This window comes from Sturnira hondurensis, unplaced genomic scaffold (assembly GCF_014824575.4).
Source record: "Sturnira hondurensis isolate 20B ecotype Veracruz unplaced genomic scaffold, ASM1482457v3 Scaffold0008723, whole genome shotgun sequence".
In the NCBI taxonomy this organism is placed as follows: Eukaryota; Metazoa; Chordata; class Mammalia; order Chiroptera; family Phyllostomidae; genus Sturnira; species Sturnira hondurensis.
In genome coordinates this window covers 499,671-621,566 of record NW_028081354.1, presented here as the reverse complement: position 1 = coordinate 621,566, position 121,896 = coordinate 499,671, and the positions used below count along the sequence as shown (strand labels likewise).

Below are 121,896 nucleotides of genomic sequence, written 5' to 3'. Positions count from 1 at the left end.
GATCCACTCATTTACTGATGGGCCGTTAGGCTGTTTCCAAATCTTGGCTATTATAATAGAGCTGTTATGAACATAGGGGTGAAAAAATTCTTTTGAATTGGTGTTTTGTGATTCTTAGGATATATTCCCAGCAGTGGAATCGCTGCATCAAAAGGCAGATTCATTTTTAATTTTGAGGAAATTTCATACTGTTTTCCACAGTCGGCATTCCCACCAACAGTGCACTAGTTTTCTCTTTGCATCCTCGACAGTACTTGCTCTTTGTCGTCTTATTAATGATGGCCATTTTGCCAGGTGCGAGGTGACATCTCATTGTGGTTTTAATTTGCATCTCTCTCATGGCTAGCTAGTGATGTTGAACATCCTTTCGTATGTCTCTGGGCCCTCTGTATGTTCTCCTTGGAGGAGTGTCTATCCAGGTCCATTGCCCATTTTTTAATTGGATTCTTTGTCTTCCTGGTGTTGAGTCATGTGAGTTCTTTATAGAGTTTGTAGATTAAATCCTTATCCAATTATCATTGGCAAGTATGTTCTCCCATACGGTTGGTTCCCTTTTCATTTTGATGATGGTTTCTTTAGCCATGCAGAAGGCTTTTAATTTGATGTAGTCCCATTTGTTTATTTTTTTCCTTTATTTCCCTTGCCTTAGGAGATATATTGGCAAAAATGTTGCTATGTGAGATATCTGAAAGTTTACTGCCTATGTTTGTCCACTAGGATTTTTATGTTATTCCCAACTTATGTTTAAGTCTTTTATCTATTTTGAGTTTATTCTGGTGTATGGTATAAGTTGGTGGTCCAGTTTCATTTTTTTTTTTGCATATACCTGCCCACTTCTCCCCATACCATTTATTGAAGAGGCTAATTTTACTCCATTTTATGCTTCTGCCCCCTTTGTCAAATATTACTTGACCATGGAGACATGGGTTTATTTCTGGGCTCTTTATTCTGTTCCATTGACCTATGTGTCTGTTCTTATGCCAGTACCAGACCGTTTTGATTACAGTGGCCTTGAAGTTATGGTGTCACTCTTAAAAGAGTATACAACGTGCTCAGACTCCTCTTTAGCACTGAACTTTTTTTTGTTTTGTCAGTTTCCCACACAGTTGTTTCTTTGTCCAAATAATGTAAAATATAACCAGTTTGATCATTTTTGAGCCTCATTTTATGAACTGAGCATCATACTGTGAATCTCCCGTGTGCATATTAAATGGGGTTTTCTCCTGTTAACCTAGTTTATGCCAATTTTGTTATTACTAGAGCAGCCATAAGAACTAAAGAAGGGTAGAGGGGTGGGAATGCCCCTCTCCGACAGGAGAAGAGAGGGAAGTGGGTTTTTCCCTACAACAGAGGAGGAAAGACAAGGGTGGGTTTATTTCTTAATTCACTCCATTTCTCCTTTTGGACAATGGTCATGTACTCTCAGAAAAACCAATAAAGATATTTTATTAGAAAAGGAAAAAATAGTGCTGGCTGGCATGGCTCAGCAGTTGAGCGCTGGAGTACTAGGAATGGAAGGGTAACTGGTTCGAAGCCTGGTCAAGGCACATGCCTGGGTGCAGGCCAGGTCCCCCATTAAGGGGCCTCTGAGAGTCAGCCAAGCACATCGATGTTTCTCTCCCTTTTTACCGACTTTCTCCTCTGCCTGAAAAATAAATAAAATCTCAAAAAAAAAAGAAAAGAAAAAGTATGTATGAAGTTCAGGGAAGGTTTATTATTATTTCTTCTTCATCAATCTATCTCCGTGCCCCAATTTCCTGATTAACATTGTTTCTTGACTCTGGCAGTACATAATTAGATTTACCTGGAAGCTTTTTAGGCATTTTATTTATTTAGCCCTGGCTGGTGTGGCTCAGTGGATCAAATACCAGACTGTGAAGCAAAGGGTTGCTGGTTCAGTTCCCAGTCAGGGCACATGCCTGGGTTATGGGCCAGGTCCGCAGTAGGGGGTGCGCAAGAGGCAACTGCACATTGATGTTTCTTTCCCTCTCCCTCTCCTTCCCCTCTCTCTAAAAATAAATAAAATCTTTTTTAAAAAAGATTTTATTTATTTATTTTTAGAGAGGGGTAGGAAGGGAGAAAGAGAGGGAGAAACATCAATGTGTGGTTGCCTCTTTCACCCCCATCACTGGGGACCCAGCCCAAAACCCAGACATGTGCCCTGATTGGGAATCAAACCAGTGACCCTTTGGTTTGCAGACAGGCCACTGAGGCCCACCAGCCAGGGCTACCTGGAAGCTTTTTAAAATGCATGTGCCTGAGCCCCACCCAGAACAATTAAGTGTGGCTCTCTGGAGGTTAGGGTGGGCATATATAGTTTTTAAAAATTTCCCTAGATGGCCCTGGCTGGTGTGGCTCACTTGGTTGGAGTGACATCCTGTGCACCAGTGGCTTGGGGGTTGGATTCCTGATTGGGGCACATACCTTGGTTGGGGGTTTGATTCCTGGTTGAGGTGTATATAGAAGGCAGCCGATCAATGTTTTTCTCTCATGTAGATATTTCTCTCTCTCCCTTCTCTAAAATCAATAAACATATTTAAACACTTTTAATAAAAATCTCCAGATAATTCTGATGTGCAGGTGGGATTGCCAATCACTGACTGTCATTTCAATGAAATTTAATGTGAACAGGTCAAAATGACATAACTATGCAACTAATTGTATTCAGTCTCAATAACTGTTTCTAACTGGTAGAGAGGGTGTTGGCCTTGGAAATAGCAAATTAGGGGAAGAAATGAACTGTGTGGGATCATGAGAAAATTTTTGTGGTGGGACAATATACTAGAGCCAAAAGAGGACTTCCTTTGGAATCATATTTGGGTTGAATCCTATGTCACTTGGCCAATTTTGCTCAACCGAATTACAATTGACTTGAGACTCAGTTTCCTCATCTGTAGAATGGGAGGTAATTAATAGAATATTTGTTGAAAGAATTATATGTGGCAGAGCGCCAGAAGCCCTAGAAATGGAATTGAAAGTCCTCCTAGGACTGCTACGGAATTTCCGGATGGCCTTAGCCGTGTCTCCTCTCCATTCTGGGTCTCAATTTCCTTTGCTAGCTCTGACCATTTTGGTTTCACAGCTGCTCTGGTCCAGCGGGCCACACGAAATAGCGCCCCACGTCGCAGCCGCCGCTGGATGGCACTGGTGCCAAGCGCTGGCCCCGCCCACTTCCCGGGGAGGCCGAGGCGGGCCCGGTGGGAAGGGCCAGGGCCGGGATAGAGAAGTGGACTCTCGCAGCCTCGTGTGGTTCAGTCTCCCGGGAGCTTCTCCGCCGGCCCTTGCAGTCCCGCCATGTCCTGCTACATCTACCAGCTGCCTTCCTGGGTGCTGGATGACTTGTGCCGCAACATAGACACACTCAGCGACTGGGACTGGATGCATTTTGGTGAGTGGGTACCCTAGCGCCCCCGCCGGGGCCGGCCTCCAAACCCCCTCCTAGCCTCTCTGTAAGTGGGTCCTGATCCGGGCGGGGGTCCTCTGCCTGCAGTCATCTGGACTCGGGCCTCTCTGTGTGCCCGCAGGCAGGCCACTGCTCCCTCTATGGATCCTAGTACGATTGTCTGGGAAGCGTTTTGTGATTTTGGAAGATTTCCTCTGACACTCTGTCGCTAAGTAATGACCGACTTGATGGTGCTGTTAACAGTAAAGCTGATAATAATAGCTATGAGCACTTAACGTAAGCTATCAGTGTGCGGGGCCCTGAATGTAAGCACTTGGCAGGCATTATCTCACTTAGTCACCACCTATAAAGTGCCTGTTTCGTATTTCCCTTACCCGGTTTTATCCAGGGAGAAACGGATTTGGAAAGGTAGAGTCACTTGCCTGGGGGCATAGCTTGGCATAGAATGGTATTTGAATAAAGTCTGGCTCCACTAGGACTTTGTAACTCCTTGGTGTGTTTTGTTTGTGCCTGGTGATTGCTGAGAGCTCTAGGCATCTGGGGGGAGGCTGTGCCTGTGGTCCTCATGTTCCCAAGTAAAGGTCTACATTCCAGGCCACCACCTCCTAGCTGGTGATTGTGGGTGAGTTCCTTGACCTTTCTGAGCCTCAGCTTTTTATTCTGTAAAATAAAGGTTGTTGTGAGAACTGAAAATTGTATAAAAAGCACCTGACACTTAAGTGTCAGAAAATCTTGTAAGTAATAAGGAAGTATATCAATAACCATTCTTGGTTCTGGCTGGCTAGCTCAGTTGGTTAGAGCATTATTTTGATATGCCAAGGTTGTGGGTTCGATTTCCTGTCAGGGCACATACAAGAAAAAAAACAGTGAGTGCATAAATAAGTGGAACAACAATGCAGCCTTTCTTTCCATTCCTCTCTCTTGCTCTCAAATCAATGAAAAATATTAATAATAATCATTCTTAGTTTTTTTAAAAGACTTTATTTATTTACTTTTAAAGAGAGGGGAAGGGAGGGAGAAAAGGAGAGAGAAACATCAATTGTGTGATTGGTTGCCTCTTGCATACTCACTACTGAGGACCTGGCCCTAAACCCATGCATGTGACCTGACTGGGAATTGAACCAGCAACTAGCTACCTTTCAGTTTACTGAGCTCAATCCACTGAGCTACACTAGTCAGGGCTGTTTTATGTTTTAAGTCAGTGTCACTCATGTCACTTTATTTTTTAAATAATTATCCTTTCTTTAAAATTTAGATAACATACACCACATTTTATACACACACACACAGTTGAGAGAAATGAACATATGTGTGTTATTAATCAGTTTGAGCAAATAACATCTATTTTAACCTAGTGGTTCCCAACCAGGGGTGATTTTGCTGCCTAGGGAATATTTGCCAATGTCTGGAGACATTTTTGGTTGTCCCAACTTGGGAGAAGCAGTGGGCAGAGGCCAGAGATGTTGCTGTGCATCCCGTAGTGCCCAGGACAGCCCCCTCCATGAAGAATTATCCAGCCCAAGCTGTCAATAGTGCTAAGGTTCATAAACTCTGTTTTAAACCACTAACAAAAATAATAAATGCTTATTGCAAAATGCTGTGGGAAACAACCAAACAAAGCTCAAATTCTACCTCTCAGGGATAACCATTTTTAATATTGGATACCAATAATTATTTTATTTTAATATTTTTAAACATTTTTAATTGCTGTTCAAGTACAGTTTTCTGCCTTTTCCCTCCATCAATAGTAATTTTAAAAACAACAGTCCTGGCTGGGTGGCTCAGATGTTTGGAACATTGTCCAGTACACCAAAAGGTTGTGGGTTCGATTCCTGGTCAGGGCACATACCAAGGTTGCAGGTTTGATCCCTGGTCAGGGTATGTTTGGCAGGCAACTGATCAATGTTTCTCTCCCACATTGATGTCTCTCTCTCTCTCCCTTTTCGTCTCTTTCAAAAATCAATGCACATATTTTTGGGTGAGGATTTAAAAACAAAACAAAACAAACCAACAGCAGTAGCTAACATTTATTGACTTCTTACCATGTGCCACCAGAGTTCTACGTATTTGAGCCTTTTAGCCTTTTTAAAAAACATATTTATTTATGTGTGTACATTTTTAAAAAGTCATACAATTTTGAAGATTCTAATAGCCTACTTTTTCACTTAAAATATATCACAATTATTTCTTCTTGCCAAGCAATATTCTTTAGCAACATGGATTTATTGTCAGTGTGTTTTTATTAATTCTTTTTGATGGATAAAAGTAACAAATGCACTAGGTTAAGTGATGTAAATAATGAACCTGTGATAGAGGAAGGTGTCTTGCCCTTCCCTGGTCCCTGTTCCTCTCCTTAGAGACAGTCAGTGGTAACTCGTCAGGGCCCCTCTGAGAATGTGTATTGTGACTGGATTTCCTAGATGATACTGCATCCCTTTGCTGGGTTGATCTGTGATTGAACTACTTTGAATGTTTCCTGGGCAGTGGGCGAACTTTGTGTCATAGACTCCCTCTAGTTTTTTTTCCTGTTGGCCTTAACTGTGAATGCCAGAACAGCTACTGGGAAATTGATTGAGAAGGCACACTTCGATTTTTTTTAAACAACTTTATTGAGATACAATTCACATACCATACAATTTACCCATTTAAAGTGTACAATCTGGGGCCCTGGCTGGCGTAGCTCAGTGGATTGAGCACAAGCCTGCCAACCAGAGGATCACGGTTCGATTCCCAGTCAGGGCACATGTCTGGGTTGCAGGCTGGTTCCCTGCAGGCCAACTCCCAGCAGGGGACGCATGAAAGGCAACCATACATTGATGTTTCTCTCCCTCTCTCCTTCCCCTCTAAAGATAGATACATAAATAAATAATCTAAAAATTTTTTAAAAAGTATACAATCTGGTGGCATTTAGTATATACAGGGTTGTACATCCCTATTCACAATCAATGTTAGAACATTTTAATTACCCTCAATCGAAATCCTGTACCCCTTAACTGTTACCTCCACATCCCACACACATCTCTCAGTTCCCCCTGATTTAGGTATTACCTACTCTGGACATTTTATATAAATATAATCATACATTTTATATAAATATAATCATACAATATGTGTTTCTTTAAAAAATATTTTATTTATTTATTTATTTATTGTTAGAGAGAAGGGAAAGGAGGGAAAAACAGAGGGAGAGAAACCTCAAAGTGTGATTGCCTCTTGCACACTCCCTACTAGGGGCCTGGCCAGCAACCCAGGCATCTGCCCTGACTAGGAATCGAACTGGTGACCCTTTGGTTCATAGGCTGCACTGAATCCACCAATCCATACCAGCCAGGGCAATGTGTAGTTCTTTACAACTGACTTTGGTTTAGCATGTTTTCAAGGTTCATCCTATTGTAGCATAATCAGTGCTTAATTTCTTTTTATTATTGAATAATATTCTATGGTATGGACATACTGCATTTTATCAGTTGATGGACATTTGGGTTCTTTTCCCTTTTTGGCTGTCGTGGACAATGTTCCCATGCACATTTGTGTGCAAGTTTTTGTGTAAACACATGTTCTCATTTCCCTTGGGTGTATGTCTTGGGAGTGGAATTACTGAATCATAGGGTTACTCTCTATTTAACATTTTGAGGAACTACCAGACTGTTTTCTAAAGTGTTTGAGAGCTAGTTTCGCAGTGTATGAGGGTTCATTTCTGCATATTCACCAACACTTGTTATTGTCTATCCTTTTGGTTTTAGCTGTTGGAGCAGGTGTGACAGGGTGTCATGTGGTTTTCATTTGTATATCTCTAATGACTAATGATGTGGAGCATCTTTCATGTGCAGACTGGCCTTTTGTACATCCTCTTTGGGGAATACCTCGAACTTTTTAAGCCCTGGAGACACTAGAATTGCTCAAAGATCTAAGAGGCTTTCCGCTGTGGTTTAGGATATAATCCAAACTTCTCACCAGGCCTGCCCAAACTGATGCAATCTGACCTCCTGTTCTCTCGCGCCCTCTTGCTCACCCTGCTTCAGCCACACTGGCCTCCTTGGTTCAGAGTCAGGGACTTTGCACTTGCTCTTTTCTCTGCCTGGGACAGTCTTCCACCTGTGCTCCCCAAGAATGGCATTCTAGTCTGTACTGGTTTCCTCTTGCTGCTGTAACAAATTACCATAAATTTAGTGGCGTAAGAACAGCACAGATATATTCTGTTATAATTCTGGAGGTCAGAAGTCTTAAAATCGAGGGGTCAGCAGAGCTGCATTCTTTCTGGAGGCCCTGGGGGAGGAGATTCATTTCTTTGCCTTTACTAGCTTCTGGAGGCTGCCTTTTGTACATCCTCTTTGGGGAATACCTCTTTGGGGAATATCCTGTGGCTCATGGCCCCTTTCTTCAAAGCCAACCACATAACGTTGTCAGATTTCTCTCTCTGACCTCTGCTCTTGTCCTCATATCTTCTCTGACTCCTGCTTTCCTCTTAGAAGGACCATTGTGATGACACTGGGCCCACCCAGATAGTGCAGGCTAATTTCATTTTAAAACCCTAACCCAGGGTTGTCAAACTCATTTTCACTGCGGGGGTGGACCACATCAGCCTTGTGGTTGCCTTCAAAGGGCTGAAATAATTTTAGGACTGTGTAAATGTAACTACTCCTTAACTCCCTAAATTACATTCAGCCCTTTGAAGGCAACCATGAGGCTGATGTGGACCCCAGTGAAAATGAGTTTGACACCTCTGCTCTAACCTACAAATTCCCTTTCGTCATGTAAGATGACATATACACAGATTTTGGGGTCTAGGACACAGGCACCTTTGGTGGGGGCACAGTCCTTTAGGTCTCAGTTCCTGGTCACCTTGTTCAAGAGGCCTGCCCCATTATTCTCAACTCCATCACCATGTTTTATTTCCTTCATTCCACTTAACAGCTTTGACATTACCTTGTTCCATGTTTGGTTGGCCTCTTCCCAGAGAATGTCAGCGTCATGAAGGCAGGGACCTCACCGGTCCATTTCTCTCCTGTATTTCCAGAGCCTGGGACAGCCCCTGGCTGAGGGCAGATATAAGTGACCACTTGAATGTATGGTGAGCTGAAGGTTGTATGACTGGTGAGGGCATGGGGTGTGTCCACTTCTTGCCCTGCAGGGATGGCTTTGAGCCCATGGTCAGCCAGCTCTCTGTGTTGATCGGGGGTCACTGGGCTGGGAGCCAGTTGTGCCCCCAGTTTAGCTGGTCCTTGCCAAGTCACCACACTCTCTGATTTCCTCTTCAGCAGAACCAGTGACTACGATTGTCCTTCCAGTCCTAGTGGATCTTGGCTTCTGCAATTATTTTAGTGGCTTAGGGCAGATTGAGGTCCTGGGGAATGGGGTTGAGAACATCCTTAATGTGACTCAGAATCACACAGCCACAGATATACACAATCTTTGAATCTGAGAGTTTTTGACAGATAACATAGCTGCCTCCTGGTCATTTCCCTGTCATTGCAGCTGCATCCATTTTTGCCCTTGGGGCAAAGCAGGCTTCTTACAGCTTCACCCTGAGTGTATTTTGAGGGACCCAGGGACAGGGGTTCCATTGTCGGACTGCTCCTCATCTCGCTCACTCGTGCACGTACCAGTCTGTGCAGAGCCCTGCTTTGTCCTTACCCAGCTGTGTGGCTTCAGGCAAGGAACTCTCCTCACCTGTAAAATGCAGATGAAAGGCTGAGAGGCTTAGGGGACATGGTGGTGGGGACTGTCCTTAGTGCTTCCCCCTTCTCTCAGTCACACAAGGGGCATTTGACCGTAGGGCGGGTCAGTTCAGGAGGCTGTGTCAGGTCTGCTCCAGAGCGCTTTGAAGAAGGGCAAGCTTTCTACTGCATTGGGTGAACTCCTGAAGGATTCAGGAACTCACATCTGGAGGGATGATTTCCACGTGGTGTTAACCAGAGGGGATAAAAACAGGGTTTTGAAGAGTGTAGATGGTTTAATAACTACAGCTGACATTCATATCTCATTTACCAGGTGCCAGCCACTATTCCAAGTGCTTCTTTACATAACAGTCATCTAATCCTCTCAATGCCCTCTGAGGCAGGTGCTGTTATTATCCTCATTTGCAGATAAGGAAACAGGGAGGGGTGAAGGGCCTTCCCAAGCACACAGCAAGTAAGTAGCAGAGATAGTGTTAGAACCCAGGCCTCTGAGTCCAAAGTCTGGGCCTAGACCATCATTGAAACTGTCCCGCTGACATAAGCATGTATTTTTATATTTATAGAAAAATCTGGAAGATTAAATTTTTTAAAAGATTTTATTTATTTTTAGAGAGGGGAATGGAGGGAGGAAGAGAGGGAGAGAAACATCAGTGTGTGGTTGCCTCTTGCACACCTCCCACTGGGGACCTGGCCCCAACCCAGGCATGTGCCCTGACTGGGAATCCAACCGGCAACCCTTTGGTTTGCAGGCTGGCACTTAATCCACTGAGTCACACCAGCCAGGGCAAAATCTGGAAGATTAGAAGCAAAAGTGTAAGCAGTGCTTTTCCTGGTATCTTCCAAGTGGGGACTTTGATTTTCTCCTATTTTCCAAATGTCCTATTACCTGTGTGTGTGGGGAAAAGAGGTGTATGTAACAGGGCCCTCAGCAGTGCCTGACCGCCCCCACCCTGAGATCCCCATCTTGTTTGGACCCTGTTTCACAGGTGTAGTTAGATGTTACTAGGTCAATACCTTAACATGCAGCATTTTCATGGAGCTAGGATGTCCAGACTACAGGTGCCTTAGCGTTTAGTTCTTATTTCTCCTGCATTGCCTGGGAGGAAATGCAACGCACAGAGGCTAAGGGCTGTGGCTGAGTTCCCACAGCCATGGTGTTCAGGGGCAGCCCTGTGCTTCTGGTTTTCTCATGACACATTAAGCTGCCTCCAAGAGTGGGAGGTGTGAGCATAGCTTCTCTCTGCTGTTTTCTTTCTGCTGTCAGAAGCAGCCCCTGACCCCGCTGACATCACTTCCCATTGTCCTAGAAACTGTCCTGGGGTTTCCAGTGACTAAAAGTTGCAACTCAAGGAACTTTCCATCCTAACAGGGCACACTCTCCTGGAGGCTTTCTCTCTGCAGGAAACTGCCACACCCTTCCCCACTCCTTCAAAGGAAGGGGGTTGTGCAACATGATTCTGTCCCTCCTGGTCCTGAGGTCTAGCATTGTGCTCATGGCTCTTAGGGCCAAGTCCAAACCCCTAGCCCAGCATCAAAGCCCTCAGTTATGTTCTCTTGGGCTTCGTCTCTTGGCCCCCTTCCTCACTCAGTTCACTTATGTTTGTATTTTTCAAGTAGAAAAGCTCCATGGGCTTCTGGCTTAGTCACCACAGGATCTCTAGAGCTTGTCACAGGCCCAGGGCACAGTAGTGCCCAATCATATTGTGTCAAACGAACAAATGAAAGAATGAAAGAATGAAAGAATGGATGACTTGATGTTTACATAGATTCTTGCTTTGTGATTTCTGAAACCCTAGAACTGAAGCATTTTATTTATTCCTAGTTAAATAAAATGCCTCTCTCACTTCCGTAAACTCAGCAGAATACTTTGTAACCATTCGAAAAAGCCACTTATAAAGAGTTTATAACAACTGGGAAAATGCTTATGGTATAAAGTTAATAAATAGGGTCAGGCTGCAAAATCTTACAGCCTGGCGACAGCTGCATCCAGAACCACACCTGTGTGTGTATGGGGATGGGGGTGAGAAGGGAAAGTGTCCTAATAGGATACTGTGAGACTCGTTTTATTATGTTTCCCCTGTATTCCCCAAGTTTCTGTTAGTGAGCAACCATTAACTTTATAACAAAAAATGAAAAAAAGATATGCATTATTTTTAAGGATTTTTAATTTTATTTTTAGAGAGAGGGAAGGAAAAGGAGAGAGGGAGAGAAACATTACTGTGCGGTTGCCTCTCGAGCACCCCCTTCTTGGGACCCAGCCTGCAACCGAGGCATGTGCCCTGGCTGAGAATTGAACCAGCGACCCTCTGGTTCACAGGCTGGCACTTAATCCACTGAGCCACACCAGCCAGGGCAGAAATGCATTATTTTTGGTATTGCCAGTCATAGACCCCTGCAAATTTTGTGCAGTGCTTCAGAGTTGGAAAAGTGCTTTTAGATCCACAGGCTCTCTTGATCTTCGTAACGGTTCTACGAGGATAGTGGGCCATGGTGGGTTGGCTTGCTCACCCATTCATTCACTCATTTGTTCATTCATGTTTCGCCTGGCAGGGTTGAGACTTCGGGATGAGGAGAATGAGATGCTCAGGGTAAATTTTAAAGCGGCATAAAGAGGCACCTACTCTTCAGATTCCGCAAATGTTACTGATGACATTGGCAATGAAATGGCACCAGATCTTACTGGCAAAGTTGGACCTTGGTTCTTGAATTTGGCAAAGAAATAATTCAGAGCCAGGAACTCAAATGACAGGAGAAAGTTTACTTAGAAAGTTACAGAGGTAGTAAAGTGAGCCAGCTGAGTTGTGTAGGCACAGGAAACAAGTTACAGAGGCAGGAGAAGGGCCCTTGGAACTTGCGAGAAAGGCAGAGGAAAAGCACCTGGAAGGAAGAAGAGGGGGAAAGGAAAGGCATGCTGCCTGGTTGGCGAGCATGCGCTGGGTCCTTAGGCTAGAGGGTTTTAAAGGCTGGGAGTCAATATAATTATATAGGTTTCAGGTGTACAATTCTATAATGCTTCAATTCAATAAAAACAAACAAACAGCCTTGGCTGGAATGACTCAGTGGATTGGGCGTTGGCCTGTGAACTGAAAGGTCACCGGTTCGATTTCCGTTAAGGTACATGCCTGGGGTGCAGGCCAGGTCTCTAGTTAGGGGTGCGCAAGAGGCAACGTATCTGTATTTCTCTCACACATCGACGTTTCTCTCCCTCTCTTTCTCCCTCCCTTACCTTCTCTCTAAAAATAAATAAATAAAATCTTTAAACAAACACAAATAAATAATGACTGTGTGTTTCGGGGAAGTATTAGGGAAGGATCTTAATAGAATATTCATCACCTTTATGCTGATGCCCCCCAATAAGAGTTATTCTGTCTTTGGGTGTGGTTGGCACAAGTGGCATCACCTGGCTTTCTGTTACCTCCCTCCCTCCTGAGTAGGGTGGTTTAAGCTACTTACCCTGTGGTTGGGGAGGAAAAGTGTAAACTATTTACTCTTTTTTTGAAAAATAATTATTTACCGATTTTTTAGAGAGAGAAACATGGACTTGTTGTTCCATTTATTTATGATGCATTCATTGGTTGATTCTTATATGTGCCCTGACCAGGGATTGAACCCACAAGCTTGGGGTATTGGGATGATGCTCTAACCAACTGAGCGACCTGTCCAGGGCTGAACCACTTATTCTTCAGTGTCCTCAGTAGGGAAGATAGGATTTACGACTTACTGTATAGCTGTGGACTGCTTGGCTATTTATTTAACTACCTGTCTATGTCCCTGTTCCCCTTGTCTTGGCTTACTGGCCGGTCTGACAGTGCACAGTCAGCCCTGAGAGAGCCCCTCCTTACATTTTGCCCCCTGGGCACCTCCCCTGCCTCACCTACTCTGTGCCAGGCACTGTTCTCTGCTCTGGGGATCTGTTAGTGAACAAAACACATAAAACTCCTACATGGGCCTCTATTCTGGGGTTGCGGGGGGGAATGGCAGGCAAAGTTGTTACTCAGCTGTTACAGTCGAGGAAACCGATTCCATGGCGGAAGGACTCACCCAGAGCAAATAAGCAGCTAAAGCTCTAGGCCCCTGACCCCTAGCATCCAGTGGTCTTTCTCCGAAGTCTTGTGTGGCAGCAAAGTTGATATTTAGGTTCGAGCGTTAACGTGCTTGCCCTTATGAATATTACATGGAATCAACATTATAACTTGGGCTGCCTGTGGACCCCAGCTGATGGTGGAATTTCGGGTTTGGCAGGGGGCAGAGGGGAAAAGTGCTGTGAACAAGGCCTGGCTAGCATGCTGACCCTCTCGTGGAGGGGCTGCTTTTCTAACTCTGAAGCAGGTCCTCTCAACTTGTCTTCCAGCCTCCTACGTGATCACAGACCTGACCCAGCTGCGGAAGATCAAGTCGATGGAGCGGGTGCAGGGTGTGAGCATCACCCGGGAGCTGTTGTGGTGGTGGGGGATGCGACAGGCCACCGTCCAGCAGCTGCTGGACCTGCTGTGCCACCTGGAGCTCTACCGTGCCGCCCAGATCCTCCTGAACTGTGAGTAACCAAGACGGTCCCGCGTGGCCGGCCCTCGAGCGTGTTTCAGTAGGAGCTACACTCTGGCTCTAAGGCCTTTTTTAATCTTAAAAAAAAATTTTGAATGAAAGAGTTTGCCATCCAACTAAGAAATTAGTCACAGGGGCTGCCTCTCTGGTTACTGGTGGACGTGGTGGACACTGGTGGACAGTACAGGCTGTCTGGGTGCAGAGTCCTCCTTAGCTTTTCCCATCACAGAACACAGCGTTTGGGCCTTTAGGAAACAGTGTCATTTTGTCTGTCAGCCTCTCTCCTGCACAGAACTTGACTCAAATCCTGGCTTTCCTGTCCCAGCTGCCTCTGTCCTCTCAGGGCTGTGACGTCTGCCTTTGTTTTCCAAACCTCTTTCTCTTCCCCTTAGCCTTGCTGATTAAAACTGCTAGAGGAAGGGAGAGTAAAGCCTGCCTCCACATCACCAAATCCCCCGGCTGTCCTTTTGTTTGAGGAGCCTGGCTGTTTTCACAGGACGCTCTGTTCATGGGCAAGACGCTCCCCCTTTCTCTCCTTTCCGTATCTCCCCCGACCCCACACAAAGTGCTATAAATTTCGGTTACCTTTTGGAGGCGAATATGGAGGGTGTGTGGCAAGCATTTTAAGTTTCTGTATTCCAACTAGTCCAAGCTGGTTTCCCTTCCCTAAAGGTAGCATTAATTAAACCTTATTTTGCAGGTACTTGCTGAAGATTGTTTATGACCTTGCTCAGTTGCCTCTGGCAATTTGAGAACCTGATTTCTGCCCACCACTTAAAGGGCTTTAAATAGATTTTCAGGAAACAGTGCTTGACGATCACAATCGCCTAAAGCCCTGGGTGGAAAGTGGCTTCCTCAGAGACCTGTGTCTGCGGGTCATATCGTTTGTATCAACAGAGGCTTTCCTGAGGTTGGGCCTGAACTGAGGGGTGACGTGTGGGAGCCTTTGGGGGCCACGCTGGCACCAAGTCTTTTGAAACCCTGTACTGCGGGTGGCCGCTGGTCTGATGGTGTGAAGAGGGGAGTATGTGGGTCTCTGTTTCTTGGTATTTTCTTGGCCTTAATCGTGAAGATCATGTTATCCAATTTGTCAGACGTCAGAGGCTGTAAGAATTAGAATATAGTGGTAGAGGAGGCTTATCCCCCAGCCTCCGCTCCGTCCTTCAGCAAATGTGCTCGCCAGTGTCACCCCTTTTTACCCCTCTAGCCATTTCTTGGTAGTCTCCTGTGTTAGCATTTCAGGTTCACTGCTGTGTCTAAGGTCAGACTACAGTGATTTAGATAAGACAGTTCATTCCTCTCCCCTGTTTCAGTCCGAGCTGCACAGGGCTGGTGGGGCGGCTCCATGGTGTGGAGGATCCAGTTCTTGCTTTTTCATTGCTCTGCCATCTTGGACACCTAGCTGCTGATTCCTACCTGAGAGGGCTGCTCTGTGCCCTGCATGCACATTCCAGCCGGTAAGGAGGGAAGCTGCACACCTAACTTGCTTTCACAGGCCATTGGCCAGGATCTAGTCACATGATCATACCTCATTGCAAGGGAGGCTGGGAAATGTCATCTTTAGCTGGGAGGTTCTATGCACAACCAAAGGTTCTGTGACTGTAGAAGAGGAGGGAAGAAACATTGGAAGGATAGCAGTCTCCCTACATACAATCTTCCGCTTTGGGCCGTCTGAGTATCCATGTACACCTGTCTTCCCGCACGGAAAACATTCTCACCCGTTCCCCAAGGGAGACAGGCCTGGAATTGGTTCCTTCCTTCAGCTCAAGGCTCAGGATCTATGGGTGATTCACACTCGTCTTATCTATCAGTGGTGGAATCTGAATAGGAGTTCAATCAAAACTCTCATTTGAAATGAGAAACACACTGCAGTGCTTGTTAAAGTAGGTGACAAATCTGGCTGATGGGAATTGTAAAAGGTCCCTTCTGTTAGGGGAATAAGTCCCTTGCTTGGTCCATTTGGCAGCTCCTTGTTCTCAGTAAACTGGTGATTCTCAAAGTGTGTTTCCCAGATTTTATTTGTCAGCAGCACCTGGCAGGGAACTTATTAGAAGGGAACTTATTGGAAATGCAAATTCCTGGGCCTCACCTCATTTGCTGATTCATAAACTCCAGGGGTAGTGTCTGATCCCATGCAGATGGAGGTTTAAGAACCTTGGCTCTGGCCCTGGCTGGTGTAGCTCAGTGGATTGAGTGTGGGCCTGCGAACCTCGGCTCTAACACATGGTTCTCTAACTTCTGGCTGCCTTGGTGGGCAGTGGGGCGGGGGTGGGGGTTGGGGGGAGTGCCCTGTTCATTGTTTTCTGTGGTCTTATCTGAAGTGGGGAGAGAAGAGAGTCTGCCCTTATGGGGGGCTACACGGCTTCTGCAGCCCACTTCCTGCTGGTGTGGGTTTGGGAGCCCGAGTGGGGCTGGAGGGGTGAAACAATTACAAGCTTTTGTCTCACCAGGCCTGTGGTTTCTTTGGCAGCACAATTCTCATAAAAAACTAGCAGCTTCTTGTCTTTTGGCTTCTAATCAGTTCTGACTCTGTAGGCCTAACCCTGGAATGTTTGATCTTTCGTTTAGTGGCCTGTGCCCTGGACCTACCTGCCTCTCCTCCTAATTTAATGTGCTGACTGGAGCCTCCCTTGAGGCCATCTGAAATGATAATTTGCGTGGGCAGGAAGCTCTCTTAATTTGACTTTGGGCTCTCTGTGTCCTTCAGATAATCCCTTTGTGGGTTCATTGGTGGGGCTGAGAAAGGTGAATCATGATTAGAAAGGTTAGGGCCATGGTCTTATCTCCTGCTGAGGCTGTCTCTTCAGAGCCCCTGACATGAGGGTTCTTGGTCAGATGGATTGTCAGCTACAGGCTGAGTCTTCCTTTTCAACTCAGCTCATACAAGGTCTCGGTCCACTAGAGTTCATCGCTCTTTTACTGGAAGTTCCTGAAAAAGAAGCCACATGCACCAACAATCAACATTTGCAACGTGTCCCCTCAGTTACAGGTGCCCTTGGCACATGGACTGCCTTCTGAGTGTTGCAGGTGATGGTAGTTTTACCAACTTTTTTTGCTTTGCTTCAAGAAGCAAAAGCAAAAGCTGGTGATGCTTCAAGAAGCGTCACCAGCTTTCCAGCTTCAATGTCTGGATCCTTACTGCTTAGAGCTTTCCTCCTAGGCACCAGATTCTGTATTAGTTATTATGTTGATTTGGCTGTGATCAGAAAGGCCATGGACAACAGCTTGAACTACAGGAGGACTTCTTTCAATTAGCAGTAGTATGTGTGTTGGCAATCCAAGGCTGATACGGTGGGTTCGCAGTGTCAGGGATTCGGGCTTTTTCTGTTACCCTGCTGACCTCAATACGTGGCTTCCACCTTGTAGTCTGAGGTCCTCGCCGCTGCTTCTGCTGCCATTTCCACACTCCGGCCAGCAGGAAGGGGCGGGGAGGCACTTTCCTGTCCTTATCCCATCATTAGATTCTGTTGGCCGGAACTTAGTCACAAGACCATAATTAGCCACAGGAAGTGTAGTTTTTAGCCAGGCAGCCAGATGTCAAGCTGAAATTCCTAAATGTAGAAAGATGGGGGAATGGATATTCTTTATCACGTTGGTGCTGTCTCTAAATACTGTGCTTATATTATTCTTTTTCATATTTGTCAACTTAAATATTAATAACCTCCTAGAAGAGGATTTGGCTTATGTACGTTTCCCCCCCTTCCTCCCAATACATTTCTATCACAACTTGTAGTTCCTCTGTACATTGCTTTTGCAACTTTTGTTTTGACGCATGTCCTCACATTTCTAGTTTTTTTCCATCTGCTCTAGGCAATGGCTGTTGCCGCTCCGCCCTGTCAGATGATGTTCCTCCCCTTGTTGCCCTTTCTCACCCCCTCGTCCCCACGTTACCTCCCAACTTCTGGCAAAGCCAGTTGTGAAGGAGTCCGCCTTGAAGTCGTCACATCGCCAGGCTCCGCTGAGCCCACAGGGAAGAGCTGGGTCTTGGGTGAAGCTCCAGTCGCTGGGTCAGGACAGCAAGGGGAATGCCGCCTCTGTGTCCTGGTGGAAGGATGTGTTGATGTGATGGGGACGATACTGTGTGTACAGGGCAACTGCAGGGCAAGTCAGGGTCTAGAGGAGCCTTTTCCAAACCGCGTGCCTTCCGGGAGAGCTCTGGCAACACCCCCTGCAAACAAAGGCTCGTGAATGACTAAACTCGGAAATCTCATACGTTTTGTCAGTGCCTCCGAGCTTCGGAGATTCACAGTGTACACCGGCATGTTAAAGCTCTGATAAGTCCTGTAGCAAAGAAACGTCTTTGGGCTGATGTTTTCCATTTATAGTTGACCACGGAACCCCTTTTTCTTTTGATGCTTATTAACATCCCAGTGGAACTAATACACTGCTCCCGTGTAATGGTGACCATGGTGAAACTGCCAGGCAGTTTTGCAGAGCTGAGTTTGGGGGGCCAGGGGCAGCATTTATATGGTCAGGCCAGCCCTGGCTGGATAGCTCAGTTGGTTATAGCATCATCGCAATACACCAAGGTTGTGGGTTTGATCCCTAGTGAGGACACACACAGGAATCAACCAATGAATGCATAAATAAGAAGAACAGCAAATCGATGTTGCTCTCTCTGTTTCTCTTTCTTAAAACAAAACAAAACAACATATGGTCAGGCCAGCATTCAGCATTAGAAGAGTCTGACCCTAGGGGCTAGGGCCAACCATCACTCTGGGCCTTAAAACACAAGAGTCCTAATACCAAGAGGAACCTGTCCAGACTACCAGGCTTAGGAGAGGCCTGCGAGCCAGCAGCCTTCAGGGCCTGTGTGCCATCATCTGGGGGCTTAGGGGCAGGAATCAAGGGAGAGGCCAGCCCGTCAACACTGGCCTCCAGCTGAGGGTGGTGTGTCTGCCACCACTGCGGAGCTGAGGAGCTAGTTCAGTGCCACTGAGAGCAGACCTGGGAGCTGAGCCCATTGATGGCTGGGCTCAGATCGCTTTGACTATGAGGAGGGGGGCTAGAAACCAGCTGTGCCTCACCTGTGAGGTGGAACTCTCCCTCGTTCCTCCCCATGGGGAGTTAGATACACCGAGTTGAACAGGAGACTCAGTAATGAACTAAGATATTTATTGAGTGTCTGCTATGTATTGGGCCCTGGGGATATGGTGATGAAAATACAGGGTCCCAGACCTCAAGGAGTGTGAGTCTAGTGTGGGTGATGACAAGGGGACATGTAACCAACCACAGAGTGAGTGCTTGAAGGAGAAGTGTAAGTAGGGGGGACAGAGAGGTAGGATGGGGGAGAGAGGAAGAGTTGATCTTGTCAGGGGAAACTTCCCTGAGGAAGTGAGACTGAAGCCTCCTCTGGAAGGATGAGAGGGCAACTGAAGTGAGGGAGCGCACAGACCTTTCTAGGCCAAGGTGACAGCATGTGCAAAGGCCTGGTGGGAGGGGGCGATGCTTGAGGACCCAAAGGGACCCATGGAGGCCTCCCCGAGCCAGAGGACAATGGGAGTGTGGTGGGCTGAGACTGTGGAAGGGCAGGGTCAGGCCAGCCAGGGTTCCCCAGGCTATGGTCAAGTTTGCTTTCACAGAGAGTCAAGGGAGGATTTTGGAGGGCTTGTGCCTGGGGAGTACCCACTGTTCCTGCCACTGTGTGGAGTGGGGGCCTGGGTGGTTCCTGGTGTCAGCTGAGTGGGAGCTTCTTAGATCTGGAGGGATCTGGAAGGTGACCAAGGTTTACCTTCTCTTCTGCTGCTACTCTCCTCCTGGGAGCCTGAAGTTTCTCAATTTTTGTGCTCGCTCTTCTTGGTTGTGCAATCTTGACAGTTTCCAACTTTTGGTTTGGCATCTCATCCAAAGTCATTTCCTTCCTGGAGCTGAGCTGTCATCGAGTGGGGAATTTTTGGCTGCTTCCTAAAGTGAAATAAAACAGAATGAACTCTTTCTGTCCCGAAGAGTCTGAGCTGTTACAGGGCTCATGCATTTGCTCTTGGGAGTTTCCCCAACATTCACCCCTTTCCAACCACAGGGGGACAATAAAACATGCATAGGAATCAGCCCCCAGGGCTGCTGAGGACTGGCTATCAGAGGCAGCACTGTGCTGGGCCCAGACCCTCAGGCTAGGAGTCAGCATATCTGGGTTCTAGTCATAACTTGGATTTAACACCGAGTGTGTGCTAGGCAAGCATCTCATCTCACACATCTCATTGTCCCCATTTTATAGATGAGGAAACTGAGGCTCAGAGATTGAGTAATATGCCCAAAGCCACATAGCTAGTAAGTAATGAGCTGAGATTTGAGGTCAGGTTCACATGACTGTAACTGCTGCTGGGGTCGGTCCCTAGATGGCATCGTCTCACTCCCCACCTCTGAACAACAGGTCTAGACTTAGCCCTGTCTGTTTTCTTTTCTTTCTTACTTACTTTCTTTCTTTTTTTTTTGTAAACTGGGAAACTTCAAAACATAGGGATGGTGAGTTTTTTTGTGAGTTATTGCCATATGGCCCAGGACAGACAGGTCCCCTGACTTTCCTTCCACACAGTAGTTATTCCACTGGGAAAAAGGCATTAGTCACTGGGAGTTTCTTGAGGGTAGTGGAAGAATGAGCAGAGGGGTGTGAGCGGTGCATCTACACCTGTTCCCCAGCGTTTTAGAGAGGAAGGCTAAGAGCTGGAAGGAAGGGAACTGTTGCTTCCTGAACTCCTGCTCTGTGCTGAGCTGTGATAACTAGACTCCTCTGGGCTGCAAGCTTTTAGGCACCTATTGAGACTAATCGGGGTAGGCTAGGTTATGTTGCAGCCACAGACACACAAGCTCTGAAATCTCAGCTGTTGAAAGTCCAATGCTGCCTCGTGCATTCCTGTGACTATGTCGTCCGGAACACAAGACTTCCAGGGTCACTGTGTCAGGGGAAGAGAGGGATGCAAGAGGTTCACTAGCCCATAATTGCTTTGTCTAGAAGTGACTGTAGCATTTCCACTTAAAATCCATTGGGCCCTGGCTGGTGTAGCTCAGTGGATTGAGCACGGGCCTGCGAACCACACAATCGCGGTTCGATTCCCAGTCAGGGCGCATGCCTGGGTTGCAGGCCAGTTCCCGGTTCCCGGCAGGGGACACATGAGAGGCAACCATACATTGATGTTTCTCTCTCTCTCTCCTTCCCTTCCCCTCTAAGATAAATAAATAAAATCTTTAAAAAAAAAATCCATTGGCCAGAACCAATCACATGGCCCCAGTCTAATTGCAAGGGAGGCTGGGGTACAAGAGGGAGCAAGTGGCTATTTGCTAAACACTGTCTCAGCCACAGGTTACCTCAGTTCAAGGGGGTTTATGATAAAGTTCTACCTAACCATGACTTACAAAGTCTCACATGGTCTAACCCTTTCCAGCTCTTTCACCTTTTATTGCCACTTTCCCTCTCATTCATTCAACTTAGCCGCTAGGTCATCCTTCATTTGAGGAGGTACACCAAACTGTTTTCTGACTCAAGGCCTTCGCATGTTCTATTCCCTCTCCTTAAAATGCTGGTTCCTCCCCAACACCCTTGCATTCTTCCTATAACTAATCCTTTTCATCTTCTGGGTCTATGCCTGAATGGTGTCTGTCCACAGATGTTTTCCCTGGCCACCCTGGATAAGTGAGCCTGTCTGCTACCCCTTTCTCCTTGTTTGTCTCCCCCATAGAACTCATCCCAGTTTATGATTCGATATCTTTTGTTTCGCTAGCCTGATGTCAGGGTCATACCAGTTTTGGTAATGAATGGCATCCTCAGTCCCTTCGCAACAAATGAATGAATGTGGAAGGATAAGTCATTTCAGCAGCTGTTGCATTAAAGGTCCAATGGAGAACCAGAGAGACAGAGCAAGTGAGCAAGTGCAATTAGGAAAACAGGTCATGCCCTCAGATTTATCTAATTTTGTATCTAGTTCGAACTGGGAATTTTGAGTGGAGTGTGAGTGTGTGTGTGTGGGGGGATTACTTTGGATACCCAGGGAGTTGAGCCCAGGGATTAGGAAAGGAAAAGAAAGGGCCTAGAAAGCTGTATATGCCCAGCCAGCACCAGGGTTCTTTAGTTATGGCCAAATCACTTTCATTTATCGTAGAAGGCATCCGTTTCAGCCACCTGAGTTAGCTGAAGAATAAAAACAAGTGTGTAAATATTGCATCACTGTTTAACTTAACTTGAGGGCTGAGAAGGACGGGGGAGTTTCCAGAGTGTGGTCACAGAGGAAAGACCTTATCGGCCACTGGAGCCCCTTCTGCTCATGTGGGTGCTGCCTGGATTTGCCGCTGTGTCAGATGTTCCTGGGCAGCGGGGTCCGAGACCCCAGACCTCTCTGCCAAGGGCCCACCCTGTGTAAGCTTCTCAACTGAAGGAAGTGGGGCCTAAATAAACAAGATAGCTCTTCTGGGTTTCACTTTATTGAGGTATAAAGCAGAGAGAGGAATTGGACCTTTCCCTCAGAGCTTTTACTAATAGCTTAGAATGGTTGAGCACTTCCTTATTTCATCCTGATGGCAACTCTCTGGGAGCATGGTTCCTGGTCTCATTTGTCAGGAAGATCCAGAAAGGTGACTCTGCCAGTGAGCCCACCTGTGGCCTTTGGAGGGGGCAGATGCATGCTGGAGTGCTGCGAGCGCTTTGGGCTGCACAGCGGCAGCAGGGACCCTCTCTCCTTGGAGAGTGTGGGCATCCGGAAAAGACAAAGCAGAGAGAAGTCAGGCCCGTCCCTTCCTGGGAACCCTTTAGGGCACAGAGAACTGTTCCTGCTCCCCTACCTCTGTCCCCTGGGACCTAAAACCACCCTTGTCATCCAGGGAACTTTCAAAGACACCCAGACTCTGATTCACTTGGCCTGAGAAGTGATATGTCAACCCCTTGGCACCCACAGCGACCAAAGCTGCTACTTCATTCACTGGCATCCTCTCCCTGGCCCCAGGGGTTCTGGCAGGGAGAAGGACCTCTGGCTGCCTGTCCTCCTGTGTGTGACAAGGCTGGCCACCAATGGCACAGGCAGGCAGAGGCAGACCCCGCCTCCCCATGATACAACTGGTGTCTGTATTATGCTGGCCCATGGCCTCTGTGCTTTTCAAGACTGTGCCTACGAGAGTCACGGCTTTCCATTAGAGGGTTTAAAATGTTGGAAATGTTGAAAAGAGTCTTCCATCCCAAATGCTTCCTTCAAAGACCCTAACTTGGGCACCAGAGTCCCTTTTGTGTGCCATGTGGGCAGGGAGAGAGGACAGAGAATGGCCATTTGTATGGTTTGTGCCCTGACCTCGGGCTAGTAGCTGCTTTACAGATCTAGTTCCACTGAGTCCTAGGGCAGTCATATATTTTTATAGTCCTTTATTTTATAATTTTAAGCGGAGCTCAGAGGATTAAGAAATTTGCTCTTGGACACAGGGATTTTAGAGGCTGGATCTAGAAACAGGAGCTTTTTAGATTTACACTTGGTTCTTTTTTTTTTTTTAGATTTTTTTTTTTTTTATTTTTAGAGAGGGAGGAAGGTAGGGAGAAAGAGGGAGAGAAACATTGAGAAACATCAGTTGGTTGCCTCTCACATACCTCCAACCAGGGACCTGGCCCTCAACCTAGGTATGTGCCCTGAGTGGGAATCAAACCAGTGACCCCCTCCCCACCACCTGCAACACCTCTGGTTTGTGGGATGACACCCAACCCACTGAGCCACACTAGCTAGGGCTCGGTTCTATTTTTTGAATACAATTTGTATGTTTGGATTTTATGATCCTGCAGAATCAACTTTGTGTGGGAATTTTTTGAGACTCTCATCCCAGGGGAGAAAAAGGACGTTGCCCTGGAAGCCGGAGGCTGCTCTACGCATTAGTCTTCACGATGATCTAAGCGTCTTGGCCTTCACAGACCGGAAACTCAAAGTGAGATTTGGAGCCCATCACCGCCCTCTCTCACTAATGCTTCAGCCTTCTTTGCCCTGCCCTGGATGTTCTATTTTTATTTCCATGACACTCTGGTGTACCCACCCATCTGCTAGAGTGGGCGTCATATCTGCTTAGCTGTCAGAGACCAGGTTTCCCAGCACAGAGCACAGAGAAACCACCCCTTCTCTGTCTTCTGTGGATGGCGGGAAAAGGCCTGCTCTGTGCCTCCCAATTCACATCAGCTGTCAGCCACTCAGGAATGGAAATGAAGATGTATACGCAGATATACTTACTGTCTGCATCTAAAAGACCTCTGAAAACCCGCAGCATGTTGAGCCGGGGGTTTCACAGGAAATGGAAGCATCTTATCTCAGGTCACTGAGGCCTGACACGGGGCTCAGTCAGCTGAGCTGTGTGGGTGTGGCCCTGGACATGTGACTAGCTGGGAAGGTGCTGACAGGCTCGGCCCTGGGCTGTAGTCCCTGCCAGTGTCCCAGGGCAGTTTCCCTCCCAGGTGCGTCCCCTACTCCCACGTGCTTGCCTGGGACCCATTGTGCCAGCTGTAGGCCACTGCATGTCACTGGGAAAGAACAAGAAAAACAAAGAGAAACACTGGTCCCTTCTTAGGATGAAAACAGAAGAAAGCCTTTTCTGTTCCCCACGGGTGGAGGCCCTAGAGGTCAGCCATAAATGGGCCGGCAGCCTCAGTGTTCCTGCCAAATGCATTTTTTACATGCTGGAACATGGATCAATCATTTTTTAAAAATTATATTTTATTGATTATGCTATTACAATTGTCCCAATTTTTCCCCTTGGACCCCCAACTCCCTCAGGCCATCCCTACACCATTGTCCATGTCCATGGGCCATGTGTATAAGTTCTTTGGCTTCTCTTTTTCCTGTACTGTACTTTACATCCCCATGGCTATTCTGTAACTATCAGTTTGTGCTTCTTAATTGTCTCACCTCTTCACCCCCAAAGATGTCATGACAGAGAAGCAAAAGTCTGTGCAGAAAGGGAAATGAAGTCAACAGGAGTAGGCACTGAGGTGAGGTCAGGCCAGGACGGTCACGCTTACCCCCATTTAGCGTGGAAACAGGCTCAGCTGGGCCTCTGATGGAGTGGGGGGGGCAGGTACTTCTTCTGATGGGCCCTCAGGCAGTTGGGGTACAGGTGGGACCTGCAGGGAGCCAGTGCAGCTGGGAGCAGCCCCTGCTGTGCGATCTGGCTCTGCAGGAAATGGCCGTCTGGGGTCCCCTTCGCCAGCAGGCCTGGCCAGCCCAGCACAAAGGGAGCTGGGGCCCGGCTGTGACTGATTTCGCACAGAGGAGCCACCTCTGCTTTTTTTGCCTCATACGCAGATGTCATGAGGATGCCACTGATACGGCCCTTTGAGGAACCTGAGATCCTACCTTAGGCAGTTTGTGGAGGCAGAATGCTGGGAAAGAAGCCATCTTCCAAGCCAGAGAAGGGCAGGGAAAATAAGGATGCTGAATGGCATGGGGTGGCCCTTTCCTCCTTGGGCAGGGGCACAGTGTCCACATCTGGATGCACTCCGGGAACAGGCAGCTCATGAATCAGCATTCACCACTGGTGATGGTCCACTTGATGCATTTTGTGCCAGGGACTGTGCTCTCCCGTGCCTGTGGAAGGCAGTGGTACCCTAGGACAGAGACTTGTGAGTCCACGAGTCTTGCCTGCAGGGCCCCCATTGGTGGAGAACCAGTTTCTAGGCTCCCAGTTTTGCAGTGAACAGGGCCTCCCTCGGATGGAAGTTGGAGAGAGGGCAGTGGGTCCACAGACGCCCTTTGAGGTGCTTGAGGCCCCAGGTGGGCAGAAATGAAGTGTGTGGTGTCCAGGGCCACGCCAGGGGGCGTGCATCCGCCCACAGCCCTGTCTCATCACCTTGGTTCTGGCAGGGCCCCTACCTTCCTGCCCCAGTGCCCCTTTCTTTCATTCTCTCCCTTTGGGGTCTCTTCACCTCCCTGTGTCTCAGTTTCCTTCCTTGCTAAATACCAAGGACACGTTAGACGCTTGCTGGCAAAAGCCAGAAGTGGGTTGGATCTGAATTTGGTGATCACTTGGCTACTAACCTGTGCCGGATGGAGTTTTCAGGGCAAATGGTTTTTAGTCAGTCCAGTTCAGAAGACTCAGTTCTAGTCATTAGTTTAGTTAGCCTGCCTACTGATTTTCTTCCTTAGGAAACATATTTTTCTGTGCAACAAATCCATGATCATTGTTGGAAAAAATCTGTAACATGAATAAACTGAAAAACAACCCCCCCGAACCCACAATACAAATGTATTGAAGATTACACTACCTGGAAATGGTCACTGTCAACACTTTATGATTGTTCTCCAGGCTCTTTTTTTCTCCATACGTAGATGTCTTTTATACTTTTACACACACTTTACAAAAGGACTGGTAACGCATATTTCCTTTTTTGGTCACTCAGCCACATACGCACACCTTTCCATGTGGATGGATATACACATAATATCTTTAACTGTGGGTAACACACGAGTTAAAAAACATGAGTGAGTAGCCCAGCTGCCAGGCAAAGCGCCTAGTCTTCCATCGCGGCGATCGCAAGTGGTTAGCGCCACAGTGGAGCTGCTGCGTCTGGAGTGGCAAGGAAATGCCCGGGAAAGGACGGGGGTGGTCCCAAGGCCCACTGCCTCCCTGACTGCACACAGGGGCCCAGCAGGTTGGCAGTGACTGAAGACTGAGGGTTCAGCCACCCTCCGACCTCCAGCCGTGGTCAGCACCACCAGCCCCCATTTCCTGAGCAACTGCCATGCTGCTGGGCACTGTTCAGGGCATTGAGGGGGATTCTAAAGAGAGAAAAGGCACAGTGCTACCCCTCAAGCGGCTTGTAATTTAACTTGGGAGCTGACACCCACTCGAACGATGCAGCGTGAGAACGGTAACAAGCATTGTTTCTCCAGAATGGGTACCAGGAAGAAGGCTCGAGTGTTTGTGCCACACTCGCTGATGACTTTGCTCATGAAATGATCAGGTGCGGAAATGACAGGGAAACCACTGATACTCACTTAAAAGGAGACACTCGGAGTGGAGTTGTCAATAACCGACAGATGGCGGGTCCTTCAAGCTGCACGGAATTCTCCACAATGCCTCCCAGGGCTGGGTTTAGGGGACAGTGTGAAGGATGAGGTTTCTCAGGCCCTCCATGGCTATAATGTTAGTTTAATTTATTGTTTTACTTAAAAACCTGTGGAACCCCTTGTGGAGGAAGAGGTGCAAGTATTGTGAATAAAATAAAATATAACCTCATTTACTAAAAAAACATCTTTTTAAAAGGAGCTGTCAAAGTCATAGAGACAGAAAGTAGGAGGGCAGGCGCACTCTCCCTCCCGGGAGCACGCTCATGCCTTCGTTCTCTGTCAGGCAGGCATCTCCTAACTCTGAGGGTCCTAATGAGACTTGGAACCAGGGGAGCAATGGGCAGTGGCAGCTGAGTCTGGCTAACCCCCTGAACCTGTCTGCCTGGGTCCAGCCTCAGCAGGGTTCAGGGTCCCCAAAGGATGGACAGTGCAGGTGACGAATGATGAGTCAGACACCTGATTAGATGCCAGAGAACAGCCAGCCTCTGTGGGTCTGACCGAACTCTCAGAGTTTGATTTAGGCTTTATTTTTATAGAGATTGTTATATAACATGAAAGGAACAGGTGCATGGCGTGATCAGTTAAAAACCAATACAGAGGTAACCAGGAAAAGTGCAAGAATTTTCATAGGTTCAGTTATGTTAAACAAAAGTTGTTTTGACCAGGAGACCCATTAATCAGACAATTTGAAATAGCTCTATATACAGAGTTTGAATGTCTTATTGTTAATTAAGGTTCTTACGATTTGACATGGGGCAAAAGGTACGTTAGACCGAACAGAGGTTATAGGAAATTCATTATAAGGCCTTTGTGATGTCTAACTTAGCTATCTATCTTTCTGTCTAAAATGTTTCTTTATGTAATATGGACTCTGACTCCTTGGTAATTGTTTCTACGTGCTTAGTTTGAATAGCTAACCAGCTTCTCCTGTTTCTTTGCCTGTCTACTTCTAATTAATACATATTCCGGTCCAAGGTAGAGGAGGGGCTGTTACTCTATCAAATTTTAGATATTCAGGGACTACTTCATTAGGGGGGCTTTGTTCTCTGGCCAAGAAATCACTGTGTACAACTTCATTGGAATTATATGCGGATCATTGGACCTGAAATACAGGTGTCTAAAAATCCCACCACCTATTATTTGCAAAGACAAATATGCAAGGGAGAGATAGACAGGAAATCCAGCCACAGTTGCCTCTGCCGTGCAGAGGCATCTAATCCATCCTGACTGTGTCAAGGGACGGCTGTTGGTTGGCTCCCGACACCTGCCTCCAAGGCCCCTTTTCTCTGACTCCCCGGTGAGCTAACTGCTGCCCCGCTGCCCTGCCGTGGCTCGCTTCTTTCCCAAAATGTTTCTCGAGAGCCAAAGCAGCCCCACCTTGTCTTTCTCCTGTTGCTTCTACTCTTGTTGCTCTATTCTTGTTTCATTGTTTGCAGCTTGATAAACATACCCTAAAAACAAACAAACAAAAAAACACAAGCAAGCCCCGGCTCATGTGGGTCAATGGATTGAGCGCTGGCCTGCAAATCTAAAGGTCGCCGGTTCAACTCATGGTGAGGGCACACACCTGGGTTGTGGACCGAGTGCCCAGCTGGGGATATGTGAGAAGCAGCTGGTCAATGTTTCTCTGGTGCATTGCTGTTTCTCTCCCTCTCTTTCTCCCTCCCTTCCCCTCTTTCTAAAAATAAATACAAATAAAATCTTGGGGGGAAAAAGTAGGATGGTGGTTGCCAGGGGCTGGGGGAGGCAAAAAAAAAAAAAAGTGCAGGTAATTGTTAACCACCAGAGATTGTCCTGAAAGGCCAGTGAGTCTGCTGGGTTACATTCAGGTGCATGCCATGCGTTTAGGCGTCATTACTATTCTTCCAGTCCCGAAGCTTGTGTTTGAAAAGCTGGGCTCCGTGGTAGAGGTCGGTCTTCTTTATTGAGGCCGTTTACCTGTTGGAATGAATGCGACTGGGGACTCCAAGGCTGGAGGCGGTTTGTCCCAGCCCCACCTGATGAAACCTGTGTGAGAGTTAGCAAGGTGGAAGGCTTCCCTGGGACTTTAGTGCTCCCATTTTTGTGGCTCTCAACTATGGGTCTACCCCAAACCATCAGAGAGGGCCTTGAATGCCTTGAAGGGCTGCAGAATTTGGACTCGGTGTGGGAGGCAATGGGGAGATACAGAGAGTCAGGTGAAGAGTGTGTTCTTTATGCACATAATGGGGTCATGGAGGCTTTAAGCAGGGAAATGAGGAGGCCAATCTGTGTTGGAGGGAGATGCAGACTGGGGGGGATCTGAAGGCTTCCTCGCTGGAGGCCAAGGCCAGCGGGGAGAGATTGCCCGGCGGGGGAGGAGGCTGCTGTCACACAGAGAAGCTGGGTGGAAGCTACACCCTTGTGGTACCTTGGGACCTCCCACATCAATGCAAAAGGGAAGTGATTGCTCTCCAGAAGGCAGGTGACCTCCACCCAGGCTCCTTTGGCCAGCTCTGTCTGTCCAGACCGAGTGAGCTTGGGGAAGCCACTTAACCTTCTCAGGCCTCAGTCTCCTCATCCCTACCAGAGATGAAATGCAAAACCCCTGTGTGGACTTGGTGTATGCAAAGCTGGGCCTGGGTGGGGCGCATCAGTACTCAGCTGACGTAGTTGCTATTTTCAGGGTCCCCATCTATGCAACAGGGAAGGATGCACATGCTTCCCCTGCTTGTGGAAGGGGAAGCTGCAGGACCAGCCAGAACTTTTATAATGAGGGGCTTGACTGGGGATTTAGCAGGATGGATATTTTTTTTTTTATTGAAAGATTTTATTTGTTTATTTATCTTTAGAGGGGAAGGAGAGAGGGAGAGAGACATCAATGTATGGTTGCCTTTTGTGTGTCCCCTACTGGTAGCCTGCAAGGAACTGGCCTGCAACCCAGGCATGTGCCCTGACTGGGAATCGAACCGCGATCGTCTGTTCGCAGGCCCGCGCTCAATCCACTGAGCTATGCCAGCCAGGGCCCAGGATGGATATTTTTTAACATTATTTTTATTGTACTTTTTTCATTACTATTTACCCCCCATACCCTCTTCTACCTCCACCCCCCACCCCACAGTCGCCACACCGTTGTCCGTGTCCACGGAGGATGGGTGTCTTTATCCGCCCTGTGCTCAGGGACATGTACAGTTTACACAGCCCTTTCATGGCTGTGTTCTCCTCCCTCCCTCCCAAGAGTCTGTGAGACAGGCAAACGGATGTTTTCATTATGTCCATTTTCCAGGTAAGAAAACAGGCTCTGAGAAAGAAAGCAACTTGTCTAAGGTCACACAGCTAGTAGGGTTAGCAGGCAGGTATTCTGACTCCGATGTCACGCTGGGCATATCACAGGAGATGGTCATGTCCAACCTCTACATTCTACAGACGGAGAGGCCAAGGCTCAGAGAGAGAAAGAACTCGCTGGGCACACTGTGAATGTGAGGCAGAGCTGGGACCAGACCAGCCTCTGACGGCTATTCTGCTTCACTGAATAACCGCAACTTTGTTCCATTGCACCTTGTTCCAGGGAAACCAGTTCCTGAAACGAAATCTTCTGTCCCCGACTTCCCGGGTGCTGTGAAGCCAGGAGGGCTGTGGGCAGCTTCTGTGAGAAACACCGAGGACGAGCAGCAGAAGGGGCAGACTGTGCGGCCGGCTGCCTTTCCAGGCCCAGGTATTTTAAATTAAATTAATTTTTTTTATTTAAAGAAAATTTATTTAAGGAAATAATTGATCTATAAAGATATTCAGCTCAGTATATAATAGCAAGAAATGAGAAACAACAGTGAGGATGGTAAAATTAATGGCAGAAGTTCATTACAGTGATACTGTTAGCATAGCATAATACTGTGAATGTATTTTTAACACAACAATACTGTTAACAATGACTTGGGTGTGTGTACATCCAAGGAAACATACAATATATTAACTGAAAAAAGCCAGATAATAAAAGAATATGTACCATTTTCAACCATTTTTATGGAAAGAAAGAAATAACTCAGTAAATAAGGGCTTTCTCTGGGCCAGACAGTGTTCTAAGCACCTCAGAGATGTTGACTTATTTAATCTTCATGAGCTGTGAGTTAGGTATTATGACTGTCCCCATTTCACAGATGAGAAAACTGAAGACCCCAGCTCAGGCTGGCCCTGCATGCTGCGGGGGGGGGGGGGGGGGGGGGGGGGGGGGGCGNCCCCCCCCCCCCCCCCCGGCAGTGAGGAGCCTAGTGACTTCCCTGTTTGCCCAGGGGCCTGGCTCCTGGCCTTGCCACCTTCCTCCGCTTTCCCGTCACAGATCTTTTGCATTGTTCTATGACACCTGAAGCACCAAGAAGGGAAATGATTTGCTCAAGGTCACATGAGTGGGAAGTAGCATCTGTCATTTGAACACTTAGGTCCCTAACCTCTGCACACACCACTACCCCAAAGCCTATCAGACCACTTCGGGTTTTTCTCCATTCCCTTGTACCCAGGAATGGGCTTGGGGCCTTTTTGACAAATCATGGAAGGATTCAGCTAGCGGTGACTTCCCCAAGGGAAATTGCTATCTGTGCACACATCTCCATTCTCACTACCTTTCCCCTGGAGCCCAGCCTCCCTTCCTCTCTCCTGCAGTCTCCTGAGTGGTGAGCCAAAGATCCCACAGCCATGAACCCTCAGTTCATCAGTGTGGATCCCAAAGCCAAGATCAGCGTGGGCTGAGAGGAACATGCATAGGCTTTTACATTAGACAGACCTGCATTTGAACTCCAGTTTTACCACTTTCTAGCAAAATTATTTAGCTGTTCTGTGCTCAAGTATTGTCATCTATAAAATGGGAACAGTAATAAAACCTACCGTGTCATGTTGAGGTAAGGGATCGTGCACTTCAGCATTGCCACCATATAAATGCTTGCTAAATGTTAGCTGAGCCCTGGCTGGTGTGGCTCAGTTGGATGGAGTATCATCCCACACACCAAAAGGTTGGGGGCTTGATCCCTGGTTGAGGTGCATATGGGAGGCAACCAATCAATGTTTTTCACATTGATGTTTCTCTCTCTCTCAAATTAATAAATATATTTAAAGAAGGAATGTTACCTGATGTTAGGAATATTCCAAACACCCCAAATATGTCAAGTTCAGAAAATTAATTCTTTTTTTTAAAGATTTTATTTATTTATCTTTAGAGGGGAAGGGAAGGAGAGAGGGAGAGAAACAACAATGTGTGGTTGCCTTTCGTGCGTCCCCTGCTGGGAACTGGCCTGCAGGGAACTGGCCTGCAACCCAGGCGTGTGCCCTGACTGAGAATCGAACCGCAATCGTCTGAGTCGCAGGCCCGTGCTCAATCCACTGAGCTACACCAGCCAGGGCAGAAAATTAATTCTAGGACAAGGAGTCTGAATTATTTCCTGTAGATAAAGAAAGAAAAGTGCAGAACTTTGATCAGCAATTAAAGATAAGGGGAAACCCTGACTGGTGTAGCTCAGTGGGTTGGGTGTTGTCACGAAAACCGAAAAGTCATCAGTTTGATTCCTGGTCAGGGCACGTGCCTGGCTTGCGGGTTTGATTCCCATTTAGGGTATGTACAAGAGGGGACTGATCCGAGATTCTCTCTTGTGTTGATATATCTCCCCCTTCTTCTCCCTCCCTTCCCCTTTCTCTAAAAATAAATAAATAAAATATAAAGAAAAAAGATAAGGGGAAGTAGCGATAAAGCCAGTGTGATACTGGTTGATGGCCAATAGGAAACAGTAATAAAATAGGGAGATTCTGGGGGAATGCTTCGCAGGATGGAGGAGGTTATAAGTGTAGCAACTTCTTCCATTGTTCCTTATCTAGGTGACTGCAAAAAAAATGAGCCTCGTATGTTTCTGCCAGCCTTTGCACCATTCAATTTCTTTTTTTTTTTAAATACTTAACTTTTTTTTTTTTAAAGATTTTATTTATTTATTTATTTTTAGAGGGGAAGGAGAGAGGGAGAGAAACATCAATGTATGGTTGCCTTTTGTGCATCCCCTGCTGGTAGTTAGCCTGCAAGGAACCGGTTTGCAACCCAGGCATGTGCCCTGACTGGGAATAGAACCGCAATCGTCTGGTTCGCAGGCCCGCGCTCAATCCACTGAGCTACGCCAGCCAGGGCTCCATTCAATTTCTTGAGTGGCCTTTGGAAGCACTAATGCCCTGGCAGGTCAAGATGCTATAAATACAATCTGCAGATGGAGACAGGAAGTTGATTGTTTATCTTTGCCCAAACTGAAAACAATGAGTAATCATTCATTTCCTCAAAATGGAAAGAAGACACAAAGCTTGTCTTTTCTTGGGAAAACCCCAAGCTTTCTTTGGGCCCCAAAGTTCAAGCTGATTATCTTGTGGGAATGGACATTGCAGGGGCAGCAGCAGCAGCAGCAGGGGTCAGGGGTCGGGGAGGGCACGACAGGTGGGAAGCATGTCAGCCTGCAGGAGACAGTGAGCTTCTGGCCAGCACCTCCCGAACCATGCTGACAGCCAGGGGTGGCCCCTGTTGCCTCCTCAGTATCTGGGGAAGGATGCATAACCTTTCAGGGCTTCCTGGCTGAATGAGTGGTAGGGCCAGGATTCAGCTCAGATGGTTTGCTCAAGCCCACATCTTTTTATTTTAAAAAATATATGTTTTAAAATTTATTGATTTTAGAGAGAGAATGAAAGTGGGAAAAACATCAATTTTTTTGTTGTTCCACTTATTGATACATTAACTGGTTGAATCTTGCATGTGTCCTGACCCGGGGAATCGAACCATAACCTTAGCATATTGGGATGCTGCTCTAACCGAGGGAGCTACCCAGCCAGGGCTAGAGCCCATGTCTTCACCCCTGAAGGGGGTGACCCCCTGGCAGTAGGTGGAGAGGAAGTGGGAGAGGAAAATACTTGAGCAGGTGAGCCATGGACACGTTCTCAGTATTTCATTAAACAAATTCTCAAAGCTAGAATTCAGATAAAAGGGCTCTGAGTAGCTGAAATAACTCACAAAGCCTTACCTATAGGAGAGGCAATTGGGCTGTCGAGAAGAATCTATTTTCTCTTATTCTGCACAGAGTTTACCAGCCTTGGTACTTCATACACACATAGCAGAGTCTGTTCTTCGTGCTTTATAACTGTTATCTCTTTTAATCTGGACAAGAACTCCACAAGGAATGGACTATTTGTGCTATTTTTACATTTAGGAAAGTTAAAGAAATGATGCATGACTCACCCAAGGCCAAATCTTTAGTAATGTCAGAGCCAGGACTGGAGCCCAGTTCTTTCTGACAAACCAAAAGGAGACAGGGAGGCTGCAGACACGGACCCTGTGGCGGACTTTGGCTAGCAGAGTCCGCTTGTTGTGACTGAAGATGAGAATAAATGCACAGGCGACAGCAATCCTGTGGAGAAAAAGGGGACGGTGTGGCCACTCTCTCAAGAGGACAGCACCCCAACCCTTGCCTAGACAGGCTTTTATTGTTTTCTCTGGTCTTAATTAAAGAAGGATTTATTATCTATTACACAGACTATTATTGTCTACATTTTAGGTGCAATCAAGGAAATGAAATTAACATGCAGAGGGGAAAAGTGGTGAGCTGATTAGCTCTGTCCTTGAGAAAATTCACACAGGCTTTGGAAATTGCCTTGCCTTGAAGATAGACAATATGCACATTTGTTGTTTCAGACCAGGGCGATGAAGTTTTAGCAAGAGTAAGCCATAACAGTCCGTATGCATTTTCTAGGCCTGATTCCCACGGGAAAACTAGGTTTGAAGGTCTGGCTCCTGCTCACCACTTCACTTCTGTAGGTTTTCCGTAGAGCTGAGTCACATTTGCCAGACTAAAACAAACCGATCCCCTACAAGACCCATTGCCGGCCACAGAGCGGGCAGGGCACAGAGAACACCGAGTGAGGGGCAGGACTCCCGCATGTTCTATACCGAGGCCCCCGACGGTGCAACGCAGCAGGGTGGGCTTGGCTGCATTCTGCTCGGGAAAGCAGACGTTCTAGAAAGATTTTCATAGGAAAGTTTTTTAAATTGTAACAGTTTGGGTACACAAAAGGTTAATTCTTAGTGTTTTGGAAATGACATATATGTAGCCCATTGTTGTCCCTGACCCAGTCCCTGACCCAGTCCCTCCACGAGCAGCAGCAAGGCTGGCTCCTAGCTGATGTGTCAGCCTGGTGGACTGGCCCAAATCCCACCCCTTCTCAGGTTTTACAAAACCACGAGGATAAACAGACTCAGCCTCTCCTCCAACTATTAGCCCTCATATGCCACAAGAGCAGACCTCAGTGGTCCTCCCAACCCGAGAGACCTGAGACAGCCCCCAGAGTGAGCACTAGCCATCAAGTCAGACCAGAAAATGCTGGCTGTGCGAGACCAGCGCTGACCTTGGAGTCACAGGGCAAAGGAGGGGGACAAGGGACCATGTGTGCAGCTCTGCTCTGAGGCCAGCACTGGGTCAGGGAGAGGGGATGGGGCAGGAGGGAGTGGGGTTCTCATGTACCCCAGTGGTACAATGCTGGCAGGGGGCGCCTGTGCTCCAAGGATTCTCACGGGACAAATGCCTGAGAGAAAATGGGGAAGGAGCTGGGCAAGGCTGGTGCGTAGGAAGGTTGGGCACAAGTGTCCGTCTGCAGTCTAAGGCATGCTCAGGGGTGTCCTTGCAGAGACCAGGGTCACCATCAGAGTCCCTGGTCTCCCTGGTCCTTGTCTCCCCACTGCATTCTTTCACTGGGGCGGGGGTGGGGGTGGGGGTGGGGGGCTGTGGGAAGCTTGGCCTGGGTGTGGGTGGGAATGGATTTAAGTGAGGAGCAGTGTAAGTTCTCTCCTTAAGCTGCCAGCAACTGGTCTGTAGCACATTGCTGGTTTTACTTTACTTTTCAATCTGCACTAATTAACGTGTTTGTGTGTTTGCCAAAGACACTTCCAGTGTCTGAGCTGTGAGCTGTAGCTCTGACCCTGAAGCCCAGTTTATGTGCATAGTGTACTGACAGACCTAGGGTGTGCCAGTGTGTGTGTTTGGTGTCCCACTCTGGGGTTCTCTGGTGGCTGTGGGTGTGCAGACACGGCACCTTCTCAAGCAATGTTCTTCAAATATCATATAACCAGTGCTGGAAAATGTGAAAACCAAACCAAAACCAAAATCCCCCTAAAGACTCCAGAAACAGCTGCCTGGCCAGGAGAGCAGCGCAGGCTGGCCTCCTGCTGGGCTCTGTGGGGGGGGGGGGGGGGGGGGGGGGGGGGGGGGTGAAAGAGCCTCAGGCTCTGGGTCAGGGAGGTTTTGTTTCGTCAGCTGCCCGGGATTAACAGTTTAGCAAGGCTGCTTCTGGTTTCACCCTGCTACTATTTTCAGTCTTCTGAATTATTTTTTACGGCCAAAGTTCTAGATTAACCACTCTTTTCTTGATGTCGTAAACTAGAACACAAGAAGCGGGTGAATTTGGCCAGCAACCCTGGGGTCAAGGGCCAGGTTTCCCTGGAAGGGCCAGCCCCCAGTTCCTCAGAGGCCTGGTTTTCAGCTGTAAAGAGTAGGCAATAATGGTACCTATCTCCTCAGACTGTTGCGAGGGCCGAATGAGTTAACACAGTGCGGCATTTAGAACGGTCTCTGGCATGATGTCGGTGTGTGCTAATTAGGTGTGCCTGGAATATTTGCCACACACCTGGGCTTCCTCTCCCCTGGTTTCCTGCCTCGGTGCCCTCCTACCTCATAGCCACTTGTCAGAAACGTCTCTCCTTTCAAGCCAGGTCAGATGCTCTTTCCTCTGCGAAGCCTTCCTTTGTCTTCCACCCTGTTATGGCCAACCTCTCCGGCCTCTGACCTCAGGGGCTGGTTATGACCATTCCTGTTCCGGTCAGGTATCAGGAACCTACGGTGGAGGTTTCTGGAAGGCAGCCTTTGTAGCTAATTGCCTCTGTGTTCTCTGATCCTTTTGAGGGACATGTGACAGTGTAGGGGTTAGAGGTCACACAGATGACATTCCCTTTGAAGGCTGGCTCTGCCATTTAATGCGTGGCCCTAGGTAAGCAGCCAGGCCACCTCCAGTGCCTCTGTTTCTCTACCTGCCAAATGGGGATCATTTATAAGATCAACCAATGCATAGTGTTGCCATGGGAATTCATGTAGGTAACGCATGAGGATTGCTAGGCTGTGCCTGGGACTGTCAGGAAATAGCAGCCATTGTTATCAACAGTGAGTGTTGGTCGGGTGAATCAGAGAAGGGTTTGGCCTGGGGATTGCTGGGACACCACCACCCCCCCCCCCCGCCCCGCCTCCCTCAGCAGCAGGCCACTTTCCAGACCGAAGTCCCTACTTTCCAGGTCCTGCTCCAGCCAGAGCCAGCCTCCTGCCTCCTCCTGAAGATGCTCCTCCTTCCTTAAAGGCTGACCTTCCTGCTTCATCTGATTCAAAGGTAAATCCTCCACCCAAAAGCCATGTCCCCAGTTTAGGGCACTCTCTCTCAAAACTGCAATGCATTTATTCCCTGAGACCAGTTTGGGGGGGTAGGGATGGGGTGAGGGGGAGAAAGGAGACCCACTGAATTACTTGAGCTTCTAAGACAGTAAGTACTGACCAGTAAGACTGACGGTCAGTACAGCTGGGATGGGGTTGGGTTGAGGTGGGTGGTTGGTGCACTAGTGAATACACTATTTTTTTTAAATTTGAATTTTGAATTACTCATACTGAATGGCTATTGTTGTGCTGGCTGATGTCATTTAAAAAATTTCATTTATAGATTTTTAGAGAGAGGGAAAAGGGAGGGAGAATGAGAAGGAGATAAACATCGATGTGGGAGAGAAACATCAATCCTCTCGTACCTAGGGACCTGTCCTGCAACCCAGGCATGTGCCCTGACTGGGACTCGAACCAGCAGCCATTTAGTTTATAGCATGGTGCTCAATCCACTGAGCTACACCAGCCAGGGTGTGAATATACATTTTTAAGGAGCATTTCCATTATTTGGGTTTAAACGAGAGCTGATAATTGGCATCTTCCTCCTGCAAAATATATTGGTTGTAGTAGGCATTTATTTACAAACTGCTTTCCTTCCAATTTTTTTTCAACCCAAAATGTGTTTGTGTTATCCTGAATTTTCATGACTTGGGTCCCGAGCCACATAGGACTTTTGTCAGACTTGGGTACCTGTGCCTTCACGGGCCCTGTCCTTCATTTAAAAAATATATATATAAAATATAAAATAATTCCATTGATATGAAGTTGAATATAATTCAAGCTAGATTAAAAGTTAAAACACTTCTTTGACTTTGAAATGTCAAAGAACTTTGAAAGTTCGTTTTCATTTTTCTGATTTTATAAGAAATTAAAATGTATTCGTTGGCCCCTAAAAGTGTGTGGGCAGGGTGTCCAGCACAGAAGCCAGCTTTGAGTGGGTCTGGTTAATAAAGCTGTCCCATAAACAGAGTGGGTTTTCATTTTCTTTGAAAATTAATCCTGCTCAGAGTTGGTAACTTGGGAGAAGGACCACAGCGCGATGTTCAGTGAAAACACCAGACAGCAAAACGATATGTGTGCGTCCTGATTGCAGTCTGTGGAACAAACGCTCCTGTATCTAGTTTGGGAGAAGAACACCAAACTTGAAGAGCAGTTGAGTGGCTCATGGGATCAACGGGATTCCCGCCCACCCCCCACCCCCAGTCTTCTAAAACTGTTTATAAGGGCATAAAATTTAAAAAAATTTAGGTTGATGTATGCTTATTTTGAAGAAGGGAAGTGATTGGAGCAGAGCTTCTTTCCATGGGCTTGCACACACAAGCAGTCTCCGAAGCTCTGGTTACTGAATTGTGCTTGGTTCTGTGAACAACATTTTCCATTTTAACTCCATCGCAATCTCTGTCTCTTCTCCGAACCCCAGGACTTAAGCACCTCCATTCCTAAGCAAGAGACACTTCTGACCCAGACCACAGACAGCATTTTCTGGAGCGAGGAGGACATGGTTCAGGCAACTGATAACTTCAATCAAACCCACAAAATCAGTGAGGGGACTTTTGCTGACATCTACAGAGGACAAAGGCAGGGCACGCCATTTGTTTGCAAGAAGCTCAGAGAGGTGAGAATTCTTTGTCTCTCGTAGCAGGTGGAGGCTGCTTGGTGAGGCTGAATTTTAATGTTTCGGTGTCTTCCCACAGACGGCCTGCTCGGGCCCAGGATCAATTGAGAAATTCTTGCAAGCAGAGAAACAAATTTGTCGAAGGTAAGCCTCCCCTTTGGAAAATACTCTGTTTAATAATGATGACAGCTAACCCTTACACAGTGCTCCCTGTGAGGCAGGCATGTTTTAAGCACTCTGTGTGGATACACTCATTTTGTCCTCCCAAGAACCATGAAACTTAGCTGCTGTTACCACATTCTTTTGTGTACGGGCAAACTGAGGCACAAAGAGGTTAAGTGTCTTGTCCCCGATCACATGGCTAGTAAGTGACAGAGCCCAAATTTGATCCTAGATTGGTCTGGCTCCATAGTCCATGCCTTTTCTATGTGGCAACTATACGTACAGGTTAGAATTACAGAAGAACCTTGGCTCCCTTGGCCCAACTCCTTTCCTCCAGGGGGAAAGAAATCTGTTTCCATCTCATTTTCTCAGATGGGCAGAGACTTGCTAGTTCCCATTCTCAGGGTGAATCCGTCTTAAAACCCTAGTGCTCTAGAGCAGGATCCGATGAACAACGGCCCGCCAGCTAAATCCAGCCCTCCCTGCGTTTGCATGGCCCAAGAACTAGGGATGGTTTGAGAAAAATAAAAAGAATATTTCATGACACATGAAAAAGATGAAAAGTTCCAACTTCAGTATGCATAATAAAGTTTTATTGGAACACAGCCATACTCGTTTATTTCCATATTGTCTGTGGCTGTTTTTGTGAGATAGTGTATGGTTGAGAATTGGAATGGAGACCACATGGCCTGCAGAGTCTAAAATATTTACTGTCTAGTTTTTTACAGAGGAATTCTGCTAACCTCTGGTCTTGACCAGTTCTGGCCTTTAAAAGTTGTCCTCAAACCTGCTCGTTTTACAGGTGGGGAAACTGAGGCTGGAGGAGTGGAGTGAGTCTCCCTGTCACAGAGCGGGGTGGCAACGAGAAAGAGAAGGGGAAGGACTATTGGGAGACCAGGGACTTGTTCCGGCTCTGCCACCACTGACTGATGGGAACTTCCCAGAGTCTGCCAGGGCCCTGGCACGTGCTGTGTACCTTGCAGCCTTGGCAGGTCCCTGTCCAGTTTCCTCTGCCAGTGTGCAGCCTTGGGCAAGTGATGCATGGTCATTGTAGAGTATTTTAAGAAATAAAATCATAAATAAAAAAATAGAAATCTCCTATTTTCCATAGCACCTACAAATAACCACTGCTGTATTAATATTTTGATATATTTTAATCCTTTGATACTCTTTCATCCTTTCTCTGTTCATACATGTGTACACACATACACACATGTATACACATACCAATGTAACCCACACATTTAATGGAGACTGGAAGTCTAATATCTCTTCTACCTTGGCATAGTGCCACCCTGGAGTTGGCAGTCATTCCTTCATTCGTTGATTTAGCAACTGTGAGTTGTCCAGGCTGCTTGAGGGAGTGCGGGCCTTGAAAAATACACTGCCCTGCCTTGGGGAAGTTTATGGTCAATGCGGAGAGTGGTGTGTAAATAATTTTAATGAGTATGAAAAGTGTGAAGTGGGATGGCCGGAGGGCATGGAAGAAGGCAGAGGGGTCAGGCAGGAGGCCATTACAATAGTCCTGGGGAGAGTCCAGCAGGATCTGACCCAAGAGAGAGGAGAGGGGAATGAAAGGGATGTTTGAAACTATTTATGATAGTTTTATAATTAAATGAGGCTATAAGGAGGTTTCTAGGAAATTGGATGGTTGGTGGTGCCCTTTGCTGCGGTATCACTGAGGGTGGAGAAGTGGGTTTGGGGCTTGTCAAGTCCAGGTCGTTCACCTGCAGCAGAGGCACCAAACTCATTTTTACCGGGGGCCACGTCAGCCTCGCAGTAGCCTTCAAAGGGCCGAATGTAATTTCAGCTCCTTAACAGTTACGGAATAGTTACATTTATACAGTCCTAAAATTATTTTGGCCCTCTAAAGGCAACCACGAGGCCGATGTGGCCCCAGTGAAAATGAATTTGAAACCCCTGACCTAGAGTATGGAGATGAGAGATGTGAACATGTCCTTCATAGAGGTAGGAGTTACCTAGTGGAGCAGTTTATAATACAGCATGATGGGCCAGCCTGGGAGACTTAGGTTTCAGAGGGAGGTGAAGGAGGAGGGTCTTAGTGAAAAAGGTCAAGAAAGAGCGGTCAGAGAGGTAGGAGGAGAGTCAGGAGGGACTGGTGACTTAGAATCCATTGGAAGAGGATTTGGGGGAAGAACTCCAGTGCTAGGAATCAAACAGACTTCAGTCTCATCCTGGCTTCACGGATGGCTAGTTATAACCTTGGGTTTGTTGCTTAATGTCCAAGCCTCTGCTTCGGGAAGATGGGGTGGCTAAGGTGTCAGAATGCTGCAGAGCAGGGAAGCAGGATAAGTTCAAGCAACTTGACTTCTAGCTCCTTGCAGGAAGGCAGTTTTCATCTTTCTACTCTGGTGCTAGGGCCTCAGCACAGTAGATAGGGTAGAAGAGTGTAGGAAGTGAGGAATTAGAGCAGTCTTTAAATTTTTTTTATTGATTGATTTTGAGAGAGAGAGAGAGAGAAAATATCAATTTATTGTTCCACTTATTTATGCATTCATTGGTTGATTCTTGTGTGTGCCCTGACTGGGGATGGAGTCCACAACCTTGGTGCATTGGGATGACATTCCAACCAACAGGAATTGCTTCTCAGCCAGGGCCAGAGAAGTCTTTGATTACTCTTTCTGTTTGACTCCTAACTCCTGCACTAATGCCTGATTACAGATGCTGCCACCCCAATATCTTACCTCTGCTGGGCTTCTGCACTGGAAAACAGTTTTACAGTTTGATCTACCCCTACATGGCAAATGGTTCTTTAAAGGACAGACTCCAGTGTCAGGTAAGAGGCTGGGTCATGGTCAGAGAACAGGACTAGGCAGCACCTTGTTAGAGAATCAAGAGTTAAGGACATGCAGGGGTCCAGAGAGGGAGGGACCATCCAGAAAGGCCCTTTAATAGAAGTTAGTCCAGGATAGATAACATCTGGCTAAATATTTTCAAGTAAAACCCTATAAAAATTTTATGTGACAAGAGGCATTGCATTTAAGTCAAGAGCAAGACTAAAGTATCCCATAACACTAATTTTATTCAGCATTGTTCTGGAGGTGGTAGCCAATGCAATAGAATAGGAAAAAAAATAAGAGATACAAAGTATGGAAAAGTGGGGGCAAAGTTCTATTTAAAAATGTTATGCTGATATATACCTATTTGCTTGTGTATTTATAGATATATCTCTGGAAAGATATAAGAAAAGGGTACCTTGGCTGCCTCTAGGGAGGGGAACTAGATAGCTGTGGCACAGGATGGAAGGGAAACTTACTACACACATGCTTTTGTACCTTTTGCATATTATACCACATTAGTGTAATACTTAAGAAAATTACAATTTTAAAAACAAACCTTCCTCCCATCAAATCCTGAAGCAGAGGGAGAAAAGTTATTCCACATGGAATTATTGCTTCCTTTGGCAGAGACCAAAGCAGTTATTCATGGTGTGAATAATGTCAGGTAAGAGGCTGGGTCATGGTCAGAGAACAGGACTAGGCAGCACCCTGTTAGAGAATCGAGGGTTAAGGACATGCAGGGGTCCAGAGAGGGAGGGACCATCCAGAAAGGCCCTTTAATAGAAGTTAGTCCAGGATAGATAACAATAATGATCACTAGCTGTGCTGAGCTCTTCCTGTGTGCAGGACACTGTGGGCATTACACATGCCTTCTCCAGGCCTTGTCACAACCCAGCAGATTTTCTTCATTTTCCAAGAGGAGAGTCTCTGGCACAGAGAGGCAAAATGACTTGCCCAAAGGAACCGAGCTGACAAGGGTCAGGGCTAGGGTTTAAACTGGGTTCATGTGGCTCCAAATTTCAGAGTTTTTGAGAAGCTGATTAGCAAGGCCAAGTTACCACTGTCTTAGAGGATGTGGGACCTAAGACAGGACTTGAAAAATAAGTGGTGATTTAGCCTGAAGATTCAGTCTTAGAACAACAGTGGTAGCATGTGGGGGAAGGTAAAAAGAGCTGCTGTTTGCTGAGCACCCACAGTGTGACAGGCACTCTGCTAGTATAAGGACATACTAGCATAAGGATTCTTTGAATCCTTACAACAACCCTAAGGAATAGGGATTGACATGTCCATTTTAATCAAAGAAAGGGAGGCTCAGAGATGTTGAGTGTGTTTTCCCAGCTAGTGCATGTCTGAGCTGGGATTTACACCTCGATATTCTGATCTCAAAACTTGTACCCTGCCAGTAAACCATGCTGGTTAAGCCCTGTTGCAGAGGACAGGAGGGGCTGGAGGAGGGACAGAAGCCCAGGACCCTGCCATTGGATCTTTAAAAGGCATAGGTGTCACTATTTCTCCTCCTTTTCTTTCTCTTAGGGTGGCTCACATCCCCTCCCCTGGCCCCAGCGCATCAGCATCTTCTTAGGGCTGCTTCGTGCAGTGGAGCACCTCCACAGCTTGGGGATCATCCATGGCAACATCAAGAGGTGAGAGAGGTGGACCCTGCCAAGGGCTCAGGCTGCAGAGATGAGACAGATCAACATTCCATGGTTCCCTTCTCCCGGTCTCTCTTCTCTTTGCCTTTCTCTGCCCACCTTGCCTCCCCTGGGTCTCTTTTCTTTGTTGAAAACAGTTTTCAACCCCCCAAATCAGTGTTTCTGATTGCAGTCAGCACGAACTGCCTACCTGTCACCACATTTGTCTTTCTGAGCTGGTGTTTTCCCAACAAGCACCCCACACCTCTGATGTATTTTACTTCCAGCTAGCTGGTCTGCACCTGGCCATGTTTGCCGAGTTTCTGGAATTTTGAGCTCTGTGCTCACGGTCTTCTTGGAGACCTGGCCCCCAGCTTATGTACCTGTTGGTGAAAGCAACTCAAGTCATGGAGGCTCCCTGCAGGTTATGGTGCACCCCAGTTATCATGTTCCCAGACATCCAAGAGCAAGAGATCCCTGTCTGAGGACTTTCAGCATGGGGAGAAATTCCAGAAGATACCAGAGTATTTGGAAAATCTGAACTCAAAACCATAGAACCCACACTCCCCCAAAGTCCTCTTTCCATTTGCCAAGGAGAAGCTCTTTCCTCTTTTCTCCCCAGTGATTCTTACTTGGTTGCACAAACAACCAAGTAATAGCAAGAAAGGAAATGAAAAGATGTGAGGTCATCCTGGCTCACGGCTAGATTCGTCAGTTTCTTCCATTTTTCAGTCTCAGCCCTAAGGCAGCATGGTTACCATGCTCTCTTTTCCCCTCCTTTGTTTAAACACAGTAAACACTGCATGTCATCATTTTCAGTGACTTCTTAGTCTTCCACTGCAGGGTTGTCCATAATTTATTTACCCCTTCTAGTAGTGAACATTGGAATTGGTGTCTATTTTATAGATTTTATTTATTTTCAGAGAGAGGGGAAGGGAGGGAGAAAGGGAGGAAGAGAAACATCAGTTGTTTGCCTCTTGCACGCCCCCACCCAGGAACCTGGCCTGCAACCCAGGCATGTGCTCTGACTGGGAATTGAACCCATGACCTTTTGGTTCACAGGCCAGCGCTCAATTCACTGAGCCACACCAGCCAGGGCATGGTGTCTACTTTTGAAAATGCTATTAGTATTTAGTCCTACATTGAGCAGTTTTACACATCTAGCTGAGTTTTTTTGTCCCCCTCCCCCCACCCCCACCTTTGGAGTAGTTTCTGAGAGTTCACTCCTGTGGTTTAGATGAGTAGATTCAAGAATATTTTATTTTTATTTTTATTTTTTAAAAGATTTTATTTATTTATCTATAGAGGGGAAGGGAAGGAGAGAAGGAGAGAAATATCAATGTATGGTTGCCTCTCCTGAGTCCCCTGCTGGGAACTGGCCTGCAACCCAGGCATGTGCCCTGACTGGGAATCAAACCGCAATCGTGTGGTTCGCAGGCCCACGCTCAATCCACTGAGCTACACCAGCCAGGGCTCAAGAATATTTTTATTGCTCTTATTTCCTACAATCTGGCCAGATTCAGCCAAAGGATGCTGGCATTTATTTTTATTTTTTTATCCTCACCTGAGGACATTTTTTTTCATCACTTTTAGAGAGAGAGGAAGGGAGAGAGAGAGAGAGAGAGAGAAAGAATGACTTTCTTATGTGTACTCTGGCTTGGGATCTGTAACTTAGGCACATGCCCAGATTGGGAATGGAACCCACAATCCTTAGGTCCATGGGATGTTGTTCCAACCAGCTGATGATCCAAACCGTTGAGAGCAAGGATGCTGGTATTTAGACTTGAGTCAGGTGGGCCAGAGCTGGAGGTCTGAACAGCTTTGGCTGTTTGGAGGACTGATACAACCTATGGGCTTGGCCAGCTGAGGTTCATTGGCGTGGACAGTTAGGATGGTTGTGGGAATTTGGCCACACGAAATGCCATTCCTGAGGCAGTAGGATTAATCTTAGTTCCACCCTCATTTGCCGGTGGGAGTGGGCTTCCCTCTCAGGACTGGCTCAGAAACTCCACGTTGAGGGTTGTCAGTGACCTTAACTTAGTGCAGCTGACACTGCTCACTGCTAGGTTGTTTCCCAAAAGGGTCCCCATGACAACCTCTTTTTGTCCAGGCCAAAAAAAGAAGGTTCTGCTTTCTTTTCCACAGCTCCAATGTTTTGCTAGATGAAAACTTCACCCCCAAGCTGGCTCACCCAGTCGCTCACCTATGTCCTGTCAACAAAAGGTCAAAATACACTGTGATGAAGACCCACCTTTTCCAGGCCTCAGCTGCGTATCTGCCAGATGATTTCATCAAGGTGGGACAGCTGACAAAGCGAGTGGACATCTTCAGCTGTGGAATAGTAAGAGTTTCCTCCTCTGCTGAGACTTGGGCCTGAACTCCTTTGTCCTCTCCTTTGCAAGCACAGGCTGTAATAGAGGCTGGTCGCCGTGTTCTAGTAAAGCATAGCAGATATGAGCGAACTGTGGCCCACAGGCCAAAATTGGCCCAGGGCCTATTTCATGTGGCCTATAACTAAGAATAGTGTTTACATTTGTAAAAGATTGAATAATAATAATTTGAAAAAAACACAAAGAATACTTGACAAGGACTTGGTTTGTTGTCCATAAAACCTAAAATATTTACGACGTAGTCTGTTAAAGAAAAAAAATTGGCCAGCCCTTGAAGTAAAGCCACTCATGAGAGTCCAGGTGGTGGTAGGCTACAGATGTCATCTCCTGACATCCCTGATTCCCATCCAACCACTCGTTTAATATTCTGTTCAGATGTGTTTATCCTTGTTTATCCATCTGTCTTGTCCACCTGTCCGTCCATCTTTACAGTCATCTATCCAACCATTCATTCAACATCCACCCATTCACCCAGCCACCCAGCAGCTACCCACTCATTCACTCCCCATTCACTCATCCTCACCACCACTCTGTCCGTTATTTCTGTGTGTAGAATTTGTGTAGGCTACAACCGTGACTAAAATACTGTCCCTCTCCCAGGAGCTCGTGGTCTGAAAATAGCAGCCTCCAGGGTACATTTGTACAGAACATCGATTCCTTGAGGTCTCTGTAGGTTTGGTGTGCTTAAAGGTTTGGTGGCCAAATAGGTTTGGCAAATCTGGGGTAGGCAAAGCCAAGATTTCTTTACCACAAAATTAATCAGAGCTTTTAATATGATAATGAGCTTTTAATCTGTTACTTATGAATTTACCATAGCCGGGCAAACAGTATGCTGTGTTTCCCAACTTAATTTGATAATTGAACCTTGTTCTTTCAGTGTCTGTGAGCACTGGGGTCCCGTGGAATCTAGTCTGGGAAATGCTGGCTGAGAACAGTGACAGTCTCTGGTTGACCTCTGCCAAGAGCAAACAACTGTATTTTGGTTACCCTCTCTCTTCCTCTTCAGCCTTGAACTCTGCACTTCCTGTCTGACCACAGTCTCCTGTCTGTCCACCTCCCTATGAGTGCCTTCCCCCTGAGCCATTTTCTGCCTTCGGCCGAGCATCTCATGTCAGATTCCACTTCCTTCTCCCAGCCAGAGGGCTCTTCTGGTTTCCTTGCCCCGGTTAGCTCCACTGGGTGGCTCATTGAAGTTCAGCAGGGCTTGCGCAGGCTCCTGCTCCTTTAAGTCCTGGTGGAACTGAATCCTGAAACCACCAGGCACTGTAGTGCAGAACTCAAGAGCAAGGATTTGGGTCCCAGCTCAGTTACTTTCTCTGGGCCTTAGTTTTGTCTTCTGTAAAATAGGGGGTAACGGTACATCTGGAGATTAATAAGATAATATACATAAACTGGTTAGCACAGTACCCTGTACATACCAAGGTTATTAGTATTATAGTGGTTTGTTTTATTATTCCTACCTTCATACCCTCATTCCTGATTTTTGTTTACTGTTGACTTTTTAACTCAGCTCTTGGTGTAGCAATCGACTTCCTCCTGCAGTCCTTCAGTCACTCACTCATTCTGTGCCCGCTGGCTTCCCTGCACTCTTTCTCAGCCCTGCCACTGACTAATAGTATGATTTTGAACTTTGGTTTCTCTTACGGGGAACTCTGCATTTCACAGTATACGTTTTGGTGAGCTCCATGTGATCTCTGTAAAAGGCCCAGCACAGAGCCTGCCGTGGAGAAGAAGCACAGGAAATAGTTATTCATTTCCCCTTGTTTTTAACTTCCTGGCAGGTGCTGCTGGGGAGTCCCTTTTCAATGGGCTTCTGTCCATTTGCTGCAGGAGTGAGTGCCCGCTGCTGTCCCCTCCTGGCCACTGCCACTTTGTTATTAATCCAGTGGGCCTTTTCTCTGGAGCTGAGGATTTCTTGGCAGTCAATGGGAACTTATTATGGGTTGCTTCTGGAAAGGCTGTGGAAGAGAGATTTGACACGAAGCGTGGGGTACTCACCCTCTTCTGTTCACTACCACTAGGTCCTCGTTTACCAGATTAGGGCACAGGCTCATTTTAGTTACTTGCCCGAAGATCACCTGCATGTATAAGGAACTAAGTCAGCATTTGAACCCAGGCCTATCTGACTAGAGAGGCCTTAACAATCATGCTGCCATCTCTGCTGAGAATTCCTATTCAAAGCAAGTTTCTTGTTTACTAAGACACACATCACGGTTTGTCCATTTTTTGGTGGCTTACACTGTGCTCCTTTTGTGAGTGGATGAATTAGTGAACAAATAGTGTCAATAAAGGCATATGGGTGAAACATACTGTAGAGGTTGCTGAGGTTCTCTGCATGGAATTCATGTCTGCACATGGATTCCTCTTCTCTGAGATCGATGTAGCAATTCCTGCTTACCATTTCTGATGGACTTTTAAATGGAATTATCTTTAAAATATAGTGTGTGTGTATGTATATATGTATGTTTATAGATATGGATGTGTGTGTATATAATGTGTGTGTATTATACAGGGTGGGGCAAAAGTTGGTTTACAGTTGTTCATGTGGAAAATAATGCAATAATTAATAAATGATAACACAACACTAAACTCTGTGTTTTGTATACTCACAGCTGTGAACCTACTTTTGCCCCACACTGTATATATATATGCACATATATGCATGTAGTTTATATAATACATATAAATGCATATATGCATATTTTATAACACTGATGGTAATACACACACATTTGGTTTCCATCCTCCCTGCCTTGCTATCAGGTAGGTCGAGCCTTCCACAGGCAGCTGGGAGGCATGTTTAGTTGGAGGAAGTGTGATATTCTTCATGTTCAGATTTTGGGCGCAAGTCTGTGCTGGCAAATGTCAGAGCCAGGCCTGGAGCTCAGACTTTGTTATCAAGAAGAAGCTTCTTTTCCTGACTGGTGTGGCTCGGTGGATTGAGTGCCAACCTGTGAACCAAAGGGTCGCTGGTTCAATTCCCAGTCAAGGCACATGCCTGGGTTGCATGGCCAGGTCCCCAGTAGGGGACACCTGAGGGGCAACCACCACTGATGTTTCTCTCCCTCTCTTTTTCCCTCTCTTCTTCTCTGTCTAAAAATAAATAAATCAAATCTTAAAAAAAAAGGAAAAAAGAAGCTTCTCTCTTGGCCAGAATTCTGCCTGACCTTATGCATGGGTGTTCAAACTGTGCTAACTCCACATTCTCTCCAGGTGTTAGCTGAGGTCCTCACTGGCATCCCTGCGGCGGATAACAACCGAAGCCCAGTTTTCCTGGTAAGGGAACCAGTTACTTCTGCCTGGGTGGTGCATTTGGGCCTCACAGCTATGAGGGGTCAGAAGGGTGTCCATTTTACAGGTGCTATTGAGGGAGGCCTCCGTCCAGGGTTTGATTTGCATCTGTGCAAAGGAGCTTTAATCTCCCACCCCCACCTGCTCACCAACAATTACTTTTTCATGATAATAGGATTTAGAATGTTTAGGGAAAACTCATTTCTTCTCTCTGCATATTAGGCAATCAAATAGGGTTTGTCCTCAAATTGGTAAAAGTTGATTCCAGCCCCGTTACATAGGTTTCTATAATAAATTCAATAACTTCCATATATGGTACCTTCAGAGAACTGTCATATGTATAATACAGTGTGATTTCAAAAATATAACAACACAGCTTGACTCTGCTTGGCACTTCTTGTAAATTAGCTTTCTCAATCACTTCAGAGTCCCCGTGAGATTGATAGAGGCACTGTGTTCATCTATAGGTAAGGAAAGCAGGCCCTAAGATTTGCCTGAAAGCTCAGTTATACTAAGTTTCAGAGTTGGAGTTCTGAGTCAAGTCTTCTTGATTTTAGATCCTGAGTTCTCAACCATGACACTCCCCTGACTGTGTAATTCTCATGGTAGTCCAACCATATAAATTCAGTAGTATCATCACCCCCATTTTACAGATGAGAAAACTGAGGCCGAGGTGAAGAGACTTTGTCTCATGCTCCTCAGTGAGATCAGTAGTCAAATTGGGATTTGAACCCATGTCTTTGGCAGAGTTTCAAATTCTGTGAAAGCTCTGGTCCTCTTCATCAGTTTGAGAGGGGAGCCCCTTTTCTGACCTGATGTTAAAGCCATTGGAGTAGCTGGCTTTTTTGTGACTGGTCCCCAGAAGCATTTCCTGAGCTTTGAGGTAAAGAGCTGAGGGCCTCCCCTAAGCACAGAAAGTCACAACTTGTTCCTCTCCTGAACTCCCTGAGCTCTGGTCCTTTTGGGCACCGAGCTCCAGATACTGCAAAGTGGTCAGTGTGGGTTGTTTAGAGTAGTTCCTGTCTCCTGCCAGTTTTCTCCAGAGGCATCCTCAGCAGTGCTCGGGGGTTCCCTGGGTGACCGTGGCAGGAGAAGGAGGGTTTCAAGCCAGTTGTGTGAAATTTGCTAGGAGGTTCTTTTTGTTAATGGTTTATAAAAATGTGAAGGATAGCATTTACTCAAAAATCTAGGGTTTTTTCCTCTTCTTCTAGATCTGAATATAGTCTCTCACCATTTCCTGTTGTTGTACTTGCCCAGTTAAGATTGTGCATGTCATCAAGATTCCCGTGAGAGCTGAAAGCTGATCATGCCTCATGTGGCCCCGGCGGGGTTGGCGAGGGCCTCTCCTCTGTGCTCAGGGCAGTGTTTGGGGACACAGAGGGATGTTTTCATGTTTGTGTTTTCAGAGGGAATTGGGTGGTTTCCACCCAAGTTTAAAATGTGTGTACACTCTGATGCAGCAGTTTCAGTTCAGTAGAAACACATGCAAGTGAGGAAAGACCAGATGGACAAGGATGCTTGTAGCCTTATTTATGATAGTGAAGCACTGCAAACAAGTGAAGTATCTTTCAATTGGGAGGTGGTTAAAGTAATTATGATGTAACCATTCCCACAGTGGAATACCATGAAGTTATTTAGAAATAACTTTATGTAAGTAAGATTCTAAATGTTTGTAAATAGTGAGCATGAAACATATGCTACATTTTGACATATGTGTGTATCTGTGACCTCATTACCAAACTAACATAATGAACATGGCTACGACCCCTCCATCCTCCTCCTCTCACCCTCCTCCCTGCCCCTGCCAGCCCCTACCGCCGGTGATGCGCTTCTTCTCGCTGCACAAAAGCTTCCGCTCTTTGAAGGTTCACATAGATGAGGTCATGCAGGGTGTGCTCTTCCACTGGCTGGCTTTTCCCACTCAACAGAGATACTCTGAGATACAGCCACGCTTTTTGTGCCAGTGGCTCTCGTCTTTTGTCACTGAGCAGGGTTCCATTGCATGGATCTGCTATGTTTGTCCATTTACCTATTAATAGGCATTTGGCTTATGTTCAGATTTTGCCCATTACAAATAAAGCTGGTAGGTAGCTTTGTGTGGGGGTCTCTGGTCATATGCATTCATTTGTCTGAGGTATAACTCACACTTCTGAGGTGTGCCGAGTGGTGTGAGTTTTGATAAATATAGATAGTTATGTAACTACCACCACGACCAAGATATAGAATATTTCTATCCTTCAAGAAACTTCTGTTGCGCCCCTTTAGAGTCAGTCCCCTCTGCCATTTCCAGCCCCGGGCAACTCCTGTTTTAATCTCTGTCCATATAGTTCTATATTTTCTTGAGTGTTATATACATGGAATCACAGAATGTGAAGCCATCATTTTGGCTTCTTTCACTTAGTGGGGTGCTTTTGAGATTCATGCATGTTGTTGCATGTATCAGTGGTTCCTTTTATTTCTGAGGAGTATTCTGTTATGTGGGTATATGATCATTTATTTGTCTGTCTACTCACTATTTGATGGACATCTGTGTTACTTCCAGGTTTTGGCAATTCTGAATAAAGCTGACATAAACATCCTTATTAAAAAAATAATGAGAAATTCTGACCAGATAGCTCAGTTGGTTAGAGTGCTGTCCCGATATGTGAAGGTTGTGGGTTTGATCCCCAGTCAGGGCACATACAAGAAGCAACCAATGAATGCATCAGTAAATGGAACAGCAAATCAGTGGTTTTTTTTCTCTCTCTCTCAAATCAATAAAATAAAAAAAATAATGAGGAAGACATATATATGTTCTGACAGGAGAGTATCTTCAAGTGTAAAAGGCATGTTCAGAACAGTGTATGATTTAATACCATCTTTGATAATAGATGAATGAATAAAAATGTATCTTTTATTTTCCTATTTGTAAATTGGGGATAATTGTATCTATCTGATAGGATTTAGTGAAGGTTAAATAATTTGTGAAGTAGCTAAAGAACAATAATGAAGAACGTAATAAACATGTATGTGGTAGGTATTATTATGAATTTTATTTTCACAGCTCTTAAGAGATTGCTTGCTATTATAATAACTAAAATGATTGTAGCTATAGACTTTTGTAGGGGAAAGTCTGGAATAATGTAATCCAAACTATTAGCAGATTGGAGAGTTGACATGAGGCGAAAAAGTAAACTTTTGTCCTAAAACTTTAATCAGTTATATTTTAATTTTTAACAAAAAAGTTAATAATAGCCCTTATTGGTGTGGCTCAGTGGACTGAGTGCCGGCCTGCAAATCAAAGGATTGTTGGTTCCATTCCCAGTCAGGGCACATGCCTGGGTTGCAGGCCAGGTCCGTAGAAGGGGGCACATGAGAGGCAACCACACATTGATGTTTCCCTCTCTTTCTCCCTCCCTTCCCCTCTCTCTAAAAATAAATAAATAAAATCTTTAAACAAACAAACAAAAAAGTTAGTAATAATAGTGTTGCTTTTGTAATAATAATTTCTGTTTAATTAACATTGTAAATTCAAATAATCTGCATACTTGGCATAGAAAATCTGACAGCACTGGGCAGTGGCTCCATGCCTCTCTCTCCCCCTGCCCTGACTTGCTGGGTTTCAGAGATGGCCTCTTTTTTCTTTTTTTTTTTAGGTTTCCTTCTTATTTTAAAATTTAATTAAAAGTATATATATTTTGCCCTGACCTGTGTGCCTCAGTTGGTTGGGTGCCCTCCCACAAAGTGAAGGGTCCCTGGTTTGATTCCCAGTCAGGCCACGTGCCTGGGTTGCAGGCTGGTCCCCAGTTGGCAACTAATTGGTGTTTCTCTCTGGCATATCAGTGTTTCTTACCCTCTCTTTTCCCCTCCTTTCCCCTTTCTCTAAAACTAAATAAATAAAATGTTATTTTAAAGTGTATATATATATATATTTTTTTTTTTTTTGAAAGCCTGGGTAGCTCAGTTGGTAGAGCATCAGACTTTTAATCTGAGGGTCCAGGGTACAAGTCCCTGTGCAGTATATATATTTTTATATTCTATATTATTATGTATTAACTTCAGATGTATAGCATATTGGTTAGACAATCATATATTTTGCAAAGTGTTCCTCTGATATTTCCAGTACCCACCAGCACCATGCATAGTTATCACAGTATTATTGACTATATTCCCTATGCTGTGCTTTACATCCCTGTGACGATTTTGTAACTACTAATTTGCACTTCTCAGTCCCTTCACCTTTTTCTCCCAGCCCCCAACCCCTCCCCTCTGGCATCCATCAGTCTGTCCTCTGTACCTATGAGTCTGTTTCTGTTTTGTTTGTTTATTTATACTGTTCTTTAGATTTTACATATAAGTGAGATCATGTGGTATTTGTCTTTATCTGACTTATTTCACTTAGCATAATACTCTCTAGGTAGGAATGGCTACTTCTTAAAAGCCCCTTGTATTATGGACAATTTCAAGCATATACAAAAGTAAAGAATATAAGGAATATTCATTTATCTAGCCCATCAATTATTAATATCATGTTTTTCTTACTGCTTTGCACCACTAAAACTTTGTGTGTGTGTACTTTAAACCCAAATATTATGCCATGTCACCCATACAATAGTTTTCTTAATTTTTTAATGTTATTTAATATCCATTTCATTTTGAGTGGGTAAATCACCTCAAAAATTGCTTTTTAAAAGTTGGTTTGTTTACGATGGGATACAAATAAGGTCCATATTTGATTTGGTTACATTTCTTAAGGTATTTTTATTCTCTAGCCACACTCGTCCCCCCTTTACTTTCTGTATATCATTTCATTTCTGCAGGAAGTGGGTCATTTGCCTGATAGATTCTCTCATGCCCAGATTTTGGTGCTTATGCTCTTGTGGTATTCTTGTTTCTTTGTTCCTCATGTTTCCTATATATAGGCAGTCACCTCCAGAGACTTGGTTAGATTCACGGTTAGTGCTGCTTCCTAAATGGTGTTGTGTACTTCCTAGCATCACAACATGAGGCACACAACACGTTGTCCTACTTTCAGTGCTGAGCTTCATCTGTGGATTTGGGTGGACTTGGCGATTTCCTCCATTACTAAGATCCCCCATAACCCCACCACCAAGTGTTCTCAGCTTGCGTTGATGACTATTGCTAGATGAGACCCATGATGTCATCAGGGTAGTCAAATGATCAGTACCTCCATCTATTGTTCTTTCAGGCCAATCACTGTGATAGCTTCTGGTTTCGTTTCAGATGGTGGTCACTTCCATATCTGTAAACAATATGCTTCTATTATTTATTGATTTATCAACATCAAACACCATTGTAATGTTTAAAGAGATAAACATTTAAAGGGCAGATCTCACAGGAGAGAATTATGAAAAGGGTATTTAAAAACCTGTCAGGTTCTTTTTTTAAAAATCAATTAATTAATTATTTGGACTTCGGCCATATTGGAGGTGTAGGTGGAAACACTGTGCCTCCTCGCACAACCAAGTTTAAAAACAACAAAGTTTTAGTAACAAAAATGCAGCCAAATCACCGAAAATTGAACTGTATGGAAGTCCGACAACAATGAACCATTCAGCCAGACTGCATCACAACCCAGTGACTGGCTTGCCCCACCCTGGTGAACACCTAAGGCTCTACCCCTCATACGTAATAGGCGCGAACAGCCCAAACATTATGGCTCAAGAAGAACAACAGCTCAAAGCCCCAGAGCCAATACTTGTACGCGACCAAGAGATAGCTGACCTATCAGGTGCACAGTTCAAAATACTGGTGATCAGGATGCTCACAGAACTGGTTGATTTTAGTCACAATCTAGAGGAACAAATGAAGGCTAAACTAATTGAAATGAAGGGAAATGCACGGGAAACCAATAGTGATGAAAAGGAAACTGGGACTCAAATCAAGGGAGTGGACCAGAAGGAAGAAAAAAATGACCAAAGAAAAAAGAATGAAGAAACAAGAATTCAAAAAAATGAGGAGAGGCTTAGGAACCTCCAGGACATCTTTAAACATTCCAACATCTGAATTATAGGGGAAGGGGTACCAGAAGGGGAAGAGGAAGAGTGACAAGTGGAAAACTTATTTGAACAAATAATAAAGAAGAACTTCCCCAATCTGGCAAAAGAAATAGACTTCCAGGAAATCCAGGAAGCTCAGAGAGTCCCAAAGAAGTTGGATCCAAGAAGGAACACACCAAGGCACATCATAATTACATTAGCCAAGATTAAAATGGAGGAGAGAATCCTAGAAGCAGCAAGAGATAAGGGGACAGTCACTTACAAAGGAGTTCTCATCAGACTGTCAGCTGATTTTTCAAAAGAGACCTTACAGGCAAGAAGGGGCTGGAAAGAAGTATTCCAAGTCATGAAAGGGAAGGAACTACATCCAAGATTGCTTTATCCAGCAAAGCTTTCCTTTAGAATGGAAGGGCAGATAAAGTGCTTCTCAGATGAGGTTAAGTTCAGGGAGTTCATCATCACCAAGCTCTTATTATATGAAATGTTAAAGGGACTTCTCTAAGAAAAAGAAGATGAAAAATATGAACAGTGAAAGGACAGCAAACTCACAGTTATTAACAACCACACCTAAAACAAAAGCAAACTAAGGACAGCTAGATCAGGAGCAGAAACATAGAAATGAAGAACACATGGAGGGTTAGCAACAGGGGAGTGGGAGGAGGAGAAGGGGGGAGAAGGTACAGAGAATAAGTAGCATAGATGGTAGGTAGAAAATAGACGGGAGGGCAAGAATAGTATGGGAAATATAGAATTTAAAGAACTTGTGACACATGGACATAAACTAGAGGGGGAAATGGTGGGGGAGGGGGTGTGCAGGATGGAGGGGAATGAGGGGGATGGAAATGGGACAACTGTAATGGCATAATCAATAAAATATATTTTAAAAATTAATTACTTGATTTAATTGATTTGAGAAAGGGAGAGATAGATTTGTTTTTTAATTAAAAAATTTAAATTATATTTTATTGATTATGCAATTACAGTTGCCCCAATATTTCCACCTTTGCCCCCTGCCCATCTAGCACACTCCGCTCCCTCAGGTAATCCCCCTCCTCCCGAGATATCCCCCCTAAATTTTCATTTACTGCATGTAGATGTGGGACCAGCCTGCTCTGCATCTCTGCCCCACCTACCAGTCTGGATGGCTGTGGTTTCTTTAATTCCATAGTTGTTGGACTTCCATTCAACTTGATTGCTGATGGTTCTGAGTGATGGTTCTATAGTTAGTTATAATTTTGATGTGATTGTGCAAGGAGGCACGCCGTATTTACCTATGTTACCAGCTTGTCCAGAAGTCTCAGCCCAATTTGTTGTTCCACTTATTTATGCATTCATTGGTTTGTTTTTATATGTGCCCTGACCGAGAATCAGACTGTCAACCTTGGCGTATGCAGACGATGCTCTAACCAACTGAGTTCCACAGTGAGGGCCAGCCAGGGGTTTTTAATCCCCAGGCATTCAATTCCTAACACGGTCAGGCATTTATGTATCATTGGATCCTCAGACAGCCTCTTTTCTGGATAGGAAAATTGAGGCAGAGTGGGGAGTGTTTTGTTTTTGACACAAATTATTACAACCCATGTTAATCTCTGATGATCTCTTTCTCTAAATTATAAATGTATTTGAATGAAAAACTGTCTAAAACAACAAAATTAATTTATTTTTACATTTAATGAATAACTTCTATTAAAAACAACAAAGTTACATAAAAGATGAAACTTAGCTGAAGAATAAGTTGGTAGGTACAATTTGGTGAAAACATTTGGGAGGCACTTACTATGTGCCAGGCACTGTTCTTGGTGCTGGGGGTACAAAGGTGAGTAAGGTAATATTTCTACCCTCATGGGTGAGAATCCTACCTTCTAGAATGTTTATTTCATATTGTAAGAAATTGCCCCTGTAATTGTTATTAAGGTTAAATTATTAATGTAATTGCTTAGCATGTAGTAAGTACTATATAAGCATTAGTTATTATTACTATTAATTATTATCACTAATAGACTATTGAATGTTTACTTTGTGTCAAGTATTATACTTTATCATTTAGATCCATTCAGTCATTTAATCTTTTTGTTAGTCCTGTTACCCCCATTTTTCTGATGAATCAATTGAGGCCTACCAAGAAAGAGTAAGCCACTGTATTTGCAGTGTTTTTTAGTGTACTGTGGAATGCCCTGTGTATGTAGGGAATTTAGCAATTCTTTAGTTCTTGGCTGTTTTGCTTGTTTCTGTGAGGGGAAGGGAAGAGAAAGAGAGGGAGAGAAACATTGATCAGTTCCCTCTCATATGCCCGAACTAGGACCAGCCTGCAACTCAGGCATGTGCTCTGACTGGGAATTGAACCTACAACCCTTTGGTTTGCTGGCCAGCATTTAGTTGACAGAGCCACACTAGCCAAGTCCTTACACTGAATTTAAATCCTGTTGGTTTTCTGAGGAGTTTTTGCAGCTCTGGTGCAGTTATGGAGGTGGGTGGGGCAGCTGTGTTTGGATGCCACACCCCTGCAGCTTGCTCAGGGGCATTTTTACTGTTTTCCCCACAGAAGGATTTACTTCTCCGAGAAATTCCTTGCTCCAGGAAGATGGGCACGGAGAAAGTGATGGCCAAGGAGATCTGCCAAAAATACCTGGAGAAGACAGCGGGGAGGCTGCCGGAAGACTGCGCAGAGGCTTTGGCCACAGCCGCCTGCCTCTGCCTGCGGAGGCGGAACACCAGCCTGGTCGAGGTGAGCTTGACTCTCAGCCTTTCCCCAATGATGATCTCTGTCCTGAGTCAGCTGGCCCTCCCTCCCAGGAGCCACTGTATCTGCTTAATCAGGGTTAATCCCCTCATGGAGATGTGATCTCACTAACCAGGATTGTATTTGGTTGGAAGTAGCAGAAGGTGTTGGAACCTACTAACAGGGCAGCATATGGATAAAGCCTCTCAGGAGCCTGAGGGCAGTGTGCTGCTGGCCCTGGGGGCCTAGGACTACACTCTTGGATGTTAACAGAACTCGGGCTGCTTTCTCTGAATGTGCCTTATTCCTCCTCTTCTCTCTATAGGCCCACTTTCTCTTTTTATTCATCTTCTTAGTTAGGGAATGTGGCCATATTCATTTATACATTATAGTTCTACCTCCACCGAGAGATGAAGTCTCCAGGTCCCTATTCCAATGTGTCAGTGAGAGAACCTGATTGTCCTAGCTAGGGTCAGGTTGGCATCCTTGTCCAGTCAGGTAAGATGAGTGGGGGTAGGGTCCGCTATATACACCTGGTGGTCAGTGGGGTTAGCCTCTGAAAGGAGAGAGGGCTAGGTCCTAGAGAAAGGGAGCATCTTTAGTATGTGGGCTAGGCAGACACCCCAGAAATCAACCATCACAGGGGATAAAACATTTTCTTATGGAGAGGATATGAAAAGGTGGTTTCCATGGTAACAGGTATAAATTTGGGGACCACTGCTAAGTCTTTCTAAGGACAAAATTACTGCCTGAGAGGGCTCTTAGAGATAATCTAGCTGAGTGATTTTCAACTGGTGTCTGGCAGAGAGGGGCTTCTTGAAAGTGTCTGAGGAGTTGCTGTCAGCAGCAAGGGGACTCTGGGGAGCTGTAGGCCCCGCCCATGGCTTCCACCAGACACCACTTTAACTTCTCATAACTATCCTGTGTTCTCAGTATTTTATTTGAAGAAAGGGTTTGTGGTAGCGTGAAAAACTTCATCAAATACCACTGCTGTAGCCCAAGATTCCCATTTTGTAGACGTGGAAGTAGAGACCCACAGAGAGGAGAAGATGGGGCCACAGAATGAGTTTCTGTCAGAGCTCTTTGGACTCCTGGGGTTCATCACCATGTCCATTGTCTTGCACAATCATGTGATAAGAGCTGGAAACCTGAGTCATTTCATTGTTCTAGGCCTGGGCGATTCTGCTAAGCTCTAGTGCTGTGGTGTTCAGTTATTCACTTAGCAGCTGTGTGCCGGGCCCTGGGGGTATATCAGCGAACAAGCCCAGTTCCTCTTTCTGAGAGCTCACAGACATTGCACAGGAGTACAAATTGTGGTGAGCACGGGGGCTGCACTGAGGAGGGTTTTCTGGAGGAAGTGATGTGTAAGCTGGTGAAGAGTCATCCAAGCAGAGTAAGAGCTCATGCAAATAGCCTGAACTGAGAGAGAGCCTGGTACAGTCAAGGGCCTGGAAGAAGGGCAGAGTGTCTGGTGCACAAAGTACATGGGGCAAGGTGGTTATGATGAGGCTGCCGAGGAAGGAAGAGCAGGTAAGAGAGGGTTGTGCAGGCACAGCCGGGACTTAGAGGAAGTCACTAGGGCTTTTCATCAGGGACCAACATGATCTGATTTATGTTCTAAAAAGATCTCTCCCTCAACCACTTATTCTTTCATTTAGGCTTTCATCCTTTCATTCATTTTATTTTTTTGCTCAGTGTATTAGTTAAAGTACTCTTGAAGAAGCTGCTATAATGAAGAGACTCCAAAATATGGTTGTGTAAATGAGATAGAAGATTATTTTCACTAGCTTAACAGTTTGAATGTAGGCAGTCCAGATCTGGTACTACGTCAGTGTCATCATATTGGGGACCCAGGCTCCTATATTGTTGCTTTGCTGTCCTTACTATGTAGCTTCTGTTTCAGAGTCCAAGATGGCTGCAGTAGCTCAGGCCATCACCGCTGCATGCCAGCCCCTGAAAGGGGGTTAAAAGGAAGAGGAAGACACACCCCTTTCCTTTTAAAGGTGTGCCCTGGAGATGTACATATCACTTTCTCTCACACCCCATAGGCCAGGACCTAGTTATATGGCTGTACTAGCTACAAAGAAATGTAGGTTTTAGCATGGCAAGTATTTATTGAGCATATACTCTGGAGATTTATCTCAAGAGGTGACACTTGAATTGGGCCTTGAAGGATGAAGGGGCATTTGCTGTGTAGAATAAAGGGGATAGAGCACTTTAGCTTTACAAAGAGGAATGAGGAATGGTCCTTGCCCCAGGATTTTACAACTAAGCCAGGAAGATGAGAGATCAACTGAGACATGGACTCTAAGACAAGCAGGACTGGGTTCAGTGGTCGGCTCTGCCACTTACTAGCTGGGTGGCCTTAGGCAGGGAACTTAACCTCTTTGATCTCTTCATTGTTTATCTACAAAAACTCACTGTGCGTTGTACATCAAATGTGCTTTGTAAATTGCCAGGCACTGAGCAAATGAGATTTGTTAGTGTTATTGAGGGTATATATGTATTATCCCCTGTGTGTGTGTAAAGAAGAAACATTCCTTCTCAGCCTTTCTCTAATTTTCCTAATCTCCCTAAACAGAAAAGCTCTCAAGGACAATATCTATATTACTTAAGACATTTATAGTTGAAAGTTATAGAAACTTCAACTCAAACTCTTAGAAATACACACACACAGAAAGACACAGAGAGAGAGATGGGGGGAGGGGAGGATGTGAATGAATGAATGAATGAATGAATGAATTTATTGGCTTATATAACCAAACAACAGACAGGACAGTAATTGCTGGGGCAGCTAGAACCAGGGCCTCATTCTACAAAGGTGCAACTATTTGTGTTTGTGTCTGTGACTCTTTCTCCATCGCTTGCCTCTGCTTTACTCTGTGCGAGGGCTTCATTTTCACCTACAGCGAACGGGTTTTCTGTGTGTGGTAGGGAATCTGGCTCTGCCACTGGAAAGGAAAGGGGAATCTTTCCCCAACCAGCTTTAGGCGGAAAAATTCCAGAGAGGATTTTGATTGGCCTGCTTGGGTCATGTGCCCAACATGAACCAATCATTACGGTCAGAGGAATGGGATACTATGATTGGTCTGTCTTGGTCATGTGGCCTCATCTATTGGTAGGGGAGATGGGGCAAGTTCAGCTCTTTTCAAGGGAAAGTTGCTATTCTTCTGGGAAAAGCAAGAAGTGTTGGATTCTTCAGTGTCTGTCTCTCCTGAGGCCTGAGAGACCCGTTAGATTTTTGGTTTCAGAGAGGATTCTTGGTGAGCGTTCCTGTTTCTTTCCTTCCCAAGGTATGTGTCTCTGTGGCTGCTGTGGAAGAGCGACTCAGAGGTCAAGAGATGTCGCTCCCTTGGGATGGGCTTTCTGAGGGCACAGGCTCTTCCTCCAACATCCCAGAAGAAACGGACGACGTGGACAATTCTAGCCTTGATGTTTCCTCCTCCATCAGTGCAGCCCCCCAGTCTGGGATTGCTGCTTCGCCTGCTCCCACGGAAGATGGAGAAGGCAGGATGCAGGCCAGTGGGGGGATGCAGGCTGCCTCCTCCTCAGAGGCTTGTACCAGTCCAGAGCCTTCACAGGATGGTAAGTGTGTGGAGATCTGAATGCTTATGCACTCATTTATATGTCCCTAACCCAGCTCACCATTTATTCCTCCCACCTCCCTCGTTTATATGTTTATTTGATCATTCAGCCATTTCTGTATCGTCTGACTGCACAAAGAAAAACCTAGGAGAGTGATCCTCGACACCTTCCTCTCCGTCCAGGCCCCCTGTGTCCTATCTCCTATCATCATCTAGTCCTGTCCATTGATCTAAATAACTTTCAGGTTCACTGTACCCATCTCCCCTAACTCACTGAAGCAACAGTCCTTTTGCTGGATGACTGCACAGCCTTCCTTCATCCTCCTTGATCCACTCTGGCCCCTCACCAGTCTTTTCTCCAGGGGCCAACCAGAGTAGTTTTTAAAAACAACTCATGTCACCCCTTGTGTGGGTTCCCATTGCACCTCATGACCAAGTGAAAACTCTTCCTCTAGACCAATAAGACCCTGTGTGGTTCGTCCCTCCCTGCCTGCTTCTCCATCCTCACTTTACAGCATGAACCCATCCTTGCCAGCTGCTTGTAAAGATACTTTCTAACTAAAATGTATGAGGCTTCCTTCTGAAATAAAAATTTGGAAGGCTTCCTCAATGCTTTGTCCCAGAGTCAGTGCAACTCAATGAATGTCCCAGGCTCTGACCATTCCTACTGCCCCTCCTCCCTTGTGTAAGACAGAGGGAGAAAGGGTGAGGTGTTCACAGCCTTCCTTGGGGAGGAGCATGGGAGCCCTGCCTTTTCTCTGAAAGGTGGGGTCAGGTGGCAGGGCTTTCCTGCAAAGGTAGAAATGATGGAAATGCTCATTACACTCAGGGCCTGATTCAGAAACCCAATTTAAGTGAGAAACTGACCAAGTCTAACTTTCTAAGAATTATAATTATAGTACCTATTTCCAAATGCTTTTTGTTCATGTGGCTTTTTTTAAAACTTTGCATTGAATATCAACTACAGAGACTTCATGGAAAATTGAGATCAATGAGGCCAAGAGGAAACTGATGGAGAATATCTTGCTCTACAAAGAGGAGAAATTGGACAGCATTGAGCTTTTTGGCCCCTGATGACCAGAACACAGGTGAAGACCCTTGTCCTCAATTGGAATACTGACTGTCAAATCAAGAAAAAAGTCTAGGGCAGAATCTGAGATCTCCTGGGAAACACAAACCAAACATCAGCTTCCCTGAGGGGATGAGAAATGTCCAATTTCCAGAGTAAGTGAAGGGAGAAGGGGCCTCAGATTTTAGAGAGCAAAATCCACGATGTCCTCTTCCTTTCTGGGATTTGTTCATCGGGAATCAGGAGACTGAAGCAGAAATCCTGGAACATGGGCCCTGGATGTGAGCAACTTCCTGGTTCCAGGGAGAATTCGACGTTCACCACCCCAGCAGACGCCCTTACCTTGATCTCACCCTTGAAACTGACAGAGCATTCTGAATGCTGATGACACATTCCCAAGTTAAGATCTCTGGGTCATATTTGTCAACCACCACCGGCAAACTTCCATGACCTGAAAGATGTTAACTTGTGTCCCAAGCAGTTCTTGACTCATTTCTCAAGGTCTCAAGTTTTACAAATGCCGCACACCTGACAAAAGTATCTGTAGGTTTTCTGCTTTGTCTGTTGGAAAACAAGAGAACTAATTTTATATCTAACTCTGCTGCTAGTTAATTCAATCATATAATTTGTGGAACCTCAGTTTCCTTGTAAGTAACACCTGTTCATTTTCCCTCTATGGGCTCTTGGGAAGAACAGGTGAGACACGGCTGCAGAAGTACTGTACGTTAAAAATGCACTCGTCCTGTTTTATAAAATAAATAAAGACAGTAAATATCTATTTCTGCCATGTACCTAGTGTTTATGAGGTGGGCATGTTTCTGAAAAGTCATGTTGCTGATCTTTTTGTGAAACAAATGCTCTTTTATATTTAATGTGTCCTGTTTTAAATAACCCTACTATAGTGATATTTTATTTACTTTTTATTTTTGTAAAATAAAAGTACATTGATAAAGTCAACAGATACCTTGTAATTAGTTCTGTGTCCCGATGAATTGGTTTGGAGCAGTTGCTCTGCATCCATGAGCCAGGATACCATGGGGTGGCTAAGGGGTTGGGTGCAGGCCGTAAATCCTGGCTGTTGATAGCCGTGTGATCTTGGGCCCAGTCAGGGAGTTATTCTGACCCTCTGTCTCTTCATCTCTACAATAAGGAGAATAAAAAGTGCCATTTTCATTGGTTTATTGTCAGAGCAAGGGGTGGATCCTGCCTGGTGTCAGCCCCCAGCAAGGTCAGCCTTGTACTGATATATAACAAAGCCAGGTGGACTCCAGCCCACGTGCACAGTGGTCTGTACTGACACCTCTGTCTTAAGACTTGGTGGCTGTGAGAATTCAACTAAAATATGTGTCACATTCTCCTGGCATGTGGTAAGCACCTTACAGTTATGAGTAGGGTATTAACAGGGCTCTTTGAGCAGTAGAGGGCAAATGCTAATAGGGTACTGGTTATACAGACATATTTGCATTTCTAGACCAGAGCCTCATATGTTTCTGGAGAGACTCATTGCAAATCTGATGAAAGCTATGGACCTTCTCTCTTCAGCAAGCTATAAATATATACACATACCACTCTGTATATTAATTCCAAGTGTTCACGAATCCCTAGAACGTTGGACGGCCTGACTTTTTAAAGTTAATAAGATGCATGTGACCAAGAAATCCAAACAGTACAAAAGGTTTCAGGGTGGAAAGGAAGCCTTTTAACCACTTGGAATTTAGTCTCTCATTTCTTCTCCCCAGAGTCAAACACTGTTACTAGTTTATTACTAGTTCCAGAGATGATAAAAATTTTAAAATCTTTTTGCTTAACTTCATTAGTCATTGTGTTACATGGTATTGAGTCAGCTCTGACCATGAATGAGTGGGTCTACAATGTCCTATTCTCAACAGCCCTGCTCAGCTCCTGTAGACTCAGACTTATGACTTCTTTCTTGGAGTCAATCCATCTCACATTTGGCCTTCCTCTTTTTCTGCTGTCCCCTATTTTCCCCAGCATTATTGTCCTTTCCAAGGAACCTTGATTTCTCATGATGTGCCCGAAGTAAGATAAAACAGCTTTACTTTTGTCATCTTGCCTCCAGTAATATTTTAGTCTTAATTTGCTCACCCACTTGCTCATCGTTCTGGTGCTGTGGGGTGTTCATAGGGCTTTCCTCCAATGCCGTATTTCAGATGAATCCTTTTTTTCCATATTAACCTCTTTCACTGTTCAACTTTTGCATTTGTAGATACTAATTGGGAATACAAGGGTGTGGGTAATCTTAGCCTTGGTCTCTAATGACACATCTTAGCTCTTGGTGATCTTCCCTAATTCTTCCATGGCTGCCCTTCTGAGTCTCAGCCTTCTCTTGATTTCATGCCTGCAGTCTTCATGTGAACTGGTGATTGAACCAAGGTAAGCATTAGTCACTAGGAAATGTAAATTAAAACCACAGTGAGATACCACTTTGTACCTGCTAGGATGGCTAAAATATAAAAGACAAACAACAAAAAGTTTAATAAGGATGTGGAGAAATTGGAACCCTCATGCTTTGGTGGCTGGGATTGTAAAAAGGTAAGCTGCTTTCCCCACATCCTGAAGTTATAAAAGGTTTAATAGTTTTCATATGACCCAGCAATTCCACTGGTAGATATCTAAGAGAAAGGAAAACATGTCCATACAGAAAAACTTGTGCACCAGTGTCCACAGCAATATTCAGAATAGCAAAAAGTAGAAACAACCCAAATGTCCATCAACAGATGAATGGATTAACAATGTTCTATATCCATACATTGGAATATTATTCATTTATTTAATTAGAATTATTAACAAAAATGAAGTACTGATACATGCTACAACATAGATGAATTTTGGAATGACTTTGCTAAGTAAAGTGTATGATTCCATTTTTATGAAATGTCCAGGACAGGAAAATCTATAGAGCAGAAACTAGAAGTGGGGTCGGGGGAGGGAGGGTTGAGGAGGGAAGTGGTAATGGTCACAAGATTTGGAGGTGCTGAAGTGTTCTAAAATTAGATTAGGGTTATGGTGGTGGTTGCACAATTTGTATAAATACACCAAAGAAAATCCTGAATTAGACACTAAAAAACATGTATGTTTAAAAAGCTATTAAATTACACATAGTTGAACTTCATGGTATGTAAATTATATCTCAATAAAGCTGTTAGAAACAGACAAATACACAGTGGTTATTCTTAGGCATTGAAAAAAACCTTAAGGTTTCACCCCTCTCTTTTATTATTTTTTTGCTACACACAGGGTGTTCCACTCACTCTGTTCCTGATCCTGTTTTTTTTTTTTTTTTCCTTGTCTGTCTAAGCCATTTTTTGTCAACAGTACTTTTGGATCACTTCATTCTTTTTGCCTGATATTCCATTGTATGGATGGTCAGTACTTTATATAACTAGCTTTACTCCCTGCATATTCAAGTTGTTTTCATCCTTGTGCTACAAACAATGCTGCTTGCCCAGGGTGTTGTACCAATTTACACATCCATCAGTGACATATGGGAGTGCATTTCTCCACATCCTGAGCTGCAAAGAATATTATGCTTTTTAATCACTGCCAATCTAATGGGTGAACATTTTATTTGTACTTTTTAAATGACTGAGGTAGAGTCACTTTTTAACATGTTAAAGAGGCTTTTGTAATTTATTTTTATTCATTGGTTCATTTCCTTGGTCCATTTTAATATGAATTCTCTCTTTTGAAAAGATTTTACTTATTTCTAGAGAGCGGGGAAGGGAGAAATGGAGAGAAACATGGATGTTGAAACATCTGAAACATTGACTGGTCGCCTCTCATTTGCACCCCCACGGGGGAGTGAACCCGTAACCCAGGCATGTGCCTTTCTTGACCAGAGTATAACCCAAGGGGACCTTACTTACCCTTTCTGGCACAACCAACTGAGCACACTGGAGAGGGCACGAATTCTCTTATTGCGATAGTTTTTACATAGTAAGGCCATCATACCTTTGTCATATATTGTAATTTTTTTTTGTCTTTTGACTTTGAAATTTTTTTTAGCCAGGCGGATATTTTACATTTTTGTGTAGCCTCGTTTTTTCTCTTGTTCGGAGTCTTGCTCTTCTTGGCTTCTAACTTCTGATTCCAAATCTGCCACTCTCTGGGTGTGTCACTATGTCTCCCTGAGCCAGTTTCCTAGGTTAATTAATTAATTGATTAATTAATGTGCGTGTAGATTTGATGAGCGTATCCGGATCTGAAAGCGTCCGGCCTAGAGGGCGTAACGCTGAGCAGAACGAAGCAGCCCTCCGGTGTCTGGGTCTGCAAACGCCCTCTACATCCTCAAAAGGCCGCCCCAGGCAACGCGTGCGGCCTTGCCTCAATTTCGCGCTCCTGGAGCTTTAGTGAGTGGCTCCGCCCCACCCAGCTTCCGACCAATGGACGAGTTTCATAAGACGAGGGGTCCCGCCTCCCAGGCTCCTGGCCAACAGGCGAGCTCCGTCTTGCTCGAAGTCTCGCTCCTTGCGGATTGGAGTAATGCGCTCCCTCCCGGCGCAGGGCCCGCCCCCACGGCGCGTTTGGCTGCAGGCCACAGGGCTGGTTCTGGGAGGCGGGCACAGCGGAAGCCCTCGGCGTCGGATCTCCGGAGGAGGCCGCCGGATTGGGGCGGGCGGCGAGCAGCGAACGGGAGGCCGGGGCGGGACGTCCGGGCCGTGGGGTCGGCGGAGCAGGAGGTCGGGTAGGGTGGGGCGTGTTGCGAGGCGGCAGACCCGGGCGTCGCCGGCCCCTGAGGGGCGGCTCGGGCCCCTTCCGGCCCGGCCGGGGCTGGTCGGCTGGGCCGCGGTTGCTGGGCGGGCTGCGCGCCGTTCCGGCCCTGCCTTGCGGCCCTCCGGCTGCGTTGCGGGCCTCCGGGCGGCGCGCACGCCCATGGGCTGCGGGTCTGGCTGTTCTGTGTAGGTCTTAGACCGCCTGTAGTATTTTTGAAACGCTTTGACATCTCTGAAGGGCTTTGTATTGCAACCTAAGTCGAAGCGCTTTGTAGTCCCGGAAGCGCTTTGACATCTCCGAAGGAACGCTGTATAAACTGAAGTGTTCGGTAATCGCGGAAACTCGTTGTGGGCTTGGAAACCGAACAGAAGCCTTTAGTAAATCTTGCAGCGTTTTGACTTCTCTGAAAAGCTTTGGCAACTCAGACCTAGAGAACTGTGATGGGCAGTGGAAAGAAGGGGGAAAGGTCAGTAAGGCTGGTCCCTGGCTCTGACCTTCGGGCTTGCAGGGCGGGCGCCTGGATGGCGGGAGTCTGCGGAAGGGCAGCTAGGGAGGGGTGGTGTTGGAATCCAGGTCCCCTCTTTACCTTGCAGGTGCTCATGGCGTCGGAGCGGCGAAAGGTCAAGTACCACTGGAGCAACACTTCGGAAGGGCGTTCCCGCAAGCGCAGCTGCCTCAGGGAGACCAGTGATGTGGCCCCCTCCAGACGGCCAGGTCGGAGCACTGCGTCGCGTTCTGGAGGGGCCAGCAGCCCCAAGCGCCTGAAAGCTCAGAAGGAGGACGATGTGGCCTGCTCACCGAAGTTGTCCTGGGACTCATCCCGCCGCAGAAATTCCTCCTCTTCTTCCTCCTCCCATTCCTCTGGCCCAGGTGTGGACAGGGCTGCCTCCAGGAGCTGCCTGATTCGGAGCACACGGGGTTTCCTTTCGTCAGGGGGATCTCCTATGTGCCCTGCCAACCCCTCTCTAGAAGAAATGGCTTCTCTAGAAGAGGAAACTTGCAGCCTTAAGGTGGGTAGCTGCAAAGCCTTGCAACTGGTGTACTCCCACGTGGCTTGAGATTTTGGGGATGGGAGTTTTGGTGGAAGGAAACTAAAAAAGATCATGCCTTTTAAGATCTCTGGGGTCTACTTCGTTCAGACACAGAACACCAAGCAAGCATTTGGCCGGGGAGGTGGCCTAAAGTTCCCTAGAGAGGTAGTTTTCAAAGTTGGCGCCCCATTGGAATGACTTGGAAAGCTTTAAATACTCCCGCCGGCCTCCCATCCTCATTTAATTGGGCTAGGGTGTGGTCTGGGCTTCCTCAAGTTACTGTAAAGTGCATCTTGGTTGGGGAAGCACTGCAGTAGAATGTAGGTTGCTTGCTTTAGAGCACAGGTGGCAAACACAAGGCCCGCGGGCCAAATCCGGCCCTCCACCTTGTCTTATATCCTGCCTTGCTCCTTGTCTTGTTTCTACCAGGAGGCAGCTAAGAGCTCTCCCTTAACGGTTACATAGTTCTATTTACACAGTCCTAAAATTACACGCAGCCCTTTGAAGGCAACTTCGAGGCTGATGTGGCCCCCAGTGAAAATGAGTTTGACACCCCTGCTCTAGAGAGCCTTGTATATGTATTTTGGTTGTAAAGTTAAGGAATTGTGTCCTTGTACTTTGAACCACTCTGAATCCGAATCAGGGAATGAGAATTTGGCTTTTGGTATGGCTTTTCACTAAAGTTATGGTGTCCAGCACATTGGAGTTCTGGTTTGGTGGGGCAGGGGTGATTTAGCAGATTAAACATTTAGGTCCCCAATGGGAACACGCGGAGGGTTTCTGAGTGTTTGCAGAGTAAGGAGTACTTCACAGACTAAGGAGTGGGACTACCCACTCATTTATTTTATATTATTTACTTTTATTATTTTTTAACTTTATGTTAAAGGTGCGATAAAATTTTCCCAGCTTTTTGTGTGTGTATGAGGGAAAGTTGAACATGAGTCTGTTGGAAATAGAAGCAAATAAAATCCAGTGTCCTGTTTCCCTCTTAGAGTAGAGTGAGCACTAGCTAACATCTCCGGCATACTATATAAACTTCATCCACTTGTTTAATCAGGTTTTGAAAAACATTTATTCAGGGCCTAATTTGTGTCAGCCTGTGTCCTAGTTGCTTGGAACTCTCCAGTAACAAAACAAAGATCATTGCCCTCTTAGAGTCTGCATTTTAGGTTTTGGAGCCATGGGCTTTAAAAAAAAAAAAAAAAGGTGAGGAGGAGTACTACATGTGGAAGAGTGGAGAAAAAGTCTTTATATGGGGAGGGGGAAAGATGGGCTGTCCCTAGAGAAAAGTTATTTTACAAAAGCTTTTTTTAAAAAGTCCCCAAGGAAAGTGGGTTTATCTCTAAGCTTGCTTAGTGTGTGTGTATGTGTGTGTGTAACTGAGAAATGAGGCTGTATTTGGCTATTTATCCTGGGGAACTCTTGGGCTAAGTGCCCCAGGTCAGGGGTTTTCAGTGTAGGCACTGAACCCCCATACTCTTGTACGGGCACATGAATTTTTAAAAAATTGAATGGTGAACTGAAAATCTTTGTCTTTGGCATAAGAATACTGAGCATGACTCATGTAAATAAGGTGAATGTGAGGCTTTGCTCATACAATTTAATCTTGTCATGAATCCTCAATGTAATTTCGGTGTATTTGGGTACAGCATAAAATAATATCTATTTATTAAATTTTACTTCATTGGCAATTACAGATGGAGTGAAGCCTAGTATTAGGAAGGGCAGAGAAATTAACCTTGCTTAGCCTTTGAGGTGTGCTGCATCCTTGGCTAAGGCTGTCTTACAGACTGGGACTCAAGTCTGAGGGTGTGGCCTCTGAACCAGGTGGGTCTGATCCTACCCTGGACACACTGGTCTCATTTGGCCCTTAGCAACCTTGTTTTGCCAAAATCAATTTAATGATTAAACATAGAGCAAGGAATAGTCTGGGCCTGTTTCTTTGGGTTCACCAGTGCCTTGTTTTTGGTGGATAAGCATTTGAGGGTTATTGTCTAAATACTGTATTGGGTCTTGGAGCTATGAGATGGCTTCGGAGGAGCACACAGTCTGTTGGGAGTGTGGAGAAGTCACAAGACTGTCTCATGAGGTGGTAAGGTGGAGCAAAGAGCCCAGAATGAGGCTGGAGAGTTAGGTAGGGGCAGATTGCTGCAGGGTTTTATTGCCAAGGGAATTTAGTTTATCCAATACTCTGTAGAGAGGGAAAGTAGATTTGCATTTTTGAAAGATCCATCTCTAGCACTGCCAAGGGCTCTCCCTAGAGTGTGTTTGTTAGTTTGGAAGCAGAATGTACAGTACTTCACTCATCTTAATGAGTTTACAATGTGCCTCTCTTACCTTCCCCTCAATTTGTACCTCTTCCCCCTTTCTCCACAGTGTTGTGTGAACTTGTCTCTTAACACCTGTCAGCAAGCACAGCTGAGGGGCATTTACAGAAAATGGCATGTCCCCCCCCCCCCCAGGTCCTTCCAGGGTCCCGTCAGCCCTCTTCTACCTTCTACGCACATATCATCTGCTCTTCTGTGTTTACTCTGTGACCTTTGAGGGCTACACACGTGGCTTTGTGTGTCATCACCCTCACCCCCCTCTCTGCTGTCTCAGTACAAAAATCTCAATGGTAGGTTCTAGAATATTTAAGGGGAAGATGTTTGTCTTAGCCTGGTTTGGCTGCTATAATAAAATACCACAGACTGGGTAGCTTATAGACAACAGAAATTTATTTCTTACAGTTCTGGGGGCTGGAAGTCTGAGATCAGAGTGCCAGCACGGTCAGGTGATGGCTCTCTTCAGCGCTGTAGGCTTTTCTTTGTGTCCTCACATGGCAGAAGGGGTCATGCGAGCTTTCTTGGGGCCTCTTTTGTGAGAACACTAATGCACTGTCTAATGGAATCACTTTCCAAAGGCTCCACCTAGTCCCCTCACCTTGGGGTCAGATTTCAGCATAAGTTTTAGGGGAACATATTCAGACCATAGCTAGACTGGGGTGTTTTGGAATCCATAGAGATTCCTGATGGCTAGCCTCGCATTGTTTGTTTGTTCCTTAACTCTGCTAGGACAGTTGTTTGAGAGGTTTTCTCAAATTCTAATGGTAACTGATGACCTTTGTTTACAGAGAACGTTAAATGTTTATTATGAACACCTTCACCTACCTTATGTTTAATCTTATGTCAAATTTAATATTCAGTATAGGGAAGGAAGAGTGGAAGGGAACATTTGAGCCTTTATAATGTAATAGACCTTGATCAAATATAATTCTCAGTGTTTGACCTATAGACAGACTATCATAAAATCCTTAGCATCTTATGAAGTAGGTAGTATTATCTTTACATATTAGTTAACAAATATGTACAGATTGATTAACAATTGTTTGAGCACCTACTCTGTGTAGGCACTGGGACAAGGAGCCTTAGAAAGGTGAAGTAACTTGACCAAGACCGTATAGCTTGTACGTGGCAGAACTGTGGTGTAATCCCAGATCAGTCTGGCTTCAAAGGTAGGATTCTTTCCACTGCTGCCCTCTGGAGCGCCTGTTCTGTCCTGGCCCAGCATTAGATGTGAGGGACGGAGAGACGAAGAGGGCAAGAGCCTTCCGCTGAGGAGCTCTCTGCAGGGTGACACAGACCAGACCCAAGAAACGATTGTGTACCTCAGCTCTTCAAATGCCAGAGCTTTCCTGTGTGATCCTATTTCCTGCATGTTCCCTCAGCAGATGTCCAGTGCTTGGGTGGAAGTCTGTTTTAGAGGCTAGATGTTCAAAGAATAAAGCAGTGATTGACAGACTGAGAAATCATTCATTGCGGTGCAGTGCATTGGAGTGTTGTAATAGCAATATTTGAAGTACCAGGGATCAGAGGAATGAGTGACAAACCACAGGGAGAGGGCTCACAGAAGAGGGTATCATTTGAGTTCTGGTGGGTGGACAAGGAGGAGGAAAGGACATTTCAGGCAACAGGAGCAATGTGTATCCAGAAAGGGTCAGGAAATGCTGCTGGTCTGAAGTGCTTAGGACACTCCTGGTTCCTGTGGGTCCTTCCCCGCTTCTCCAGCACCTTTCTGCATTCCCCAGACACCTGGGTGTGTGGAGAAACCTGGGAAATGATGCTGGAAAGGAAAGTTGGGGGGCATCCTTGGAAAGGGTTTCAAGGTCATGCTCAGGAGTTTGGGATGTGTGCTGTAGGCAAATGCAGAGCCACGGAAGGGTTTTAAGCAGAGGCATGACATCACCAGATTTTAGAACTCCTGCCTCACTGAAGAGAAAAGATAGGAGGGAGGAGGCTGAGAGCTTGTTAGGAACTGTAGAGATTTTCAGGCTGGCGGTGATGGGTGCTGAAACGGCATTTCCACGTGATCTTTCCCTCCTGCCTGCCTTCAGATGCACAATTCGCAAAGCAGTCCTGCCTGGAAAAACCCAGTCTCTCCTTTTCAGAGCCAGGTGGTTGGTCTCTGCTCTTGTACTTCTGCCTAACCTTTACCTTTATAGCCGCCAGTTCGCTGTTGAAACTCTTCTTCAATGATTTTGGGTCCTCATGGTCTCTACATCTCAGCCTTTGGTACTATTTCCCAACTTTCCTATTTTTCCTATTCTCCCTTAGTTTTCAGGATGTTAGGGGGAACTTGAGTTTGAGTCCTGGTTTTGCCACTTAACAATCCATGTGGCAGCGTCCCTCTCTATAAAGAGGAGTGGCACCTGTGGCTGCTCTTTGAATTGTAAGTCCATGTGAAAATAAGGTGTCACTATATTCCCAATCTGCTTTTACTTCCACAAGTGCAGTGTGGTCTTCCCTTTCAGGGTTTGCGCACTGGGCCATAGGCTGAATGTGACCCACAGATCCTCACAGTATTTAATGTTTTGGAAAGTTCACATTAAAAAAATATACCCCTAGTCCAAACCTCTGCCTTGAGCTCTAGATTTAAGTGACCTCCTCCCTTTTCCCATTTTGTACTCCCCTTTCTGTTTCATTTTTCTCCCTGGCACTTTTCACCCTCTACCATGTATATTGCTTTCCCACCTCACAGCTGGGCTGTTTGTGAGTGCACTGCTTTGGAGATGGTTCTGGGGGAAGACTTATGGAGCATTCTTACACTAGGCTGGGATTAGACTGGATCTGAGCTTCACAGGGAATTAATATTGTGAGCAAATAATCTAGTTTCTTTCCTGCGGACTCCCGGAATGTGGAGAGGAAAAGAAAGGGGCTGAGACTTTATCTGTATCTCTGAGGAGATTTTGGGGGAGTGAGTAGATCTCTTGATTGACCCTGCAAACTGAGGTACCTTCCAGCACTAAGGTTTGGATTTGGTGGAAGAAGTTTGCTGAGAACTTCAAAGGAGGCTCTGGTGCCCTAGATGGTGTCACTCAGTGGATTGAGTGCTGGCTTGGGAACCAAAGGGTCACTGGTTCGAATCCCAGTCAGGGCACATGCCTGGGTTGTAGGCCAGGTCCCCAGTAGGGGCACGTGAGAGGCAACCACACGTTGATGTTTCCCTCTCTTTCTCCCTTTCTTTCCCTCTCTCTAAAAATAAATAACTAAAATCTTTTTAAAATTTTATTTTTTTTAAATATTTTATTTATGTAGTTTAGAGAAGAAGGGAAGGAAAGGGGGAGAGAAATATCAATATATGGTTGCCTCTCATGTGTCCCCTGCTGGGAACTGGCCTGCAAATCAGGCATGTGCCCTGACTGGGAATTGAACCGCGATGGTATGGTTTGCAGGCCTGCGCTCAATCCACTGAGCTACACCAGCCAGGGCTTAAAATTTATTTTTTAAAAAAGGAGGCTCTGGGGATAGTGCTAAGCACCTGCCCTTAATAGTCAGGTGATTGCTGTCCACTCCTCATGGGGCCCTTGGGTTACCTTGACTCCTAGTTGTGGGGTTGGGTTAGCTGGTTTCCTGGGAGCTTTCCAGTGCTAAGATGTTAGGCTTCTGTTTTGCCTGTGTGTGTGTGTGTGTGTGTGTGTGTGTGTGTGTGTGTGTGTTCATTCCTGAAGTATGTGGTAGTCCTCGTCCTCAAGGAGCTTACAGTATAGTGTTAATAGACTGTTGCTTTCTCAGCTCTTTCCTTCCCACTGCGGTATGAGGATATTATCTGGTAAGTGTGAGAAAGTGAATATTAAGAAGTAACAGTAGTTCCATTCTTTTTACAGGGTGTAGGAGGGGAACCATCACTTGGAGAGAATCTTTGTCTGTCTTACCCACTGTCACTTTGCCTTTGATTGGTGGAGCCCCCACTGGTTGTTAATTTGCCAAGTGCTTCATGTATGAAATCACCCTTTCTTGATACCTGTTTTTTCTTCCAGGTTAATTCCAAAGATAGTTCTCGTAATTCCATGAACTCTGAGTTTGCAGCTGAAGCTGAGGGGCAGAATGATACAACCGAGGACCCAAACAAGGTTCAGAAAAGGAAGAAGGATAGACTTCGAGACCAAGGCTCTACAATGATCTACCTGAAGGCTATCCAGGGCATCCTGGGAAAGTCGATGCCAAAAAGGAAGGGAGAGACTGTCACTAGGGCAAAACCGAACACAGGAGAGCATCCTAGCCGTGGAGAAGGACCAGTCAGGAGTGTCACTGTGTCTGCTCCTCAGAAAGAGAAAGAGTCAGCTCCTGAGGCCAAAGTGAAAGAGGAAAAAAAAGCTGTGCCAGAGAGGAGCAGCTTCTGTGACAGGAGAGTGGTGGTAGACCCTCAAGAGAAACCCAGGGAGGAGCCACTTGGTGACCGAAGGACAATTATTGACAAGTGCTCTCCACCCCTAGAATTTTTGGATGACTCTGACTCTCATTTAGAAGACCAAAAGGTGAGTCTTACCCATAGTTCTCTTAATTAAATGTAGTATTTGGTCTTTCTAGTTTGATCCTCAGTGTTAATCATTAAAACAGTGCTTTACTTACTCAGGATTCCAGGCAACAAATTGATGGTTCTCTTTTCACATACATTTCAGAGTTAATTAAGAAATCTCAATTTAGTGCTTTTTTAAAAAAGAATTTATATGCTTTTTAGGATATGGATTTGCCAGCCATACAAAGGCCAAAATAACAGTGGCTTAAAGCAAACAGAAGTCTTTTCCATTGGCTGGTTTGGCTCAGTGGATTAAGAGCCGGCCTGCAGATTGAAAGTTCGATTTCCAGTCAGGGCACGTGCCTGGGTTTCAGGCCAGGTTCCCATTTGGGAGCATATGAGAGAGGCAGCCAATTGATAACACCGATATTTCTCTGCCTCTCTTTCTTCCTCCCTTCCCCACTTTCTAAAAGTAAATAAATAAAATCTTTTTAAAAAAAGTTTGGCTTGAAGAGGGTGGTTCCACTTGGGTGCCTTCTGTCTTGATGCTCTGCTGCCCCTTGACACAGTTTTCTTTTTTTCTTCTTTTCTCGACACAGTTTTCCATCTTACGGTCTGAGGTGGCTACTTTGATAGGATTCAGAGTACATTAGGTTGACCAGTTCAGCCAGTAGGAAGAGAAGAGAAGCAGAAAGTACACTTTCTCCCTTTTAAAAGCTTGGCTCAGAAGTTGTCCACATGGTATCTGCTCATATTAATTGACGAGAATCTAAAAACCCGCCCAAGATCTAGCTGCAGTAGAGTCTGGAAAATTAACTTCTGTCTCTCAGACTTACACCCAGAAAAACTTCTACTGCTGTTAAGAAGAGAGTGATACTGAAAGGAAACTAGCAGTTTTTAACATAGCTTGTAATTGTGGGGAAAAATCATTCTTTTGTTCTACCCGTCTCTGCCTGTCCTTTATTACTGCTCCTCAGAGGTAGCTCCTTTCATCTCTTTGAGGTCTTTCTTCTAGTACTTAACTCCATTTTTCTAAGTTATTTTACAGTTGAATGATTTTTCAAATCTAGACATTTACGGACTTCCTGCTCAGGAAGGTGAGAATTTAGTTCTCTGCACTAACTCGCTTCAGTGGCACCCACACCCAGGGCGTGTTTTCTCCCCTCCTGTAGCTCCCTGTGCTATAATACAATTTTTGGCTAAATCGGTTTAGGATTTATTACCACCATGTTCTTAGCTGAGCCACCTGGTATACTCCGATTATATTTCCTTTCTTGTAAAAGTTTACTTTCCTTGAAGGTATTCATAACCTTGCTTTTTTCTTTAGGTTTCTCTGTACCTGTCACTGATTCATCCCCAAACTGCTAGTGCCATAACATATTTTCAAAGTAAATAATCTGTCCTACTTTTTCCCTTTGAGGTGTGGCTTCCTTGTTTCCTTAGGATTCCCCCCACCCTTTTTTTCTTCTCTGCCTTCTCTGTGAGTAAGGTGAGTGTGTATAACGATAATACGTACTATTTTCCCCCCACTTTTGACATACTTAATTTCTAAGATCACTGGTTTAGTTTTCTGAATATTCCTTTCTTAAAACATCTTGTTTGGGGGTTATAGTACTTTCTCTTATCTCTGAGAATATGAATTCTAGGTTTCTTTTGACCCTTTCTTCTGCTTTCTACACTACTTTTTCTCTGAGTTTCCTTCTGGTTCTTTTTTCTCCTAGATATTTTGATTTCTATCTTTTGTGGTAGTCCTTTTCTCAGGTGTCTTGGCTATCTGTTCATATTTAAAGATGAAGCATTAAAAAGCCAGTTGGAAGTTCTGTGCTTATCAACTGGTGCCCTCATCATAAAGTGAAGACTTTGGGCCTTTTTGTGGCTCTCACTTGGCTCTGTACCTTGACCCTCAGAGGCTGCTCAGTGTCTCCTGGGAGAAATCCTCCACTCCTCTGCCCGAGAGGCACGCATCTGGCTGCTGGTGTTCTGGGAGTCAGCTTGAGGAAGGAGCCTGGGTTCTCACTGTCCAACATGTGATGGTCCCTTCACTTGACTATGTGTCTGTTGTTCCCGTTATTTCAGTCTCCTTTAGGTCAACTTTCCAAGCATGAACTTTCATCTTTTGCTGGGTGGGGAAAGAACAGACCCATCTGCTCCGGATGAGAACAGGGAGCTGGGGATTTACCTTCATGACTTCTAGCGTATTCTACAGTTGTTGTCTGCAACTTTACCTTCATTTTGAGAGGTCTGGTGCCTTCTATTCCTGAGTCTCTCTGGGGTCCTGTAGTGTCAGTCAGCCTGTTTCTTTTTTCTTTTTTTCACTGAAGTCTTAGGTTTGGGCCATCAGTGATCTCCTTATTCACAATAACTTTTCATCTTTCTGCTTTTGAGCATCTAATTTTTATTTAATTTGCTTTGCTGTTTATTCTGTATGCTTTCTCTTTATAGGTTTATGCCTTCTCAAGTCCATTTTCTATAATTTCTAAAGGGTTTTCAAGAAGGAGAAAAACCACATATGCTACATTTAATTGGAAATCCTAAGAATAGTAGAGTTTCCTCTCTAATGTAGGTCATCATTTTGTTTGGCTGCCTAGAATTCCATTGTGTGGATGACTTTTCCATGATTATATACCCAAACTCCTATTTGTCAGACAGGACATTTACATTACCTCCTCTAGGAATACATTTGGAGGCAGTATAATATGGTAGATAAGCACGAGTGTTGGGATTAGACAGTGTTCAGATTCTGGCTCTGCCACCTGAATTGTAATCATGAGAAAATCACTTAACCTCTTTAAGGCCTAATTTCTTTTTCAAGGTAAAAAGGCATGGTTAAGTGTTATCACACTTAAGCAAACTAGTACAGGATTCAGCAAATGCATTTTCTGTAAAAAGCCAGATAGTAATAAGTATTTTTGGCTTTGTGGGCAAAATTACTTCTTTTGCAACTACTCTGCTCTATTGTAGTCACATGAAAGCAGCCATATTTAAATGAAGGGCCACTGTTGCAGTAAAACTTTATTTACACCAACAGGCAGTGCATTGGATTTGTCTGTGGGCCACAGTTTGCTGAACCCTGAATTAATACACGAAAACACTTTGCTTAGTGCTAGTGTATAGTCTGCCCTCAATAAATGTAACTTTAAATTTTACCACATGGAGCCCTGGCTGGTATGGCTCAGTGGATTGAGCACTGGCCTGCAAACTGAAGCCTCACCGGTTTGATTCCCAGTCAGGGCACATGCCTGGGTTGTGGGCCAGGTTCCCAGTAGGGAGTGTGTGAGATTTGGCAACTGATCATATATCTCTTGCACATTGCTGTTTCTGTCCCTCTCTCCAAAAGTAAATAAATAAAATCTTAAAAAATAAAAAGCTGTGTTTTTCAAAAGCCCCTTAGAGATTCTCATGTGAAGCTAAGTTCAGACACCATTGCACCATTTATTCTATGAAGTAATTCAACAAATATTTTTGAACATTCATTATATGCCAGGCATTATTCTGCTTGTTTGGAAGACATCAGTGAAGAAAATAAAAATTCCTGACCTTGTGGAACTTAGGTTCTAGCAGTGCTAACTTGATTTAATGCAGTGTGTAGTTTTTCTGGTTACTATGGCACCTAGAGATATAAAATAACCATATCGTTTTGCTTTCAATTTTGTGAGTCAGGAATTTAAAAAGATCTGGACTGGGAAGATCTCATTTGGGGGTGTCTTCTATGTGGTTTTGTTCAGATATTTGAGGGCTGCAATCTGAAAGCTCAGGAAGGCTGGACATCTAAGATGTTCACTCACACATTGGGCAGTTGATGCTGGCACTTAACCTGTGACCTCTCTAGCATGTGGTCTTGGGTGGTATGATTTCTTATTTGGTGATTGGTTTCCCCCAGAGGAGCAAGCTGAGAGAACCAGGGTAAGCTTCAAGGCTGTGTTCTGACCTAGCCTTGGAAGTTGTGTGGTTTCAATACTACATTCTTTTGGTTGCAAGTAAGTCACAGTTTGGGCCAGGTTCAAGGGGCGGGTTCACAAGCCCCATCTTTTAAAGGGAAGTAGTGTCAGAATTTGCAGACACATCTTAAAACTATCACCCCTGTGTAGTTTTGCATTTTGAATGTATTAGAAATATATTATTAAAGATGAGATACCTGGCACTGCTTTTCTCTAAAATCTCCAAAACACAGAACAGTTTTTCTCAAGAGGGATCATTCAGAGAGGGGGGTGCAAGTGTAGGATCTTCAGGGATGGTGTTAGGAGTTTATCCCCTGAGCCTGATTTGACTGTTCTTAGGTATAACGTGGCTCACTTTCTGGAAATTATAAGTAAAGTAGGTGACAGAGTGAGCTAACGAACCAATGCAAAGCCTTCCTTCACTGTTGCTGAAAAGTAAGCAAGAGCTTATGTTCTACAGATGGCGGATTATGGGAGGCTGTCTTCACACAGGAAGGCTAACCCTTTGTTTCTTTTCTGCAGCCTAAAGAAAGGGAGGTGGTGATAGAGCACACCTCTTCAGGAAGTGACTGGTCCGACGTGGATGAGGTCTCCACAGTCAGATTCTCTCAGGAGGAGCCTATCTCGCTGAAACTCTCAGCAGTTTCAGAACCTTCTGCCTTCCCCACTGACTATGTCATGTACCCAGCTCATTTGTACAGTAGTCCTTGGTGTGACTATGCCAGCTATTGGACCAACAACAGCAAGCCTTCTAGCTACCCCTCCGTGGGCGGCGGCAGCAGCAGCAGTGACACATTGCAAGCTGGGAGGAGCAGCCGGGGCCTCCTGAGTGATTATTCCCCCAACTCTACAGTGAGCTCCCAAAATACCTCCAGAGATCTGGAGGCAACAGAGGAAGGCAGATCCCAGAATTCTCGCTCATTTCGTTTCTCCAGAAGCTTAGACGAGCAAGTGAAGGAGAAAAGAACATTCCAGGAGGAGATGCCAACCCGTTCTTGTGAAAGACACACATCTAGCCCTCTGCCAAGAAGCCATCGGGAGCCAAACCTGGAGGAAGGCTTCATTGATACCCATTGTCACTTGGATATGCTCTATTCCAAGTTGTCTTTCAAAGGGACCTTTAGTAAGTTCAGGAAAATTTATAGCAGCTCCTTCCCTAAGGAATTTCAGGGCTGCATCTCTGATTTCTGTGATCCCAGGACGCTGACAGATTGCCTATGGGAGGAGCTGTTGAAAGAGGATCTGGTTTGGGGGGCCTTTGGCTGTCACCCTCATTTTGCACGTTACTACAGTGAGAGTCAAGAAAGGAATCTTTTACAAGCCTTACGGCATCCCAAAGCTGTGGCATTTGGAGAAATGGGCTTGGATTACTCTTATAAATGTACCACGCCTGTCCCAGAACAGCACAAGGTAAATGAGGTTCTCTTTGGCTTACAGGTTTTTTTTTTTTGAAGTTCTTAGTTTATTAATCCTCTCATTAAAAATCTGCACAGTCACCACAGATAAAGTCACTATAGAATCTTTACTCCATTTGCCAGCACCAGTGTTGGCCTTTATAGTCCCCCTGACTTTCTTCATTCTGTTCTTGCATTCGTTTCTCTGTTTTCCTGAGGTCTTCTTTCCATATAGGCCATGTCTTGCAAGTCTAGTTTGTGTTCTTTTTCTTTGCATAATCCAACGAATCATAAATTATGCCAAAGCCACTTGTCTTGCCACCACCAAAGTGGATTCTGAATCCAAACACAAATATGACATCTGTGTAGTCTTCCACATTTTGGTTAGTTTTCCTTCAATTTCTGTCTTCAGTACAACAGTTGCTTTCCCAGGGTGAAGGACGTCAGTTACTGTTTGTTTCTGCCAAAGCACTGTGGTGGGCATGAACTTCCTGGTCTGCAGAGTTAACTGTGTTCTGATGGAGACCCACTTGCTTACAGTTTCAATTTCTCTTTTAGTTGTTGAAATGTAACAACTTTCAATTTCTCTGTTCAGTTGTTGGAATATGTACAATAGCGTTTTTCTACTTTTTGAGGGGGTGGTTCTCTACTTTTGGAAGTAAAGGATTTAGAAATCTTAAACGTTTAATTGATCTTATCAGACCATCTAGATGTCATTTTTCAAATTCTTCACAAGCTATTTCTTTTAGTTTTTTAATGTAAGCAGGGAGTGGGGGACCAGGTACTTTGTGACTTCTTATGGTTAATGATATGTGTCAAAACATGTGTTCTGGCAAGCAACAAATTTTGTGTAATTTTATTCTGATATTAACGTTAAATATACCCATTTTAGAGTACTTGGAAAATACAAAAATGTGTAAAGAAGATAATTTCCCACTCCATTAGAGATAACAGCTGTTGCCATCTTAATGTTTTTCCCTCCCTATATCTTTCGGGAGATTTGTCAGGGTGTGAGTAGCTGAGCACTTCAGTGGAAGTTTCAGTTTTAGGAAGGAGCAGGACAAAGAGAAGGACCCTCCCACATTCTCACTGTGCGTTTTGTCAGATTGAATTTGTATGCTGTCTTCTGTTGATGTGTTAGGTCTGGGTCTGCATGCCCAGTGTGTTCAGGCCTTGGTGAGCACATGTCGATTCCAGCTGGGCAGAATTTGGCACCACCTTCCCCTTTGGTGCTGTTTCCAGCCCAGGTGGGTTAGCTTCAGTCAGCTGTACACTGATGCTGTACCCCACTGATCCTGGCATCTGTGGTTCACTGTGAATTCAGAGAAGGAATGTTTCAGAGTCAGTAGTTTTTTAACTTTCCTTTGATCAAAAAGAGAAAATTCAAGGAAGGTATGGTGTCCTGCTTTAGCAGAAGACTAGACTTTTATACACAATTAGGAAATAGAGATTCCAGTTTGAATATAGTTATCCGTGACAGCCCATACGCATGCCAGGCTTAACAGTTAATTTCCATAAGAAACAACTTCAGATGTTCAGATGTTTCCAAAGGATTTTCTTCTAGATGAATTTGCTAGGACCTGTTAAGGTTACTAAATTCCGACAGGATGATTTTGACTTGATGTACATTCAGACAGATAAGTGAGATTTTATGTATATGGAATGTTTTCAGTTTTTGACCTGGCGGGGGCGTTTCTAGTATAGTGTTTCGATTCACAATTAGGTCTGGGGAAAAATCAGTAATTATCCTGCCTATCCAGAGTTCCTTTTCATTACTAACACTGGGGAGCTTACAAGTTCTGGCTTGAAGCTATAACTTATTAGCCAGAAAATGAATGGAAAAATAGCTAAACCTGAAGATGTAGCAAAAAATAGATTTTTAAAAAGAAAGTGAGGCAAATAGTTAATATTTGGTATCTATGACACAGGACAGGTGTGGTGTAGAAGGGGGAACAGTTCAGAAATGTGTACACTAAAGTGACTGGAAATATTGATATTGTACAGCTGATGTTTATTAAATGCCTGCTGTATGGCAGGAAGTGTGCTGAGTGTTTTACAGTAACTCTTCCTTATAGTACATCATCATGGTATCAGATCTGCATGTAGAGGTACTGAACTTGGAGTTACAGCATAGGGTGACAAATAGAATCTTGCAGGAATCGTTTGGCTTGATGAGGTGGGATTCAAGGCTGGAAAACAGTGATTCAGAGGAAATAAATTGATGGCAGTGGAAGGGCTGAACTGTGTGTAGAAGAGAGGAAGACAAGATATTTCTGTAGAGCACTAGCGAAAGTGGCTGTTCTAGAAGTAAATCTAAACTTGGGCACCAAAACAAGTGGTGGGAACTAGCCACTGCTTTAGTTGCGTATCAGCATTGAGTTGCATTTGCCTAAAAGCAGAGTGGTTGGCAGGGTCTTGGTGTGTCCTGATGAATATTTTATCTGCAAAGGGAAGATGAAAAATCTTAAGGAAAGAGGGTATCTGGTCAAGTAAGAGGGTGTTAGCTCTGGTATGAGAGAGAGCTTTGATTGTTACCTTTTTCTGGAAGGATTAGAAAAGCAAAAAAACAATAGAGAAGAGCAAAAAAATTGGGGGAAAATCAGTAGTTACCCTGTTATCCAGAGCAAACCACTGCCAGCTTTTCAGAAATTTAACTATTTCCTTTCTGTTTGATTTCTAAGAGTTAGGTACTGGATGGTTTGTGTGTGAGTTGCACATACCAGCCAGTATGATTATCAGAATCTCTAGGTTTCAGGAGTTGGAAAGCCAGGATGAATGAATAGACTGTCCCTCCCTACATGCGCAGGCCTGGCCGAACCAGGCTGCTTCTGTCTGTATTTGTGTTTGACTAGAATTAATTATTGAGGTAATGAGTATGCAGCAGCTTCTGGGGGGCCACCCCCAGAGGAGACTGATGAACTCTAGGATCCCTGGAAATAATGGATCGTTGTGAACCTGAGCTCATGCAGGCAGAAGAGAGTAATCATGCTGGGCAGATCATTGATGTGCATTTCAATCACTCTTGTTCTTTTTTTCCGCCCGGTTCCTGGTCAGGACAAATGCTCTAGATAGCTCCAGCCCGCCCATTAGCAATTCTTTAATCTTAACATTTTTGAAATTTAGATGTGTTTTACAAAACATTATGTTTGTAATATCATTGTCCCTTGCAGAATTGCAGGGGAAAATTGGTGACATGTCTTACAAGCACCTGTCACAGAATCAAGGGAGTATGTATTGTGTGTACATGCTTTTAATAAAAGAAATTAGGAAATTTTAAAAAAGGAAGTAATTATTTTCAGTGATTTTTTCCACTTGTGAACATGTTCCTGTTTCATTAAATATACTCTGAAAAATAGTTTTTTACCAGCTAGGTTATATTCCACCCAAAGGCTGAAGTAGTTTAACTGCTCTAAGGAATAATAGGTTTTGAGGCAAGAATTAAACGTTGGAATTATGATCCCTTGCAACCTGCTGCTTCTATGGGGGTCCAAGGAGAGGAGATGTGTTGGGGAGGGGATCCAGCCAGCTGTGCACATTGGAACTAGCCGGTCTGTGAAGCCCCTACCAAGCATTCTATGATTTTGGTTCTTATGGGCATTTTCTCTGAGTTGCAAACTAAAACAGGTTAAACAAGAGTTATGTCAGATGGGTATATTGGCTCAGTGCTTCTGTTATGAGAAGAGGAAGCACAAGTGTTAGACTTGAAAATGTCATTCTCAGGTGAATATCATCTGACTCAAGTTACCAAAAGCATCTCATTATTTGATGTAAAAAATGCAAAATGAATTATATTCCACAACTGAAAAAACTGTTTATGGAAATATTAAGTTTAAGATGAGGTAATTTGTCTATCATCAATTAATACTTTTGTTCTTTGTCCTAAAGCTGAACTTGTTGAGGAAAAAATAAGTTCTAGCCCTACTTTTTTTCATTTAAATCAACAGTGTGTGTATTTTACTAATGAAGAGTTAAAAATGGCTAGAGTTAAAAAATATATGTAACATACCTGTAGGTATTCACCTAGAAGAATATCTGATTTTAGCTGAGTAAAGAAAATACGTATAATATTTATCTGAAAGTGAGGCGTTGATTTCGTGTGTGCGCGCACACGTGTGCTTGTGTAGGAAAAGCTGTGGAAGGTGACTGCGTCTTGGGAACAGAGGCGGGGACAATCAGGGGAAGGATTTAGCTTGTGCTTTCTGTTCCTGAGCCCCACTCTGCCCCTGCAGCCCCGACTAGGCATTGCACAGTGGTTGCTGTGTGGACACATCTGAACGGTGTCACTACAGCTTCTTGGCTACAAGTTACTTGACCTCACTTGGAGCCTCCGTTTCTTCACTTACCTCAGGGTGCTTGTGAGGGTTATAGTGTACCTAAAGCACTTTGAGCACTACCTGGCTCTTTAGTGAGACATATTAAGCCTTGTCTATTGTTGCACATTATACAATATAGTTTAGATATGCAGAGTTGGAGACAGTGGGACTGCCCATTGGACTGGCTGTTCTGGAGATAACAGACTTCGAAGTAACCCTAACCCACCTGTGTTGTCGCTTTATCTTCTCCTAGGTGTTTGAGAGACAGCTGCAACTGGCTGTGTCTCTAAAGAAGCCCTTGGTGATTCACTGCCGAGAAGCTGATGAAGATCTGCTGAGCATCATGAAAAAATTTGTGCCCTCAGACTACAAGATCCATAGGTTAGGCGGGAGCTTCAGCGGGCAAATAAAATGAATGCTTCCCTCTGCCTAGGATGCTAGTTGGGCAAACAAAAACTCAGTGGGAGAGTATTGGTAATGCTGTCTTTATGTAGTATCTTTTCTAAAGATTAAATATTAGGTTAAACCATATGAAATTTCTGATATATGACCACTTTTTACTTGCAAAACTGCAACTTTATATGGTTTGAGCTAATACCCTGAATCACCAATGAGCAATAGGGGGCTTTCATGACCTCTGTCCTGGGTGGTAGGCTGAAATGGAATCTCAGTTCTCAGAAATGAGGACTGAAGAGGCTGCCGTGGAGTCCAGTGACTTAGTACACAGAAAATTCCAGGGCCCCTGAAAATTTTTATTTTCCTCTTTTAAATGTGAAAGCTCATTAAAGTGCAGGATATGTTTTATCTGAGTGGTATCTAGGGGTTCTTAAGTTCAGTTTGACAAACTCTCTCACTGTGTACCTGTCCTGGGTGTTGGCTCAGCTGTGGGAGACATGAGTCACCTGGTGCCTACTGTAGAGAATGCGAGGCTGAGGTAGACATGGAGTGCTGTGAGAGCCAGAGAGGGGCCGTTAGCTAAGCCTGGCTAGAAGGGGGTCAGGAGGCGATGCCTGGGCTGGCTCTTTCCAGATGAGAGAGATGGATTAACTAAAAACAGGGACTCTAGAACCCAAACCAGGTCTGACAGGTGGCAGAAGTGGGTGGGCCTGTCGGGCCTCTAGGCTGCTGCTTTTCGGGTGCCCAAGCAGAGAGTGAAGGCTCTGACCTCTGACTGTGCTGGCACACCACAGACACAGCCACTTGGCCCTTCTGTGGTGGTTGGTTGGTTGGTTGGTTTTTCATTGCTTCATTTTGGGCTGACTTTAAAGGAATTCTAATGGGTGGTGGTAGGTAGATGGTACCTAAAATGGCCCAACAAAGTGTTGTGGCTGGAGGAAGGCCTAAATTTCCAGATTGATTTATATATATATATACATATATATATATATATATATGTGTGTATATATATATATATAAATTAAGGACATAAATAGCCATCAAATTAAGAGAAGAAAATGTATCTATAGTCTCCTCAATATTTCATTATTTTATTTTTGTTTATGATAGTTGTCCCAATTTTTTCCCCTTTGCCCTCCTCCGTCAAGCCCACCCAGTATTTTTTTTAAAGATTTTATTTATCTTTAGAGAGAGGGGAAGGGAGAAATATCAATGTGTGGTTGCCTCTCACATGGCCCCCATAGGGGACCTGGCCCACAACCTAGGCATGTACCCTGACTGGGAATCGAACCTGCTACACTTCCGTTCGCAGCCTGCACTCAATCCACTAAGCTACACCAGCCAGGGCAGTATTTTTATTTTTGTTTCCTTTGAATCATTTGACTACATGGTCATAATTTTTACCTGCTGTAGTTGTAATCTTAGTGAAGCCACAGTTTTAAATTCTGCTTCTCTTTCCATGTTATAAGCACAACCCTGTCCCTGTATCATTGCTGTGTACCCGTTCTTCTGGGTGATTGTTTCCAGTGGCTCTGCAGTGTTGTGAGGGGTCCGGGGTTGATGGGTGAGCACTGCTCACCTTGAGTCATCTTGCGTCTTCCTGTGTTAGAGCCAGCTCTTGTCTGTGTTTACTGTGGAGTCCTTCCTTTGGAAGCCGTCTTTCCATTTCCGGAAATTTATCCATGGAAAATAATTTATAAGGCCAGTATGTCTAGAGGGAGTTAGGGGTGCTGCAGAGGGGGTTCTGAGAGAGTGCTGATCTGGAATTCTCCTCCCAGGCATTGCTTCACTGGCAGCTACCCGGTCATCGAGCCCCTGTTGAAGCACTTTCCCAACATGTCTGTGGGCTTCACCGCCGTCCTGACTTACTCCTCTGCCTGGGAGGCCCGGGAGGCTCTGAAACAGATTCCGCTGGAGAGAATCATCGTGGAAACTGATGCCCCCTACTTTTTGCCTCGACAGGTAGGGGTGTCTTCAGGCTGAGTTGAGGCACTGAGGAGAGAGGGTGGGAGGGTTGGCAAGGCCAGAGCCCCAGTGACTTCCAGGTCCCACCCTTGGCTGTGTAGATGTCTCCTTGTATTGCTCTGCAGAGCCGAAAGTTTAGGGGGCTGAGAAGCTGAAGGGTAACCACTCTCTTCCAGGCAGTGCAAAGCCCTACCCTGTAGAGGGTAGTCCAAGGAAGCGTGGGACCCTGCTCACCCAGAGCCCCCCATGACTAGGACTCTCCCTGCACCTGCAGGTAAAGGGGTCTCTACAGGGCAGCCCCAAAGAGGTCCTTACTGGGGAAGGGCTGGGAGGGAGTTCTGTGTAATGACTGTGCACAGAAGGCATAGTGATGTTCCGAATGCTTGATATCTTCCAGGTTCCCAAAAGCCTTTGTCAGTATGCCCACCCAGGCCTGGCCTTGCATACAGTTCGAGAGATTGCCAGGGTCAAAGATCAGCCTCTCTCCCGCACCTTGGCTACCTTGCGCGAGAACACCAGTCGCCTCTACAGTCTTTAAGCAGAGGTTGCAGGAGTCTCCTATAAAAGGTCACAAAATTCACACTTATGTTTTTTAAAAATTGGGACAAAAGTGTCTTGCTCCATTTTATTAATGTAGAGAGTATAAACACAGGGTGAGCATTAAGGCTGATTTGTCTTCAGTGGACTTTGTTTGAAACCTTCTCTTTTCTCTTCCTTACCCTCCAGGACGACCGGTGACCTAACAGGACATGGGCTGGGTACCTCTGCCTGGCTCCCAGGATCAGGGAGTATTTAGAGAGCACATTGGAATGGAGAAAACCAGGACAGGAAACAGGATGTTTTCCTTGAAACCCCATCATAAGGGTTTTGCTTCTGGCTGGTGGGTGGGTGGGGTGATGGGGTGCAGTGGAGTGGGGTGAGGGGTGGGGGTTGCTGCCTAGCCACATGCTCCAGGACAGGGAAGAAGAAAGGCTGGTAGAAGGGTACAACAGTTTGCCAATCCAAGTTCCTGTTCTCTACAGCCTGTGATATTGAGCAGTTTGTGAATAAATTCACCCTCCTACTCGTCTAAGTCCATATTGGTGTGCGACTTGGTTCCTGGTTCTCAGTTCTGAGAAGGAACTCCCCATGGGAAATCTGTGGGGCACCTTCACCGGAGATGTGTGAAGTCATCCCTGTCCTTTCCCTGGGTAACTCTTCAGTTTGATTGTCGCTGTTGCTGTGTCAACTCTGCATCAGCACAGGTGGAAGGGCCTTGACTGCTGGGCTCGCTAGTTCTACTGCCATCAGTGCAGAGTGGGCAGAAGGGCACTCACTGTCCAGTGAAAGACCTGGCCGATTTGGAGATTTGGACAGATCTGGGAAGAGATCCTCAAGGAAGGGGCCTTCTTGAGGAAAAGGACCCCAAGGAAGGTGTTCTCACTGGTGCCCAAGGGCTGCAGCTCGGCTGTGTTACTCTGATAAAGGTCCAGTTTGTGGCAGAAGCTACGTGCTAATCTGCTATTGAGGTCCCAGCTGCCCTTAGTTCCATTTTTGCCCCCTTCTGGAACACTCGACCAGAAATATTCATTCTGTTTTATTGCAAATGTCAGCCTTTTGTGTGCACTTCCCAGGTTGAGAGGTAAATCAGTTTAATTCTCCAAAGCTCAGTTGGGGCCACTCAGCCGCGTTTTATTGCCTTTGCAGGACGAGCAGGCCTGGTGTCTGTGATCTCTCAGCTCCCCTCCCTTGTCTTTGCCTAATCTCTGTTCTTTATGTTGGAAGTGAGAGCCTCCTTTGATTTTTGAGCGACTGGGTCATCTTAAGTTTTGAGCTCTGTTCTCCCTATCAGTGCCTTGTAAAGGTATATTCATTACAGGTCCTGGAAGATTATGATAGTCAAGAGTTAAGTGTGAGGATATGCACTTTGTCCAGAAGGATCCTTTACCCCCAGTCTTCCTGCAATGAGACAGGACACCAAATTCCATGGGTGATTTTTGGAAGCCAGTAGCTTAAATCGTAAAATCCATCACTTAGTCCTGGATTTCTCAAGGTGTTTTTGGAAGGTGCATTTGAGCCTTGTAAGTTAAAAGGGAATGGACTTAACATTTTTTCTGTGTGGTACTTCTGTCTTGCCCCCGTATACAAGTTGCTGGCCTGGGAAGTGGGCCTTGATTCACTGTTGACCTTTCATGGATTAGCTGTGTGTTGCCTGTGCCTATCAATGTAGGGCACTGGGGCTCATTCTCCTGCTTGGAAGATTTGGGGAACTGCTAAATATTTCAGAGTACTTCATTGTCACTCAAATGAACTGCAACATACCCATCTCCTTCACAAGTCCTGTAAAATCAATATTGCCTAAATGAGAGACTGATTAGTCCTGCATTAGAGGATTAAAAGTGATGCCTAAGGGGATGTCTCAGAGCCTCTGTGCAGTCTTCCTGCCAAGGTAAAGCACAAGGTGCTATATACTCTGTATCTCTGGGACTTAGGGTTATCATTTCCATTGCTGTGGGCATGAGGCTGGTTGGCAGTGCTTTTGATTTTGGATGGTTGACTTGATTGTTTTTGCTTTGTTGCTGGAACGCCTCTGTATTACCCCTACCACTGGCCACCAATTTCTGAAAATAAAGGGATGGTTGCTCAGCCTACTCTCATGCTCTTCACGTTTGTTTAGAATTCTCAGAATGAGAACAGTGCTTCAGTTGTTGTCAGACTTCGTAACCTGGAAACCCCAAACTCTAGAGACATTCTCGACCTTACACATGCCTCTCTGCAAAATTACACTGCAGATATGATGTACTTTCTTAAAAGTTCTGTTGTCTTTGAGCATTAACTTTCATTTCACACTTCGGGAGCTCAGATTTACTGCTGGTACTTAGCTATCAAAAACTACATAAGATACCTTTGTGTTTTTTGCCAGGACAGTGCAGTAAGAGGAAGAAATAGTGAGTACATGGATGTGGTGTTGATGAATCCGTTGTATCATGGGCTTTGGACTGTGAACTCTGGTGCTTCTCAGTCAACTTTGGAGGAAATTCTGTTTCACTACTTGTAATCCTCTCTAATTTTGTACTAAGGTGTATCATTGAACGCGAATGACACAAGCCAAAAGTGAACCCCTAGAAAGGAAGGCTCTGCTCTGCGAATGCTACACAAATTTGAAATCTCTGTTAATGTCCCATTTTTGAGACACACTGACAGAGCATGTTCAATGTGTTCCTTCACTTTGGCTGGGTTCCTTCACAGTTCCACACACAGTTCACTTTGTCCACTCAGTGACTGACTGACTTTTTTAAAGATTTTATTTATTTATTTTTAGAGGGGAAGGGAGGGAGGGAGGAAGAGAGAGAAACATCAATGTGGTTGCCTCTCATGTGGCCCCCACTGGGGACCTGGCCCACAAGCCAGGCGGGTAACCTGACTGGGAATCGAACTGGTGACCCTTTGGTTTGCAGCTTGCGCTCAATCCACTGAGCTACACCAGCCAGCGCGGTTGCTGTTAGCTATTTTAACATTTACATGTTTCTCTCTGTATTAAGTTTGGGATGAATACTAATCATTTACTGTCAGAACCTACATTTTTGTACCACCCATTTTTATAAATAAGGGCAAATGGCCACTGGAATGTCCAGTGATGGACAAACTTGGTCAAACAAAGGTGACAACAGAACTGTCGGTCAGTGGCCAGCAACCCCTCTTATCTCTGTCAGTGCTTATTTGTCAGTGATGTTTGCAAGTGGATTCAGATGAAGGAAGGTAGGTAGCTAGTGTGGGTCTCCATGCTTCATTTATTGTCATAGGGAATTTCTGAGCACACACCTGTAAATGTATGATGAGTTAAATATATGTGCTACTATACTGATGTACTAGGTGTACCCTAAACCACACAAGTTTTTTATAAGGGGAATTTTCTCCTCCAGCAAATACCTTGCTCACCCCAGGGGTGGGTACACTCCATTCAGAGAACCTTAAGTAAGTGGTGTCATTAAATGACTCTGGAGGAACCAGTTTAAGAAGACTGACATAGGATCCTGTTAGAAATGCTACATTTTCTCAAGTGTGTCCCTTGTTACTTTTTCAAAAATTTTAAGGGAGAGAGAAGGAGAGAAACATCAACTGGCTGCTTTTGGTAAGCGCCCCAGCTGGGCACTGAACCTGCAACCCAGGCACGTGCTCTGACCAGAAAACAACCAACGACCCCTTCGGTTTGTCAGACAACACTCAACCAACCGAGCCACACCGGTTGGGGTGCCTTTGTTGTTTTATTTCTGCCAATTGTTGGCTTGAAGTTGACCCAATGTATTATGAAGGAAAATAAACAGAAACCAAAGGAATCCCTTGGACCCTAGGCAGTAGGCAGGAGAAGTAACACTCAAAGACTGTGTAGTGTATGAAAAGTGTGGACTTGAGCACTACAGTTGGGATATGAGTGGCGTTGTATTTGCTGTATGACTTTGGAAAGTTAAACTTCTCTGAACCTCAGTTTCCTCCTAAGTGGCTTGTGAAAGTTAACTGAAATGAAATTAATTACATATAAGTATTTAAAACAATGCCTGGTGCACAGCAGGAATGCAGTAAGTGATGGCTGTTACAATAATTGAATGCTACTATGTGCCAGGTATTCTTTTTAAAAAAAAAACCATATTTTTGATTATACTATTGCAGTTCCCATCCCCCCACTGCTTATTCCTCTCTGCCCTGCACCCCCACCCTCTTCCTCATTCCCCCCTGCCTCATTAGTTCATGTCCATGGGTTGTGCTTATAAATTCTTTGGCTTCTACATTTCTTATATTGTTCTTAACACCCCACTGTCTATTTTCTACCTACCTTTTATGCTACTTATTCTTTGTACCTTTTCTCCCATTCCCCTCCCTGTTGATAACCTCCATATGGTCTCCATTTCTGTGAATCTGTCCCTGTTCTAGTTTGCTTATATTTTTTTAATAGATCTAGTTGATAGTTGTGAGTTCATTGTGAGTTCATTGTCATTGTACTGTTCATAGTTTTGATCATCTTTTTCTTAGATAAGTCCCTTTAACATTTCATATAATAAGGGCTTGGTGATGATGAACTCCTTGAACTTGACCTTATCTGGGAAGCACTTTATCTGCCCTTCCATTTTAAATGAAAGCTTTGCTGGATAGAGCAATCTTGGATGTAGGTCTTTGGATTTCATGACTTGGAATACTTCTTTCCAGCCCCTTCTTGCCTGTAAGGTCTCTCTTGAGAAATCAGCTGACAGTCTGATGGGTACTCCTTTGTAGTTGACTGTCCCCTTATCTCTTGCTGTTTCTAGGATTCTCTCCTTCATTTTAATCTTGGCTAATGTAATTATGATGTGCTTTGGTGTGTTCCTTCTTGGGTCCACCTTCTTTGGGACTCTCTGAGCTTTCTGGATTTCCTGGAAGTCTATTTTCTTTGCCAGATTGGGGAAATTCTCCTTTATTATTTGTTCCAATACATTTTCAATTTCTTGCTCTTCCTCTTCTCCTTCTGGCATCCTTATAACTTGGATGTTGGAATGTTTAAAGTTGTCCTGGAGGTTTCTAAGCCTCCTCATTTTTTTTTTTTTGAATTCTTGTTTCTTCATTCTGTTCTGGTTGAATGTTTATTTCTCCTTCTGTTGCAAACTGTTGATTTAAATCCCAGTTTCCTTCCCTTCACTGTTGGTTCCCTGTACATTTTCCTTTATTTCACTTTTCATAGTCTTCACTTTTTCCTCTATTTTGCAACTATATTCAACCATTTCTGTGAGCATCCTGATTACCAGTGTTTTGAACTGTGCATCTGATAGGTTGTCTCTCTGCTCCTTGCTTAGTTCTATTTTTGGAGCTTTGATCTAGTCTTTCATTTGGGCCTCTTTTTTTTTTTTTTTTTAATCTTGGCTTGTTACATAGTAAGGGGCAGAGCCTTAGATATTCACTAGGGTAGGGCAACCCAGGTCCCTGGGTTGTGGTGTTGTATGTGGGGGAGGCATCGGAGAGGGAACAATGCTCCTTGCTAGGCTCTTGGGCGGTGGTTTTCAGTTACTTCCTCTACTACCCACAGGCAAAGTGGGCCCTTCTGGTGCTGATTCCTGTGTGGGTGGGTTTATATATGTTCTAGGACCCTGTGGGTCTCTCCAGCAAACTCTCCTATGAGGCTGGGAGTTTCTCCTGCTGCTGCAACCCCCATAGGTTTTTTTAGGCAGATGTTTTGAGGCTTTATTTCTCTACCCTGGAACCCTGGGTTGTGTGGTTTGTCTTGATACCCAGTTGTTCCTCCTGATTTCCCACATTTGCACATAAATGTGGGACCGCCTGGTCCTCCAGTTGCTGCTTTGCAGTGAGTTCTCTCCACCTCAGCTGCCTGTTTCCACCCCTCCTACCAGTCTGGGTGAATGTTTCTTCTTTAACACCTCAGTTGTTGGACTTCCATATAGTTTGATTTTCTGGCAGTTCTGGTGGTTTTTTGTGTTTAAATTTGTTGTCTTTGTTTTGGTTGTGCAAGAAGGCAAAGTATAGCTAGGCCTCCATCTTGGCTGAAAGTTCAGCACCTGTTTGAATGAAGAATGCAGGTTAGTGGGAGAGGATGCTTGTGAGACCTTCAAGAGAGGAATAAGTCTTTGTTTTTTGGGGGAGGGGTGAAGCATTAGGTGACCTGCATTTCTGCCAGGGCCTTTCGCACATTCTTCCTGAGCCTGTCTCCAGCCCCATCCATGGCTGCTGCTTCACCAGGCCAGTAGCTTGTTTCCTGGGCCAGTTGGATCACACATGAGCCTTCAGTCCTCCTATGGAGCTACTAAGAAGAGGGCTGTGGGCATGCTTGGTGGTGACTGGGGTCGTGCCCCTGCTAAATGATAGAGCCAGTTTAATCTCCAGCACAGCATGTCAATCTAGGCCTCAGTGCTATGGGGCTGGGTCGTGGGGGCTGGATCTCTGAGGGCTGTGGAAGGTCATTTCCTTCCACTTCATCCACTTAGTTCATGTGCTAATACCTTAAATTCCTTTAATGGTGATAACATGTTTCAGTCTGTGATCATTACTGAGGAAGATGCTTTTGGAAAGAAGGACCGGGAGAATGAAGTCACTGTGTAGTCATAGTCAGGTGTCTGTAGTTGTCTGGGAGATGGAAGAGAGAGTGTGTGTTGTCTGTCGTTTGCCCAGCAGATGGATGTGGAATTGACAACAGAGGTGGGACTAAAATGATGGGAAGAAGGTAAGTGAGAGGATGAACAGGATACCCTTTTCACGTGTTCTCAGTTCTGTTGAGGGGTCCCACATGGCCAGGCCTGGGTTTTTGTGAGTTATGACAGTCAACACCTGTTCAGTGTCAGGGTCTGTCCTCGCAGTGTGCCATGCTGCCGGAATGGGATCCTGTTGCCTTTAAGCCACTTACGTAAGCCTGAGGATCTTGTGAGAATGTGGACCCTGATATAAGAGGGCAGCAGTGGGGCCCAAGATTTTGTGTTTCTAAGAAGTTGCCAGGTGGTGGTACCAGTCCACAGACCACACGCAGTGCCCTGATGAGCACTGGTAGTTGGGTTTCCATGTACCTACTGAGTCTGATCAGTGATTAGTGCCCAGAGGGCTGTGCCTTGAGTGCCTGCTGGCCAGAATCTTACTCAAGGACATCCTCGACTCCTAGAGTCTTATGTGATAGAGGTTGTCCAGAGTATGGATGTCACCCCACCTCTCTGCCGAGGAGTGTCCTGCGTGTTGCTAGTAGGGGCTCCTATGTCTGACTGGGCAGGTTGGCAGTGCTTCCCTTCAGAGCCTCGTTGTTTACTTTTTATGTCTCTTACGGTTCACCCAGCCCTCACCACCAGTTCTCAGAAATCAGTTTGCATGTTCACGGTAAAATGTCAATGACTGAAAAGTAACATTTCTTGTAGGAAGGGTGGTGTCTTCGCTGGAATTAAATTATGGACCTTAAGGATCAAGGCTTGCCCTGGCTGGTGTGGCTCAGTGGATTGAGCACGGGCCTGCCAACCAAATGGTTGCCAGTTTGATTCCTAGTCAGCACATGTCTGGGTGGCAGGCCAGGTACCCAGTTGGGGACACGTGAGAGGCAACCACACATTGATGTGTTTTTTCCTCTCTTTTTCCTTCCCATGCTGTTTAAAAATAAAATCTTTAAAAAAGAAAAAAAAAGATCAAGGCTCATTTCAGCTGTGAGCTAGAGTTGGAAATGTTTTGGGACACCTACCCGACCTCAGTAAAGTAACGAAGGCAGTGGCCTGCCTTGGCTGTACAAGGTGGTATCTACTTTGCTGGGCTCCTCAATAGTGGACATAGAGGAAGGAGGAGGAGTCATTTCAACCCCGCCCAGCAGTGTGGCTCCTGTCTATTGTTAGCCCCCACTACCCATAACTTTAGACTCATGCTTTGGCATTCCCAGAATTCTGTTCTGATCTTAAATGTTAGTTGAGTGGCTCTGAGCTCTGATGATGTCACCTGCAGTTTTTGTCCCCTCAGACCTTCTCACTGCAACTTTGAACTCAGGAAGCTCTGGTGGTTAAAGAACTGTCTTTTTTTCCCTTTCCTTTCCTTTCCTTGCTCCCTCCCCTCCTCCTCCTCCTCCTCCTCCTCCTCCTCTTCTCTCCTTCCCCTTTTCTTTCTCTCTTCCTCTCCCAATTCTGCCATACATACCCCGATAGTCTACTTGTGTGAATTGGTCTGGTTTGGTTTTCTAAACATGTACATCTGCCTTGCTTCATATTCTCCTTTTCTCTTTACATTGACCATAGACCAAGAAAACCTTTTTTTTCCCCCAGTGAAATGTGAAATTCTTCTCTTTGGTGAAATAATTCTCATTTTGAACATTTAGCACACAACTGAATATTTATTCAGCTCCTAAGCTGGTATCACTCAGAGCTGGGAGTTGTAGGAACAACCTGAAAGCCAGGTGAGCGCTTCCAAGGGTGGGAGGGAAACACAGACATGGGCTGGCCTTGTGGGTGGTGGGTCACTTGTCTGCTGGGGCCTCTGAAAAGCAAGACACCAAGTCAGAATTTAGAGTCTGCTGTTGGGCCTTTCTTCCACGATGGTGACTTCTGAGGTGGTGGGCTGCAATTTGGGGGTCACTGGACTGTGACCTGGGCAGTCGCCTGAAAGCTCTGAGTCTTGGTCTCCTTATCTGCACCAAAGGGTGAGTGCAGTTCTTCTACCTCATGGGGTGGGCGGTGGGGGTGATGCCATGCTGGGGGGGGGGGCAGTGTTTTGCAGTTGTAGGGTGCTTCCAAAGGCAGCTCTTTGCCTTCGTGATCAGGAAGAAGTTGGGTGGTATCTTTTTAAGAGGCAAGATGGGATTCAAATAAAAAGCAAAACAACTTTGCTTAACTGGCTTCTGAGCTCATTCTGAATGCACCTGTAGCACTAAATCCTTTTCTTTGTGGTGTAAAACTATTTCGGTGCTCTAACATCAAATTTTATACTCATAGTGGCTGATAGCTCCGTTCTGTGGTTAAGGAAATTCAGGTTTATGGAACTCCAAAGCTCACCCTCGGGCATAGTTACCTGGGTGATTACAGAAATCTCTGACCCACTCACAAAATACCGGCCCAGTCCACTCCTGCTGATTTTTGGGAATGAAAAATTAGAAATCCTTTTTGAGAGGCAGAATCAGGGAAGAAAATGTGTTGCCCGAAGTGTGGGCTCGCATTTGGCACTCTTGGGGAACTCTGGATTGACTTGTCTCGGGCAAGGACTGACTTACCATTGGCCTCTTCCCAAAACATGTCCTGAAGAAACTTCCCCAGGGCCTGGCCATGCTGATGGTCCTGAGCCCCTGACAGCTTGATTTCAACATCAAAGGGGGCATCGAACTAGGAGGAGATCAGGGAGGACCCAGGAAGTGTCAGGTGTAACCCTCCGCTCCTGCCCCAAGCACCCACAATCCCAGAGGAGGCCTGGGCTCTTGGGCTTTCAGCGCAGGAGCAGGGTGGGAGATGGGCCTGCGGGCCCAGCAGGTACCAGTGGGAGACAGCTCAGCCACGGTCTTCTTAGGCCCGTTCTTACCGCCCCCCACCCCATCTTCATGAGACTTACCTTGTACTCTTTACCTCTAAGGAGGTTGCTGATAAGAACTTTAGGGTTCTCTAGATCAAGCCCTGCTCCTACCCCACCTGGCAGTTTTGGAAGACATACGAAGTTGAATTTCAGGCCCCGGCAGGAAGATTTGGGGGGCAGTGGGCCCACCTGGCATGCATAGCGTGCGTCTAGGTGATAGTCTTTCTGTCCCCACCTCTCCCGTCCTAGGTGTTCTTGTTTTCTCATGCACAGGCCTCTTGGTTCTGTGCAAAGTCAGACAGGAAGCTGACCTTTTCCTAGAAAGGTGCTCTGAGCTAATCCTTTCTTGTTTCTTTGCCTCCATTTCTTTCCTGCCACAGGAAGAGCGCTTTATTTTCATACTTGCTCTGCCTTCTGTGAGACTCCATCTTTCTCTCATTCACCCAGTAGCTGCCTCAGTACCTGGCCATTTGGTCACTGACATATCTGCACATCTCCAGGAACCAGTGGAGGAATCTTGGTGCTGGGACAGACCCTTGGTGATTAGTTCTGCCCGCTACCCTCCAAACAGGTGTTTTATCGCCACCTTCAGATAAAGCAGCTGAGTTAAAGGACTTGTCTGAAGCCTCAGAGGTGTTGGTGGCAACACTAGACTGCAGGATTCTTAAGCCCACCAGTTCCAGACCCTCTTCAAGCCCCAGGGTGGGTGCAGCAGTGCCCAATGGGAGGCCTGCCCTGTGTCAGCCTGGGGCCGAGTGTCTTCCTTTGCTGCGTTGAGTCCTTGGTATCTCCCACCAGGCAGGAACCACTGTTATTCCTGTTTTACAGATGAGCAAACATGCTCAGAGAAGTTTAAAAAACCCCAGCAAATAGGTGTTTGTTCCTTTAAAACAGTTTACCTTCCCTACTTGTCTCTACTGTGAAGGTGTAGTGGGTGGGAAAGAGCATGGCTGAGTTTTGGGGGAACTTGGAGCCTCCTGTAACCTCCCTTCAGTAAAGATTCATTTCTCTCCCACCCCTGTGGCCAGTGTGGGGTGGTTGGATCACCTGAACAGATTTCTTAGGAACCATAGAGCACCGATCCGGGGACCTGCTGGCTGGAACTGGCTGGCAGGTGCGCTTGAGAGGCAGCATGGTGACTGTTGGTTGGGAGGTGAGCTTCAGGTGACCTCACAGGGCTCCCTTTAGCTCTGTGCCTTATCTGTTCAGTGTGAGACGCGGGGTCGGGTGGGGGCAGGACTTGGTTTGAAAAGTCTGCTAACTCTGAAACTCTATTTTAGGAGGAAAATGTTTGGGGAAAGTTGGGGGCGGGGGCTGCGATGGGAGAGGTGGAGCATGCCTAGAACTCCACCACCAGGGTTGCAGGCCTCCTGCCCCACCCACCTCCGGCATCCTCCACACCTCCCAGACATTCCAGGCTTCTGGTTCTCGAGGCCAGCCTTTGAAGTCAGCATAGAAATGAAACTTCCAGCTGTCTCAGCCCCTTCTTGAGTCATTAGCCACTGAAACCTCGTCCCCACCTGGGCCGATTTAGAGTTACTCTGTCAGGTGAGTACCAGCCTGCAGGAGCTGGCCATCTCATGAGGAAAATTACCTGGCTTCATTTCATGGATTTGCAGGTCATTGAGTGGGAATGTGGTAGGTTGGGGACCTCACAGGTGTGTGGAGGAAGTACCTGAGAACACTTAAGTTTGGGTGAGGCTGATGGGTAGTTAGAGAAAGGCCATGGCAGGACACGTTTCAACTTGTCTCAGGCCAGAGGGGATGAGTGAGAGGCACTGTCCACTCTGCCAGAGCAGTAAGGATGAGGAGAGGGCTTGGGGGCAAAGGTCAGGGGGGGCTTGAGTCCCACCTCTGCCACAGGCTGGCTGTGGCACCGCAGGCAAGTGAGCCCACTGTCTGAACGTCTGTTCCCCCTCTGTACAATGAGGGCAATAAAATCAGCCCTCAGCAGTGCAGTCACTGCTGTTACTACGCACCACTGCTGGGGATTCTGGTTTCTCGGAATGGAGGTGACTGCCTGCGAACCACGCACAGCCAGCCTTTCAGGACGGTTACCTAGGAGACCCTATAAATCCCCTTTACTGTCTCTCTCCTGGTCCTCCTTTTATCTCTAAATAATTTCCTTGTCCTGTGCAAGATTTGTCACAGCCAAAACAAGCCTGACTGGCCTGTCCTCATCTGTGGATGGATCTCCGAGGGGGCTGGCCACCAGAGCCCGGCCAGCAGTGGCTCGCAACCCAGGGTGCAGTCGTGCACTGCAGCCCCAGGCAAGGTCTGAGAGGCCCCTGAGACAACCAGAGTGTTTTCTGTGGGGAAGCACCTTCAGTCTATGACCACCTGTGTCTCCTGTCTCTTGACACCCTGTTTGCTACACCCATTGAGACCATCTGGCGCCTCCTAGTGCCCCCTTCTCTCCTCTGCTCATGGCTCCTTGTGCATTCTCATTCTGCTGTAGCGAAGCCACTTCTTTTTAGCCATTTGCTTCTTCATGGGCAAAGACCTCGTACAGTGCAGCCCAGTGCAGAAGTGAACAATTTTCATGTCATTTTACATTTCTCCAGTAGCTGGTAAGTGGGCCCCTGTTCATGCCATCTCCCACAGCCCTCCCCTTCACTCCTCCCCTCCCCTGCCACAAGCATACAACTACAAAGGAACTGACCCGAATTTCCAGCTCATCCTCTGCCCCTTCTGCCTGATTTCCATCTTCTGGGCGGAGCCAGCCCTGGAGCTCACGGGGCTGCAGTTTGGCTCGAGGCTTCTTGGACTCCTTTCTCTGTTAGAGAAAGGAGGTGTTTTCCTGAGGGCCCTACGTCTCCCTGTCCTTCCAGAAGCAGAAAGAGGCATGGGCCTGTAGTCAGACCCAGGGTCCTCCTTGCTGTCGGAGAAGGCTGGTGCCCAGAGAGGTCAAATCCCTGCTCGGGTTACCCAGCCGGCTGTTATGTGGAAGGGCGAGAATGAGATACCCCAGTCAGAACGCGGGGCTTTGTGGAGAGGCATCTCACCGGCACTTTCTGGTGTTCAGGGCTCAGGAAGCTGGAGCCAGCCATGGCCAGGTCCATGCAGAGCACACTGAGGAGCAGCAGGCTGCAGATGGTTCTCAGGGAGGGCATGGCCTCAGCTGGGTTGGGACAGGTGGGCCTGAAGGAGAGAGGGTCTCCAGGCTATATACCCTCCCCTCCCTTCCCTTCCCCGCCCCTCCCCTCCTCTCCCTGTGCCTCAGCACTCATAAGGAGCCTAGCAGAAAGGGTGAGGGACTTTGACCTGGGATGCCAGGGCAGAACAGAGCAGTGGGATTCCCCATGTCCTTCATCCCAGCCCTCCTGGGAGCTTGTGCCAAGTTTCTGAACAGGGGTGATGAAGCCGAACTGCAAGTTCCCCAGGAGACAAGACTGGGCAGCTCCAAAGCCCGGTTGTGTCTGCGCAGCCTGGCCACCCCAGGTTGTGCAACCGTCCCTTTGTTCAGATGGGCCTGTGAATGGCCAATAAGTTAAACCTGTAAGTGAACCCACAGACAGAGAGAGAGGGTGCCTACCTGGAGCTCCTGGTGGAGGTGGTGCCTGGTGGCTGGCTGGGCCTTATATAGGAAACCCTGTGTGTGTTTTAAACCAGAAACCTCCTGTCAGGGCAGCATAGCTTCCAGGGGCTGATTTACATTCCTTGGGTCCTCCGGGTAGAAATCAACAATGGAGGTCAAATGTCCTATGAGAGATTCTTGGGTTGGCATGGGGTGGCCATCTGCTTTAGCTGTCCCCAAATGGGCCTGGCCCTGGTTTAGGTGGGAGGGAGGGGATGGCTCGAGGGTCCAGGCCGGCTGTGCCGCTCGGTGACCTGGCCTTACTCTCCTTTCTGAAACCCCTTCCTCCCTGGATAGAACGAGGTTCTTTCTGGTCACCAGGTTTTGAAGACATTTCTGGTCCTGACACCTGCTGTTCTGTGACCAGTGCTGCTCTGGCTCCCACAAACCTCTGGAGCACAGGGGAGCCTGGATCCTGTAATCCTCCCACCTCCCTGGTGAGGGAAGTCCCATTTTCCAGATGAGGAAACTGTTGGGAGGGGTGACGGTTTGAGCTCCTTACCACCCTCCAAGGAGCCCGTGTAGGGATTGCTTTAATCAGTGGCTAAACTCTAGCCATTCCTTCTGGGTGATGCATGATGACTCTGCTTGGTTTGATGTTTCTTAATGTATGGGCTTGCCTCCCCTCCCCCCAGCCAGGTTCTGAGAGGGAGACAGAAGAGCTGTGACCTACTACTGGCCCAGGTAACTGTTCATAAATAGATTGGCCTTAGGCAGATCACTAATATTCCCCTTGTGTTAGGACTGCCTTTCGGGTGGCTTTAAGGATTAAATGACTTGATACAGGTGGAAATCTTTGGACCTGTAAGGTATCGTGCAGATGACTAGTATTTTTGTATTGGGCCCACAGGGCTTGCAAGCAAATGCCATGGTCACCTGTTCTTGAATGGAGTGTTAATTAACATTGTGGAGGATTCCTTACCTGTCTGGAGTGCTTCATCTAATTGGGTGCCCAAACAGTGGCCCCTAAGGGCTGAGTTGTCTGTACCGAAGTCCCAGCACTTCAGAGGAGGAACTCACTTCAGGCTGGGGCTCCATGCAAGAGGCAGATGATGGAAATGGGCCAGGACTGTGAAGGGAGGACATTGCTGCAAGCAGAGGGCAGGGGCGTAGAATGTTTGGTGCACCAGTGAGAAGGCTGGGCGGCTTGGAGGATGGTGGCAGTGGCCAGACGGGGTCATAAGGAGAGGCCCGGAAGGCAGTTTATGGTCAGGTTATAGACGGCCTTGAAAGCTGTTGGCACAAGGAGTTTGGGCTTGTGGGTAGGACAAAGGCCACTGGAGATTCTTGAACAGAGTGACAGAACATAGGATAGTGAGAGAGTTAGAAAGACCTTACAGACTCAGGATGCTGAGACTTTTATTTCGCTGAAAGAAAAACTAAATGCCAGCAGGCCGCACGTTCCCCACAGCCACACAGCCGTCTGTGGCAGTGCCCGGACTCCCAGAAGTAGGCTCCTGACGCTGCGCCTGGTCTCTCCACTTGCCACTTGCACAGGGACCATGGGTCCAGGAGCGGCAGCGTGCTGTGCACCCAGCGGATGGGACAAAGGCAGACCCAGTCAGGACGCTGGGGCAGGGGAACAGCAGATCATCAAACGCCACCCGAGTTGAAGGTCGACTTTGGGGGGCACTGTCCCCGTGTGCAGACTCCAGGGCCAGTGGAGGCTCAGGAGGGGGCTGCATAGCCCCTTAGTAGAATGAGAGGGACTAAGTACCCCTGCTGAAAGTGTCACCAGCTGCGGTGGGGGCTGGAGTAAACGTGTCCCCAGGAGCCCTTCACCTTGTCAGCCACCTGAGCTTAGACCTCTTGGCTGTGGGCCAGAAAGGCTGATGGTGAAGAAGGGTGGGGAGAAGCCTAATTCCTCAGAAGGCACCCACCAAAAGGAAGAAAAATACCCCAAACCCCAACTATGGTGACCAGGCACCTGCTGAGACATGAAGCCTCTGCTTACTGTTGACTCCGGAGGTCTCTGGAGGCTGGAGCTGCAATGTTGATCTTAGATAACACTGCCAGCAAGCAGACGCCCACACTCTCGGGGTTATCTTTGTCAAACGGAGAGGTGGCCTGTGTGATGGAAAGAACCCCCCCTTGACTACATACCGCAATGGGGGCTGGTGTGGGAGGAAGGAAGATCTGATGGATGCAGAACCACAGAGGGAGGAGGGTGGGGGACTGCAATAGCCCGTCACTGCCCACTCCAACCCAGGGTGGGATGAGGACCAACCCAGGGTGGGACCTGCACACAAATCTGGACCAGGGGGAGTCCTAAGGAAGACTACAGACTTTCCTGGGGAAAGTACCAGCTTTCCCTGGCTCACTGCCTCCTTTCTGAGTGTAGGTGACACCAAGGCCACCTCCCTGCACCTGTATCCTCCTCAGAACTTAGTAGGTACTCAGTATGATGCTTCCTCCAGATTGCTTGCTGGTTGGTCATTTTCTTTTCTTAAAAAAAAAAGATTTTTTTGTTATTTAGAGAGAAGGGAAGGGAGGGAGGGAGAAAGGAAAATATCAGTGCAGAAGAGAAACATCGGTTACCTCTTGCCTGCCTCCAACTGGGGACCTGCCCTAGAACCCAGGCACGGGCCCTGACCAGGAATCAAACCTTTTAGGTTGCAGGCTGGTGCTCAACCCACTGAACCACACCAGCCAGGTCATTTTCTTTCCATTGCAGGGCTTTGAGGGCCTGCCTTTTAAAAAATATATATTTTATTGATTATGTTATTACAGTTGTCCCATTTCCCCCCCTTCACTCCCCTCCACCCTGCACCCCCTCCCACCCACATTCCCCTCCATGGGTCATAATTTCAAGTTCTTTAGCTTCTACATTTCCCATACTATTCTTACCCTCCCCCTGTCTATTTTGTACCTACCATCTATGCTACTTATTCTATGCACCTTTTCCCCCCTCTCTCCCCCTCCCACTCCCCTGTTGCTAACCCTCCATGTGATCTCCATTTCTGTGGTTCTGTTCCTGGCTAGTTTGCTTTTTTTGTTTTGTTTTAGGTGTGGTTGTTAATAATTGTGAGTTTGCTGTCATTTTACTGTACATGTTTTTTATCTTTTTCTCAGATAAGTCCCTTTAACATTTCATATAATATGGGCTTGGTGATGGTGAACTCCTTTAACTTGACCTTATCTGGGAAGCGCTTTTTCTGCTCTTCTATTCTAAATGAAAGGTTTGCTGGATAGAGCAATCTTGGATGTAGGTTCTTGCATTTCATGACTTGGAATATTTCTTTCCAGCCCCTTCTTGCCTGTAAGGTCTCTTTTGAGAAGTCAGTTGACAGTCTGATGGGAACTCCTTTGTAGGTGACTGTCCCCTTATCTCTTGCTGCTTCTAGGATTCTCTCCTTCATTTGAATCTTAGTTAATGCAATTATGATGTGTCTTGGTGTGTGCTTCCTTGGGTCCAACTTCTTTGGGACTCTCTGAGCTTCCTGGGCTTCCTGGAAGTCTATTTCCTTTGCCAGATTGGGGAAGTTCTCCTTCATTATATTTTCAAATAAATTTTCTACGTGTTGCTCTTCCTCTTCTCCTGCTACCCTTATAATTAGGATGCTGGAACATTTAAAGATGTCCTGGAGGTTCCTAAGCCTCTCCTCATTTCTTTTTGAATTCTTGTTTCTTCATTCTGTTCTGGTTGGATGTTTTTCTTCCATCTGGTCCACTCCATTTATTTGAGTCCCAGTTTCCCTCCCTTCACTGTTGGTTCCCTGTACATTTTATTTCACTTAGCATTGCCTTCATTTTTTTCATCTAATTTATGACCAAATTCAACCAATTCTGTGAGCATCCTGATTACCAGTGTTTTGAACTGGGCATCTCATAGACTGCCTGTCTCTTCATCACTTAGTTGAATTTTTTCTGGAGCTTTGATTTGTTCTTTCATTTGGGCCATTTTTTTGTCTTGACGTGCCTGTTATGTAGTAGGGCCAGAGCCTTAGGTGTTTGTGCTGGTGGGCAACCCAGTTGCTGGGTTGTGACACTGTATGTGGGGCCAGGGTCTGAGAGGGAACAATGGCACTTGCTCCACTCCCTGGTGGCTTTCAGTCACTCCCCCCACTTTCCATGGGCAAAATGGGCCCTTCTGGTGCTGACTCCTGGGTGGGTGGGTTTGTGTACGTTCTAGGACCCTGTGGGTCTTGCCAATGAACTCTCCTGTGAGGGTGGGAGATTCTCCCTGCACCTCAACCCCCACAGGTATTTTCAACTGATGTTTTGAGGCTTTCCCTCTCCCCCTGCTCTGGGACCCAGGGGTTGCATGGTCTGCTTTGCACTCCAGTTTTGCCTGGTTTATGTGTGCGCGAATGTGGGAACACCTGGTCCGCCAGCCACCTTGCATGCTGTGCCCCTCCACAATCTGCCGCCTTGCTGGGTCCTCCAGCTGCAGCTTTGTGCACCTGGGATCTTCCAGTTGCCCGCTTTGCTTTGACCCCTCTCCACCCAGCTGCCTGACTCTGCCCCTCCTACCAGTCTGGATGAATGTGTCTACTTTAACTCCTTGGTTGTCAGACTTCCATACAGTTCAATTTTCTGTCAGTACTGGTTGTTTTTTGTTTCTAAATTGTTGTTCTCCTTATTTTGGCTGTGCAAGGAGACATAGTATGTCTACCTACGCCTCCATCTTGGCTGGAAGTCCCCAAAACTTGGTTTCTAATTCACCAACAAATTACCTTCATCTTGCTCTATCTTACAACAACATAATACTTTCAAATCAACACAATACTCTCAAAATCAGAATATTATTACTACTAACCATAAAACTACTAAATGTACAGTCAGAACACTTTTAAAATCACTTGAATATTTTTTCTGTGTCATTATGTCATGGTCTTAATATAAAACTAAAATTCATTTTTTCCAGTTTAGGGATTTTTTTTCTTTGTGATTTCATTTTATTTGTTAATTAAATATTATGTGGTTCCAAAGTCAATGCTATCAAACAAGGTACATGCAGGACCATATCATCCATCCCTGTGCCCTCTCCTCTGTTCTTCCTTTCCCTCTATACAGGTTACATTTTTATTGTGGTTTCTTTCTTTGACCTGTGAATTTGATGTGTATTGCTTAAATTTCCAACTATATGAAGATTTTCCAAATATCTTTGTTAAAGTTTGTTTTAAGGTCCAGAAATTAGGAGGATCCCGGACTTCCGCCAAGATGGAGGCGTAGGTGGAAACACTGTGCCTTCTCCCACAACCAAGTTTGAATACAACAAAGGTTTAGTAAACAAAGATGCAGCCAAAGAACAGAAAACTAAACTATACGGAAGTCCGACAACAACGAACTGTTCAACTGGGACCTGTAAGAGGGGCGGAGCCAGCAGCGGAGCAGGGTCAGGGCTGGAAGGATCCCCCGACCCAGGCAACCCAGGCGACCCAGGTGTACAGGCAGCTGGGGTAGCATTGCGGACCCAGTGAGGGTGTGGGGCAGGCTGAGTGCGGTTGCACATTCGCAAGCCTACAGATAAACCGAGCAAAGGAGTGAGCAGTGAGACGGACCAGACTGCATGGCCCCTGAGGCAGGAGGGGGCAGACGGACCACCATTGATTTCCTTTGACCCTGCCCTCACATACAGCGTCACAGCCCAGCAACTGAGTTGCCCTGCCCTGGTGAACACCCAGGGCTCCGCTCCTCATACATAACAGGCACAAACAGTCAAAAATATGGCTCAAGAAGAACTCAAAGCCCCAGAGCAGATAACTCTAAGCAACCGAGAAATAGCGAACCTCTCAGATGCATAGTTCAAAACACTGGTGATCAGGATGCTCACAGAACTGGTTGATTTTAGTCGCAAATTAGAGGAACAAATGAAGGCTAAACTAATTGAAATGAAGGGAAATGCCCAGGAAACCAATAATGATGGAAAGGAAACTGGGACTCAAATCAATGGAGTGGACCAAAAGGAAGAACAAAACATGCAACCAGAAAAGAATAGAAAAACAAGAATTCAAAAAAACGAGGAGAGGCTTAGGAACCTCCAGGACATCTTTAAATGTTCCAACATCTGAGTTATAGGGGTACCAGAAGGGGAAAAGAAACAACCATGAGTGGAAAACATATTTGAACAAATAATAAAGGAGAACTTCCCCAATCTGGCAAAGGAAATAGACTTCCAGGAAATCCTGGAAGCTCAGAGAGTTCAAAAGAAGTTGGATCCAAGAAGAAACACACCAAGGCACATCATAATTACATTGCCCAAGATTAAAATGAAGAAGAGAATCCTAGAAGCAGCAAGAGATAAGGGGAATAAAGTGCTTCTCAGATAAGATCAAATTTAAGGAGTTCATCATCACGAAGCCCTTATTATATGAAATGTTAAAGGGATTTATATAAGAAAAAGAAGATGAAAAATACAGTGAAAGGACAGCAAACTCACAATTATCAACAACCACACCTAAAACAAAAGGAAACCAAGAGGACAGCTAGACCAGGAGTGGAACCATAGAAATGAAGAACACATGGAGGGTTAGCAACAGGGGAGTGGGAGGAGGAGAAGGGGGGAGAAGGTACAGAAAATAGCATAGACAGTAGGTGGAAAATAGGGGGGAGGGCAAGAATAGTAGGGGAAATATAGAATCTGATGAAGTTGAGACATGTGGTCATAAACTAAAGGGGGGAATGGTGGGGGAGGGGTGTGCAGGGTGGAGGAGAATGAAGGCGGGGAATTAGAACAACTGTAATGGTATAATCAATAAAATATATATATTTTAAAAAAGGTCCAGAAATTAGCCTGTCTTGATGAGTATTCCAGATACACTTTAAAAGAATGTGTTGAAGTGTTGCTGAGTAGAATGTTCTATAAATGCCAGTTAGGTCAGATTGAGTGGTAGGTTGGTTTACGTATTCTGTAACTTGACTGATTTGGGGGTCCACTTGTTCTCGTACAGAAAAGAGTGTTCAGAGCTCCAACTGTAATTGTGGACTGTGTCCCCTCAGTTCTGTTGGGTTTTGTCTCACCTGTTTTGAAGCTCGGATTTAGGTGCATATACATTTAGGGTTGTATGTCATCTTGATGAAATTACTGTCCTTATTTTTATGTTCCTCTTTATCCCTCACATTTTTTGTTCTGAAGGCCATTTTATCTGATAGTAATACAAGTATTTCCCGCTCTTTGCAAGTTCATGTCATGCTCTTTGCAAGTTTGTGTTATGCCACTTCATCTTTATGAACGATCTACATTAGTACCTGCTTTCATCAACTGAAAGGAATCTGAAGAGGATTTTCATTTTTATGAAAAAGGCAAAAAGTAAAAATACCATTCATTGTTTATTTTGCAGCATGTCATTATAGAGGCGGCATGCACCCTGAGCAGCAAGAGTGGCCTCACCAACCTCCTTTCCCAGGACCTACATTCAGCCTCTCAGTCTCAGGCCCCCAGAGCCTCCAGCTGTGTCTGTGAGCATCTGTGCTTTATGTTGATTTCTTCTGTGTATCTGTTAGCAAGATATGTCCTGAGGTATCAGAAAAATCTAAGAGAGCTCTTTTGGGTTTTAGTGTAAAACTGGACATAAGTGTTTTGATTGTGGTGAGCAAAATAAAGACAATAAGTTTATATTGAACTTGCCTGAGCCCTACCATTTGTACTATTTATATATATAGAGAGAGAAACTTGAAAGCAGTTGAAGTTACTGTTGGTTTCGCTAGTAGCAAAGGGGTCTTTTAGTTGGAGTCCAGTAACAGATAAAATGGAGTCTATTGCTTGAATGGATTGATAAGTGTTTAAAGCATGGTGTGTATATTAATCATAGCATTCTTGCTTTTACTGTATGTTAGTGTTATTTTAGGTTTTATATGTTATTTGATAGATTTTGGGGGGTTTGGGACTGTTCAAAATATTTTCCATATAAGAATGGTAATTGCTTCTTTACTTTATGCCATTTTTAAGAAGATTTCATTTATTTATTTTTAGAGAGAGGGGAAGGGAGGGAGAAAGAGAGGGAGTGAAACATCAATGTGTGGTTGCCTCTTGAGCACCTGCTACTGGGAACCTGGCCTGCAACCCAGGCATGTGCCCTGAGTGGGCATCGAACCAGTGATCCTTTGGCTCACAGGGCGGCACTCAATCCACTGAACCACAGCAGTCAGGGCCATGTTTTATCCCATTTTGATTTCTGAAAGTTTCATAGGGAGTGCTGTACTTTTGGATATTGAGGGAAACTTGTACAGACACTTCAGTTATCTCCTGATTAGTGTTTATATCTCTTTAAAGTCATTCCCATTGTTTTAATTTACCTGTGTGTTTATATTTAAAGCAGGTTTCATATAAATAGCAGTGTGAGTCTTCTAAAACACATCTATTCTGGCCCTGGCTGGGTAGCTCGGTTGGTTAGAATGTCGTCCTGATACACCAAGGTTGTAGATTCAATCTCTGGTCAGGGCATGTACAAGAATCAACAAATGAATGCATAAATAACTAGAACACCAAATTGATATCTCTCTCCCTCTTCCTCTCCTGCTCTAAAATCAATTAAAATTTTTTTCTAATAGTCTTTTATCAGGGACCTATTTTTGCAGTGTTTAGAACATTTATATTCACTGTAATGACCTATATTCTTTGGTTTAAATCTGCGACATGGGTATTTGTTTTCCATTTGTCCCATTTGTTCTTGTTCCTTTTATTTCTCTTTTCATGCCAACTTTTGGATTGAGTATTTTAAAGACATTATGTTACCTTCACTATTAGCTACCCTGTTTTATTACCATATTTTAGTGGTTGCCTGGGTATTTACAAATACACCTTCAACATACCAGTATACTTTCAACAAATATACCATTTCACATTACTTTAACAGAATACTTTCATTTCCCCACTTTCATTATTTTGAGCTCTTGTCATTTTATTTTTATATAAACTATAAGCCCACAGTGTACTTTAAATAATATGTTTAGAGAGGTTAAAGAAATAAAAAAGTGCTATATTTACTCAGATATTTACTATTTTTGGTGCTCTTTGTTTCTTGAAAATCCAAATTTTCATCTGGTATTATTTTCCTTGTGCCTGGAGATTTGACATTGTCAAAGATTCCTTTGACATTTCCTGTAATGCAGCTCTGCTGCTGATCCAGTCTTTCAGATTTTAGTGGAAAAAGCATGTATTTTACCTTTGTTTATTATTATTTATTTATTTTTAGAGAGAGGGTAAAGAAGGGAGAAAAAGAGGGAGAGTAACATCAACGTACAAGAAAAACAGTTTCCCCTCGCATACCCACAACCAGGGGGGACCTGGCCCGCAGCCCAGGTGTGAGCCCTGACCTGGAACCGAACAGGTGACCTTTCTGTTTGTGGGATGACACCCAACCTAATGAGCCACACTAGTCCGGGCTCACTTTTATTTTTATTTTATTTTTCTTACGATTTATTACTTATTACAGTATTGTCACCTTTATTTTTAAATTAAATTTTTATTGAGGTAACACTGGTTAATTACATCCTATAAATTTCAGGTGTCCAGTGTTGTAATTTGATATTTGTATGCTGTATTGTGTCCTCACCACCAAAAGTATGGTTTCTATCCATTAGCATATATTTGACCCCTTTACCCATTTTGCCCTCCCTCTGCCCTCTTCCCCTCTGGTACCGCCATTTTCTTGTATCATAAGTTTGTTGTTTTGTTTTGTTAGTTTGCTTGTCCTTCTTTGATTTCTGTTTCACATATGAGTAAGATCATGCAGTTTTTGTCATTTTTCCATCTTATTTCACTTAACATAATACCCTCAAAATCCATCAATGTTGTGGCAAGTGGCAATATTTCAGCTTTTTAATGGCAGAGTAGGGTTTCATTGTATCTGTATAGCTCACATTTTGTCCACTCATCCATTGATGGACACTGAGGTTGTTTCCATATCTTGACTATTGTAAGTAATGCTGCAATGAACATAGGGATACATTTGTCTTTTTGAATTATTGTTTTCATATTCTTTGGATAAACACTGAGAAGAGGAATTCTGGGTCATATGGTAATTTTAGTCTTAATTTTTTGAGGAATCTCCATACTGTTTTCCATAGTTGCTGCACCAATGTACATTTCCAGGAACAGTGTATGATGGGTCCCTTTTCTCCACATCCTTGTCAACACTTATTTATTGTGTTTTTTAAAGATTAAAAAAATTATTTTTAAAGAGAGGAAAGGAAGGAGAAAGAGGGAGAGAAACATCAGTGTGTGGTTGTCTCTCACACACCCCCTACTGAGGACCTGGCCTGTAACCCAGGCATGTGCCCTGACTGGGAATTGAACTGGTGACCCTTTGGTTTGCAGGCTGGTGCTCAATCCACTGAGCCACACTAGCCAAGGCTGTGTTTTAGATGATAGCCATTTTAAGAGGTGTGAGACGATACCTAATTGTGGTTTTGATTTTCATTTTATAGTAATTAGTGATGTTGAATATATTTTCATATGTCTCTTGTCCATCTGTATGGTTTTTTTTAGAAAAGTGTCTATTCAGATTCTTTGCCCCTATTTTCATTGCTTATTTTGTTACACAAAATCTTTATATATTTTAGATATTAGCCACTTATTCAGAAGTATCATTTGCAAATATCTCCCCCCATTTGGTCGTCTTTTTTGTATGTAGGTTTTTTCCTTTGCTGTGAGGAAGCTCTTTAGTTTGCTGTAGTTCCATTTCTTTATTTTTGTCTTTGTTTCACTTGTCTTTTGAGACAAATTCACAAAATCACCACTGAGACTGATATTCAGAAGCTTAGTGCCCATGTGTTTTTCTATTTATCTTATTGTTTTAGGCCTTATGTTCAAGTCTTTTATCCATTTTGAGTTAATGTTTGTGTACAGTATAAGATAGTGGTCTTGATTCATTTGCATGTGGTTATCCAGTTATACCAACACCATTTACTGAGCCTTTCCTTTCTCCATTGTAGTATCTTTGCTCCTTTGTTTTAAATTAGTTGCCCATATATGTATGTGTAGGTTTATTTCTGGGCTCTCAATTCTGTTCCATTGGTCTGTGTGTCTCTTTTTCTGTCAGTTCCATACTGTTTTGATTACTATAGCTTTGTAGTGTAGTTTGAAATTGGAGGAGTGTGATACCTCTAGGTTTGTTCTTTTTTCTGAGGATTGCTTTGGCTATTTGGGATCTTTTGTGGTTCCATACAAATTTTAGGACTTACCCTATTTCTGCAAAAAAATGTCATTGAGATTGCACTGAATCTGTAGATTGCATTAGATAGTATGGATATTTTAACAACGTAATTCTTTCAAACCATGAACATAGAATATTTTTCCATTTCTTTGTGTCATCTTCAGTATCTTTCATCAATGTCTTGTCATTTTCAGTGAACGGGTCTTTCACTTCCTTGAGTTTATTCCTAGGTGTTTTCTTCTCTTTTTTGCAGTATTAAATGGGATTGTTTTCTTCATTTCCCTTTCACATAGTTTGTTGCTAGTGTATTCAAATACGAGATTTTTGTATATTGATTTTATATTCTGCAACTTTACCGTATTTATTTATTATTTCTAATTTCCAGTTTGTTAATGTGGTGTACTGCTTTGGTTGATAACAGGGTGTTGAATCACATCCTTGCATCCCTAGAATGAATCACACTTGACTGTTGATATATAACCCTTTAATATATTGTTGCATTCTACTTGCTAGTATATTTTGAGGATTTATGTATTCGTCTATGTTCATCAGAGATATTGGCTTGTGATTTTTTATTTTTTGCGTGTTGTCCTTGGTATTAGGGTAATGTTGGCCATGTAAAATGAGTTAAGAAGCATTCCTTCCTCATTTGTTTTTTGGAAGAATTTGAGAGAGAGGTGTTAAATCTTCTGTTTGTTAAAATTTACCAGTAAAGTCATCTGATCCTTGACTTTTGCTTTTTGGGGTTTTAAAAAAGATTTTATTTATTTATTTTTAGAGAGAGGGGAAGGGAGGGAGAAAGAGAAGGAGAAAAACATCAATATGTGGTTGCCTCTCATGTGCCCCTACCAGGGACAAAGCCTGCAACTCAGGCATGAGCCGTGACTGGGAATCCAATCAGCAGCTTTGTTCACAGGCCGGGACTCAACCACTGGCTACACCAACCGGGGCTGCTTTGTGGGAGGGTTTTGATTACTGTTTACATCCAGGTTGTCTAAATTCTTCATGAGTCTGTCTAGGGAGGTTGTATGATTCTAAGAATTTGTCCATTTCTTCTAGGTTGTCTAATTTGGTGCTATCTAGCCTTTCATATTCTTTTACAATTTTTTTTTGTATTTCTGTGGTATACATTGTAACTTCTTTCATTTCTGATTTTGAGGCTTTTGTCTCAAGTCTAGCCAAAGGTTCATCAATTTTATCTTTTCAAAGAACCACTATTCATTTCATTGATCTTTTGTAATGTCTTTTAATTCTCTATTCCATTTATTTCTGCTCTGATTTTTACAATTTCCTTTTTTCTTCCAACTTTGGGCTTCATTTGTTCTTCATTTTCTGGTTCCTTAAGGTATAATATTAGTTTTGAAATTTTTGTTTCTTCAGGTAGGCCTGTATTTCTATAATGTTCCCTCTTAGTACTGCATTTGCTGCATTCCAAAGATTTTTTGTATGCCATATTTTCATTTTCATTTGTCTCTATGTATATGTATCTTTTGAATCTTCTTTTATTTCTTCATTGACCCAGTATTTGTTCGTTAACATGTTTGCTTGTTTATTGGTACATAGACTGTTTATTAACAGACAAGGATACAGATTTATTTCCACTTGAACACACCCACAGTGAGACCCTGGTGGCCTGCAGTCCTGGTGTGCTGGCCTCGAACGCAAAGACCCCAGACATGGCACAGCCCTCTGTGGGCCCAAATTTTTCTCAGTCGCTCCAGGTCTTCGCAAAGCTTGTTGTCCATACCACTGGCCAGGACCTGGATGTGTTTTCCTTCCTTCACATCCTGTCTGTTCAAGAACCTGTCTGGACTCTTGTACCTGTGTGGATTCTGTATAAGGGTGATCACACATCCCACCTCAACCTCAGTGAGCTCTCCTGCCCTCTTGGTGGGGTCAGTGTCTGCTTTTGTCGGCATCACATGAGCATATTTTGCCCGACGCCTTTAGCTGCAGTGCTGGTGAAGGCTGTTTTCCGTTGCCCATCGATACTGAGTCGAGTACTCACAAGTGCGCTGGGCCTTCTCAGGGATCACGGGACCCATAGTGGCTGCCCTGGCAGTGGTGTGTAGGCCTCCTGTGGAAGAAAGCAGCATGTTTAATCTCCTCACATTTGTGATTTTTTTCTAGCTTTCTTCTTGTACTTCATTTCTAGGTTCATATTCTTGTGGTCAGAAGAGATGTTTGATATGACTTCAGTCTTCTTAAATTTATTGAAGTTTGTTTTGTGTTCCAATATATGCTATATCCTTGAGAAGGTTCCATGTGCACTGAAGAATGCGCATTCTGTTGCTCGGGCTGGGTGGAGTTCTGATAGTATCTATGAAGTTCATCTGTTCTCATGTGTCATTTGAAGCTAATATTTCCTTGTGGACTGTCTGATCTACCTCTCCACTGATGTAAGTGGGGTGTTAAAGTCTCCTACCACCATTTTCTTCCTATTTATTTTTCCCTTTAGGTCTGTTGGTAATTGCTTTATAGCCAGGGTCCAGCAGAAGTAAGGCTTGCTTGAGTGTGGTTGGTCAGGTAATAACAGGGGTGTAATAATTTAGTTTTAATTCAAACATTTCACCTAAAATGTCATATGGTGTGGGTGTGCTTGAGTGTGATATTACTATGTTATAGAATTATGTACTTACGATTGTGTAATAAAGGGGCATTATTTGTGTTGGATCCTGTATTTTTTTTAAAATAATTTTTTCATTTAATTCTTGTTGAAGTACAGCTTTCTTGGACCCTGTATTTTGGTGCTCCTAAGTTGGGTGTATATGTTTTAATAAATGTTGTGTCTTCTGGATGGACTGTCCCGTTTATCATTATAAAATGTCTGTATTTGTTTCTTGCTAGCTTTTTGTCTGGTGGTCTGTTTTGACTGGTAAAGTACAGCTGCACACTTTCCTTTTGATACCATTGAGCATCTTTTCACATGTCTCAGGACCCTCTGTATGTCCTCCTTGGAGAAATCTGTTCAGGTCCTTTGCCCATTTTTTAATTGGATTGTCTTCATGGTGTTGAGTCATATGATTTGTAGATTAAAACCATGCCCAGTGTATCATTGGCAAATATGTTCTCCTATACATTAGTTTGATGAGATCCCATTTGCTTTTTCTCTTATTTCCCTTACCCTAGGAGATATATTGGCAAAAATATTGCTGTATGGGATGTCTGAAATTTTACTGTCTATGTTTTCTGTTGTTTGGTTCTTTCTTACAGTTTCATCTCTTTGGTACAGTACTCTTTCTGTTCATTAATTTTATTCCTGAGCTCACTGAACTGTCTGAGTTTTCTTGTACCTTGTTGAGTTCCTCATGAATGCTAGTTTAATGCTTTATCATTTAAACCACAGTCTTCCATGACTTTTGAGTTTGATTTCTTTCTACGTTACCACATTACCTTGATGGCTCATGGTTTTTGGTGTATTGTTCCTTTGCTGGCACAGTTGAATTAAAAACTGTTCTTATTTAGGTATCATTTTGGTTTAACAATTCAGGTTGATATTTAGGGGTCTTCCCCGCCCCCGTCAGTGGTGCTGTAGTGACAGTTTTTGTCTTACCTGTTCTACTTGCACCTCGAGGGTTGTAGTCGGGGCGATGCCACTGTAGTACGGGAGTCACCATCCAGAGTGGCATGTTCCCTTACTCTGTTCATGTTGCCTGGGTCGTGGGGCACCACTGCCATGGGGGTGGGGGAATGAGGCAGGTTCACAAACCTGCTGTGTTGCCACCTGTTTCCTGTGGGTGCTGCTGCTGCAGGAGGCCATAGGTGCATCTCTGTTCCTGCTATCAGGCTCTGGATGCAGTCAGGGAGGGAGCCGGACTGTGGGGTGCCAACACTACGGCTGCCATACTACCCTCTGCCAGCTTTGGAGGCCACACCCCAACTTTTCCATCTTTACCTCATTCACTGGGGGCAGCAATTCAGCTGTGGTGGACAGGGAACTGTCTGCAAGACTGTACCTGTCCTTCCCCTGCTCTGCCTCCCTTGTGTTCCAACAGGCCCACTTTCAGATGCATTGTGTGAATCTCCCTGGGGTCCTACTGTGCTGAGCAGTGGAACATTTGTTGGGTTACAAAAGTCTGACTAGTTATAGCCCTGGCTGATGTGGCTCAGTGGATTGAGCGCCGGCCTGTGAACCAAAGGTTTGCCAGTTCGATTCCCAGTCAGGCTCCATGCTTGGGTTGTGGGCCAGGTTCCCCAGTTGGGGGCATGTGAGGGGCAACCAATTGATGTGTCTTTCACATTGCTTCCCTCTCTCTTTCTCCTCTAAGTAAATAAAATCTTAAAAAGATGGATTGGGATTCAACTTTACGAACTTGGTCAGTCCCAAGCATGTCTCTAACCTGTGCCAGTTCCCCAGTAAATTGGGGGTATATATACCTACAGGTTTGTTGTGCTGCTTGATATGTAAAAGAGCCAAGGGTACTGCCTGCTGGTCGCAGTAAATGGTAGCTAGTGTTGACTGCTGATGCAGGTGAGGGTCCCTGCTGAGATGTGACACTTGGTTCAGGGTCAGTTCAGACCAGAACCATGGTCTCCACCACAGGTCCTTCCTATCACTGAAAAGGTCAATAAACAATGAATTGTGCCCTCTCTTAACTACTGGTATTTGGTTAGTACTATCCTGCATTTGCATGGCATTTTGTGGGTCACCCGCATGCATTCATTTGAATCGTGCAACCATTCCATAGGGCAGACTTTCTTAGTCTCATTCTACAGAAGAGGATGCGTACTCAAGATACGTAGCAGGTTAGGGTTCCAGGCCCTGTCACCACAGACCAAGTCTAGCACTCCTTCTGCAGAAACTGCATCACAAGGATGCTTCCACAGAGACAGACCAGGTTTGTGGGAGGGGTTTGGTCAGGCCAACAGGACTTGGTTAATGTTGACCAATAAGAGTCAAAATGAATTTTTTAGAGAGGATAATGTAGGGAGAATTATAAGCAACATGTTTAATTTCTTTGGAAACAAAACCTCCCAAGTAATGCCTGAACCCAAAAGGTACATACAAATGGCCAAAGTGTACTCTAAAATAATAGTTTTTTCCTTATAACATGAGTGCTTTCAGCCAGACAGTAAATTACAAACTATATCAAATCATGTTAAGGCAGATGACCAGTCTGGTTGCAGGTTTAACTATTTCCTGGACAGTAACCTTGCTGGAGTTTGACCTCTTCCTCCCAGCTGTTTGGCCACTTGGTCCAGGGAGGGGCAGTCCAGGAATTGGCATGTAAGGAGCTGGTCCATGCTTGTCTTGTCACTCACTGCTCGTTCTGCTGGCTCTCTGTGACTGAAGCAGATACAGAACCCTGGCCCTTGTTGACGTCACTGATGCACACCCACTGCCCGTCGACTGACTCCTTCCACAGGGTCACCTGCAAGTCAGAACATACACAGCCTATTACAGGTCAGCGGCCCTTCCCCCTGCTCTCATCTCACTGGATTCCCTGATGAGGGCCAAGGTCCCCACAAGGAAGCATGGCTCACAGCCTTATAGATAAAAAGAGGGCTTATCTTTGTTCTCCCATTGAAATTCCATCAAAACAGAAGAAAAATAAAAATCTAAAATTTAAAAAAAGTGACATCACCAAGATGGTAACATGGGTGGTTCCAAATGATTTCACTCCCCCTCAAGAGAACAACTATGCATGGACAAGACACCCCTGAGAGACTTCTTGAATGCAGGAGTGAGGCTGATGCACCCCTTGAGACCAGGCCAGACTGCGTCAGAACGATGAAGAGTGGCTACCTGCTAACTGCACCACTCTTCCCCTGGGCAGGTCAGTGCCATGCTGAAACTACAGTTCTTCTGGGGGGAAGAGCACAAAGATGACATCCAGCACCCTAAAAGCTGTGGGTCATTGCTTTGTGGGAGCCCCTACTTTGGTTTTGCCCCAAAGGGACTGCAGGTGAACCTGTGGGGTCATCCAGGGGGCTCCAACTGTGACGGAGAAAGGCTTCCAACAACCAGCACTCTGATCTTAGCAGACCTAGTTCCTACCCGCACAGTAGCCCCAACCAGTGGCTTTGCTCATCAGTAGAACAAAAGTCAAGGGCACAGTGTGACCAGGAAACCTGGTGGGTGAATTGCTTAATTCAGGTCCCCAAATGAGTTTAACTCACTCTGGTGAGTCACTGCACTAACACAGCTAACATGGTGAAAGGTTGAAAGCTTTTCCTGTAAGATCAGAACAAGAGTGCTCACTCCTATTCAACACAGTGCTGGAAGTCCTTGCCAGAGTAACTTGCAAGAAGAGGGAAAAAAGGCATCAGAATTGGAAAGTGAGAAGTAGAGTTGTCTCTATTTGCAATGACATAATTTTACATATAGACCACCCTCAAATCCTCCAAAAAACTGAGATCTCATCAAGGAATCCAGTAAAGTTGCAATATACAAAATTCACATACAAAATCAGTAGCATTTCTATGCATTAGCAACAAATTATGTGAAAAGAAATAAAGATCTCATTTATACCTCATTTGATCTACAACCAAAACTACTCTATGCAGCAAAGCTATCATTTAGATAGCTATCATTTAGAATTGAAGCTAGATCACTTCATTTCACTTAAAATGCATTAAAGACTTAAATTTTAAGACCTGAAACCATAAAACTCCTTGAAGAAAACAAAGGCACCTGGCAGCTCAGTGGACTGAGCATGGGCCTGTGAAGCAAAGGGTCGCAGGTTCGATTCCCAGTCAGGGCACATGCCTGGGTTGCAGGCCAGGACCCCAGTAGGGGGCACAGGAGAGACAACCACACATTGATGTTTCTCTCCCACTCTTTCTCCTTCCCCCCTCTCTAAAAATAAATAAATAAATAAAATATTTTTTAAAAGGCAGTAAACTTTTTGATGTCATGCTTAGCAGTATTATTTCTCGAACATGTCTGCTCAGACAAGGGGAACAAAAGAGAAAATAAACAAATGGGACTACAGAAAACTAAAAAGTTTTTGCACAGTGAAGGGAACCATCAACAACAAGAAAAGACAACCTATTAATTGTTAGAAGATATCCACCAAAGATATATCCAATAAAGGTTTAGCATCCAAAATGTGTAAGGAACTCATACAACCTAACACCAAAAAATAAAAAATAAACAATCCAATTAAAAATGGGCAGAGGACGTGAATGGACATTTTTCCTGAAAGGACATACAGAGAGCCAACAGACATATGAAAAGATGCTTACCATCTTTAATTACTAGGGAAATACAAATTAAAACGATGATGAGATTCCAGCTCACACCTGTCAGATGGCTAGCATCAATAAATCAACAAACAACAAATATTGGGGAGAGTGTGAAATAAAGGGAACCCCTGGGCACTGTTGGTGGGAATGTAAATTGGTGCAGCCACCATGGGAAATAATATATTTAGTTTTAGTTGGGAAACTAAAAATAGAACTAGCACATGATCCAGTAATTCCATTTCTGGGTATTTATCTGAAGAAATCCAAACATCAATTTGAAAAGATATGAACCCCAATGTTCACTGCAGCATTATTTATAATAACCAAGATATGGAAGCAGCCCAAGTGTCCACTGATAGATGAATGGACAAAGAATACTGGTGTACATGAACAACAAAAGATTGCCCAGCCACAAAAATGAATGAAATCTTGCCATCTGTGACAACATGAATGAATCTAGAGGGTATTACGTGGAGTGAAGTGTCAGAGAAAGACAGATACTGTGTGATTCCACTTATATGTGGAATCTAAAGAACAAAAGAGTTGAAGAAGCAGAAGAGCAACAACCTCACAGACATGGAGGACAGACTGGTGGTTGCCAGATGAGAAGGTGCTTCAAGGGCAAAAAGGTGAAGGGTTAAGAAATACAAATTGCCAGTTATACAGTCATGGGATACAAAATACAGCATAACGAATGTAGTTAATAATACTGCAATAACTATGTGTGGTGTCAGAGGGGTGCTAGAGTTATTGGGATGGTCACTGTAAGTTATAAAAATGTTTAATCACTGTTTGTACTCCTGAAATAATACATGTGAATTCTAATTAAAAAACCAGACAGGTGGATAAATAGAATGTGTTATAATTAAAATTATTTAGACTTATAAAGGAAGGAAACTATGACGCACGTTACGACATAGATGAACACAGTATTTTGAGTGAAAGAAGCCAGTTACAAAAAGACAAACGCTGTATGACTTCACTCACAGAAAGTTGCCAGCACAAGTTCTTGGACCGAAAGTAAAACGATGGCTGCCAGGGGCCGGAGGAAGGGAAATGGGGCTGTTGTTTAGTGGGCCTGGGGTTTGGAAGATGGAGAGAGTTCTGGACATGGATGATGGCGATGACTGCATGACAACGTGAATGTACTTAATGCTACTGAACCGCACACTTAAAAATGGTTAAGATGTATTTTATGTTGTATGTATTTTCGCACAATTAAAAGGAAAGCTGCCTGCAGAAAGGAAGAAGTAAAAAACTACTGCCATCTGTTTGGCCAGTTTCTTCCCTAAGGCAGAGCATCCCTAACTTTATAAGGTAAGTTTCAAATGCAGTGGTCCTGGTGAGTCTTCAGGTTCATTTGCAACTTGCCTTGTGCTAGTCTTTCTTTTACTGAGTTTTCCAATAGTCACTCTGGCTCCATGACCTTATTTTTGTGCATAGTACTCATAAATTGTACTGATTTTTAAAAATATGTCTCTTAGGGATGCTCACAACCACACCATCTCCCAATGTTTTTGCTTTTATGAGTTATTTTTCTCATCTACTTACTTTTGGGGCAAAGCTAATTGGCATCGTGAAATTAAGGTAGTCGAATGGCTGGGGTGATGAACTCACAGGGCAGTGGCTTTGGATTTCATTTGGGCCTGAGTATTGCCCCGGGCACCTAACAGCTTTGTGGCTCCCATGCAAGTCAAATCACCTGTCAGCTTCTTTCCTATGTGTAAGCACGGGACATACACAGTAAGATTTGAGGATATAATTGGGACACATGCTCAAAATGCAATCCTCATTACGGTTCTCTGCAAGCCTGCCTGCCATGAGATGGGATACTCAACGGCACTCTCCAGTGGGCAAAGGAAACACAAATGGGGCATACCTTATTATCTCCACCCGAGACGGCCAGGATGTTGGCTGTGATGGACCAGCTCACGTGCCACACAACATCATTGAACTTGTGCAGGAGTTTGGGGGACCACGTATTGCTTGAGGCATCATCACAGGTCCAAATGAACACACGACCATCCTGGGAACATAGAGTCAGGAGATAGGGGCAGGGATCCTGCTTGGAGCCATATTGGACCTTTGCAGGAATGGGGTGGGGGATTCGACGCACAGCATACCCAGGAACTTCTTGGGTATTCACAGCTTTCAGGGCCAGTTTCCAGCCCAGTACCCTTACTCTCCTCCCTTTCCCCCAGGAATACACATCACATAGGTTGAGAATCTCCCAGGTTCCCTTATTGGTTTCAGGTATGCACTTTGTCTGCTTTGCTAACTCTCAAATTTTCTCTGGGGTTTTCTTCATGTCTACCAAGTCACTTCCTGTTCCAGCTTCCTCTGGTTCTGTCTATACTCTCTCAACTGGATGGGCATGGCTGTCTAAAAACCGAGCTCAGAGAGTAAGAAGGGAGACAAACAAACAAAAAAATCAAACAACATCCTTCTCAGATTTAGACCTAAATAAAACAGGCACAAATGATGTAAAAGGCTTGGCTGCCTGGCTTAATTCTTGCCCAGGGTGCTGGTAGCACAGAATTAAAGGCTTGTCCTTGCTCATACTTTTGTGATCTGCCTGGGAAGAGTGGACACAGGTGAGTTCAAGGCCTTAGAATTTCCCATTATCCTGGTCCTTGTTTGGGAACACTCTCAGAATTACACTTGAGTACTTCCATTCCCTTCTCACATAAGCAGCAAGAGGGGGAACTGGTCCTGCTTTTTTGGCTTGATGGAGGCGAGCCGCTTGTGGCTTATGATCATGAGGTCACTGCATGATGCTCCACAGTCCCCTGGCTGCACTGGTCCAAAGGTGCCTGATGCCCTGTCCTTATCTTTCAAGGGCTTTCCCTTAAAAGGACTGTAAGGGCTGACAGGGCCCACTCTGTGATTAAATAACATGGGATGCTCTCATGGGTCTGAGCTGACCTGGGAACAGCTGGCGATGGTGCTGGTGGGTAGACCAATGGAAGGGGCCCAGGCCACGTCTCGAACCCAGTCACTGTGTGCTTCCAACTTCTGCTCCTCCTTCCACTGGCCATCCTCTTCTTCCCTAATAGGGGAAGATCAGAGGAAAATTGGGTAGCAGCCCAAATACCACACTTCTGTTCCTTCCCCACATCGTAGAGGCTGAACAACTACCCCATCTTTCTGATTTCATTCACCGAGCCTGTAGAATTTTATCC

The 121,896-nt window shown here is 45.2% G+C and overlaps 4 protein-coding genes, 1 long non-coding RNA gene and 1 pseudogene across 8 annotated transcripts in view; 4 read left to right on the top strand and 2 right to left on the bottom strand.

Annotated features, from left to right (window-relative positions):
* Positions 1-3,197: 3,197 nt before the first annotated feature.
* On the top strand, positions 3,198-63,254 carry IRAK2 (interleukin 1 receptor associated kinase 2). Its single transcript, XM_037055603.1, has 13 exons — positions 3,198-3,388; positions 13,433-13,615; positions 30,166-30,312; positions 36,940-37,031; positions 38,493-38,687; positions 38,767-38,831; positions 41,532-41,646; positions 43,184-43,293; positions 45,427-45,622; positions 48,885-48,947; positions 57,504-57,686; positions 60,974-61,265; positions 62,232-63,254. The coding sequence occupies exons 1-13, from the start codon at positions 3,295-3,297 to the stop codon at positions 62,336-62,338; spliced, it is 1,842 nt and encodes a 613-aa protein (XP_036911498.1). The 5' UTR covers positions 3,198-3,294; the 3' UTR covers positions 62,339-63,254.
* On the top strand, positions 26,464-26,742 carry LOC118993318 (kinesin-like protein KIF9; annotated as a pseudogene).
* Positions 63,255-67,001: 3,747 nt separating the features above from the next.
* Positions 67,002-87,786, top strand: TATDN2 (TatD DNase domain containing 2). 3 transcript variants are annotated; one of them, XM_037055602.1, is made up of 8 exons: positions 67,002-67,033; positions 67,661-68,077; positions 74,394-74,891; positions 79,333-80,220; positions 84,771-84,898; positions 86,692-86,875; positions 87,276-87,445; positions 87,605-87,786. In XM_037055602.1, exons 2-7 carry the CDS (start codon positions 67,667-67,669, stop codon positions 87,414-87,416), a joined length of 2,250 nt encoding a protein of 749 aa, XP_036911497.1. In that variant the 5' UTR covers positions 67,002-67,033; positions 67,661-67,666; the 3' UTR covers positions 87,417-87,445; positions 87,605-87,786. The 3 variants fall into 3 exon arrangements, 2 of the variants coding, with proteins under 2 accessions (XP_036911497.1, XP_036911495.1); XR_005067840.1 differs by lacking the exons at positions 67,002-67,033; positions 87,605-87,786 and adding exons at positions 67,040-67,533; positions 87,055-87,152 and having other exon boundaries at positions 87,276-87,367; XM_037055600.1 differs by lacking the exon at positions 67,002-67,033 and adding an exon at positions 67,040-67,533.
* Positions 87,787-95,664: 7,878 nt separating this feature from the next.
* Positions 95,665-100,017, bottom strand: GHRL (ghrelin and obestatin prepropeptide). Its single transcript, XM_037055599.1, has 4 exons — positions 99,856-100,017; positions 99,513-99,626; positions 96,558-96,666; positions 95,665-95,827 (listed from the first exon to the last, which is right to left on the bottom strand). The coding sequence occupies exons 1-4, from the start codon at positions 99,961-99,963 to the stop codon at positions 95,808-95,810; spliced, it is 351 nt and encodes a 116-aa protein (XP_036911494.1). The 5' UTR covers positions 99,964-100,017; the 3' UTR covers positions 95,665-95,807.
* A 16,423-nt stretch (positions 100,018-116,440) lies between these two features.
* SEC13 (SEC13 homolog, nuclear pore and COPII component) overlaps positions 116,441-121,896 on the bottom strand; it is a 19,640-nt gene continuing 14,184 nt past the window's right edge. The window contains exons 7-9 of one of the 2 annotated variants that reach the window (XM_037055597.1): positions 121,640-121,763; positions 120,594-120,740; positions 116,441-116,898 (exon numbers count right to left, since the gene is read on the bottom strand). In XM_037055597.1, the coding sequence (XP_036911492.1) occupies positions 116,785-116,898; positions 120,594-120,740; positions 121,640-121,763 (385 nt within the window). In that variant the 3' untranslated portion in view covers positions 116,441-116,784. Of the gene's footprint in view, positions 116,922-120,593; positions 120,741-121,639; positions 121,764-121,896 lie in introns of both variants that reach the window. The other variant, XM_037055598.1, reaches the window with a different exon arrangement.
* The window catches only part of LOC118993329 (uncharacterized), an 18,062-nt gene continuing 16,190 nt past the window's right edge, over positions 120,025-121,896 (top strand). The window contains exon 1 of the long non-coding RNA XR_005067839.1: positions 120,025-120,035. This is a non-coding gene — a long non-coding RNA (uncharacterized LOC118993329). The remainder of the gene's footprint in view (positions 120,036-121,896) is intronic.

Bases quoted from the DNA above. Each gene is read 5' to 3' on its own strand.
- IRAK2 (XM_037055603.1), top strand. From the start codon at position 3,295: ATGTCCTGCTACATCTACCAGCTGCCTTCCTGGGTGCTGGATGACTTG. The intron at 3,389-13,432 runs GTGAGTGGGTAC...CTTGTCTTCCAG, and splicing joins CTGGGACTGGATGCATTTTG to CCTCCTACGTGATCACAGAC. The intron at 45,623-48,884 runs GTAAGAGTTTCC...CATTCTCTCCAG, and splicing joins ACATCTTCAGCTGTGGAATA to GTGTTAGCTGAGGTCCTCAC.
- TATDN2 (XM_037055602.1), top strand. From the start codon at position 67,667: ATGGCGTCGGAGCGGCGAAAGGTCAAGTACCACTGGAGCAACACTTCG. The intron at 74,892-79,332 runs GTGAGTCTTACC...TCTTTTCTGCAG, and splicing joins CTCATTTAGAAGACCAAAAG to CCTAAAGAAAGGGAGGTGGT. The intron at 86,876-87,275 runs GTAGGGGTGTCT...GATATCTTCCAG, and splicing joins CCTACTTTTTGCCTCGACAG to GTTCCCAAAAGCCTTTGTCA.
- GHRL (XM_037055599.1), bottom strand. From the start codon at position 99,963: ATGCCCTCCCTGAGAACCATCTGCAGCCTGCTGCTCCTCAGTGTGCTC. The intron at 99,627-99,855 runs GTGAGATGCCTC...TTTCTCTAACAG, and splicing joins CTGAACACCAGAAAGTGCCG to AGAAAGGAGTCCAAGAAGCC. The intron at 95,828-96,557 runs GTAAGTCAGTCC...CTTGCTTTTCAG, and splicing joins GTTTTGGGAAGAGGCCAATG to AGGCCCCAGCAGACAAGTGA.